The 144,179-nt window shown below is 41.1% G+C and overlaps 3 protein-coding genes and 1 non-coding gene across 14 annotated transcripts in view; 1 reads left to right on the top strand and 3 right to left on the bottom strand.

Moving 5' to 3' along the window:
- The window catches only part of AICDA (activation induced cytidine deaminase), a 10,974-nt gene extending 543 nt beyond the window's left edge, over positions 1-10,431 (bottom strand). Inside the window, exons 1-5 of the mRNA XM_070790186.1 lie at positions 10,308-10,431; positions 4,862-5,009; positions 1,925-2,198; positions 1,542-1,657; positions 1-739 (exon numbers count right to left, since the gene is read on the bottom strand). The exon at positions 1-739 is cut by the window's left edge and continues 543 nt beyond it. Of these exons, the coding sequence (XP_070646287.1) occupies positions 686-739; positions 1,542-1,657; positions 1,925-2,198; positions 4,862-5,009; positions 10,308-10,315 (600 nt within the window). The 5' untranslated portion in view covers positions 10,316-10,431 and the 3' untranslated portion in view covers positions 1-685. The remainder of the gene's footprint in view (positions 740-1,541; positions 1,658-1,924; positions 2,199-4,861; positions 5,010-10,307) is intronic.
- Positions 10,432-16,851: 6,420 nt separating this feature from the next.
- On the bottom strand, positions 16,852-16,924 carry TRNAE-UUC (transfer RNA glutamic acid (anticodon UUC)). Its single transcript has one exon. It is a non-coding gene; the product is annotated as a tRNA-Glu (tRNA).
- A 14,210-nt stretch (positions 16,925-31,134) lies between these two features.
- Positions 31,135-42,969, bottom strand: MFAP5 (microfibril associated protein 5). Of its 3 annotated transcripts, XM_019961613.2 has the most exons (10): positions 42,836-42,964; positions 42,311-42,370; positions 40,749-40,784; positions 37,786-37,830; positions 37,269-37,301; positions 36,834-36,869; positions 35,251-35,280; positions 34,265-34,352; positions 33,252-33,325; positions 31,135-31,571 (listed from the first exon to the last, which is right to left on the bottom strand). In XM_019961613.2, exons 2-10 carry the CDS (start codon positions 42,366-42,368, stop codon positions 31,459-31,461), a joined length of 513 nt encoding a protein of 170 aa, XP_019817172.1. In that variant the 5' UTR covers positions 42,369-42,370; positions 42,836-42,964; the 3' UTR covers positions 31,135-31,458. The 3 variants fall into 3 exon arrangements, with proteins under 3 accessions (XP_019817172.1, XP_019817173.1, XP_019817174.1); XM_019961614.2 differs by lacking the exon at positions 36,834-36,869 and having other exon boundaries at positions 42,836-42,969; XM_019961615.2 differs by lacking the exons at positions 36,834-36,869; positions 37,269-37,301 and having other exon boundaries at positions 42,836-42,969.
- A 28,236-nt stretch (positions 42,970-71,205) lies between these two features.
- Positions 71,206-117,493, top strand: RIMKLB (ribosomal modification protein rimK like family member B). 9 transcript variants are annotated; one of them, XM_070790185.1, is made up of 9 exons: positions 71,458-71,660; positions 86,986-87,216; positions 99,525-99,755; positions 102,498-102,584; positions 103,792-103,995; positions 107,583-112,136; positions 114,338-114,415; positions 114,861-115,020; positions 117,336-117,493. In XM_070790185.1, exons 2-6 carry the CDS (start codon positions 87,042-87,044, stop codon positions 108,044-108,046), a joined length of 1,161 nt encoding a protein of 386 aa, XP_070646286.1. In that variant the 5' UTR covers positions 71,458-71,660; positions 86,986-87,041; the 3' UTR covers positions 108,047-112,136; positions 114,338-114,415; positions 114,861-115,020; positions 117,336-117,493. The 9 variants fall into 9 exon arrangements, with proteins under 9 accessions (XP_070646282.1, XP_070646283.1, XP_070646281.1 ...); XM_070790180.1 differs by adding an exon at positions 71,334-71,360 and having other exon boundaries at positions 71,578-71,660; positions 107,583-115,020; XM_070790184.1 differs by having other exon boundaries at positions 107,583-111,404; positions 111,924-115,020.
- Positions 117,494-144,179: the final 26,686 nt, after the last annotated feature.

The raw sequence follows: 144,179 nt of genomic DNA, 5'->3' as shown, positions 1-144,179 counted from the left end.
CTTGTAGCATGTCTTTTCCACAGCCCTCAAATTCATTTTAAGCTCCTTTATTATACAGCATCCTAACGGTGATCATGCATATTCCGTGCCAAGAAAAAATTAGTATGTACAAACATTAAAATCAGGCTTCAGACAATTAAACACAGAACACATGCTTGGATATTAATGCTTTGAATAGACAGCTTGGGGTTGCAGTCACCCAGGTTCTCTCATTAGGTTCTGTGGATCACAGGGTGGCAAGTTTGTTCACTTGAAAGTGAACCCCAAAGGAAAAGAGTAGAAAAATCTATCGTTAATACCGTTAGAAAACGCAGAACAAGAATCAAATAATTAAAAATACTGGTCATAAAACCTCTGATCCTCTCACCATGCTCCTCAGCATTAACCTCTTGCTTTCTCTGCTTAAAAGTCAAGAGTACTGACACAGGGGTTCCCAGGCCCTGCAGTTCTGCCATTTCCCAGTAGGGGGCGACGTTACATTGAAAAACTGAACCAGTGTTTTGGCATTAACCCTGGTGGGTCTGTGTTCCTTCTCTTTTCAAGACAGTTTTTTAAAAAAAGTCCTCTATGAATACTTTTTTTCTAAACTCAAAGTGAGAGTTGAAGAACAGCAGAATTCTTCAAAGATAGTTCTTTTACACCACTATAGATACTTCTTTGTATGTGACATTCTTGAAGGTTGGTATCAAAGTCCCAAAGTACGAAATGCATCCCGCAAGTCATCAACCTCGTAGAGTGGCTGTGGAGAAAGACAGTGGGTGACTTTGTAATTTTTGTGTTAATTTTTTCTTTTTAAAATTTATATCTTTTGGTTGCACCACATCTGGGATCTTAGCTCCCCGACCAGGGGTCGAATCCATGTCCCCTGCCCCAGAAGCTCAGAGTCTTAACCACTGGACCACCAGGGACGTTCTCATTAATATTTTTTAAGAAAAGAAGGGGAGAGGGAGAGGAAAGAGAAAGAGAGGAAGAAATTTTCCTAGGAGTAAAATGGATTCTGAGGAGAGTCTAAGTTAAAGATGTGAGTGAGGAAAAGAGAGGGGAGGGGATTAGGGTGGGGAAGAGGGGAAGGGAAAGGAATCTTACTGGAAGGCTGGTGCTTGGGCTAAGTCGTGTCTGACTCTTTGCGACCCTATGGACTGTAGCCCACCAGGCTCCTCTGTCCGTGGGATTTCCCAGCAAGAATACTGGAGTGGGTTGCCATGCCCTCCTCCAGGGGATCTTCCCAACCCAGGGAACGAACCTGAATCTTTTTTGTCTTCTGGATTGGCTGGCGTGTTCTTTACCACTAGCGCCACTTGGGAAACCCCAGAGGGCTAGTAGAGGGCTTTGAATTGTGAAACAACATTAGAGCAAACTCAGTTGTAGGAGAAATGACAACAAAAACAGAGAAGAGAAAGTTTTCATCAGGAAAAATAAGGGGAGAATGATAAACACACACAAACACACACGCGGAAATGTAGGAAATATAAGTAGTGCCAGGGATAGATAACTTTGGAGAGAGAAAGAAAATGAGAAGCAAAGAAAGCCCCCTCACTTACCAAAAGGATGCGTCGAAGCTGTCTAGACAGACGAACCGAATTTTCATGCAGTCCCTCCCAGGCTTTGAAAGTTCTTTCATGATTTTCCACAAAAGTATTCCAGCAATAAAAATAATCTATTTGAAAATTTAAAAAGGAGAGGGGAGGGGATGGGTCAGAGCTCAAATCATGAGGAAAGAAAGAAAACCCTGCCACCCCCTCCCCCAAAGTCTTGGGTCCACCGATTCTTTTCCTCCAATTCTCCTTGACAGCTTTCAGCCCCAAAGGCGAGTTAGGACTTTGGGGGCGAGTTAGAATTCTGCCCGCTCTCTCTCACCCTGGCTTTTCCCAATCTGAATGGCCAGTCCTGCTCTGGAGAGCGGGGCCGAAAGTTCCCCGCGCACCTTTGAACGTCATGATGGCGATCTGGACTCCAGCGCGGTGCAGCCGCCGCAGCCCCTCTGGCTCGGCCTTGCGCTCCTTGTCGCAGAAGTAGAGGCGCGCCGTGAAGATCCGCAGGCTCAGGTTGGGGTACCCCCGCAGGAAGTCGGCCACGTGCCGCGCACAGTCGTAGCAGGGGCTCCAAGACGTGAACCAGGTGACGCGGTAGCACCGCCCAGGGTCCAGATCCCAGTCAGAGATGTAGCGGAGGAAGAGCAACTCCACGTGGCATCCGGCCTGGGGAGAGAGCAGAGACTCGGGATGGTGACCGACCTTGACTGTCCTGCTGGTAGCTTCATCGTCATTAATTCGTGTCCCTCCCAGCGGTCAGCCTTTTTGGCGTGTCTGTCTTTGGTTTTGTCCGAGGTTACAGAAAGGCTAAGCAGCTGCCCGAAAGGACATAATGATGAGTGGTGATCCTAAACTCTTTGCACTTTTGGCTTTGGGAAGGGAAAAGGGTGCAGATTTTCTGTGGAACAGTGGGAGGATGGAATGAGTTGAGTGGGTCAAGTAGCATCACACCATCTCAGATTTAATTTTGTTTGTGAAGTTGCTTTTCCTTCCTTGGAGAGGAAGAAACGGCTTGGAAGTGCTGTTGATGTAACCGTTGTGAAAATACACTGGACTCCACTACACCAAGTGGAGAATAAAAAGTTAGGGTTAGGAGAGTCTGAGACTGACAAGTGGGTGTTGTAAAAGAGGTAGTAGGCACCGGTTGTGGTTTAAGAACAATTAAACACAGGGGTCCCTTGTTTTATTGTGCTTGGCTATATTGGACTTTGCAGATACTTTGTGTTCTGAAGGTTTGCGGCAACCCTGGTGTCATTTTTTCCAGCAGCATCCACTCACTTTGTGTCTCTGTGTCGCAGTTCGTGATTCTTGCAAATTTCAAACTTTTCATTATTATGGTTATCTGTGGTCAGTGATCTTTGTTACTAGTATGACTCATTGAAGGCTTAGATGATAGCAATTTTTAGCATTAAGCTTTAAAATTAAGATATACACTTTTTGTTTTAGATATAATTGTATTGCATACTTAAAAGAACTGTAGTATAGTGTAAACATATAACTTTTGTATGTACTAGGGCTTCCTTGGTGGCTCACATGGTAAAGAATCTGCCTGCAATGGGGGAGATCCAGGTTTGATCCCTGGATCGGGAAGATCCCCTGGAGAAGGCATGGTAACCCACTCCAGTATTCTTGCCTGGAGAATTCTATGGACTAGAGGAGCCTGGCAGGCTATAGTCCATGGGGTCACAAAGGGTCAGACAGGATTGAAAAACTAGCACTTTCAGGAAACCCCCAAATTTGACTCACTTTATTGCAATATTCTCTATTGCAATATGCTTTATTGCCATGTTCTGGAATCAAATTTACAAAATCTCCGAGGTGTGCCTGTAATGAGTTTGCTCTTTGTATGACCCCCATGATTGTAATAGTAATCACCATAGTGAGATATAGCAAGTCCACTTCATAGTGCAGAGAAGTCATTGCTCCCAGAATCCGAAGACCTAAGTTCCATAAGTCACCCAACTCTTTGATCTTCTGATTCCTCATAAGTTAAATGGAGTTTTGTTGTGAAGACTCAGGGAGAGAGAAGGAAAGGAACACAAAAGCTTTCTATGTTTAGAATGTGTCTTATCACCAAATAGGGAAAAGATTAGAAGCTAAAACAATTGCAGTGGGACAATGAACACAACACAAATAGAGGCCAAGAAAAGTGAGATACGTCAGTGTCATTCTGCCCAGGGATTCTTCCCTGCGTTTCCACCAAGACCACATGTCAACTGCATGTTATGTAAACTCTTCTGGATTTTGGTGATGAAGTCTCTTGAAAATGTAATTCTCCCATCTTCTAGGTTGTTTTTTTTTTTAATGCTAGATGTGTTATTGCTCAGTTGGTGAAGAATCTGCCTGGAATGTAGGAGACCTGAGTTCAATCCCTGGGTTGGGAAGATTCCCTGGAAAAGGAAATGGCAAGTATTCTTGCCCACTCCAGTATTCTTGCCTGGAGAATCCTATGGACAGAGGAGCCTGGCAGGCTACAGTCCATGGGGTCCCAAGAGTTGGAGACAACTGAGCGACTAAACCACCACTGCTGCCATATTATTGAGAAGCAGTTTTTATTATTTATCTATTCATGGCCTCTCGTTGCAGAACATGAGCTCTTGGGTGCGAGGGTTCAGTAGTTGCAGCATGAAAGCTCAGTAGTTGTGGCACGTGGGCTTAGCTGCTCCAGGGCATGTGAAATCTTCCTGCACCAGGGATCCAACCTGTGTCCCCTGCACTGGCAGGCAGACTCTTCTCCACTGTGCCCCAGGGAAATTCTGATCTTCTAGTTTTAATTCATGGCTTCCCTGAATTTTCTGAGGGTCACTATGATGAATGTACTTGCTGGCTTATGATCTAGGTGAGCAGGAAGGAATAGAAATCATTTGAAAGATAAAACTGAGTCATTAATTTTTCCTAATTCTTCTTCCTTCATTATTTAAAATTCCAAAGCCACAATTTGTTTTTCCACGTTTACAGTTCAGCTTGAATGAGCTGATAAGATTCCCCCAAATAAAAAATCTCTTTCTTTTGGTTTCTTCCTTAATCTGAAAAGCAATTTGGATGCTGGGGAAAGGAGAGGAAGGTTTGGGGCAGTGATTCTTAGCACTGAAACAAAGTGTGGCCTTGATGTGCCCAGCAGGATTCGGGAGGATGTTAAATGACCGCCTTTGGAACCTGTCTATTGTGGGTGCAGAGACATATAAAAGAGAAAAGATATCTCAGAAATCTAATGGAGACAAATGAACCAGGCTGAGTAGCATCATCAGCAGGTGGCTATAAAAGTGCCCTCAGTGTAGCTGCTTGGGAAGCAGGCATTAATTAATTAATAGCAAGATATTAATTGATACCTTGTTTCGAAGGTGCCCGAAGTCCAGTGAGAAGGAGGTGGGACTGTCCCGCCGCTTCACCACGTAGCACAAGTAGGTCTCATGGCGGCCCTTAGCCCAGCGCACGTTTTTGAACTGGTAAAGAAACTGTCTCTGCTTCATCAAGAGGCTGTGGGTGAGAGAGGAGGGAGGAGATGCAGCCTTCTTGGCTTTCCATCAGCTTTTAAAGAAAAATCTGTAATACTTGGGCCAAACCAGAGGAGACGCTCTTGCTTCCTTATGCTGGATGCCTAAGAGTTAGTGCACTTCAGATCCACTACAAACCCCTTTTCATGCTTGTACTTAAGACCAGTTGAGACAGCAAGAACCCCAAAGCGATCCACGCTCACAGGACAGGCTCCTCCCATGGCTGCCTTCTAGATGTTGATAACTTGGAATTACAGACGTCTTTCCCAGTTTCATCTTTTCAGGTTTTCACTCCATTATTAGTCATGTCTGACTCTTTGCTACCCCACGGACTATAGCCCGCCAGGCTTCTCTGTCTATGTCAAGAATACTGGAGTGGATTGCCATTCCCTTCTCCATGGAATCTTCCTGACCCAGGGATCGAACTTCTGTTATCTCCTGCATTGGCAGGTGGATTCTTCACCACTGAGCCACCAGGGAGGCCCCAACCTCTACCTAAATGTCCAACATAGATCTCAGAGTCTAAGTGGTCAAAACAATATTCCCAAATTGCCCTGTCCTGACCTCCCTCTCCTATCCTACCAACTTGCCATCCCAAGTATGCAGTCTAAAAGCTTGGAATCATTTTTGATTCTCCTTCACTCATATTTAATTAATTAATCATCTAAATTTATTGAGTCAAACTTTCCAGTATTTCTGGGAGTGTCCCTGCTCTGTTCTCTCGGTTCTGTGCTTCAATCCAATCCCTAATCTTTCTTTTTATCACATTGTCCTGATCTCTTAACTGATCTCTCTGCCTGTAGTCCCTTCAAAATAAGTTTCCATGAGGTGCCCTAGAGATCTCAGAAAATCTAGAATAAACTCCAAACTCGTTAATTGTGGTAAAGCTTTTACAATTGGACACATCTACATTTCTAGCCTTGTTTCCTAGTATTTCTTTTTTCTCCCATCATTTCACCCCCTTCCTTACCCCTGTAGCAGGCCCCCTGGCACTAGTCTTTAGTTTTCTTTCCAGCCGTCTTGCTGGAATACATCTCCTGACTGAATCCTTACTTGCCTTTTTTACCCCCACTGTGCAAAAACCTACCCCCCTTTCAAAGCCTAACATCAATTTCAGCTCTTCTAGGAAGACCTCTCTCAACTGCCACTATCCCCTCTTTCTAGGCAAAATTGAACATTAACAGCAACAAAAAAAACCCTCCTGAAGTTTCCTGCTGTTCTCCACTCATCCCTATCAAAGAATTCAACTTTTGTTATCAATTGATTGCTACATCTGTCCCCCTCAGATGTAGAATGTGGATTAGAATTTCTGTGCTTTGAGTCAGGAAGTGACACTTTTTGAGTCATATGTTAAAAGTGTGAAAGGTATTTGACCATTCTCAACTTGAACATTACAAAAAAAGTCGAAAGTGAAAAATTTTTTAATGTTAAAGAATTAAAGTTTAAAATACCAATTATCTAGTGATAATTAGACATGGGGCTTCTCTGGTGGCTCAGACGGTAAAGAACCTGCCTGCACCGTGGGACACCCTGGTTCGATCCCTGGGTTGGGAAGATCCTCTGGAGAAGGAAATGGCAACCCCCTCCAGTATTCTTGCCTGGAAAATCCCATGGACAGAGGAGCCTGGTGGGCTACAGTCCATAGGATCACAAAGAGCTGGTCACATGACTGAGTGACTAATACTATTTTTTACTAATTAGACATACTATCTAATGATAATTATTACTGTTAATATACTTATGTTTTTCCTTCTAGTCTTTTTATGCATATGTATTTACAAGATTTGAGTTAGGCTGATCTCATGTATAAATTCACAATATAATCTAAATATTTTGCCATGTTCTTCCCACACCGGGGATGGGGGTCAGGGACAGATTGCTTTTTGTTTTTCGGCACAGTGTCTTGCATGTTATAAGCACTAAATTTTAGAGTTGAATTTGTAGAAATAACTCTCTGCCAACACAAGTTCCTTTGTAGTGTGAACATAGCACAAGCTATACAGTGTGTGTGTGTGTGTTAGTCCCTTAGCTGTGTCTGACACTTTGTGACCCCATGAACTGTAGCCCAATGTGGTTGATAACCAAAGCATCAGTAGTGAGTGTCCCTGGTTTTTGTCCTTTGTGTTTTTCAGCAAATTTATCTACCAGTAGAGATAACGCTGCCACCTAGTGGCATTGAGCAGAAGTGCAGACAACTTGTCAAAGTCATGATCTAGGCAGTAATTTGAATACGGTTTGCTTGCAAGAGAATTGAAACTTATTTCAATTTTTTTTTTTTTTACATTGAGGTTTCCAGGTGGTACCATATAGAATCTCCCTGCCAATGCAGGAGGATCGGGTTTGATCCCTGGGTTGGGAAGGTCCCCTGGAGAAGGAAATGGCAACCCACTCCAGTATTCTTGCCTGGGAAATCCCATGGACAAAGGAGCCTGATGGGCTCCATAGCATTGCAAAGAGTCAGGCATGACTGAGCGACTGAGCACACACACACATAATTTACATACTTCACCCATTTAAAATTCACAATTCTGTGAATATTGTCAGATGTAAACACCTAAAGCTGCTGCAACTATCCGTGTACAGAACATTTTTAGGGTACCCCTCCCCCCAAGTTTTCTCATCCATCTCTTCAGTAGGTTCTTTTTCTCCCTCCCAGGCAACCACTAATCTGTAACTATAATTATGGTTTATTTTCTAGAATTTTATTTTAAGTATACATTATCACCTCATTTGTGTCTGACTTCTTTTATTAAGTATATTATGACTTTGACATTCATCCATGGTGTTGCATGTATCAGTAGAGTTTGTTCTTTTGTCCTGCAAAGCAATATTCCATTGCTTCCATACTGCACATTTCGTATATTCACTCACCTGTTGATGGACATTTGGATTGTTTCCATTTGAGGGTTGTGAATAAAGCTTCTACACCCACTTTTGTATGGACATGTTGGTTATTGATACTTTGATAGTGAAATACATGAGATAGACCCAGAAGTCAACTTCCCAAGTATCACCCTTAGTAAATCAGTAAGCAAGGACCAGAGATTTTTAAAGGTGTTGTAATTTGAATGTTTTTCTCACACACATGAAGTTTATTGGAAATCTTTTGGCGGGGGGAGTGTGGGGAGGTGGGGTGCTGTGCCACATGACATGTGAGATCTTAATTCCCCAACCAGGGATCAAACCCATGCCTCCTACAATGGAAGCATGGTGTCTTAACCACTGGATTACCAGGGAAGTCCCTGGAATCCACTTTAAATCCTGAGGCAGAGAATTAGATGTATCACCAGTGTATACATTACATATACGAAACAATATACAAATTAGTCAATCAAATTTTTATAATTAAAAATTCACATTTAACAGGAATCCAAAATGAATGTTAACAAAGATCTAATAATCACTGGCTTTATTCTAAAGTGGTAATAATTTACTATGGTAAAACCACCACAGCACTACCTCTGTTACTATTACTATTGTTAATTAATTAACATAACCACCCTCAGCATACTACATAAACCGAATACATAGTAGATGCATAATAAGTACTGGAGAGGAAGAAAAAAAAATTCTGTCCTTTGGGCCCAGTTTTAAATAGATTAGGCATCATCTCTTACCAATAAATTCCTTTTGCATTTAACCTGTCCTCCTGGGCTGTGTGGATGAGAAGTGGGGGAGGGGTACAATATCATGCATTGCAGGTGGTATTGGCAGGGGGTTCCCGTAGGAGGAAAAAGTGTCCTGGGAGTATAAGGAAGGATAGGACACAGATTAAGGAATTCAAATGGCCTTCTACCCCCACATGAAAATACAATTTCCATCAGAAGTTACCAGTCACAGTGAATTGAATTGCATGCCTGTGACCTTGTTAAATATCTTTAATTATAGCTGGGGGCCTAGTTCCAGCACCCTATTCTCTGGTTTCTCTCTCTCTCTTTTAAGAAATATTTATTTATTTGGCTGCACCTGGTCTTATTTGTGGGATCTAGTTCCCCCACCAGGGACTGAGCACAGGCCCCCTGCATTGGGAGTGTGGTGTCTTAGCCACTGACACACCAGGGAAGTCTTCTTTGGTGTCTCTTAAGGATGCAGAGGACTCAGTAGAGACTGTCTGTAAGGCCCACAGGTTGACAGCTGTGCCAGACAGCTGTGTGCCCTGAAGCGGAACGCTGGCTGCATCCCCAGCAATGCAAACCAGAGACAGATGGGTTAAAAGTAATCGTGACCGAGTCATCCTTTCCTGCTGCGTGCCATCAGTACTGTGCTCTGCAGATAGTATTTTCCTTAATGAAAATCACAGTATTTCCCTTTTTCTCCTGTTGAATTTCATCCTCTCTCCTTCTTTGACTTTCTCTGAATTTCAACTCTGATTTTACTGTTGCTTTGCATTTCATTATTTACAAGTATCTCCATTGAGCCTTTTTCCTCTCATACCACAGATTAGTTTTCACTGTAAACTGAGCTGACGTGTGATATTTTGCCCTCAGTTTTCTGAAGGACATTTAATCCACCATTAAGATTCTACATTGAGATTGAAGTATATGGATTAGGTGTAAATTTGCATACATTTGCAATAGAAATAGATTAAGTTCTATGGTAATAACAATTGTCATAAACTTCATGTGAAGACATCATCAAAGTTTTAGAGTATGCATTAAAGAAGTAAGTTAAGTCATGTCTGAAGAAATGGAAAGACTAGGTAAAGAGTAAAAATGCCATTAACTGCCTCTTTGGCCTATAATATTAAAGAAGTTTTTTCAGTTGAATTCATCTCCTTGTCACAGACATAGTGACTGACCTTCAAGCAAATACTTTTGAATATTGGCATTTAGAAAATAATTTCTCGACTATGTAATTATTCAATAAAGTCTCCATAGTCAAGTTTTTCTTCAAGAGGTTCTACAGTTGAATGTTTACAGAATTATTACCATTACCACTACTGTTTTTAGTACAGTATTGCCATGACCTTTTCATGATTTGAGTCTCTTTGCCTGATTAATATTACTACCATAAACTATCCTAACTGCAAGGACCAGTCAATGCATGGTGCATAAAAGTAGTTTCGAGTATGGAAAGAAAAAAAGAGAGAGAGATAATTGGGCGGAAAGCACGTAAGATCTGAACAGAAGATGAGACAGATCCAGAAAAATAACTGTGCATCTTGACCAGGCAGATCCTGTGAGTCAGTGTTAGGGGAGAAAGGGAAAGTTTGCACATCTTATTACTCAGATTTGCTCTGAGAGGAAAGCCAGAGCAACTACCCACAAGCAGACTGCTTTACCTGTCCATGGTGGAATCCAGTTTGTCTTTCTTGGCTCCCTGAAGATCTTAGGAAGAAAAGCTTGCCTCCAGCACTTCTGCTGCACTGGCTGACAAGGCACCGGTCTCACACATTCAAATTTGAACTCAGCCCTTTAGGCTCCTCCCCCCAGCAGCATCACCACCAACAGGTAACCCATACCCCAGCAGGCTTCCTCCTGTTTGGGTCCACTGGAGGTGGGTGGGGTTTTCATAGGCAAAAAATCACAGAGAGAAAATGACTGCGGGCCACTCTGCCTAATGTATAGGTTCCTTTAGTTCTGCTTCTTTAAAAATGCAGTCTACCCTCCACAGGTAGTAAAGATCAGGAGACAGGAGGAGTAGACAGTTTGTATATTGTAATCCTGGTAAAAAAAAAAAGATATCTTTATTCATTTATTTATTTCTTGGCTGTGCCTCAAGGCTTGTGGGAATCTTAGTTTTCTGACCAGGGATTGAATTGAGGCCATAGCAGTGAAAGCACCAAGTCCTAACCACTGGATTGCCAGGAAACTCCTTAAAATGGTATCTTTAATTTTTAAAACATAATAATAACAATAAACTTAAAAGCATCATGTGTTCGATTAGCCAAAAGCATCTATTTCTCATTTAATTACACAATAGCTCTGAGTCTCAATGAAGACTGACACTAACTGTTCCTGCTTGGTTGCTGGCCAAGTACACTCAGGACTTAGGACAGAGGTTTTTGCCTCCCAAACCACTGAATTTTTTTTTTTCCTTTGATTGCTTTACAAGAGTTGCTAAAAGACTAGATGATTACACCAAAGGATAGTTTTTTTTTTTTTTTTTTTATCTTATATATTGACCTTCCCCCACTACCTCTTTGGAGCAGTCCTTCAGCTATCGGGGAGAAGGCAATGGCAACCCACTCCTGTGTTCTTGCCTGGAGAATCCCAGGGACCGGGGAGCCTGGTGGGCTGCCCTCTATGGGGTCGCAGAGTCGGACACGACTGAAGCGACTTAGCAGCAGCAGTAGCAGCTCAGCTGAGCTGCCGCCTCCTGGGCACCTCATCTTGCCCCAAATAAATATGCAACTCTCAACTTGTACATCTTTAGAGGACAAATGTATTTTTTGTGTGCCTATTCGAAAAATTTAAATTACGTATGTGGCTTACAGTGGGCAGCACTGAGTTGAAGGATAACCAAAGGAAAACAGCCATGCATGTAAATCCTGCAAGTTCTTTAGTAACAGCTTTCTCTCTCTTAACGGTTCCTCCCAAGAATCATCTGAGATAAAAGTCACGTCTCCCCGCTAGAGGAGTAAGACCTCGGTAGCACACTAGGTTCTCTGCACCTCTCGGCTTGCGCGGGAGCGGCGGGGCGGCGGGGGCAGCGGCACCCAAGAGCCTCTCGTAAAGGATAATTTTTGCATACGCTCATCTTTTCCACAGAAGCCATATATTAATTTGAAGTCAGAAGCAGCAGCATCTCAAACAACAAAAAGATTTATTTCATCACACAGAATCAGCCTCTAAGTGACTGCACTGAACTTAGAAAACAGGTTGGGCTTTTCAAATAAGATGCTTTAAGTTCCCTCCTTCATACAAGCTGGTCTAATATTTTTACTTCTCCCTCCTGCGTTCATATGCATTCTATCTGTTCATTCAGTAGACATTCAATACCCACTAGGTGACAGAAGCTGCCAGGTGCCGGTGTTGCAATAGTGAGCCAAGCGGCCAGGGTTCTTGCTCTCTTTCTGCTTCAAGGCTTTAAAAAATCGTCTACATCTTAATAATCCTCCCCCTGCCCCAGTCTGTAGTTCTAGCCTGGAACTCTCCCTTGAACTCGAGGCAAGTATGCCCATCTTCCACCTCAGCATCTCCCTCTGGATGTCTGGGCATTTCAAACATGGCTAAAACCAAGCACCTGTTGTCTCTCCCAACGTATAATCCGGTCCTCTTACCTCTTTGTCTCAGTGGCACTCAGAGCCATCCTGGCCATCTTCTTGGTTGCTCTCTTTCTTTTAAATCTTGTGCCCGAATCCTGTTAACTCTCCTTTCAGAATAAATCCAGACCCTGACCACTTGTCACCACCTCCAGATCTAAGCATCCTGAAAAATTATATTCAGCCGCTCAACTGGCCTTCCTGCCACCACCTTTCTTCAGTTACAGTCTATTCTTACAGCAATCAGAGTAATTCTTGGGGCGGGGGGGGGGGGGAATATATATATATATTTATTTATTAAGATTTATTTTCCTTTTTGGCTGCATGGCATGCAGGATCTTAACTCCCTTACCAAGAACTGAGCCCATGCCCCCTGCATTGGAAGTGTGGAGTCTTAACCACGGGGCCACCTGAGAAGTCCTATTTTTGAAATATTTTCGATCATGTCACTCTGCTGTCAACTCTCCCTGACCCCTCTTTTTCTCAGTAAGAAGTCAACATCTTTACAAATGGCTCCCCAGACCCTCTGCCCGGCCCTCTGCCCCTGCCTTACCGCTCTCCTTGCTCTGCACGAGGAACACACAGGCGTCAGCCTCTGCATTTGCTTGTCCCTCTGTCTGGAATAAGCTTCCTCTTACTATCATTACTGCTTGGTCCTTTGTCTTTACTCAGATACTCCTTGTATCGAGTTGAGACTTTTTCTCGTCTCATATCTAAAATGTCCACTATATCCCATCACCCTGACCTTTCTCTTTCCACTTCCTTAACATATATTTTTATTTAGCACTTATAACTTCAAATACGAAATTGTCTATGTTCACTGAGTCTTAGGTCCGTGAGAGGTTGGTTCCTCTGCAGGGATTCTGCTGGTGGTGGTCTAGTGGTTAGCAGGCTTCCCAGGTAGCACTAGTGATAAAGAACCCTCCTGCTAATGCTGGAGATATCCCCGAGTGGGGAAGATCCCCTGGAGAAGGGCATGGCAACCCACTCCAGTATTCTTGTCTGGAGAATCCCATGGACAGAGGTGCCTGGCGGGCCACAGTCCATAGGGTCGCAAAGAGTTGGACACGACTGAGAGACTTATCACGCATGCACACCAGTGATTACCACTCCATGCTTTCACTGCCAAGCTCGCTGGTTCAATTCTTGGTTTAGTTTCCTCTAATTGAACGAATTAAGATCCCACAGGCAGTGTGTCATGACCCCCCAAAATAGAAAAAAAAAAATTCCTCTGCAGAGGCCAAGGTGGGATCATCCAAGGGCGTGTAAAATCTGATCCTCTTGTTTCCTCAGATATGAGTAGTATCTTTACTATATTATCAACTGATTGTCTAGAGAGTGACATGCACACACATCCTTCCAAAATAAGTTTAAATATTAATTCTCAGAGATGGTAACATGACAAAATCTGAAAATTAGAAAAAAATTTCCCAACTTACCCCAGTGGGAAGCTCAGTTCCTGATACTGATGGTGGGAACTTGACGTGATCTGACAATGCTGATGAGCTCCTTTTGTATATTCTCTCTCTTCAAATTATGCCCTTTTGTTCCAGGCAGAAATAGGAAAACAGACTGGCTGCTGATGCACCTGCTTTGTTTCTGTTTAGTTTTGGATTGGTTTCTGGGATTCTAACTTTTTCCCCCCTTTGGCTGCACTGCAGATCATGTGAGATCTTAGTTCCCTGACCAGGGATCAAACCTGTACCTTCTGCAGTGGAAACACAGAGTCTTAATCACTGGACCCCAGGGAAGTCCCTCTAACTATTTTAAAAGGCACAATTCAGTGGTATTAACTACATTCACAATGTGCAGCCATCAAAAACCTTTTTCATGACCCCCCAAAAAAACCCCATAATCATTAAACAGTAACTCACCATTCCCCCTGGCCGTCTCTGGTAATCTTATATGGATATGATGATTGTAAACACTCGTAAGTGGAAACATACAATCTTTGTCCTTTTGTGTCTGCCTTATTTCACTTTTCATAATGTTTTCAAGATTGATCCATGTTAGAGCATGCATCAGAATTTCATTCCTTTTTATGATCTGCCTTACTTCAAAGCTCATGCAATGCTATCTTGCTGGTAAAATCAACCTTGCAGATCTTAGTCAGATTGACCATATCCGTTTAGAAATCTTCATCAGAGCTGCAGAGAAGAGTCTTCCCCCCGATATTGACTGTGTCATTAGAATTGGGTTTGGCTGTGTATGTCAGACAGACTCAATAAATTGCTTGTGCAAGATATGATTTCTTTTGCACATAAAAATGTAGACAGTTGGTCTAGCAAGTAATTAAATCTAAATCTAACTGAAGCGTGGATTTTGGAGCTCTTTGTTTTGTTGAAAGAGTCTCTGGTGGCCATTTTTCGCCAGAATGTTTCCCCACCTCTCAGTTCAATAATGGGACATGAGTCTCAGCCAAGCAGCAAAGAGAAATAAAACACTGTGTTTTGGGAAGCATATAAGACCAGGCATCGTGGGGAAGAACAGAGAAAGATGGCGATCATGGTGGCCTTTCACTGCCATGGACCGTTCCACTCCTGGTCAGGGAACTAAGATCCCACAAGCCACCAGTTGTGGCAAAAAAATAAACACAAAATTTTAAAATTTGGGAATTCCCCGGTGGTCCAGTGCTTAAGACTCCATACTCCCAATTCAGGGGGCATAGGTCGATCCCTGGTCAGGGAACTAGGCATGCCTCACAGCTTGGCCAAAATAAGAAAGAAAAAAAGGTGGCAGTCAAGTCCATTCCTCCAGAAGCAGAATTATCCTTTCAGTTCAGTTCATTTGCTCAGTCATGTCCGGCTGTTTGCGACCCCATGAACTGCAGCATGCCAGGCCTCCCTGTCCATCACCAACTCCCAGAGTTTACTCAAACCCATGTCCATTGAGTCTGTGATGCCATCCAACCATCTTATCCTCTGTCGTCCCCTTCTCCTTCCTCCTTCAATCATTCCCAGCATCAGGGTCCTTTCCAGTGAGTCAGTTCTTCCCATCAGGTGGCCAAAGTATTGGAGTTTCAGCTTCAACATCAGTCGGTTCCTCTGCCTTTTCTAAAACCAGCTTGAACATCTGGAAGTTCACGGTTAACATACTGTTGATGCCTGGCCTGGAGAATTTTGAGCATTACTTTACTAGCCTGTGAGATGAGTGCAATTGTGTGGTAGTTTGAACATTCTTTGACATTGTGTTTCTTTCGGATTGGAATGAAAACTGACCTTTTCCAGTCCCGTGGCCACTGCTGAGTTTTCCAAATTTGCTGGCATATGGAGTGCAGCACTTTCACAGCATCATCTTTTAGGATTTGAAATAGAGCAACTGGAATTCCATCACCTCCACTAGAATTATCTGTGGATATTTATTTAATTCTATTTCATAAATTAGATTTGATAGGGTTGATGACTGAGCAACTGAACAACAAAAACATCAAAGCATTGGTAGAATCTAATAATGTACAATTCAATGTACATTTTTATATACTGTCTCTTGTTTTGAAAATCTTACTTTTCAGTGTAGAGATTGCATAAAGAAGATTCTCTCCAACATACACAAATTCAGTACTTGAAAATGAAGGTTGTGGGGGAGGAAAAAAATCTATTGTGTTTGTTTTAATGTTTTACCCCTTTGGAGATAATTCAAAAAGTGCTTTTATAAGTAATTTATAAACAGCATCTTTGAAAACTGAAATTCATTCATTTAATACTTATTGAAGGATTATTATGAGAAAGCATAAGGCTGAGCTTTGAAGGGGAACAATGATGCATATTATAGTTCAAGAAACTTATCTTTCAAGCTTTAAAATAGGTGATCTTAAATGACAATATAAAAGAATTAAGTGTCAATAAAAGACTTGAAATAAAAATGAGAGAATCATTGCATCTCAAAATTGAAGGGACGACTGCCTTGTGCTTCTAAAAACTGGATACGCATATCTTCATTGGATACGCATATCTTCATGCCTAAATGTGAGTACATGGCAATATAGGGCTTCCCTGGTGACTCAGTGGTAAAGAATCTACCTGCCAGTGCAGGAGACACAGATTTGATCCCTGGGTCAGAAAGATCCCCTGGAGGAGGGCACGGCAACCCACTCCGGGATTCTTGCCTGGAGAATCCTCATGGAAAGAGGAGCCTGGCGGGCTACAGTCCTTGGGATCACAAAGAGTCAGACACGACTGAATCAACTTACCATGCACTCATGGAGGGTAAGTCAACATCTGGCAGGCCCACAAGTAAATAGAGCATCGTGTTAACATTAGAGAAAAAACAGATTCCAAAGACATTTCAGCCCAACATGTGGCTGGTTTAAGATGCTCAGCATTCCTTATTTTACTTCTCTTTTATAGGAAAGTTTAATGGGAAAACACTTTGAGGAACAATGGAAAAACACATTGAGGAACAATGATTCCATGATTCTCTGTAGAAAATTCTTGGTAAAGCGTCCCATACAGTGGTCTCTTCACCTCTTATTTAATCCTAGTAACAGGATACCACTGCCCACTTAGTATGATGAAGTCAGAGGAAGAAAAGAATTCACAATCTATTGCTTCACAATAGACTGATTTCCTTTTTTTTTTTTTTTTCCTTTTTTGGCCAAGTGATTTGGCTTGTGGGATCTTAGTTCCTTGAACAGGGATTGAACCTGGGACCTTGGCAGTGAAAGTGCCAAGTCCTAACCATTGGACTGCCAGGGAATTCCCTAGATTGAGTTCTCAATTAAGATTCTGATGAATGGATAGAATTTTAATAGCGTACAGAGCAGATGGACTTCCCTGATGGCCCAGTGGTTCTACCCTTCCAATGCAGAGAGCATGGGCTCAATCCCTGGTTGGGGAACTAGGATCTCACATGCCTTGTGGCCAAAAAAAGGGGGAAAAAAACGTACAGAGCAGAGAATTTCTGGAGGATAGTCTGAAATCTTGGGTCCTGGGTCTGTACCTTTCACTTATGAAGCACATGACATTGGGAAAGAATTCTTCACAAAGTCATTCCAAGGATCTGCTTAGCTTTACTGTGTGTGAAAGCTTAGTATCTGGAATACATGAATATGTTTGATAAAATTTCTCATCCTCTCTCCAAGTTGGCAGAAACAACATGAGCAAACACAGAGCTTTGACATGTGCTTCATATGTTTTAGCCACGATGATAGCTTATTCTGGTATGAGTGATGACTTGTAAGAAAACAATGATGACAGATAAAAATGAAATGTCAAATTCAAGAGGAGACAGCAGCATTGATTTCAAAGAGATATTTTTATATGTGGAGGTGGAAATATGTGAGGGTGTTTCAGTATAATGCCCCTGTTATCAAAATGTTTCTTAATTTGTGTGCCACATTAAACAGCAGTATCTCTCAAAGTTTGTCAACTGGAGGAAAAAAAATGTTCAAATCTATTTTTCTTAAGTAAATTTGGTGATATAATTATCTATGGTTGGTAAAAGGTTTTTTGTTTGTTGAGGATTTGAGCTCAGTTAAAGAGTTAATTTTATTTTAAAGGAACATAGACTTTGAATAACAATTTTCTGGGCATGTTTAACTAACCTAATTGAGAAAACCATGGTGCTGTTTAATTGTAAATAAAGTGATGTAAGATTGGACCAATACTTGATGTGTACAAGTTTAGTATGTAGGGTTTTTGTGCTTTTAAAAAACAAGTTCAGTTTTTCTCTTTTAAAAAAATGAGATGTCATTCATATTCATATAAGCTTCTTAAGAAATGCTTTCTAACAAATGGAGAGTTAAATAGCTTGCATAATGGCTGTAAGAATTATTTTAGAAGCCTGACTCATCCAGCATTAGAAAATAACCTTATTTCTCAGAAAGTTATAGTACCTGCTTACCTTTCTTCTATTAAAGGAGAAAAAAAAGTACATCTCTTATCATGACAGTAGCATTTTTCATTCCTGGAGATTTGGAGTTAGTGAGATTAACAAAAAATGGGGTTTCCTTCAGGTATTTTTAAAAGTTATTTTCCTTACTAACTACCCTCTTCCCTCACCAACTTCTCTTAAAAAGTCGGAAACCACAGGACTACCTGGCTAGGTTATTTTTAACGGAAACAACATGACTTGGAAATTGTGCCTCTAGTGGCTGAGTTGTCCTGGACATCTGGGCTTCACCACCAACTGGACTTTCATGAGAAACACAAGCTGGGGTTTCGTTATGGCCAGAAGTCCCCCTGGTAGTTCTCCAGGGCACGCATTCCTGTGTCTGAGAGATGAGATGCTCAGACAATGACTCCCTAGACCACTATTTTTGGACACCAGGTAGATTGTTCAATATGATACTTTGTTGTTTTTGAAAAGAGCCCAAAAAGGTTTCCGCGTGGGTTAAAGTGTGGTCTTGGAGTGCTTCAACTTCTGCATTTCCCAATTTTTGTTTTTCTCACTTTACTGCCAGCCATATTACTGAATTTCTCTGGGGTATGAAAAAGTTGAGGGACATATACAGGAATTACTCACTCAGTCTCTGCTGTGCAGCTGCCCAGAACTTACTGAGGTTGAAAGAACACAGAAGCATTCATCAAAAGCCTGGGGCTGGCCAAAGGTCTAAAAAAAGTTATTTTTGATAGGAACATTAACTAAAGCTTCATTGATCACGCATATACAAGAAAGAGTGAAAAGTTAGGTTTTTGTAATCAAAGACAGGAAGACTTAAGTTCTGTCTCCATCATTTCTTAGTGAACTGTCTTTGTGGGTTGCCTGCTGCCATATGTTATACTTGCCCCATGTATAAAATGTGAATAAATAATAATAACTAACAATTTTTGTGCACTTTATGATAGGCTCTGTGTAAGCAAGTTGCACATATTATCTCATTTAAGTCGAAGAGGTAGAAACTATTATCCCAATTTTCAGATGTGAACATTGAGGGCCAAAGAGTTGAAATGCTTATCTTAAGACTGTGGAAAGTAATTTTTAAGAATAAGTTATTTACTGTTGACTGTATTGGGTCTTTGTTGCTGCAGTCTTTCTCTAGTTGCGGCAAGCAGGGGCTGCTCTCTGGTTGTGGCAAGCAGGGGCTGCTCTCTGGTTGCGGTGAGAGGGCTTCTTGTTGCAGTGGCTTCTCTTGTTGTGGAGCACGGAGCACCAGCTATAGGTGTGTGGGCTCAGTAGTTGTGGCTCCTGGACTGTAGAGCGTGGGCTCAATACTTGTGGCCCATGGGCTTAGTTACTTTGCAGCATGCGGGATCTTTCCGGACCAGGGATCAACCCGTGTCTCCTGCACTGGCAGGTGGATTCTTTACCACTGAGCCACCAGGAAAGCCCTCGTTAAAAGTAATTTAAATAAGAGGTTCTGCATGTGGTCTAGTGCATGGAAGGTATTCTATAAACAACAACTGTTTTGATAAAATAGTATCTTATAGAAGCTGAAAGTATTAAGAAGATCAGATACCTTAAAAACATAAATTATGATCATCAAAGTAATCTGCTCCCATGGTTCAAAGTTTTCTGATAATAATAAAATGTGAGTAATAAAATACTTTTTTTAAGTAATAAAATGTGAGTAATTTTGAGGTTCTCATACTCTGAGGAAGTGTATAAAATTGCATATTCCAGTGTTTAATTCCTACAGATTTTGGAGTCATTCTGGAGTACAGCCCAGTACTCTGCTTTTTTGACAAATTCCCATTAATTCCAAGCAGGTGGTTAGTTTTCATTGCCTAGAGGACCTTCAAGGTCTTCCCCAGCTCTAAAATTCTATGATTGTGTGACTTTATGTACTTCTGAAACATTTGTGTGTATCTGTGTGTGTGTTTGCTTGCTTGCTTAATAGACAATTGAAATGCCAGGGGAAATGAGAAGTGCTTCAAATAACGTACAGGTCTTTCTTTCTGTTTGTGGGCATTTGGAAAACCAAATTCCATATTATTTGTATGCTCAGTGATGCAGTATAAAGGATGATGTGATTTCATTGACTGGTAGAGATAATTTTGATTAAAAATAGCTCTAAAATGAATAAGGGATAGGTCCTGAAGCAAGGATAGCAAATAAAATGTTACTTGTAGAATCACTATTCTCTACTCTTTCTGACTACTCACCAACAGTCATTGGTATCAGATCATCCTCTCTTTAGGAAGTCCTGGCATCATATTGGCACATTCTTTCTCCTCAGTTCTCACCTTTTTTGAGGGTCTGTAGTGATCATTGCCTTATAATAGTCATTCCATCACTACTAATTAGATCACACTGCTTCTTGATTTAACTAATTTCAGGATCTTAGAAAGTTGAGAAGCATTTATTTGACATCAACAGCCTCAGATTCCTTAGTGTGTGAACCAGGTTTCCTCCTCCTTCAAGATCCCCTTGTTTTTCCTCTCCCCCAACCCATCCTCACGTGGACTAAATATACCATCAGGAGGTCTTCACTTTGTTACAGAAGGCAGGAATTGTCAACTTGGCATAGTTAGAAAGTCATTCAGTGCACTCAGCACTTTGCTGACATTGAACATGGTTCTGCTACTCAAATGTCCTGGTTACTGATTGCTTTATTTCATTATTTCATTATTTTTAATTTTTATTTTTTGGTTGTGCCAAATGGCATGTGAGATCTTAGTTCCCAGACCAGGGATTGAACCCACATCCCCTGCATTGCCAAGTGGATTCTTAACCACTGGATCACCAGGGAAGTCCCTGTCCTGGTTACTTTAGACCTCCATTCACAGGTTCCTTACAGGAGGTACTGCTACAGCATAAAAAGAAGTAGAAGTTGCTTCTATTAGTCATTTATGTCCCATACGATCACCTTAAAACCTGATGATGGCAGACACAAAAGACCACAGAGTGTATGATTCCATTCTGGATATTATATGAAATATCCAGAATAGATAAATCCAGGGAAGCAGTAAACAGATTGGTGGTTACTCAGGTGCTTGAGGCAGCGGGGAATAGTCATGAATGCTTAATGGTTTAGGATTTTCTTTTTGGGGTGATAAAAACTTTTTGGAAGTAGATAGAGGTGGTAGTTGAACAACAATATATGCACTAAATGTCACTGAATTGTATATTTTTAAATTAATAACTTATGGCTGTGCTGGGTCTTCATTGCTGCTCTCGGGCTTTCCTAACTAGGGAGAACGGAGGATACTACTCTCTGTTTGTGATGTGTGGGCTTCTCACTGCAGTGGCGTTTCTTGTTGTGGAGCACAGGCTCTAGAGTGCGGATTCAGTAGTTGTAGGGAAGGGCTTAGTGGCATATGGAATCTTCCTAGACCAGGGATTGAACTCATGTTATCCTGCTTTGGCAGACAGATTCTTACCCACTGGACCACCAGGGAAGTCTGAATTGTATACTTTATTTTTATTTATGTGAATTAACCTCATGCGAAGATTTGACTCATTGGAAAAGACTCTGATGCTGGGAGGGATTGGGGGCAGGAGGAAAAGGGGATGACAGAGGGTGAGATGGCTGGATGGCATCACCGACTCGATGGATGTGAGTTTGAGTGCTTAATGGTTTAGGATTTTCTTTTTGGGGTGATAAAAACTTTTTGGAAGTAGGTAGAGGTGTAGTTGAGCAACAATATATGCACGTCCACCAACTCCGGGAGATGGTGATGGACAGGGAGGCCTGGCATGCTTCGATTCATGGGGTCGCAAAGAGTCGGACACGACTGAGCAACTGAACTGAACTGAACACCTAAACAACAAATTTTAAAATCCTGATTAATTCGGAGAAACTTCAAGGATCTGAAGAGCTGGAGAAAACATGGGAGTGATGGGTATCTCTCAGCTGTCAGTATGTGTAAACAGAGGAGAAAGCCCATAACTTTCAAAGGTGATACATTCCCTGGATCAGAGGAGAGTAAAGAACAGGAGTGGGAAATTCAGGTGCACAGAATGGGTACTTACAGGGAACTGAAGGCTGTGAGCCAGGCTGTACAAAAGTATGCATCTCTCTGCCCTGAACAAGAGAAAACAGTCGGTGGTATAAATGAAAGCTCTGCTTTATCTTTGATCAAAAATCAAACCTGGAAAGAGAACAAGAAAACACGCGCTATGGCAGGAGGTGAAAGTAGAAACAAGTTGAGTAACCCACATGACTCATCTGCTTGGTGAAGTCAGGATTGGCAGCCATGAGGGCAAGCTGCAGAGTTTGTGCTCAGAATCACTTTCTCTATTGCCCAAAGAAACCATGATTAAAACTGTTGACTAATCAGCCAACAAACTGGTACTCCATCCTTCTGATAAGAGGAAAAGTATGGCCATCTTGGGCTTTTCTCACTTTCTTCCTTCTAACCAGGCTCATGGTTCACAACCCCTGGCTGTCCCCACAGAATTCCAGAGTGGCGCAGTTCCTGGGTGGTTCATGTGGTGTGTGACACCAAGGGCTGTCTAGATTCGCTCACAAACCTTCAGCAACCAAGGAAATTACTTGTAATTTCTAAACAAGATGTTTCTGAGTTTTCCTTTTGCAACTGAGTGAACATTAATATTAACCTAAGGTTTAGAACTTAGTTCAGGCATGGTTCTGCCATACTTTATCCAGTAAGTAGATGGGTCCCTTCACTTTTATAAACCTTGTTCCCTATCTGAAAAAGAAGAATGATCCCTCTGCTGTCCATCTCAAAGGGTAACGCTCAAAATGAAACAATGTTTGTTCAGACAAACAAACACACCCACCCCTAGCCAAGCAGTAGGCTCCATCAGTAAGTGGACTTCTTCCCAAAAGTTCAGCACAGGGAGCCCAGGGCCAGGACATCTCCCAAGGGTGTTGGTCAAGCTGTACAAATTTTTGGCCAGGGAACCAACTCCATCTTCAGCCAAGTTGTGCTGAAGAGTCTGTTCATGACTTGCCCCAGGCAGCCGAAGCTTTCCCTTTCTTTTGTGGATGGTCGGGAAGATAAAACTTCCTGGCTGAAAAGACAAGACAGCTGTGGTTACGGGGGTTATGCTGCATGATGCACATGTCCAGGAACAACCCCCAAACTGCACACCTGCCCACACTGCAGGTGTGCACTGCATGGGCACAATCACGGCAAGGGCTGCATTCCCAAGGCCAGAGGTGAGATCATTATTTTTGCCCATTTGGCTCTGGACTCCCTCAGGGGCTGTGGCCCTGTCCTGCCCTCTGGTGCTTGGAAGGGTTGCAAGGTGTCTAGTTGTCCAGTGCTTGGGAATGTCACACAGCCCTGCCCATCCTACCTGCACTCCAATCCTGCAAGTTTGAGCATCAGAGGCTGACCCGCCAGCTGCTACTGCAAAAAGACCCTGCTCTGCCCAAAAGATTTTGGATGCTGAAAAAATCAAATTTAAGTTAGGAAGGTCAAACTGTAGAGAAACTAGCATTGGTGGCATTGTACACCCTTGGCAAGTTTCCATACCTCTCCAGGCAAAGCCTACTCCATCAGGGTCATTTCACTTTGGCCTTCCCTGGTGGCTGAGATAGTAAAGAATCCACCTGCCATGCAGGAGATCCGGGTTTGGTCATTGGGTCAGGAAGATCTCCTAGAGGAGGGCAAGGCAACCCACTCCAGTATTCTTGCCTGGAGAATCCCATGGACAGAGGGGCCTGGTGAGCTACAGTCCATGTCGTCACAGAGTCAAACACAACTGAGCCACTAACACACCCGTATACACACACACACCTCAGTTTGTCACAAGGGAAAGAAGAAAGTCAACCTATTCAACGAGAGTTAGGGAGAAGCCAAATGGCTTAACTAGGAAAAAAGTCCCTTACTTTTATTAAATACACTATAGTCTTACAGGGGAAAAACCTTTGAATACATGACCTTGTTAATCCTCAGAAACACTCCTAAGGCAGATGTATTGTGACCAATTTACAGTTATAACTGGTGATTACCTTAGGATCACACAAGGTGAGTGTGACATCAGGACTTGCCCAGAAACAAGTATCAATTCTTCTATGCCATTCAAACAAATAGGATGATACAAATACACATTTTATTATACCTAGAACCACACTGATTTAGATTTTAGATGCTCTGTGTTTGGATGGTATAGTTTTTTAGTTTGTTACATGGCGAGAGGGAAATTATAATTTTTTGTGTGTGATTTTATTTATTTGCCTGTTTTTTGGCTCCGCTGGGTCTTCGTTACTGCTTGGGCGTTTCTCTAGTGAGGCCAGTAGGGTCTTCTCTCCAGTTGCATTTGTGGGGTCCTAGGGCATGCGGGCTTCAGTAGTTGCAGCAAGTGGGCCCGTAGTTGCGGCTCGTGGGCTCTGGAGCACAGGCTCAGTAGTTGTAGGGCACTGCTTAGTTCCTCTGAGGCATGTGGGATCTTCCTGTGTCAGGGAACCCACGTCTCCTACATTGGCAGGTGATTCTTTACTACTGAGCCATCAGGGAAGCACAGAAATTATTCTTGTCTGTTCATTAGAACAAGATTCCTATGAACTGTAAATTACAGTTTTATAGGAATCACAGTATGTGATTTAATTATGAGTTATTGTACTTACAATTAATCAATTTATTGCACAAAGACTGGTCTTTTGATCTCAGGTAGCTAATGGCACAGAAAAGAGCATAGTTGTTTAACTCTATCAGATTTTAGCTCACCTTCCAATAAATAATAGGTTTCTCTCAATAACCATTTAAGGAGCTGCCATACATATATATATATTTTTTTTGCCATACATATTTAATATGAGCATTTTTGAAGTAATTTTTGTTTTTAGCACTTTGGTTTTAGTGTTCATATTACACATTTTCATAGGCTTATTTGTATGTAGATTATTTTATTTTCCTTTCCCCCTCTGAATTTAACCCATTTTCAAGAATGGTGTTTCTGTACAGTTCTCACTACCCTTCATTGTAGCTCTTGTGTTTCATCTTTTGGGAAAGGACAAAATATTGGGAAAACATACAATGACAGGCTTGATACCTCAATGCCCACCAATCCCATTTTCCTTTAAAATATTTACCTGTACCTGCTCAAAGCCTATCACTATTTTTTTTTTAATTCAAGAAAATTTCTTTTTTGGATGGATTGGGTCTCCGTTGCTGTGCACGGGCTGTCCCTCGTTGCAGCGAGTGGGGTCTACTCTCTAGTCATGCTCAGGCTTCTCATTGTGGTGGCTTCTCCCGTTGAAGAGCGTGAGTTTTAGGTGCACCGACTCAGTGGATGCAGCGCACGGGCTTAGATACTCCACGGCATGTGGGATTTTTCCTGATCAGGGATCGAACCTGTGTCCTCTACATTGGCAGGCGGATTCTCAGCCACTCAATCACCAGGGAAGTCCTCTATTACTTTTTATAACAGTTAGGGGAGGAGGTGAATCTCACGCACATTTATGAGATCATCCCGAGTTCAGCCCTTACGGATCGGTACAGAACTATGGTAATGTACTCCCAAAAAGCTCCACAGTATAGATTTATGGCTGGGTAAACACACAGCAGAAAGGAAAAGAGTGAATGAGAAGAAAGCCGGAGACAGAGAAACGAGCTTAGAACCTGTGGGTTAAGAAAAAGCTAGAATCTTACTGAAAGTGATTGGACAAATTGAAAGAGAAAAAAAAAACCCCGTTATCAGTTATTTTTAAAACCATTGAAGGTTTGAGGTGAAGCGAAGCTCATTTTGTCAACAGGAAGCTATGGTACAGGCTCTACGTTTCTATTTATATAAACAACATTTGCTTTTCCATCTTAGGTTCTGCCCAGAAGTTATCGTCTGACCGCCACTTCTGGCTTTGGTTGACTGGTTTTTAGAAAAAAAAACAAACTGTGACCACCTGTTTCTCTCTCTACCACAGAGAAAGTCAAGTCACTTTCGCTAGTGCTTGGTTAGTGAAAAGTGCTAAGACACACAAGGATTTCAATTTTTATTAGAATGTTGTATTTTTTAATTAATTAATTTATTTTTGGCTCTTCTGGGTCTTTGTTGCTGCACGGGCTTTTCTCTGGTTGCAGTGAATGGAAGCGACTCTCTCGTTGCAGTGCATGGGCTTCTCATTTTGGTGGCTTCTCGTTGCAGAGTAAGTGCTCAAGAGTACAGTCTGAAGAGTACAGTCTGAGTAGCTGTGGTACACAGGCTTAGTGACCTCGTGGCATGTGGGATCTTCCCAGATCAGAGATTGAACTCATATCTCCTACACTGGCAGGCGGATTCTTTACCACTGAGCCACTAGGGAATCCCTGGAGTGTTGTGTTTTTAACCAAATCTTTGTCTGCCAGAGTTTGCCTCCCCAGTGTTCACTCTACCCTGTAAGGTTCCAGATGGGTTGGTATGGAACTCAGATCCTCCACCACAGTTCTCCCAGACAGATTTGTGAATTTCCACCTTCTAGCCTCTGGGTTCCCCTTCTCTGGTGTCAATCTCTTGACACTCTGCCATCCCCTACTCCCCCTTCTCTGGTACTCTTCCAACTTCTCTTTCTATTCAGCTGTGTTCCAACTCTTTTCAGTGTGTTCCAGCTGCTTCTGTACAGAAGGAAGCAAAGTTGCTTGCACCTTCTGATCAGGTGTAAACATCAACTTTCGCCACGAGCGCCAGGCATTGTGGAGGGGGAGGAGTTTGTGGCTGGTAACACATACTGCTTGGGGACATCAAAAGAAAGGTCCAGAAGTGGGGAGACAGCTTTTTGCACCATGAGTCAAATGAATACTCAGAGAAAGTGTGCAAGGAGCTCTTTTTAGCGAGTAGAGTGCACATTTAAATCTCCAGAACTTCTTCATTCAAAGAAGAAAGAGAATTTATTTCAGTCACATGCATGAAATGATGGGGGAAAGTTAGGTTCAGAACAATTTTGGAAAAGAAGACAAGAAGAAAACATGTTGTTTTTTTTTTTTTTTTAGATGAGGTGTACAGGCAGCTGAGTCTGTCTGTTCAAGGTGCCAGGAAGAGATAATCATCACTGCCTAATGATACTTTTGCAGGCATGCTCAGTCATTTCCAACTCTTTGCAACACCATGGACTGTAGCCTGCCATGCTCCTCTTGTCGATGGAATTTTTCAGGCAAGAATATTGGAGTGGGTTGCCATTTGCTTCTCCAGGGGATCTTTCCTACCCAGGGATTGAACCCCTCTCTCCTGCATTGGCAGGCAGATTTTTTGCCACTGAACCACCTGGGAAGCCCAATGTTACTTTTACCAAATCTTTTATTTCCAACACTAAATATTCACTGTTTCAGTTCAAAAATTTTTTTCTTTTTGGCCATGCAGCAAGGCTTGCAGGATCTTAGTTGTCCACCAGGGATTGAACCCCGGCCCTTGGCAGTGGAAGTGGACCCCCAAGAATTCCCTCAAATAACTTTTTTTCATCAGAATAGAAGTTCCTTGCTTAAGAAGGTTGTCATTTGTGTTCACCTTGAAAAGAATAATATTAATACCATTAAGAGTAAAATGTTTTCAAATCTTTTTCTGGGGTGGACCAAGGAGGAAAACTAGAATACCAGGGACCTGAAATGGGCTGAGAGTAAACAGCAACAAAAAGGAAGTGAATGAAATTTTAAACTTTTTATTGTGTTTTGGAGTATAGCCAATTAACAATGTTGTGATAGTTTTAGGTGTTTAGCAAAGGGACTCAACCGTACATATACTGCTAAGTCACTTCAGTCGTGTCCGACTCTGTGTGATCCCACAGATGGCAGCCACCAGGCTCCCCCATCCCTGGGGTTCTCCAGGCAAGAACAGTGGAGTGGGTTGCCATCTCCCTCTCCAATGCATGAAAGTGAAAAGTGAAAGGGAAGTCACTCAGTCGTGTCCAACTCTTAGTGACCCCATGGACTACAGCCTACTAGGCTCCTCCGCCCATGGGATTTTCCAGGCAAAAGTACTGGAGTGGGGTGCCATTGCCTTCTCCGTACATATACATGTATCCATTCTCTCCTAAACTCCTCTCCCATCCAGGTGGCCAAATAACATTGAGCAGAGTTCCCTGTGCTGTAGAGTAGGTCCTTGTTGGTGATCCATTTTAAATATAGCAGTATATGTCCACCTATATGTATGATGTACATGTCCATCCCAAACTCCCTAACTATTTCTTTCCCCAATCCTTGCCCCTGGCAAGCACAGGTTTGTTCTCTGAGTCTGTTTCCATTTTGTAAGTTCATTTGTACCATTTCTTTTTGGATTCCACATATAAGGGATGTCATACCATATTGCTCCTCTCTCTGACTTACTTCACTTAGCATGGCCATCTCTAGGTCCATCCGTATCGCTGCAAATGGCACCATCCTTTTTAATGGCCCAGTGATATTCCATTGTATATATGCACCACATCTTTGTCCATTCCTCTGTTGGATGGGCATTTAGGGCCTTCCATATCCTGGCTATTTTAAATAGTGCTGAAATGAACATTAGGATGCATATATCTTTTTGAATTATGGTTTTCCCTGGATTATGCCCAGTAGTACGATGGCTGGATCATATGGTAGTTCTATTTTTAGTTTTTTAAGGAACCTCCACACTGTCCTGGCTGTACCAAAAAGGTGGATGGAATTTTGTAAATGGGGAAGAGAGGACAGAGGGAAAGAAAACTGGAACCAAAACTAACCTCCCGAAACTGCCCTGGGACTGTTCTTAGAGCAAAGTTATGAGAGAAAACAAGCCTTTGTAAGGGGGAGGAAAGCGAGGATGAAAAGTGAGTTAGAAGCGTTGCTTTCCACTTGGAGAAGAAGACAAAAGCAGAGAACATCAGAATAGCGAGAAACGGCAAAGCACAGGAATTTGATGCAAAAGAAAAGGAAGGGTGAAACATGAAACTGCATCCCGTAAGACCAAAGGGGACAGAAAAGAAAGAACCTTCTGGAGAAGAGAGGAGTGGGCCACATCTGGGGGAGAGTAAACAAGTTTGTAATGTTGGGGAACCAGTGGTCAAGGAAGGAGGCAAAGATGGAGAAGAGCAGAACAAAGATATGTGAGCGATGCTGCTACTCAGCTTTCAAAGGGAGATAAAAGCCCAAGTTCAGGTCTTCTTTCTAAACATAGAAAAGAAAAATAGACCAAAGGAGATCACTGTCCTCTGAGAAGGAAGTTGGAAAAAGTTGTATTTTGAATGTCTAATTTGCAATATATACAATAATGGGATTGGGGTGCTTTCTGGTGGGAATGCCCCCTCTCAGTCAATGTGCAGTAAGGGTCAGTTTCATGAAGAGGCTCTTAAATGGTTCTCAGAAACGCGGTGCCTTCTGAAACCTCTCTCCTTTGGCTACAATATCCATGGACTCTGTCTGTATACAAGTACATCTGCTTTGAGGGACTGAGGCAAGGATTCCATGCTTCAAGGGTTTTTTCCTAGTATTTCTCTTTAATCAGTTATGCGAATCCTATTAAACTAAGCTGCTTCTTAACAGACTTTCCTAGTGACTCAGACTTCCCCTGGTGGCTCAGATGGTAAAGTGTCTTGCATCTTGCTTACAATGCGGGAGACCTGGGTTTGATCCCTGGGTCGGGAAGATACTCTGGAGAAGGAAATGCTTCTTGACAGCAAGAATCTAGTCCTCATATTGGTAGTTTTTCTGCAAAATGGAAGGAATCCAACCCTTACCAAGTGGACTTCTGCCACAAAGAACTGTCTCAAAGTCCCCTCATTTCTGTTTGAATTCCACTGGCTTTTTGGAAAGGTTCTGCGTTATCTCGATGAAAGCATCCATGATGTTTAATGTGTCACTCATAACATGGTTTTGTTCTATGACGTTGTGGACTGTTGTCCTAATATAGAGTATTTCTCTTCTTTTAAAGCAGACATGATAGTTGTGAATTAGACTGCATTTAGGCTTCAAGCAATATGAACAATGCATTTAAATCTCATCGTTGAATGAAAAGAAACCTCTGAATAAACATAAATTTCTTCCATATTAAAGATGGGGCAATTAAACCAGGGCTTAATATTGAGGGAAACTGACTGATCTGAGTTTACCTGGTTCCTGCCAGAGCCAGGATAAGAATTCAGGTTGTCTGAATATTGTGTTTCTTTTACTCTTCTCTGTAAACCATAGAGTATACTTTGTACTTGCCTATTAAAATTCAGGTCTGAATTCCCTTCTTTGGCCCCTAATCAGATTATTCCTGAATCCATCTGCATGATAATCTCTAGATTATGGTGATGAGGATAAAAGAAGTAGCAACAGCTCCAGGAACTTCAGAGCAATGATCTGATTTCAAGTTAAGCTGTCTGATTAACTTGTGGAGGTGGAGGTAGAGGTGGAGGTGCGCTAACCCCATTACCACTGCAAAGAATAACTACACAAGACTTTCTAGCTCTGCTTGGTGATTGAATAACTGACCGCATGAAAAACTGGATACCTTTATACCTGGTGTACTCCTCTCTCTAGCCTCAGCTTCTGAGCTTAGCAGAAGACAACACTTTGGGTCTTTATAGTAGGACTGAATAACTCTTGTTTCTGGAGTACTTTCTAGAACTACAAAATTACCATAATCCTTCTCATAAAGAGAGCATATGAAGAAGGCTGAGCCCCAAAGAATTGATGCTTTCTAACTGTGGTGCTGGAGAAGACTGAGAGTCCCCTGGACTGCAAGGAGATCAAACCAGTCAATCCTAAAGGAAATCAACCCTGAATATTCAATTGGAAGGACTGATGCTGAAGCTGAAGCTCCAACACTTTGGCCACCTGATGCAAAGAGTCGACTCATTGGAAAAAAACCCTGTTGCAGGAGGAGAAGGGGACAACAGAGGATGAGATGGTTGGATGGCATCACTGACTTGATGGACATGAGTTTGAACAAACTCTAGGAGATAGTGAAGGACAGGGAAGCATGGTGTGCTGCAGTCCATGGGTGTAACTGAGTGACTGAACAACAGAGGACATACCAGGCAAAAGTTAGGACAGTCCAGCAAAATAGTAGGAATAAAGAGGACCACGTAAGTGAATGGGGAGTTAATCTAGGAAATGCTTGAATGTAAAATATTGACGTTCTGTAGTCAATTGAGATTGATAGTGATAGCATCTTCCCCCCTAAGATCTATCTCAAACAGATTCAGTAGTTAATATTTTTAATAATTTTATTCAAGTTTATTTTCTCTTGACATTGTACATAGAATGTTTCTATCTAAGCGACACGTTAATCATTTATCTACCGGGTCTATGATATGGAGAAGCAGCAAAACCATGCAATACTACAAAAACTATATGTTATGTACTGAAAAATGACAAAGTGGGTAAAAAAAAAAACTGAAGAAGTAGGGGCAAAAGCTAGACATTGCAAAGGGATTGATTTAAGAACTACTCATGTCTATGGGTTAGCTGACAATGGTTGGACAAGGAGTTCCCTCCCACCCACACATTCTTTGCTTCCTCTTCCTTGTTGATCACAGACCACTGGGTCCCTGCAAATTCACATTATCACAGGGAGGAAGGCGGAAGTAGTTGGAGCGTCGGAGTCGCCTTGGGGGCAGACCAGCCTTCTGACGGCAGAGTTCATCTAGAAGAGAAGCAGAGCATGTTGAGATGAGAATGTAGGAAGGTGGCCAGGGCTCCAAGAAAAGAGAAGAAGAAAGAGGAGACTGCAGGGTGGTGCAGTGAAAGGGTTGAAGAGAAATAGATCAGGGTTAGAACCTAGGATCTGTAACTTAATGGTTATTTACTCCCTACCAGAAAGAGTCTTTTCTGAACCTCACCATCCTTTTCTGCAAAACAAGCATTGAAATACCTGCTTCAAGAATGTAGTTGAAAATGAAAGACTGGATGCAAAAGAACTGAGCACAGGTGGTCAGTTCTTATTCACACCTTGCTTCCAATTCTTCTAATTGTGGACTTATTAAACAGCAGGGAAAAAAAAATTAGGTCCAGTCATTCAAAAGTGTTTACTGTGTGCAAATGGCTAACTTTAGCAAGTCCCCCGAGACACTTGAAAGTGCCTCGAGTCCCAGATACTCATCCTCAGTGTCAAGGTGCTTCCCTTGCAGGTGGCTTGCAGAGCCAATGAAGGCAAGGGGTAAGTTTCCTTCTGCGAAGTTAAGTACAGCTCTTACTCAGAGGGGGTTGGTGCAAGGCCGGCAGCTGAGTCAGAGTGGCTTTTGCATGTGGTGACTTTGACGACGGCAGCCATCATCTGGGGCTGGGCCAGGGGAAGGTGAGAAATAGTGTTTTCACACCATACATAGTGTCTAACCACACATCTGGACTCTTGTAATTTTTTTTTTTTTAATAAAATCTTTCTACTTTGCTCTACCTCTAAAATTTCACAATAAGCAAGGGAAATTATTCTTGGAATTGGTAGACTACTGTAAAGGTAGCTGGTGTTCAGCCAATGTCTAAGTGACTTTTTATGTATCCAAATGTTATAGTCTCTAAATTAGTGGCTTTTTCCCCACCTGGGCTTATGAACATGGCTGCAGGACTAGTAGAGATTGTTTGTTTTTTTTTTTGAGATTGTTATTTGTAATAGTGGACTTGGCTTTTTATCTCTGGTGAATGATCTTCAAAGTAGCAGAGCATCCGAATGCACTATCTATACATAAGAGAAGTTAGGGGTTGCTGTCTAGTTGGAAAGGGATTTAGCGGTGCTTTCTTAAGGGTTATCAATTTTTTAATGTTAATAATGGAAGATAATTGCTTTATGATGCTGTGTTTCTGCTGTATGACAAAGTGAATCAGCTATGTGTTGTTTACTTGCTCAGTCATGTCTAACTGAGTAGCCTGCCAGGCTACTCTGTCAATGGGATTTCCCAAGCGAGAATACTGGAGTGGGTTACCATTTCCTTCTCCTGGGGATCTTCCCAACCTAGGGATCAAACCCGAATCCTCTGCATTGGCAGATGGGTTCTTCATGGCTGAGCCACCAGGGAAGCCCTATATGCATTCATATATCCCCTCCCTCTTCAGCCTCCCTCCCTCCTCCTCTCATTCTACCCATCTAGGTCATTACAGAACACAGAGCTGAACTTCCTGTGCTGTACAGCAGCTTTGAGGGTTATGAATATACCAAACATGGTGCTTTCTTTATATTGTTTATTGGGGTAACTAGGTGGAGCAGGAACTGATGGAAGTCGGAGAGCAGCCTAAAGCTCCTCCTCCACAGCCACATCTTGGATCTGTTAGCACCTTGCCCCAGTTATCAGTTGCTCTCATTATTGTTCCTCCCCATCAAAGCTAGTCTTACCTTTCATAGCTTCGTGTTCTTTACAGACAAGACGGGAGCAGATCTCATTGTTGATGACGTACATACGCCGTGAACTGCCATAGATCCAATGTCATGGTGCAAGAAGGATATGGAAAAAGCATTGAGAGGGAGAACTAGCCTCTGCCTGAGATGCCTCTTTCAACTCCTGGAAATACTTGGATTTCCTTAAGTATTTCAGACTTCCCACTCCCACCCCTTCAAGTAGTGTAGAAGATAGAATGGTATCGATCACGCTTGTTAGTTACAACTTTGCACATTCCACCTAGACTCAAGCTCTAATACTTCCCACACTACTCCCTACTATTTTCTACCTTCACACTTGCATCTTCAGCTCCAGCTTATTTCTTGGATGTGATGAATTTGATAAACCAGTGTTTCCCTCATGACCATCCTTCCTCTAGTACTCACCGTCCTTGCCTTCAGCATCTACATTTGTTAGTTAAGCTGTTCCGTGTGCCTCAATCCAGACTCAAGGTTCTTTTTTCCTTCTATCATAATACACTTCCCATTACTTATTTCTCAGGTCTTAAGTCTATTTGCTTTTTTTTTAAATATTTTTATTTTTTAAAAAGCTTTTTATTTTGTCTTGGGGTAGAGCTGATTAATAATTTTGTGATAGTTTCAGGTGAACAGCAAGGAGACTCAACCATAATATACCCGTATCCATTCTCCTCCACGACACTGAGCAGAGTTCCCTGTGCTATACCTTAGGTCCTTGTTGGTTCTCCATTTTAAATACAGCAGTGTGTACATGTCCATTCAAAACTCCCTAACTATTCCTCACTTGCGTCCTTCCTCAGCAACCGTAAGTTCATTCTTTAAGTCCGTGCAGACTCTAGGTTCTAATTGGCACCTTCGGAATAGCTTAAAGGGTGATGCTTAAAACTTCTGCCCCCTTAGAGGCTGAAATTCCAGAGCGGGTGCTCATTAAATGGTTACTGACATGAAAGCGCTATCATGGGTGGCTCTCTGGGTGATATGGGACCCTTTACCTGGTGAAGCATATCTGATGGAGGCATTGCTTGATTGGCCGATGCACGGAGTAGAGTCTTGTGCAGGCAAATTTCTCATCCCGGCACTCTGAATATACCCACCATAAAAAACACATGGTTAGAGGAATGGAGGAGGAGATAGAGAGCTGGGAAAACCTACAGAGTAGTCTCTACAGAGGATCACTGTAAGCTGGGGTATGTTCTTCCTGTAACCAATACAAAGCAATAATGTCCATCTCTTTGTGACCCCATGGACTGTAGCCCTCTAGGCTCCTCTGTCCATGGGATTCTCCAGGCAAGAATACTGGAGTGGGTTGCCATGCCCTCCTCCAGGGGATCTTCACGACGTTGAACCCAGGTCTTCCGCATTGCAGGCTGATTCTTGACCAGCTGAGCCACCAGGGAAGTCCACAAAGCAATAATAGATGTTGGCTAAACAATGAAATTTAGGTGCTTCCCTACCTGAAAGGAAAGAGAATAAAATAGTCCCTGTGGGTTCTTCTAGGAAAAAGTCCTTCTAGGGTTAGACAGGTGGCAACATGAAAGATGAAATGCTAACAGTCATATTCTGAAGAATTTGAATTCTAAAGTGGGTCACTATTTCTCTGTTGGTGGTTTTTAACCCTAGCTGCACATCAGAATTACCAGTATGTTAGAGAAAGCATGACATCTACAGTAATGCTGAATCCTTGAGGTCACTTCCTGACCCACTAACAAACAGATGATGTTCAAAGTTAGTTATGGAGAGGACTGTTCTGGGACCATGCAGTAGTGATCCCATCTTTTCCCCATGACCTTTAGAATAGGAACTCATAGACACTGAGGTAGGGTGGGAGGGATATGAAGACTACAAATATTCTTTGAAAAAGAATTGGAAATAAAACTAGAAGATGTACCAAGTATTCTCCCAAGAACAAGGAGATTAGGCATCTTCAGAAAGGAAAAAAAAAAAGCTTAAGAAAAAGACAGGCAAAAGACAATCATACCTGTGGTGGTATTTTTGTCGTTGAGTGAGGCTGAAAGGAGGAAATTTTATTCAGTTATTACTGGTTCTAGAAGTCACTGCCCTGTAACTGTCATGCCTTACTTGAGACCCACGTGTGTGCTCAGTCATGTCCGACTCTTTGTAACCCTGTGGACTGTAGCCCACCAAGCTCTCTGTCCATGGGATTTTCCGGGAAAGAATACTGGAGTGGGTTGCCATTTCCTTCTCCAGAGGATCTTCCCGACTCAGCGATCGAACCGGCATTTCCTGCATTGAAGGTGGTTTCTTTACCCCTGAGCCACCAGGGAAGCCCCAGTCCTAACCTAGGGGCAAGTTAAATACTGGCTGAGTTTGTAGAATGGAGAGTAAGTCAAGGAGTAAGATGCATCTTGAAGAAATGGACTAACCACGGGAGTTAGCTGTAAAATGTTATCGGAAGGATTGCTAATAGGATACTATAGGAAGAATGTTAGCTGGGTGATCTCATCTATCCCCGATTTCTTTGTTTCCACTGCACTGGTTCGTAACTGCAGCATGCAGGATCTTCACTGGGGTATGCGGACTCTTAGCTGTGGCATATGGGATCTACTTCCCCTACCAGGGATCGAACCCAGGCTCCCATGGTTTCAATCACAGGTTTATATGCTGAGAATTCTCAAACTTCTATGTCTAGCTCAGAACTTTCTTCTAATAAGCTCCAGGTCTACAAATTCAACTGCCATTTTCTGGAAGAGCTCATGGATTTTTTTTTTTTTTTTAAAGATCCTTGCATGTCTCAAACTGCCTTCTTTCCCTTCACCAATTCAAAATGTTCAGTGAATGGTGCTACCATCCACCCAATAGCTACCATCTATCTAATAGAAAACTGGACTTCCTCTCAACAGTCTCTGCTCCCTGACAGCTCATTTCTCTCCCATACCTCTAACAAAATAATTCAGGATATCATATTTTATTGGGACTAGGCAGCAGTGTTCTTGCTGGCTTTCCAATTCAATAATCTGCTTAGAACTTTCCTTTGCATGAACTGTTCTCTGGCTGGTTTTCATTTCCATCCTAAGCCTTTGCCCATATTGTTTTCTTTACCTGAAAGCTCTTCGCCTTTCCATTCACTTAATTCACTTCTATTTGTTTTCCAGGAATCAACCTAGTCAATGTGCCCTTCAGAAAAGCCTTTAACTCTCAACACTGAATATAATCAAGGACTCTGAGATCTCACAGCTTCTTTTGCTTGATTATATATGTTTGGTGAAACTGAATAAAATTATCCATTCCTTTGTCTTATCTCATCTGTTAGACAAAAGATGTTTAGAAGAAAATCAGTTTTGTTCACCTTTACCTTTACCCATTCAATCTTGGAAACTTGGAGAGAAAAATCAAACCTTGGCAGTTTATGTATCAAACCACAGTTCTTGCTTGTTAGGGGCTCAAACATGTCATTAATTTAAATTAAACTGTTGGACAAATGCTCTGCATAACATGTAGTCTTATTTAGGGTTCTTCACCAGCTGTACTGTCTTCCATCATGGGTATTGCGGGAAGCCCAGAACAGCCCCCGTGGCCCTGAGGTCCCAGATCTGAACTCACCCAGGTCATCGGTGGAAGGCTGGATATCAGCCAGAACTGAAAAGGCACAAAACAGTGATGTGAGAAGGGCTCCGGTTTGACAAAGGGGAAGGCAGAGTGCAGGAGGGAGAATGTGGGTAACAGGAAAAAGCTGAGGCAATGGCTGGGTTTTTTATATTGTGTCCAGGGGAAGAGAGTTCATTGAAGATAATTTTTTTGAGCATTATTTGGCCTGTTGACATTGGAAGTCTTTATGTATGTTTTTTAAAGCTATGAATCCACTTTTTTTTTTTTTTATGAATCCACTTTGCTTCCTCTTTTTTAGGGGGCCAGGAGCATCTTTTCTTTCATCCCCTTCCCAGTGATAAAAATTATAAGATTAATTCAAGAGCTAGAATAAATACTGTGACTATTAACATGAAACGTGCCATTTTTAAGAGCTGGAGTGAAACCTACCTGTTTCATCTGTAGCAGGATCATTCACCAGATCTGTAAAAATACGATAGATGCAGGGAATGGAAAAATGCAAGCAGGAAAAACAGCAAAGGGAAAAACAGGGTGAGGCATGATGATCTAAAAGGAGGCAAGATTGAAGCGAAAGAATGCGGACTCTTGGGGAGAAATATAAGGGACTATCACAGAAGGAAAAGGAAGTGGCAAAAAGATTGGGCATGTTTATAGCCTTGGTGGCATCTAACATAGACAACAGGGCTCTGAATCTGTCTCTCTCTCTTTTTAAATATATTTATTTATTTGGCTGTGCCAGGTCTTAGTTGCATGCAGCATGAGGGATCTAGTTCTCTGAGCAGGGACAGAACTTGGGCACCCTGCATTGGGAGCGTAGAGTCTTAGCTACTGGACTACCAGGGACGTCCCTGAAACTCTTTAATAGTCTTCCTCTTACTTTATACAGACATCATCCTGAATCCTTCTAGCCACAGTGTGAGAGCAAGGAAATAAAAGAATATCTTACTAGGATCTTCTGTGAATGTTTCTGAAGTCACTGTGGTCACATCATCTGCATAAAAACAATCAGAAAACACTTTCTGAGCATTCTCTTCCCCTCATCCCCCACCCCTGCACTCCCAAGAAGTGAAATTGTCAAGCACAGAAGCCATCATGTAGTAAGATCCTAAAAGGATTTTTCTTTGTTTCCCAACCAAAGTCCTTTCCCCTGTAACCCAAACAAATGTCACACTTTTCCTACTCCCATGAATATACTCATACAATCCTAACCCTAGACTGTCCCTTTCCCATTGTTCTTATTTAGAGGAATGAATGAACTACGTGGCCATCAGATAGTCTACTGATTAAACTTTGGTTCAGCATTGGACTGCAAGAATGACTTCATCCTAACAGATAATAACTGATACAGCTAGTTAGGGATTACTATGGGCTTGCTTTACAGATGGCAAAACTGAGCATCAGCAGAATAAATAACTCATCCAAGGTCATAGAGCTTGTTGATGGGCTGATGACCTCTTTGTGATACTTATTTAAATGAAAATTGTCTTTCTCAAAAAGACTGTGATTTTTTAAAAAAATCTTTTGACTGTGCTACTGGGCATGTGGGATCTTAGTTCCCCGACTAGGGATTGAACTGGCACCCCCTGAAACGGAAGTGCAGGATCTTAACCACTGGATCACCAGGGAAATCCCCAGACTGTGATTTTTGACATTCGTGATTTTGATATTTTTGGATATCTGATGATACTCTCTACACAGAGTTCACAAGAGGTTACATTGGTCGTTTTCTGATGCTCACAGTGACAAGTGAGGTAGAAAGAGAGGAGAGGAGGGGAGATGCTTTGCTCTTGACCCTTGGAAAGTAAAGACAAAAGAAGTGAAAAATGGTCCAGGTCTTAAGATGGAAGATATTTGGATAAATTAAGAAAACTTCATCTGAAACTGTACATAACAGCAACTCCTGAAACAAATAGTCTCTGTTTTAATAAGCAACACAAAAAAGCAGTGTGAAGAACTAGACGTTTAACAAACCTCCCATCTGTAATGAACCTTCACTGTAAAAGGCTTATAGTCATTATCGGTTTTACCCACTAGAGGTCAGCAAATCCGCATAATACTTTGCCTTGAGGTCTGCATGCAAGTGTCAGATTTACAATCTGGTGAGAATAGCATTTTTATAAAGCATATCAGAGTTACTGATCCTTGTACTAGAAGCAAAACACAAAACATTGTAAAGGAATTTCCCCTGCTTATTCCTCACTCATCTTTTAGAAAAAAATTCCAGATAGAAAGGCATCAGATGGGACAGGAACCTTTTTAACATCTTTTTTAACACTTTTTAACATAAGCTTTCTTCTTTCCGAGCAGATTTTGATAAAAAGGAATTCAAGTTTGCTCCAGTCCCACAGGATAAATGAAAAACCACTGACCCGATTCATTCCAGAGGCTGTAAGAAGGGAGTGGATTTTCTCCGGGGTGTAGCCAATTCCTGTCCTGTTTCCATTTCTCTCCAGCTACATTCCAGTCCAACCACTCACAGAAATAGAGGAAGCAGTGGGTGAACAAAGGGTTTGAGAATATCCTAGCTGTGTTTTTAGAATTTCAGGCACAGTACTAGTTTTCTGTATATCCCTCAGTTTACCCACCTTTTCCATGAGCTACCTCCATAAAAGCTTTATTAAGGACTTATGAAGGTTTTCTGAGAAGGAATCTTATGGAGACATTTTCATCAGCTCTTACAATATTTCTGCTCAACAAGCATCACAAAGTCATAAAATAGGACTGGACCTTAACCAGCCCAAAGAAAGGAATTTGGATTTGTAGTTGTGCTAGTGCTGGGACTTCCCAGGTGGCTCTAGTGACAGAGAATCTGCCTGAAATGCAGGAAACATGGGTTCGATCCCTGGGTTGGGAAGATCCCTTGGAAGAGGGAATGGATGCCCACTCCAGTATTCTTGCGTGGGAAATCCAATGGACAGAGGAGCCTGGCGGGCTACAGTCCATAGGGTCACACAGAGTCAGGCACGACTGAGCATCTGAGCACAGCACAGCACAGGGCTGAAATAAAATCTGGGTTCAAAAATGTAAGGATTCAGACCAGAAAAGAGCAAAGGGTTTTCTGTATTTTTATTTTTTCTACCAAGATGCACAGTAAGAAATTATATTGTGAGCCAGTATACACATATAAAACTGAAAGAAGAGTAAAAATAATACTTCTGTCATCTACTTGCAGTGTACTCTATCTTCTAAGAAATATTTATTTAGGCTGTGCAAGGTCTTAGTTGAGGCTCTTAGGATCTTAGTTGTGGCATGGGGGTTTTGGTTCCCTGACCAGGGATCAAACCTGGGCCCCCCTGCATTGGAACCATGGAGTCTTAGCCAGTGGACCACCAGGAAGTCCCCAGGGTACTTTGTTTTTATTTTAGTCTATCTTAACTCATTAAAAGCACCAGTTGTGACCTACTCATTAGATCTTTCGACTCATTAAAGGGTTATATACTGTAGAGCTCTCAAGGGTTGGGAAAAGCAAGAGAAATTATAATTATGTTGATGCCAAGAGGCAACTGCAGATATTGAATCGAGCTGAAGGAAGCGGACCTTTGGAAGCCAAAACTTATGGATTCTGTCTCATTGAGCCACAATTTCTCTGTAGGACTGGGAAGACTTCTTTTTCTGTCTGCATTTTAGTTTTTCCACTCTTACATAGATAGGAAAATCCTGTTAGGAGTAGCAGGCGTTATCCGAGGGTGTGGAAATGAGAAGGACATAGAGATTTGAGTGAAGTTATTTCAGTAGTGAATGAGAAAGTTTTATGAATGGGATGACAGGATTGTTGAATTCAATTCTATTATTTTACACACCTGGGCACTTCATCTCTGTATGGTATGACAAATTCTTGGAACTCTGACCATTTGGTTCCATTGTCCTGATAAGAACCCCAACAGAGCCCAGATCCATGGGATCACTTACCTCCTCGCTGTCCGCTGACCCCTAGGGGTGTCCGGCCTGCACAAAGGAAGGAGAAGTATGTGAATGCGTCCAGCTCTATACCTCATAAAGCTTTTCTGAGACGAACCAGAAAATGATGGGAAAATTGCTGTACTTTATCTTGCCATGTTTTATTCTGTTACAGCTCCATATAGAAAGAGGCAGACTGTTAGTATTACACACAGACCTGGAAGCACTCAAAGACAGGAGACTGCTGAGCACAAAGGGGAGCCCTGACTCAGGAGGCCTCTTGTTCTCAGTCTGTCCAGAAGGGGTGGGGTCCTGTCCACCCTCAAGGCAGCAGCCCTTCCTGATGGCCTGTCCTTCCGTCCCCACAGCCAGCCCCTCCAGCTACACTACTGAAAAAGACCCCAAATGATTATCTCACAGTCTGTGTTGGGCAGAATAAGAAAGAAAAAAAGAAAAAAGAGTAAGATTTTTTTTTTTTTTTTTTTCTGGAAAGTCCAAGGTTCACAGAGTGGCCAGTCGTCTAGTTCAATTCTGTACAATCTATGAAGATCATTTTCCTTTTGCCTATAGAGGCGGCAACATTTTCTGTATGCGCGTGAATCTGCTTGTGTGAGTCTGGTGCTTGTGTTTGTTAGGTTAATATATCCCCACTGTTTTCCTTCACAGTTTTAAGATGTGGTGTGTGCTCAGTCACTCAGTCTGACTCTTTGTGACCCTATGGACTGTAGCCCGTAAGGCTCCTCTGTCCATGGGATTCTCCAGGCAAGAATACTGGAGTGGATTGCCATGCCCTCCTCCAGGGGATCTTCCAGACCCAGGGATTGAACTTTTATCTCCTATGGCTCCTGCATTTCAGGGCAGGCAGATTCTTTACCACTGAGCCACCAGGGAAACCCCTTCTTCATGGTTTAAACTTGAGTTTCTTGTGAGGAAGTCCTTATGTCTGTGTACACAATTGTATACATCAGCTTCTCCTTTTGCTTTCTTTTTTCGGTGGCGGGGGCGGGGGCGCAGGGAGTTGCTGGGATCTTAGTTTCCTGACCAGGGCTTGAACCTGGGCCATGGCAGTGAAAGCACTGTGTCCCAACCACTGGGCCACCATGGAATTTCCTCCTTTGGTATTTGTTTCCCTGTTTGTACATTTATGAGAGTGGCCCTCTTGGTTAATATGCATTTGTGTGTATCTTAGTTTTGCTTTAATTTCATAACTCTCAGGCTGCCTGCCTTCCCCCAGATCTGAGGTCATCTCCAATCACATCCCTCTAATCGCAAAGTCTTTTCTTTTCTCTCTCTCATTTTTTGGTCATGCTGCAAGGCTTACAAAACCTTAGTTCCCCAGCCAGGAATTGAACCTAGGCCCTTGGCAATGAGAGTGCAGAGTCCTAACCAGGGGACTGCCAAGGAACTCCCCGTGTTCTTTTACTTCTCTTTAATGGGAAATTCTAGAATTAAATAGCAAGCATCTCTCCTCCCATTCCCCTTCAGCCTCCTTCCATCCTCCCTCTAACATACACCTCCACCCACCTAGAGGAGCTGACATTTTAGGGAGAAAAGAAAAAAAGGTAGGGACTCACCAGAGGACATGATGAGGGCGGTGAGAAGCAGGAGCACTTTGGGTCCAAAGAACGTCATGTCTGACAGGTGAGTGGGGAGAGTGGAGACTGTGATCAGCACTTCCGCTCCAGGCAAGCATATCTATAGGATGCCTTGCTTTCCAAGGTCTTTCCTGGTCCCCCATAAGTCTCAGACCCTTCCTCTCTTTTCTTCCAACACTTCTTCAAACTCTCTTCTGTGATCATTTGCCATTATTCTCACCCCTTCTTTCCCAGCAATTCAGGAAATTTTATACTGATGGAATCCCCATCCACCCCATGGCCTCTTTAAACCCTAGTATCTAAACTTTTGTTTTTATATCTGTTACTTTTTTGAAAAAAAATAATATCTGCTCATCTAAGTTTCTCCTCATTTGAATTCCATGGATAATTGGGATGTCTAAATCAGTGACATTCTCCATTGCCTGCTTCCAGCCCTTTAACACACACACACACACCCCCCCTCCCTCTGTCTATTTAGGGTTTTAGACAATCCAAGCCACTCACTGTTGATGGTTCTCTGCTCTTTCCACCGAGCCCTTTGGTTGTTGAATGTGTCTCTCTCCTTCTCTGTTCCACTTTGGCTGGGGTGTAAGATGAACAGGGCCACTCCCTGGAAAGGACTTCGAATTTGGCCTACTCTGAAACAATGAGATGAGGGAGAGCAAGGAAGAGAGAGAGAGAGAGGGAGGGAGGGAGGGCGGGAGGGGGAAAGCCAGGCTAGAGGAGTCTGATTCAGTGCTACTATGATGCGGGGAGGATAAGGGCGATGGGGCTTTGCAATCACTCACACCCTCGTTCCAAAGGTTATGATCACACTGATGAGAGATGGTGCTGCTGCCTTGACGGGTTGGCTCAAGCTCATATATGCCTTTCTTCCATGAACCACCATCTGGCCCCAGTCTCACTTTGTCCTTGGGTTACTTTTTACCTAAAGAGAAAGAAAAAAAACAAACCCGCTGAATCCGTTTCTGTGTCTCTGGCTGTCTTCCATATTTGAATCATTCTTCCAACCCCCTTTCTCACTTTTGTCTTCTTAGAATTCTACTCCCCCAAATGTCTTTGTTTCTTTGTGTCTCTCTTTTTTCTTTTCCTCTTCTTGACCCACACATTTAGCCTCCCCCCGCCCACCCCCATAATCTCATTTATTGCCACATCCAAGCAAACAGACACCACACGAGTTTTGTCCAGGAGAAGGGCTGGCTGTCTTAGGGTTAGGGAAAGTTAAGGAATATAGGACCCTCATCCTTTTGTAATGTGGAGGAGCTTCATGAGAGAAGACGCCAGCCTTAGGCTGTCTTTTGGTTTTGTTTAAGCTTATGTTAAAAATCTTGGTTTCTTGCCTTTGAGGACAAAAATGCCATCAGAAGGCCAATGAAAATTGGGAGCCAAGTTCATTCTGCTTGCTTTGTTTCCCATCATATCACATAATATGTATATAACACTTTCTCTGATCCAGGAGCTATAAAAACTTTGTCTTTGCTCTTATTCCTAGAAACTCTCATGCTTAGACCATTACAACATCTCCACTTCAGCAAGAATAAACTTGAATGACAGAAATGCAAATCTGAAAATCTGACCTCAGGTGCACTAGCAGGGTGTCAAATTCAAGTTATCTGTTAGCCTCCTTACTCTATATTCCGTTCCCTAAACAGCTAAATTAGAGAAGCATCCAGGTAGACCCAGGTGGCTCAGTGGTAAAGAGTCTGCCTGCCAATGTAAGAGGCTCAGGTTTGATCCCTGGGTTGGGAAGATCCCCTGGAGAAGGAAATGACAACCCACTCCAGTATTCTTGCCTGGAGAATCCCATGGACATAAGATCCTGGTGGGCATCCATGGGGTCAACGAAGAGTCGGACATGACTGAGCAACTGAGCACCAGCACCAGCACAGGTAGACAGAGCAGATAATACTAATGTGTTACGGACCAGAAGAAAGAAGAAAATTAATGATGTAAGGGAAGAAGGGAGGAAGGAAGGAAGGGAGCGGTCCTGAGGATGGAAGAGCTATGGACATAGAAAGAAGCAAATAGCACCTGTGGTTTCTCTTTGGAAGCTGTACCTGCTCCATCTCTGAACTACACGGGTTCTGGTTAGTTCCCAGAACAAATCTGTGGGCCAAACCCAAGTCTTCCTCACCAGCCTGGTCCAAAACTTGATCTTTTTCCATCTGTTCCATAACGAGAGTGCAGAGGCTGCAAAACAGATGTCTGGGGAGAGCCAGAGCAAGGAAAGGCAGGGTGGTGGGTGTGGGGAAGGAACGAAAGCAGACGCAGAGCAGAACTCAGGCAGGACGCACAATAGAGGGCCTAGACACACTCATGTTTTCCGTGAAGCACAGACAGATGGAGGAACTGAACTCCGGCCAGTCGTTTGGCAGGGCCGGCAATGACCTCAACTTGCTGGCCCAGCCAGAGACTGTAAGACTGTATCTCCGGAAAACCTCCCCAGGCAGTAGGAGGGGGCGCTCTCCTGGGGTCCCAGGGGGCGGGGAGTCTGAAGTTAGAGCTGAGAAAACAGGGACAGAATGTTCAGAGCAAGCAGAGGGAGAAGGCAGGCAGCGAGTGGGACCTCAGAAGGAAGGGAGGGGGGAAGCTGGAAACAAGGCGGGAACTAGTGAAAGCAGAAACCACCCTGTATTCTTGCTGATCCTTCAAGGATGTCATTTATTTGCAAGTACTTGGGTTGATTTCTTATTCATGACCTTAGAGAGCTTCAGATTTACTTTTCTCTGGTGGTTATCATTATAATTACATCAAGTCAAAGTCAGCACCCGTGGCCCAGGAATGAGCAACGGCCACCCAGAGACGTGAGCTGAGACTCTACCCAGGGGAGACCTCCCTGAGCTGCAGTCCGTATACTCATCCAATACAAGCTGGAGCTGCTGCAGGTCAAGGACACAGGAAAGGCCTCCAAGGAATTGACTGGAAGGTGCAGAAGTGACTTAAGGCAGGCATTCTCATGTCTGAGAGAGCCAGGAAAATACTAGTTTTTCAAAAGGGGTCTCCAACTGGTAGACAATGGGTAAAATGCGAAGACCGAGAAGGGAGGCAGAGATGCAAGACCGTGTGCTGGTTTATTCATCTGTTTACTGGCCTGTGAAGAATACACCCATTAGCTGAAGGCCTCTGGGCAAATGTACAGAAACGTTATTACTGCGGTATGATCCAACTAAATTAAATCCAGGGCCTAAACACACACAGATCCCATAAAAGGGAGGAGAGGAAAGGAGGAGGGTTATATGAGGTGGGGATGAGGGGTGGGGGAGTGCTCTGTGTAGCAGAATGAAGCAATAAAGCGGTAATGGCCAAACTAAGAGATGGACTCCTCGGAGGCCTTCAGAGCCAACAAACGTATGTCCTCTGAGACCTTGGGCTAGGGAGAGCCTCCCTCGTCTCAGTAACCATGCATCTCTCCAATACTCTGCTCTTTACACCTCCATGCCTTGCACTTTCCGTTCCTTCCTTTCTAAAATATCCTTTTCCCAACTCCAGTAAAGGCCTGTGAAAGTGTTAGTGTTAGTCACTTAGCTGTGTCCTACTCTTTGCAACCCCGTGGACTGTAGCCTGCCAGGCACCTCTGTCCATGGAATTCTCCAGACAAGAATACTGGAGTGGATTGCCATTTCCTTTTCCAGGGGACCTTCCCGACCTAGAGATCAACCCTGGGTCTCCTGCATTGCAAGCAGATTCTTTACTATCTGAGCCACCAGGGAAACACAAAAATAAATGCTTATACGCACATCAAAACCCAGCCCCAAGGCTTGTCTTCCCAGAAATCTCTTCCTGGTCCCCTCTGCTTCTGAAGAGTTAACCAGGGACTTCCCTGGCAGTTCAGTGGTTAAGACTTAACCTTCCAATGCAGGGGGTGCGGTTCAATCCCTGGTCTGAGAGCTAAGATCTCATGTCTTGAGGCCAAAAAACCAAAACATAAACCAGAAGCAATGTTGTACCAGATTCAATAAAGACTTTTAAAAATGGCCCACATAAAAGACAATTGTTTAAAAAGGTCAATTATTCCCTCTACTGAGCTACCTCTGCATTTTATTTTGATCGTTGTGGCATCGGCTTTATTACATTCTTTTATGTGTCTGTCTTCTTGATTACACTGAGAGGTCCTTACTCCGCTCTGGCTGACATAATGATTAGCACAGAGCAACTCAAAATTTGTTCATCTGAGTTGAGATGAAGACTTGGAAATATTTTGAGATATAAACATTCAAAAACTGAGTTAAATGCAAAAAAAAAAGTCGAGGGGAAAGTTCTAGAAAAGAAAGTAGTTTGAGAGGATACAGGAGTTCAGCCAGTAAAATAATTAACCAATGTTTTGATCCAAAGGGAGGGGACTAGAGCTAGAGGAAACAGGTACAGAAATCAGGTAACAGTTATTCTAGAAATAAAGGGATTTTGGCAGAAGGGCTGTGAAATCAGTGCATGTGAAACATATGTAACTTTTATCAACAGTGACTTCTGAGTGCTTATGTCTCATCATTTTCAGAAGGTGTGGGGGCCTTGCACTGCTCCTCTCGACCAATCGTGCAAACATAAAATACTTGATTCAGGTTCAGAACTCTTGTCAGGTTTCCTGAAATGGAACTCACAACAAATAAATTTGAATAACTGATAAAATTGGCTGTAGACACACAAAATAAGACAAATACCTTGTTCACTGAGAGGAAATCTCTATCTTCTCATTCTACTCATCAGGAAAGAAATGAAAACAAAGTCTGGAATTCAAAAATATGAAAGACATCCAGGAAAGTTCAATGTATAATTTTTTTTAACGCAGTGTTCTTATTTAATTTTTTCATCTTTGTTGCTGCACACAGGCTTTCTCTAGTTGCAGCGAGCTGGGCTACTCTCTAATTGTGGTGTGAGGGCTTCTCATTTCGGTGGCTTCTTTTGTTGCAGAGTATGGGCTCTAAGCGAGGGCTCGTTACTTGCGGAGCAGCTGCCTAGTCACCCTGTGGCACTGTAGAACCTTCCCGGTACAAGGAATCAAACCTGTGTGCCCTACATTGGCAGGCGGATTCTTTTTCTTATTGGAGGCTAATTGGTTTACAATATGACAAGCGGATTCTTACTTACTGGACCACCAAGGAACTCTCGTGTATATAATTATTCTCAAATAGCAACAGCTAGTAAAATCAGTGGACACAGCACATTTATATGTTTGCATTTTAATAGACGGTATGAGCCAGGACACCTACAGGATGGCCCTTGGTGATCCCCACGTTCTGTTCTTCACCCCTACGTATACTACTAGCCAATAAGATAACAGCAGAGGCAATGGACTATATCTTCCCAGAAGAGATTACAGAGACTTCAGCTTTTAGGGCTGGTGCTCTCTCCATCTCTTGCTTGTTTTCCCTGAGCAAAGCCGGCTGCTGCTGTGAGTCACTCTTTAGAGAAGGTCATGGCCAAGAGTTGTGTGAATGAACTTGGAAATGGATTTTCTCTCAGTTGGCCTGGAAGACTGCAGCCCCAGCCAACACCTTGACTATAGCCTAGTGAGCTGCCCTCAGCCAGAGGTACGCAATAAAGCTGTGCTTGGCTTCCTCACCAACAGAAACTTTGGGAAAAATAAATGTTTTAAACTGCTAAGTAGATAAGAATGCATCATAAAACTATTGCATTCCAACTAAATAGTATGTAATAAAATCACATTAATACAATTATACTATTATGAAATACTGCTGCTGCTGCTAAGTCGCTTCAGTCGTGTCCGACTCTGTGCGACCCCATAGACAGCAGCCCACCAGGCTCCCCCATCCCCGGGATTCTCCAGGCAAGAACACTGGAGTGGGTTGCCATTTCCTTCTCCAATGCATGAAAGTGAAAAGTGAAAATGAAGTCTCTCAGTTGTGTCCGACCCTCAGCGACCCCATGGACTGCAGCCTACCAGGCTCCTCCGTCCATAGGATTTTCCAGGCAAGAGTACTGGAGTGGGGTGCCATTGCCTTCTCCAATGAAATACTAAATTAGCTAGTATAATACATACGTTCAGTTGCTCAGTTGAGTCTGACTCTTTGCGATCTCCTGGACTGTAGCCCACCAGGCTCCTCTGTCTATGGAATTTTCCAGGCAAGAATACCAGAGTGTGTTGCCATGTCCCTCTCCAGTGGATCTTCCCAAACCAGGGATTGAACCTGCATCTCCTGCGTTAGCAGGCAGATTCTTTACCACTGTGCCACCTGGGAAGTCTTAGCTAGTATAATATGTTGGCTATTAATATACACTAGTTTAATACACTAGGGTTAATATATACTAATGTTCATGGAGCACTTACCATATGCTAGGCACTGTGTTAAAAAGTGTGATTGGGCTACATAAATTAAATACATCCTTTTGAAATTAGTACATTCATAGGAAAGCATACAGAAAAGGAAGGAGAGATGAAAAAGAAGAAGAGATAAGGGAGAAAAGAAAAAGAGGGTGGGAGAAAGAAAGAAATCACACAGAAACCATAGAATCACCTTTAACATTCACTTTGTATCTAGATTTGCTAGGGACTTCTGGTGGTCCTTCCTTCTGGAGAAGAAAATGGCAACCCACTCCAGTACTCTTGCCTCGCGTATCCATGGATGGAGGAGCCTGGTAGGCTATAGTTCACGGGGTTGCAAAGAGTCGGACACGACTGAGCGACTTCACTTTCACTTCTGGTGGTCCAGTGGTTAGGACTGTGCTTCCAAAGCAGGGGATGCAGGTTTGACCCCTAGTCAGGGAACTAAGGTCCCACAATCCTTGTGGCCAATAAAATAAAGTTAAAATTAAAAAATTAAAGAAGACTTTCTATAATTTAGTACTATAACTTACTTGAAATGTAGAAAATCTTATGAGCTTCCATAGAAAAGAATTAGACAACTAAAACATCCAGTTTGTAGTAAAGAACCAAAGGAATTTGTTACTCTGCCTGGAGCAGAAAGCCGGAGAGAGGAATTTAGTAGTTTTTTAATGTATACTATTTTGAAGATTTTGGTAGCTTCATATTTATCACTTCCACAAAAATTAGGGCAGAATAAAAATGAATTTCTTTTGGAGGTTAGTTTAAATGATATCTTGGAGAGATTTCCTGAATATAAGGCCATGAATAATTAAAATCCATTTAATCAGTCAACAGACTTCCTATACTCCAGCCATTCTGTTAATATGCAGTTGGAATAGAACAGAAATAAAACAGATATTGTTTTGCTTTTATATTACTCACAACATTTTCTAAGGAAAGTTCTAGAAATGCTTTCCTTGGAGATAGTAGAGTGATTTGATGTATTTCTAGAAACAGAAAGATGGATTGAATGATTAGTAAAAGTTAGATCTGAATCTCATGACAGGAAAATTGGAATTTGCTTGTTTTGGGTTTTTTTATTATTAACATAAAAATAAATTTTATTTATTCATGGCTGTGCTGAGTCTCCTTTGCTGCACGGGCTTTCTCTAGTTCTGGTGAGCGGAGGCTGCTCTCTAGTTGCAGTCTGCAGGTTTGTCATTGCTGTGGCTTCTCTTGTGGAGCACAGTCTCTAGGCATAAGGACTTCAACAGTTGCAGCTCCTGTGCTCTTAGATTACAGACTCAATAGTTGTGGAGCATGGGCTTAGAGGCATATGGGATCCTCCCAGTTCAGGGATCAAACCCACGTCTCCTGCATTGGTAGGCAGATTCTTTACCACTGAGCCATCAGGGAAGTCCTGGAATTTGCTTGTTATTGGGTTCACCTGCACCCCTTGCATATTCTGGTATAAGTGAAGGAGGCCTTCAGAGCTGTCCTGAGATGGACTTCTGGGTTGGGCAGAAGTACAAGGCTATCTTCCTTATCTTAAAACTTGAAAATCTTTCCACTTGAAGATCCTTCTCCCTAGTTCCCATAAGAGTGATCTTTAACAAACCACACTGAAACTTAGGATTTTGAAAGAAAAACAGCTTATTATTTTCCATGATTTTGTACGTTGATCAGGCAGTAAGTCTGCTTGACATGGTGTTGGCTAAAAAATCCCAAATGGTCTCACTCATGGCTCTCTGGTGCTGGCTGCCCACGGAAACGAGCCTCTGATGGGGCTGCTGGCAAAAGCCTCAGTTATCATCTATGTTGTATTTACAGCTGACTCACTTGAGCTTCCGACAGCATGGCCCTGGTGGAGAGAAGAAACATCCCAAGAGGCAAAGGAAGAAGGTGCAGATCTCTTAGGATCTCCTTCACTTTGTTTTCAGTTTTTTTATTTTTTGGCTATGCTGCTGGGCATGAGAGGGCTTCCCTTGTAGCTCAGTTGGTAAAGAATCTGCCTGTAATGCAGGAGTGAAGTGAAGTCGTTCAGTCGTGTCCGACGCTTTGCGACCCCACGGACTGTAGCCCATCAGACTCCTCCATCCATGCGATTCTCCAGGCAAGAGTACTGGATTAGGTTGCCATTTCCTTCTCCAGGGGATCGTTCTTACTCAGGGATTGAACCTGGGTCTCCCACCTTGTAGGCGGACGCTTTACCATCTGAGCCACCAGGGAAGTCCGTAATGCAGGAGACCCAGGTTCAATTCTTGGGTTGGGAAGATCCCCTGGAGAAGGAAATGACAACCCACTCCAGTGAGAATCCCATGGACAGAGGAGCCTGGCAGGCTACAGTCCATGGGGTCGCAAGATTCGGATACAACTTAGGGACTAAACCACCACCTGGGCATGAGGGATCTTAGTTTCCTGACAAGGAATCAAACCCATGCCCCCTGCAGTAGAAGCATGGATTCTTAACCACTGGGCCACCAGGGGAATCCCAGGTCTCAGCCTCACAAGTTCCCCAGCATCACTCCCACTATATTCTGTCAGGTAAAGGAAGTCTTCAGGGTCTCAATTCCAAATTAAGGGAAGGAGAAATAGACTTCGATCCTTGATGAGAGGAGTGGCCAAAAAAAAAAAAAGTGTCACAGGACTTCCCTGGTGGCTCAGACGGTAAAGAATCCATCTGCAATGAGAGAGACCTGGGTTCGATACCTGGGTAGGGAAAGTCCCCTGGAGGAGGACATGGCAATCCACTCCAGCATTCTTGCCTATTGAATCCTCATGGACAGAGGAGCCTGGCGAGCTACAGTCCACGGGGTTGCAAAGAGTTGGACAAAACTGAGGGGGCTAAGCACAGCAGAGCACACATGTGTCACAAGGATAAATGGAATCTTTAACAGATTAGCTAAGAGCCAAAGAACATTTGTGTTTTGTCCTTTCCCTGAAGACTAATTCCCTCTCATCACAATTCTAAAGACCTCTTGTATGCTCAATAAGATAGAAAAAGTTCAGTCTTTGGTTTCTGCGGCATCCGACGCTGTTCTGCTGCTTACACTTCATTGCTGGAAGTGTTCAAGTTTCTTCCGCAGACACCTGTCTCTTGACTGTACCCCACTCCTGTGTCTCTATTTACCATCTTTTGCTTCTGCTCCCAGATCTATACCTCAGTCTCTTCTACACCTGAAAGTAAAATAGGCATCTCTAGTTGGATGTTTCATTGGCACCTTGAGTCCGTCAGGCTTTGTCTTAGAGAGAGCAGGATCATTTAAGCAGAAAAGGGTGGGTGGGGGCGGCAGAGGTGGGGAAGCTAAAGAACAGACTCCTAGCAGTAACCTCCAAGAGACCAGTACCCATCTTCTGGAGGCCACCTTGCATGCTGAGATGTCACCACTCAGTCTACAGAAGCACACAGGCTCTGCTAGAATCCACACTAGCAAAATGCATCTTCCCTCCTTGCCTCTCTCTTCACTTATGTGGCTTTCAATTCAAGTCTTCTCGGTTGCTGGAACGTAAACCACATTTAAACTCTAGCTATAAGAGAGTCTAGGGTATGTAGTTTTTAGTTTTCCACCCTCTATAATACGGGACGGTGCCCAAGAAAGACATGTGAATAAATGTAAAGTAAATTGCCTTATTTTTGCATATGGAAAATTGAGTCATTCTCTGCATTGGTTGGTGCCCCTCTCATTCTAGAAATCTGCCACCATCACCCAGATGAAGCATGTGAGTCATCCCTGAATTTGTCCCTACCCTGAATCCCAACACACGCACACACACACTCACACACATACACATACATCCGTTTTCTCTCTTATTTCCATCACCACCCCAGTTCAGTCCAAGTCATTACTCTAACAGTCTCAACTCATCTCCCAATTTCCTCACCTTAATTGGTAATACAGAGCACTATGAGTAATTTTTATAGCATTACTCAACTTAGGTCATCCTGACTTAAAAATCTTAGAGGCGTATCATTATCCTTAGGACACAGATAGAACCTCTTAGTTCCATCTCTCACCACCAGTGCTCCAATCCAACCACCCCAACCCATTTTGCATATTGCTTTCCGACCACACTGACTGACTTAACAGTTAATGCAAAAGCTCCAAGTTCTCTTGTTGCTTCTAAGCCGCTGTACATACTCCGTTCCATTTGTACCACCTCCACCAAAATCCTTAATATACCAATTTAACATAACCCTTATGTTCATCTGGCTAATTTCTACTCATCCTTTTCAGCTCAGCTTTAAATTGTTTTCCTGAGTGTCTCCACCACAATGTGGGCTTATTGTGGGCAGATGTTTTGCTCACTGTTGCATGCCCAAAACCAAGCCAGGGACTCCTATTTGTGCCTCAGAATACGGATGCTTAGTGGAGAAGGAAATGGCAACCCACTCCAGCGTTCTTGCCTGGAGAATCCCAGGGATGGGGGAGCCTGGTGGGCTGCCGTCTGTGGGGTCGCACAGAGTCGGACACGACTGAAACGGCTTAGCAGCAACAGCAGCAGTGTAGGGGAGAAACTGTATTTCCTAAGACTGAACACAAGAGGGCGACAAATCACTTCTCTGGACCTGCTCTGACGTTTGGCTGAATTTTCCTTCACCTCATGTACTATTCCAACTGACATAGTTCATGTAGCACAACTCTTGGGCTGTGCCCGACAGGATGAAAGATTCCTAATGACTCAGAACTGTACTTCATTTATATTCTGGCTGCCTTCTCAGTGCCAGGCACTTCACTACCTACTGGTAATTAACGATGAATCAGTCCCAAGTCCTCCATTCAAATAATCTAGTGGGAAAGAGAAGCGAACTTAACTTTATTCCCAGACATAGGAAGACACAATACATTTTTTTTTTCCAGTATCACTGGCTTCTTAAAATGGCAGAAAGGTTAACTATGGGGTGTAAATAAGACTGAAACTTAGGGGCTTCCCTAGTGGCTTCAGTGGTAAAAAATCTGCCTGCCAACACAGGAGACACAAGTTCGATTCCTGATCTGGGAAGATCCCACCTGCTGCAAAGTCACTAAGCCCTTGCACCACAACTACTGAGCCTGTGCATTATAAGAGAAGCCGTTGCAATAAGAAGTCCAGACACTGCAACTAGAGAAAGCCTGCGTCAGCAACAAGGACCCAGCACAGTAAAAAATAAAAAACAAAAATAACCAAACTAAAATTATTTAAAGACAGAAACTTAGACTTTCCTAAGTGACATGTTTGAAAAGCATAATCACCACCAATCCAGCTAATTCTACCCCAGGTAATTCTAGGATAGTTGGAGAATTATGCCTCATCCTAAGCCCATTATTCCCCCTCCCCATTTTGAATAGACTTTTTTTGTGTCCAGAGCAGTTTTTATGTTCAGAGCAAAACTGAGTGGAAAGTACAGAGAATTTCCATATACTCCTTGCCCTACATACTCACATCCTTCCCCACTGTCAGACCAGGGAAGTCCACTGTTACAAGAGTAAATTAGGGTTCACTCTAATTTGGAATGCTGTCCATTATGTGGGTTTTGACAAATGTGTACTGACATGCATCCACCATTATAGTATCATACAGAGTAGTTTTACTGCCTTCAAAGTACTCTCTGCTCTGCCTTTTCATGACCCCCTCTCCTCTGAGCCCCGACAACAACTGATCTTTCTGCTGCCTGTTAGGTTTTTTTTTTTCTTTTTCCAGAATACAGATAGTTGGAATCATATGGTATGTGTTTTTTCTTTTCAGATTGCCTCTCTTACTTGATCATAATGCATTTAAGTTCAGTCCATGCCTTTTCATGCTTGGTAATTTATTTCTTTTTAGTGTGGAATAACAGTTAAACTGTGCATTCACCTACTTGATTGTTTCTGTTTGGGCATTATGAAGCTGCAATAAGCATACATGTGCAATTTTTTGCATACGTTTTTCCTTTGGATAAATACCAAGGAGCTTGAGACTAGATCATATGGTAAGGGTATATTTAGTTTTATAAGAAACTAATCTGTCTTCCAAATTAGTGGTACCATTTTGGATCCTCAGCAGTGAATGGGAGTTCCTGTTGCTCGACATCCTTGCCCTTGTTTCACGTTATCAGTATTTTGGATCCAGCCATTCTAATAGGCATGGAGTGATACCCGATTGTTTTTTAATTCTCATTTCTCTAATGACATAGGATATGGAGCGTTTCTTTCATTTGCTTAGTTGGCATCTTATATTTTTATTGGTGAGGTACGTGTTTCAGGTCTTTTGCCCATTTTAAAATCAGTTGTTTTCTTTTAATATTTACGTATTTATTTGGCTGCATCGGGTCTTAGTTGTGGCAGGTGGGCTCTCGAGGACTTGGGCTCAGTAGTTGGACCTCTCCGGCTGAGTTGCTCCATGGCAGGTGGGATCTTAGTTCCCCAACCAGGGACCGAATCTGAACCCTGGACTGAACCCAAATCCCTGCTTTGGAAAGTGGATTCTTAACCACTGGACCACTAGAGAGGTCCCTGTTTATTTTTCTTATTGTTGATTTTTAAGAGTTATTTGTATCTTTTGGATAACTATTCTTTATCTGGTATGTATTTTGCACATATTTTCTGCCAGTCTGTGGCTTGTCTTCTCATACTCTTGAGACCATGTTTTGCTGAGCAGAAATTTGGAATTTTAATGATGTTTCAGCTTATTAATGACAGTGACTTTGTATCTAAAAAAGTCACCACCATACCCAAGGTCATTTATCTATGTTATCTTCCAGAAATTTTATAGCTTTTCATTTTATATTAGATCTATGACACATTTTGAGCTAAATTTTTTAGAGAAGAGCATAAGGTCTGTGTCTAGATTCTTTTTGTGGGGTGAGGGGAGGGCATGTGGATGTCCAGTTGTTCCAGTACCATTTAAAAAATTTTTTATTCTTTTATTTATTTTTGGTTGTGCTGGGTCTTTGCTTTTCGAGGGCTTTTTCTCCAGTTGTGGCGAGTGGGGGCTTCTGTCTATTTGTGGTACAAGGGCTTCTCGTTGTGGTGGCTTCTCTTGTTGCAGAGCACAGGCTTTTGAGCTTGCAGGCTTCAGTAGCGCTTCTGCTCAGTAGTTGTGGCACACGGGCTTAGTTGCCCTGCAGCATGTGGAATCTTCCCAGACCAGGGATTGAACCCGTGTTCCCTGCATTGGCAGGCAGATTCTAAACCACTGAATCTAAACCACTGATTCTAAACCACCCGAGGAAGTCACAGGACCATTTCTTAAAAAGACTGTCTTTGCTCCATTGTGTTGCCTTTTATCCTTTGTTCTAGATCACCTGATTGTTATTTATGTGGGCCTATTTCTAGACTCTATGATGTATCTTTGATCTTTTGTTGCCAATACCACACTGCCTTAATTACTGTAGCTTTATACTGTTTGATGCACAGAAAGACAAATGCTGAGACACAGAGGTGTGCAGCAGAGAAAGGGTATATTCATGAGGCAGCCAAGCAAGGAGCACCAAGCTCAAATCCACCTCCCCAAAGGTGAAGAGCTTGGGATGTTTATGAGACAAAGAAGCAAGGTGGCCTGAAGTGGGGCTTCCTAAGGGGAAAGAGACGGGAGGCAAGGTAAAGATGAAGTAATCAGTGTTCTGTGCAGGTGTATCTGATTTTCGTGCTTCTCATGGGATGCTTGTTCAGAAAACGGCAGCAGCAGCATGATCCCAGGGTGGGAGTTTTGACCCCCTGATGTCAAAGGTTATCAGGGCCAGTGGTTGGTTTGACCTGGACAAGACTAGCTCCCTGTTTCTGAAAAACAATTTAAGCAATTGTAGTGTAGCATGCATACATCAGAGGTGTAATTTATAAGGGCTGTTAAAGAAGTCTTGTGATGTTTCATCTAAGCTACGTGAAGTTTTGAGCATATGCAATCTGCAAGAACAATTAAAGCAAGCTTGGTCAATGAAGGCAGGTTACGGGTTATCATTTATTAAGCAAGTTATAGTTCAAAGGATCTCAATAGTAAATCGTGAGGTCAGTTAGTTTCAGTCCTCCATTTTGTTGTCTGTTCTTGGTCTGGGTCAATCTGTGGACATTCAGAAAATAACTTGCTGGAATTTTGATTGGGATCATATTGAGTCTATAGATCAACTGGAAAGAACTAACATCCTGACAATATTGAAGTCTTCCTATCCATGAACATGAGATAGCGACTCATTTAGTTTTTCTTTGATCTCTTTTTTCAGAGTTTATGGTTTCCTTTGATCATTTTTGTATTTAGGTTTATACCTGTGTGTTCAGTCACTCTGTCGTGTCTGACTGTTTATGACCCCATGGACTGTAGCCCACCAGGCTCCTCTGTCCATGGGAATTTTCCAGGCAAGAATACTGGAGTGGTTGCCACTTCTTCCTCCGGGGGATCCTCCCCACCCAAGGATGGAACCCTCTTCTCTTGCATCTCCAAAGTAGTTTATTTTATTGGGTCTCTGCTGCCCTCGTCTCCCTCCCTCCTAGTACACAGCACATAAAACCCTGGGAATATCAGAAGTTACTTGTCTATTCTAAGCTAATGAGATGACTGGTGCTGGGGACTCTAGGATCATCATGGGATGAATGTTCATTGCTGGGGTAATTACCCATGTGATGAGAAGGTTGGAATTTTCAGCCATCTCCCCATCTCCAAAGAGGCGTGAATTATTGTTGATGGACTATGATTTAATCCTCCCCCATGTAAGGGAGCTCCATAAAAATTACCTGATGGAAGGGGTTTGGAGAGTGTATTTTGTGGGGAATACATCCCAGTGCTGACACGGTACAGTGCCCAAGGATGGCACAAGAGCTCTGCATATTCCTCCCTTATACCTTGCCCAACACGCCCCGTCCCTTTGGCTGCTCCTGTTTCTAGCCTTTACAATGAATGGGTAATACTGAAAAAGTAAAATACTTTCTTGAGTTCCGTGAGTCATTTAACAAAATTATTGAACTTGAGGAAAAGATTGTGAGAACACTGATTTATAGCCCGGTGTTCAGAAGTACAGGAGGCAAGACTTGTAACTGGCAGCAGAAATGGAAGCAGTCTTGTGGCACTAAGCCCCAGACTTGAGAGATCCAACGCTAACTCCGGTTACGTAATTTTACAGTCTAACTGAATTGTAGGATACCCAGCTAGTGTTTGGAAATTGGGAAGTGTCAGAGAGCCAGACCCACACATTTGGTATGTAGGAAAAAAAAAAAAAAAGTTTCTTGGAGTGAGACTTTTGTAGAAAAAAGGCAGAAGCAAAGCAAGAGAATTATTGCTTGGCTATAACTTAAGGCCTATATGGCTGTTTGTGGTTGGCTTACTCCTTGGAAGAAAAGCTATGACAAACCTACACAGTGTATTAAAAAGCAGAGATGTCACTTTGCCAACAAAGGTCTGTATAGTCAAAGCTATGGTTTTTCTATAGTCCTGTACAGACGTGAGAGTTTGACCATAAAGAAGGCTGAGTGCTGAAGAACTGATGTCCTTGGTCAGCAAGGAGATCAAATCCTAAAGAAAGTCAACCTTGAATATTGATGCTGAAGCTGAAGTTCCAAAACTTTGGCCACCTGATGGGTAGACCTGACTCATTGGAACAGACCTTGATGCTGGGAAAGATTGAAGGCAGGAGGAGAAGGGGCAACAGAGGAGGATAAGATGGTTGGATGGCATCAATGACTCAATAGACGTAAGTCTGAACAAATTCCGGGAGATGGTGAAGGACGGGGAAGCCTGGTGTGCTGCAGCAGTCCATGGGGTTGCAAAGAGTCTGACACAACTTAGCCATTGAACAGCAACTACGCTTAGGTTTCAGTTTCATAACCTTGAGGCATTTACAGGCTTAGATTTTGGTTTGCTTATATACAGCCACCTTGGAATTAGAGCCTCCAGAGTCTAATGGCTCCCTGCTTAATTAATTAATGATTTCTCCCTTCTGACCATCCTCTTGTACATGGGAGATTCACCAAAAATTTGGTATTAGCAGAACTTCTCAGTCACCATCAGAATTAAGTTGCTTTTGTCTCATTGTGATACTGATTAAGATGTCAGGTTCACAGAAGAATTTGTTTGGGGGGAGTTCCCTGGCACTCCAGTGATTAGGACTCTGTGCTCTCACTGCCAAAGACTGGGGTTCAATCCCTGGTTGGGGGAACTACTAGCTGCATGGCCCGGCCAAAAAGGAAAAAAAATTTTTTTTTTTGGTTATTTATCTTGTTTCTGTTATGCAAGCACAATGAGACCATTTGACATGCAGCTGATGGCTATGAATGTGCATTTAAGACCTGTGAGAGAACACAGTGCACCAAGGAACCAATCATGGTTATTATTCAATTCAGTTCAGTCGCTCAGTCGTGTCTTTCTGACTCAACCCCACTGACTGCAGCACGCCAGGTCTCCCTGTCCATCACCAACTCCCAGAGTTGACTCAAACTCATGTCCATTGAGTCGGTGATGCCATTCAACCATCTCATCCTTTGTCGTCCCCTTCTCCTCCTGCCTTCAATCTTTCCCAGGATTAGGGTCTTTTCAAATGAGTCAGTTTTTCACAGACTGTAAGGAGGATAATACCAAGAGTGAGAGGTATATTCCTAATCAGAACTTCCTATGAACCAAACCAGTTGTTATCAAATAAATCAGGGAATGTACCTGAAGGGTCATCAACCCACCAAAGGCAAGTGGCTTATTCATTAATCTTGTGTATTTAGCACAATACCAGAGTGTAGTGGTGTTGATCCAACTGTGACAGGAGGCATTCTGCCGTGGCACAGTTTCCTCCTTGTTAAGCTGACAAGTAACGTCAAGCAATTCTATTATCCGAGACCATCCTAGCAAGAAAGCGTCAGGACTTTTGTTGTGCAACTATGACCTGAGTTATAGATTTAGGGATAATTGCCAGATTTGAGGGCCTGGCAGGAAGTGACCTTCCTTTACCTGCAAAGGCTGCCAAGAATCCTGTAAACAGGTTAGCAGGCCTGTTTTTCCCAAGGGGCTTGACTGACTCCACAGAGTGGAGTGAGTCTTTACTCTGGGCTTTGAATTCCTTCCAGAGGCGAATTTCTGTTCTTACAAGGACTTACTTAGAAGGGCAAGTATGGTTGTTTTTAATCCTCAAAGAATAGGGCTGAATGAAATCAAGAGGCTGATCCACCCACCCAAATACATGAATTAAGATGGAAATCTAGATTCCTGTGTTCTAGATTTAGAGCTGTGGGTCTCTGGAATGTTTTCGTAAATGCTTCCACAATGACCTCAGCATGTTTTTCTTTCCCTTTGGGTACATAGTTTCATTTTAGCTTAGGAGAAAATGCCTTTAAAAAAAAAAAAAAGGACTTTTAAAGCTACTTCCAATTAGGCCAACTTTTGACCACAGGCCTACTTTAAAAAAAATGTAGATCTTCTCCTCCCCCCCTTCAAATATTTTGTCAGGTTTCAGCTGGGACAAACAGTAAATTTTCCTGGTAGTTTGGAACAATCCCAGGGATCCAAGAGGTGTTTCCAAAGAGGATGCTAAAGATAATACCTTCCCAGATCTGGAGCCACTTCGAAAAATAACCCAAAGACATCCAGCAACAGTAAGTAGGACCCTAGCCACAAACAGCCCATGTTTCTGTCCAGCTATATTTTGGGGCTGAAATGCCTGCATATGTCCCTAAGAACCGAAAACCTGAGTGCCCCAGGCAGGCAGAGAAACTTGTTGTTTAGTTGCTAAGTCGTGCCTGATTCTTTTGCAACACCAAGGACTGTAGCCCACCAGGCTCTTCTGTCCATGGGATTATTCAGGTAAGAATACTGGATTGGGTTGCCATTTCCTCCTCCAGGGGATCTTCCCTGCCCAGGGACTGATCCTGCATCTCCTGCATTTCCTGCATTGGCAGGCGAACTCTTTACCACTGAGCCACCTGGGAAGCAGAGAAACTGTAGAGGAGGATAAATAATTTTCCTTCTACTCTTGAGAGAGGCTGGGAGTCCTCGTTGTCTAGGGTATCTCTTGACTGGATCTAAAAGTTAAAAGATCCCCCACTCTGGCCACTGCAATTCAAGATTATCTTTGGTGAGATTAATATACTTGTTCAGTCTTAAAATTTATTCACCTGCAGGCTCACACTGGACCCAGTTGAGTTTAGGTCAGATCCAATCCCATCCCCAATCCAGTCTGGTTTTAAGTTGGACCCAGTTTGACTTTGGCTGGTTTCTGGACCCAATCTGGAAAGATGAAATGCTCAGATAAAGTCTGACAGCTCATAAGCAAGGATCCAAGAGGGTTTCAGCTACATCCTCCAAAGAAGCTGTGCCTTAAAGGGGCTAAGTGAGTACTTCTACATGGTTTCTCATTTCTCTAGGAGGCCACTCAGGAGCTCCTTCTGTTCCCTCAGCTGACAACAGAAAGCTAAGAGACCAACTGAGGCATATTAAGAGTATGTGAAAATGTTAGTTGCTCAGTTGTGTACAACTCTTTGAGACCCCATGGACTGTAGCCCTCCAGGCTCCTCTGTCCATGGAATTTTCCAGGCAACAGTAATGGAGAGGGTTATCATTCCCTTCTCCAGGGGATCTTCCCAATCCAAGGATCAGACCTCCGTCTCCTGCATTATAAGTGGAGTCTTTACTGTCTGAGCCACCAGGGAAGCCTAAAAACAAAGACACCAAGGCAAGCTACAGTCATGTGCCATGACTCAGATTTTTTAAATCTGAGTATTTTACGAGTATACATGAACAAAAATCAATTCTAATTGAGCAGCTTCAATGGGAGTTGGGGAGATTTTTATAGGGGAAAGGGAGAAGCAAGAAAATTATTGGTGGGATGTATTATGTTGGTCAAAATGTAAGACCTTACTTATATTCTACTTGGTGGCCTTTCATCCTAATGGCCCCCTAATTTAATTAACACATGCAGATTTAGGGAGGGCTCCATGAAAGAATTGTGAGGAAGAGTGGTTGTCAAGCCTTAGTACATCAAAATAATCCAATGTACATCACAATGAAAACTCTTGAGTTTCAGTTTGGTGTGACTGGCGTGACTGGCGTGGGGATTACAAACTGCAAATGGGGTAAGAACACCTCCAGGTGGAGGTGTTCCTAAAAGCGAGGACTTCAGACTTCTTCATACCAGTATTTCTTAAACCTGAGAGCCTGAGTCAGAATCCTCTGAAAGTGTGACTGCCAGAAAAAAATGCACGATGGTTAAATAAATTTGACCTGCACTAATAATTTTAGTATATCTCAAAAACTGCACTATTTGGGATAGATCATCTGTTAGTTTAACTGAAATTCAAATGTACTTTCTTTCCAAGCATCTTTCAAATGAGTAGTTTGTGTTCCTGTCGTGACTGTTGTCTGTTTCGTCTTTTTCAGAAATTGCAAACGATACAATCTCATCAGGAGATTGTTTTATCTCTGATTCACCTACTGAATCTTCTGACCTCCTTCTAGAATCACCTCAGTTACTCAGTGGGTAACAAAAATTTCAATAAACCTTTATACTTCTTTTTTCTTAGTTTCTCCGTTTATTTTCACACTTCAGTTTGGTCTCTCCTCTGCTGTCCCCTCCTAACTCTTGTTTCTCTGCTTTTGTTCAAGTTGTCTTCATGGAAATGCCTCCCGCGGCTTTCTCTCCTTCCTTCCCTTCTGTTTCCTTTCTCCTTTTTCCTTCTCTCCAAGCCTCCCACGGCAAAATTAAACTGTGCAAACAAGTTAGTACACTAGGGACCAGGCCACAGTATTGTGTTCCAGAAGTTTCTGTTCTGACAGTCCTTTTGCAAGAGCAAGTTCCCAGTCTGGGGAAAAGAGAGCGTCAAGAAACAATCGCTTCGCCCGAGGATCTGCTGGGGGAGTGATGGATGGTACCGCAGTTACTAAACTGCCGGAAAAGGAGGGGAGTCACTGCCAGGCAGCGGGAGGGGCGGAGGTGGCTGGGAGAAAGAGCCAGTCAGGAAGAGCCATGAAAGGGGGCGGGGAATGCGCTCCCTGTGTATGCTGCCTGCAAGACCTTTCTGCAGATACTGTGTCTTTGTGAGCTGACTGCGGAGGCCATGTGCATGCAGAATGCATGTGAATGTATGCGTTGCTTATTTCAGATCGCGGGTCTATGTGAACTGCTGACTGCAAGAAACAGGAATGTACCGTTGAAAGAATTTTGCAGTCAGAGTGCTTGTTTGTGGTTGTGTGGTATGTGTGACTGACTTTTTGCCAAATGCGCTGTTTCAGATTCCAGCTCTGAGTGGAGTGGAAGTCTGGCTGACTAAGCCAAGGTGCAACAAAGTCAGAAGGAAATATGGGGGCAACTTGAGGTGGAAATAGAGAAGCTTGTTGCAACAAGAGAAAGAAAAAAAAATTGGAGAAAGGAGAAATGAATGAGAAACAGAATATAAGCACGAAAAATTCCTTACTTGGAAGAAATTTGTAAGGAAGCGAGAAAGAAAAGCAACATTCTTCCCGATGTAGGAACTATATATATATATACTATATATATCTTTAGTTCCTCTGGTACCTTGATGAGATTATTTCCTAGTTTTTCCTCCCTTATTTCTTTCTAGACACAATTCATCTTGGCAGGTACATTACACATATACTTTGGTTACACCAGGGGATAGTTTAAAACTTAACAGTTATCCAGAAACGAACATTATCAGTTCTTACATGAGAGATAGGGGCTTTTTTTTTTTTTTTGGTGCTGTTGTTAGATCAGAGAGCTATTGGCTGTAATGGAAAGATGTCCAGTTTGGGGGTTTTTTTGGGGGGAGGGGCATCCCTGGATAGGCTCAAACCAAGGACATTCAGTTTTGATCAGGAATTTGTTTCATTTTAATTCTTTATAATTGTTTAGTGATTGAAATAGTTCATGAAGTCCATGATATTTCAAAAACAGGGGTGTTGAAATACAGTCTCTGCATTCCAGAAGTAGTTATTGTTATTACTATGATTATTAACAATTTGACAGGGACTACCTACACCTGGAGTGAGAACTTCTAGATCTCCGTGGATAAATAGCATAACTTTGAACTTGGAGGTGGGCTGGGGAGGGAAGTCTTAATTGGGACCCTATTTGTTTTGCTTTGTTGCAAAAACACTACATATTTTGGATGGCTTCAAATTGCAGTCATTACGATGTCTTCCTCAGCTCTTTGCTTGCTTCATTTTTAAAACATTAGAGATTATTATAACTGTATTTCCGGTACTACTTGTCCTCCATTCATTAATATGTCTTTTATTTTATTCAGCCATCTTCTCCCTTTCTTTTCATCTGCCTTGCTCCTTCTTGTTTCTCATCATGTTTCCCTGGATTTGATTAAAATTCTCTTCACTTCTCTCCTCACCACTCTCTCCTTTATGGAAATTATTCCTTTTCAGGCTTGTCTTTTCCCTCATTCCCTTCTCTGGTGTCTTTGTCTCCAGCAGAGGGGGTCTGATGTTGATCCGAGGTAGGGAATAAGGCCTGGGAGAAAGCAGCCTGGGGGAAAAGGAGGAGGAAGCAGAGATTCAGCTGTTTCTGCCATTATCTGGTGAAAGGCAGGCTTTAAGCCAGCCTCTGTAAATTCCTCCCCTCCCGCCCCCACAGTTCCCCACCTCAAAGGGTCTCTCCACTTCTCCACCTTAAATTCCATTCCCCACCCCCAACCCTCCCCACCCCCTGCCATTTCTCGGGTGACATTACTCTCTACCAGCTCTGACTGCCAGGGACACTGACCTACTTTCTGCCCTCTCTGTCAGGCATGAACCCTGATTTGTCTAGTAAATCCTGAGTTTCTGCTAAATCCTTTTTTGCCCCAACCTATTAATGGGTCCCTTTTGAACCTCAAAGCATTTCACAATTTCCCACAAAATAGTAGTTTTTCTGTTCAGCAACTGAAGTTTGAGAAGCTTAATGATAAAAAATCTGTGACTTTAGCAAATCCATCTATGACAAATGAATTGGTACTTTGTTGATCACAGTAGAACCTATACATATTCAGACAGTAACAGTAATAGTTTTTTGGTTGAATCTTTATATGTTTGATTGATGGATTCCTAGATTCTTTGTGACAAATTCTAATACACACACACACCGTTATTTATCAATTGTATGTTATGTTAGAGACATGTCAAAATATCAGGCATTGCTATCCTAATACTACTTTACATACTAAGTAGTAGGAGGAAACTGCTGACGAAATCAACTGTGCAGTCATTGAGGGTTTATAAGAAGTTGGTTCAGAGTATGTACTTTGATGCTTGAATTCAAATCATGGCTTTGCCACTTGCTAGCTAGTAATAGCTGTGTGAGTTTGAACAAGTTATTCAAACTCTCTGTTCCTCAGATGGTTCAGTGGTTAAGAATCCGCCACCAATGCAGGAGACACAGTTTTGATCCCTGGGTCCGGAAGATTTCCTAGAAAAGGAAATGGCAACCCACTCCAGTATTCTTGCTTGGGAAACCCCATGGACAGAGGAGCCTGGAGGGCTACAGTCCATGGGGTCGTAAAGAGTTGGACATGACTGACCAATTAAACAACAACAATAATCTTGGCCTAGCTTGTCTGTCCTAATTGTCCAGAAAACTTTTGGAAAACTAGCAGGAAGGTTTGGAACTTTTATATTAGAGATTTGCCTAGTAATTGCACTGTCACTCGACATAAAATTTCTTTTTCCTTTTTTCTTTCTTTCTTTTCAGTGTTTCCTCATGCTGCCAGGATGAATCCCAAACTGAGTTTGGGCGAGTCAGGTAGAGTTTTCTATTTAACCTAAGAGAAAAGTAAGGAAGATTAAATAAATCTAGCTTAATGATCACTACAGGTTTGAAACCCAAGAGAGCAAGAATGATTTAAAAACAAAATGAAGAAATAGATATTGTTCTGTTTCTTTGCATAGAAGATAATTACATGAACTCAGACTAATGAATGGAGCTCCCCAGTCCAACTTTTTATAATTTTATTTATTTATTTACTTAGTGGGTGTACTAGGTCTTCGTTGCTGCTCAGGCTTTTCTCTGATTGCAGAGAGTGGGTGCTACTCTCCAGTTGCAGTGCATTGGCTTCTCATTTTGGTGGCTTCTTTTGTTGCTGAGTGCTCTAGGGCTTCAGCCGTTGTGGCTCCCAGCTCTAGAGCACAGGCTTAGTAGTTGTGGTACACATGCTTAGTTGCCCCATGCTACGTGGGATCTTCTAAGATAGGGATCGAACCCGCATCTCCTGCATTGGCAGGCAGATTCTTTACCACTGAGCCACCAGGGAAGCCCTAGTCTAATTTTTTAAATGTGAAAAATGCAGCAACAGGACCAGAGCAATCAAGATGGTGCCAGGTCATTAGAATGATCCCAGAACTCATTCATTCTTTCATCCATTCAATCTGTAAATATTTGTTAATCATTCAAGGTGCTACTGGTGACATTCATGGCAGATCCAACAGCTCATGTGTGGTTAGATATCATTTCTATGGTTGAAATGTCACCAAATTCAATCAGATGACTCTCTGCCCTGAGTGGAGGGTTCTCCCCTATTTCTTTTTCCCCCTATTATTTCTTTAAAGAGAACATGCTGTTACCTTTCCACATTTGCTTAGTCCATTCTCTCTTCTTCCATTCTTCCTAGACTGAGATACTACTAATAAAAGTTTACTTTTATTATTTATTACTGGGTCTTTATTGCTGTTTGGGCTTTTCTCTAGTTGCAAAGAGCGGGGACTACTCTCCAGTTGCAGTATGTGGGCTTCTCATGGCGGTGGCTTCTCTTGTTGTAGAGCATGGGTTCTAGGGTGCACGGGCTTCAGTAGTTCTGGTTCCTGGGCTCTAAAGCATGGGCTCAATAGTTGTGGCTCAGGGGCTTAGTTGCTCTGTGGCATGTGGGATCTTCCCTGCCCAGGAATCGAACCCATGTCTCGTGCATTGGCAGGCAGACTGTTTACACACTGAGCCACCAGGGAAGCCTAGATTGAGATACTTTTAATAAACTCCAGTGGATAGAGAATCCGGAGACTGGGAAATTGGCACCAATGATGTTACCTCATTGCCTCAATTTTTTCTTCTGTTAGAAGAGACTAACAATATTTACTCAACATTACAAGGTTGCTTGGGGCTTCCACTGAGTTTATAAATGCCGAGTGCTTTAAATTAAGAATATTTTACAGATGGCTTGTTTCTTTAAGACACTATTCTCAAACTTTCCTGTGTCTAAGAATTACGTGGTAAGCTTGCAGGCTATTGGCTGATTCTATAAGCTTTGTGTTTGGCGCCCCCACCCCCCCAAAAAAAATGCAGATCCTCTGGCAAATTCAGAAAGTCAAAGGTGAAGGCTAAGGAATCTGCATTAAACATTCTGTGTACTCTTGTGTAGTATAGTAAAAGAGACAGTGGGCAGATACAACTAAAGGAAGGGGACAAAAAAAACCTATATCGTGCTCTTTCTAAGTCTTTTTCCTTTACACTTTTTCCTTCTGTGATTCAGCCAATGTACCGTCTTTCCTGGCTCTTCCCACCCCATCCTCCTTTGTGTTGGCATTGCATTTTCTTAGCATAGTTAGAGGCGCTCAGCTTACTGTGCAGAAATGGAGTGGAGGGAAAGGAGGAGGGACGTGGGTGGAGAAAGGCTAGATCAGGGTTTAACTGTGAAGACTGTTGTTGCCAGGCTGGTTCTAGCCGGCTGACTCTGGGAGAGGAAGCCTGAGGAAAGCTAGACTGACTGCAGCTGCTGCTACTGTTCCTTATTTGCTTGTGTCCATTCTGATAGAAGACTCACTACCTTTTCTCCACCCACAAAAATCACATTAGATATCCTACTGGTGGACACTATTTTAGGTACTGATAACAATCCTAGATTCCTTCCTGTTTTCTCTTTACTACTTTGGGCCTTTCATTTTGATCAAATCCCAGCTGGTTTCTTTGTCTTTAACCCCAGGAGGTAAAGACATGCACCAGATGGTGGCTATGGGGTACTTAAAGATTTTTGCTTGACCTGCAGTCTCCGTGGTAGATGAGTTATGCTTTTCTGACTGATGTAACTATACACTAGGGCAACTCGAGTGGAATCAGAGAGAACCTGGGCAACTTGGTTGGGAGATTTTGTTTCATCAGTTTTATGTGCCTCCCCCATTACTGTTTTCACATTGTCCACCAAGAGCATTTTAATAAAGTCATACAGATAATTCCAGCATCTCTGTTGTCTAAACCTTGGTCTTTAGAATTCCCAGAAGTGTGTTAGCAAATACTGGTGTCTGGACCCCAACCCCAGATATTCTGATGTAAGCTCCCCAGTGGTTCTATTATGTCTAAGAACAAAAATCTGGAAATGTTTTGCTTTATGAAAAGGATGTACTTTAACTTTGTCTCACATATTATTCAGGGTAGAGTTGGTCTCACAATCAAAGGGACATCAGTAAATATGTATCTTTGTACTATCACCACATGTCTGAACATTGTATAACTTCTCTTTGGTATTTGACTATTTTGGTATCAGCCATGTATAATAATAGCTAATGTGCAGTTTCTATATAGTGCATTATATTTATGTTACCTCATGAATCCTTGAGTTTCCCTGGTGGCTCAACTGGTAAAGAATCCACCTGCAATGCAGGAGATTTGGGTTCAATCCCTGAACTGGGAAGATCTCCTGGAAAAGGGAATAGCTACCCACTCCAGTATCCTGGCCTGGAGAATTCCATGGACTGTATAGTCCATGGGGTTGCAAAGAATCCGACACGACTGAGCCACTTTCACTTTCATGAGTCCTTAAAGTTCAATGAAATAATCTTCATTTTGTTGACAAGAAAACTGAGGTGACGATCCCATGACACCAGTAAATAAAGCTAGGATTTCAAATCAGATAAATCAGATTTATCTGACTCCAGAGATGTGAGGTTACTAATAATATGGCTTCTCAAGGGAGTCAACTGACCCTCTTCTGAAGAATATTAATTTATGGGTTAAAAACGAATGGTGCATGATTAAATCAAGATAAACTACATTGTTCCTGAAGAGATGAGTCCTTACCTGTCCAGACATAACTACCATCAACCTATGAAACCTATAACTACTTCGAACTTATGATTGAACCTAAGAAACTGAACCTTGCTTTCCCACTATGGAAATGCTAAAAATACAGTGTCATGCCACTAGCTTTGTGCTTTCTTTTTTTAAAGTTATGGATTTAATTTGGCTGCACCAGGTCTTAGGCCTGTGGGATCTAGTTCCCCGAACAGGAAAGGAAGGCAGAGTCTTAGCCACTGGACCACCAGGTAAGTCTCTCACTGGTTTTGTTTTTTAAAAATATACTCCCAGGTTTGTTTTTTTGTTTCCCTGACTAGGTTACGTGAAAGCAAAGTTGCTGTGTTTTCTGAATTTCTTAGGATGTGTCTGGCACATAGTGATAGTGTATTGAATGATTGATAGCATTTTTTAAAAAGATAAGCAGCTAGTTAGTTACTAGTCTAATACTCCCTATCCACACTTTCACCTATACAACCTGGTTTTCCTGGATGTTCATGGCACTGTGAATTGGGATCCTCTGTTGGGCATGTCTGCAACCTTTTCTCTGTGCCAGTTTCCCTGGGTTTCTTGGGCTCATTGTGGTCATATCTCTGTGATCAAGCTTTGATTGCAAAATAATTCTCTTTCCTCTTCAGACTGAAGAGAAGTACTTTATGTTCCAGGAGATAGTATCACAGTGGACTATATAGTAACATTTTAGTTCTGTAGACCTTTCCCCCTTTCTCTTGAAGGTAGTAGATCATATGTATTTCCCTGTTGGCTCAGTGGTAAAGAATCCACCTGCTAATGCAGGAGATGTGGGTTTGATCCCTGAGTCAGGAAGATACCCTGGAGAAGGAAATGGCAACCCACTCCAGTATTTCTGCCTGGGAAAGCCCATGGACAGAAGAGCCTGGTGGGCTACAGTCCATGGGGTCGCAAAAGACTGTCATACAATTTAGCAGCTAGACAACAACAGGTCATATAGCACTTTTGCCCCTCTACGTGTATCTTTGATGAAAATTTGTTCACTATCCTAGGTTACACTCAGTGTCATAACATATAGTAACAGCAGTACAACACCCTAAATCATGCTACATTTCTCAGTCAGGGGACTCTGTGGTAAATAAATAAAAAAGCAGACTGTAAAGATTGGGGAAGGAATGCTGAAAAGAATTTGTTGGCTGAGGGGACTGAGAAGCTATTGTGATCTGCAAGAAGGCTGACTTGTCAGGACACAACTGTAGCACAGCTGGCGATATCTGGGGGTAAGAAATAAGTAAGGTTATTTGGAAATGACTATTTTCCATATAACTGTGGTTTATCACAGGATATTGAATATAGTTCCTTGTGCTGTATGGTATGGTAGGACCTTGTGTATCCATTCACTATAACAGTTAGTAACTGCTAATCCCAAACTTCCAAGCCATCTCTCCCCCAATTCCACTCTCTGAAGCCTGTTCTCAGTCTGTGTTTCTCTTTTGTAGATAAGTTACTTCATTTGTATAATATTTTAGACTCTGCATATAAGGGATATCATATGGTATTGGTCTTTGGTTTGACCTCTAGGGTCATCCACCTTTCTACAAAGGGCACTCTTTCATTCTTTTTTATGGCTGAATAGTATTCTGTCCTATCTATACACATCTTCCTTCCCCACTCACATTTGGGTTGTTTTCAACAGATTCATATTCTTACGCTCCTTTGCAGAGGAGTTTTTGGACCTTCCTCACCAGCGTGAAATTACCAGCACCATCTTTTAAAAAATCTGTCCCTTCTCAGCCATACTGTGAAGAAACATACTGAAGTGAACATTCCTTTTTACGCAAAGCTTGAGAATTTACAAAATGCTTTCAAGTGTATTATCACATTTCATTCTCACAGCAACCTTGGAACATACGCTGTTCAGAACAAAGCCTCAGAGAAAGTTAGGTCACTTCATTTGCCCAAGGTTTACACTGGTTTCTAAGTGGTAGAGCTGGCTGTGCCACGCGGCCCCGCCTGCATCTTAAAACCTGCCAAAAGCCCTGAGAACATAGGATATAGTTAAAAATTGGCCTCACACTATACAGAGGCATTGTCCTTACTCTGAACACGGAGAAGGACCTCAGAGGTATTTACGATCTTTGTCCCCAGATCTTTGCCTCCTGCCTCCGGAGTGGAGACCACCGTTTGAAGGGACTCGCGGGGACCGGGGTCCGCAGGGGAGCGCGGGCGGTGGGCGGGGCCGGGCGGGAGGCGCCGAGGGGTGGACACGCACACCGCCTACCGCGTCCGGGGACTCGGGGGGCTCGCGTCAGGGGTGGGCTAAGTGGGGCCCGAGGAGGGGCTGTGAGGGAGGGGAGGGTATGTACAACGGAAGGGATTCACCACGCGGTTTCGGGTTGGGAACAGACCTCGCCCCTCCACCGGTTTCCCTTTCTCAGTGAGGACGGTTTGGGGGCGGGTGGGGAAGGCGCGTCCTCGAAGCGCTCTCGAGCTCCCATAGCCCTCCGGGTGCGCGCGCCCACCGCCTCGCCTCGACCCCAGAGGCCGCAAGGGCTGCGAATGGGGACGGGGCGCCTGAGGGGCGGGTCCCGACGCAGGTGTCAGATCCGCTCGGTCGGGTTCGACTGGCTGGCTAGCTGGCTCAGCCCCTCGCTCGCCGGCCACCGCCCCCCGGCCCGCGGCCGCGCCGCAGCAGCGTCTGGAGGGCGGGGCCGGGTGTGCGCGCGGGTCCTCGGCACGCGGGCGGGCGGGCGGTGCGCGGCGCTTGGGTCTCAGGGAGCGCGGGGCGGCCCCCGCCGGCGTCGCGCGCGCTGTGTGAGAGCGGGGTCGCGCGCGCAACCGCGCGCACGCCAGGCAAGTGAGGGAGTGTGAAGGGAGTGTGAGGGAGAGAGGAGCGGCCGGGGGTGAGTGTGCGTGTGTGGGGTTGAGTGTTTGCCGGGGTGGGGGTGAGGGAGAGCCGCACCAACCGCGCGGCTGTGAGCAAGGGGGCGGGGGGTGAGTGGGCGAGGGCGTCGGGCCTGGCTGCTGGAGCCGCGGCGGCGGCGGCGGCGGCAGCGGAGAAAGGAGGCGGCTCCCGGCATCCCGACCCCCCTTCCCCTGCCCTCCTTCTCGGACTTCCAGCCCGCCCGGCCGCCCGCGCTGCCCTCAGAGGCCGCCAGCCCGGCGCCGCCGTCCAAGAGCGAGGGAGGAGCCGCCCGAGCCAGGTGAGATGGACCCTCGCGTCCCTCCCAGGGGGTCGTGGCGAGAGGTGGAGGCCCTCCCGCCCTTCGCCTCAACCCCCGCCCACCGCGGCCGAGTTGGGGCGGAACTTGCTCCGGAGGAGCGGGCCGGAGCCCGGGAGCCGCCGGGGACGGAGTCTTGTGGAGGCCGGTGGTCTCCTCAGAGCCGGGGGCGGCGGGCGTGAGGCGGACCCCGGGCGGGGAGTGCGCGCCGAGAGGGGTTGAGGATGCCGGTGCGGCAAGCTGGAGGGAGGGAGGCGGCGGCGGCTTCGGGCGCGGAGCAGTGCGGTCCCCTCGTCGAGGGGGTGTGGTGAACCGGGAAGGCGCGGCCGAGCCGCACACGCGTGGCGCTAACCTGTCCCCGGGAGCCGGGTAATCGCTGCCTCGCCTGGTGCCATCAGACGGATTCCTGTGGTGTGAGACCGAGGCGGGCGGGGGTGGTGATAGTCCTGCAGTTAATTCTGTTCTGATTTCACGTTTTCCTCCTCACGTTTTAGAAAAAGTGACAGCTATTCCCCCTTTTCCTTTTGACAGTCCTCTGAATAAGAATGGGGTGACATTTAATAATTGGATGTCCTGGTTTTTTTTTTAAAGGCATTTGACCATGATGCAAATCTTTTAACCCCCTCCCCCCATAAATACAAAATAGTTAAGAGGATAATAACTTCAGATTTGCCTTACTAATTTGTCCTCATCTCTGGTAGCAGATTTGTTTTATCCCCCGTATGTGTGTGAATAGAGATGAGGCGTTGATTCTCTTCTGGGAGTGGGATTTTTGTACTAACCGTGCTCCATGTAACCTCCTTGTAAATTCTTTCATTGTGCTGTTTTCCCATTAATTACCAGACTTGTTCCCACATCTTTGTGGAGTTGGGTTAGATTTGAAATCTGTATGGAAGCTGGGCCGCCTAATATGGAAGATTTTCTTTTTGTGGGCTTGATAGGTTGATTATGTTTCTGGAAGACTTAACTTTTAACTAACCATTAAAATGTAAATATTATTTATTTTAAACCTCACTTTGATAACATCGCATAGTTTCAAGGTCGTTGAAAAATCAGTTGATTGTCCACACACTTTAAAATATTCATTTGGATTAAAAACAGCCTCTGAAATTTCAGTCATGGAGAGTCACCATTCATTTTCTAACTTTCGGAATGAAAGGCTCTCATATAGTTGTAAGGTAGTTATAGTTTAAATTTCTTTTATATTGTTTGGTTGGTGTGTCAAAGGGAGGAGGCCTATTCTGTTTTGACGTGATCTTTTGTTTATTCCATTCTGTCTTGGTTAGCTATTAGTTTCCTTCTTTCGTGTCATGGATTTAGTTGTTAGTTTGGCAACATGGCTGATGTTTTTCTTGCTCTGTCTGCCTTGTTTTCTCTCACCTTCTCTTATCCTTACCCCCCGATGCTGGAGTCTCCTTGTTGGGGAGGTGGGCAGTGTGTGATTCTGAGAACCAAGAAGGGGAACAGCAAATTCAGTCTTCTGTTCAGTAACATTCAGAATCCTCTACTTAGTCAAGAGCCAGTTTTCTCATCCTGCCTTTCTCTCTGCAGGGGGTAAGGAGCTGTTAAAATCAAACTTCAAGACTTGTGGCTACCAGCTAAAATTCCACTGATCTTGGTTTCTGGTTATGATATCCATGCGTGCTGTGCTGTGTTCAGCTCTTTGCTGCGACCTCATGGACTGCAGCCCGCCAGACCCCTCTGTCCGTGGGATTCTCCAGTCAAGAATACTGGAGTAGGTTGCCATTTTCCACTCCATGGGATCTTTCTGACCCAGGGATCGAACCTGGGAAGCCCAATTCCTGGTTGGATAAGTTAATCATTTCTCCTGTTTCAGGGATGGAGGGGAGAGTAACAACAAGAAATTGTCCTTTTTTTTTTCCCTTTTTCCTTCTCATTCTGTCCGCTTTTGCTCACCAGAGGGAAATTACCAGCAGTATGTTATAAACATTCTAACACTTCTTAGCCATATTGTAAAGAAAATTCTAAAGTGAAGGTTCATTTTTTCCTCTGAACATCAACCAAGCTTAGTGCATTACTTTCTTGGGACACAAGATGAAACATACCTTTCAAATTATCTCCCAATTCTTACTTTCCCCTATTTGTAGTTACCTGGAATTTGCTACTGGTTAAGTCACTAGAGTGATCTCAAGTCCTCTCTCCTCCCTCTGAGCTGAAGGACTGAACACTGGGCCAGGTCAGAGGAATGGAACAGAGCAGAATTAATTGTTCCACACTTTGGGACATAACACTTTCCTCTGGGAGGCAGACAGAAAGCTAAATATAGAAAATGGGTGGAGAAAGAACTTCTGTACCCATGAACAACCCACGAAGAGAGAGAAAATTGAGTTTTATTGTATGTTGTTTGCTGATAGCTGTTTTCTTGGTGGGGGAGTACATAAGTGATGTAGATTTGTAGAGACTTTATGTAGAGACTTTATGTAGATTTGTAGAGACTTCAAAAACTGGTTAGTTTTTGAAGAGTGCTCTCTGAAAGTGGGATTATCATAAGCATTTGAGAAAAGAACTTTTAGAAGTGTTATTTAATTGAGGGTGTAGATTATGATAAGGACAGTGAAAAAAGTAGTACTATTCAATGTTAGCTGTACTGGCATGTGCAGTTGTTTCAAGAGAGGTTGAATAGGGGAGATTAGGCGCAGAGGTTGGGTAAATTGTCTTTCAGTACTTGGGAATTTTCCTGCTTGTGATATTTTTAGGGTCATTAAGAAATAATACCTTCAAAAATATCTGTATATTATATACTTTAGATTTATGTGCCGTACATATCTGTGTAAATGTTCAGCTTGCAGACAAGGACTGATTTTCTGGCTTCATCGTAACTGATGCCATGGTGTTAGTTTCAGTGTTTTCTTTTCCAGTGTTTTTTCCCTTTCAAAATTGGCTTGGAGGACAAAAGCCACAGAGCTAGCCAGCTCTACTCCCTTAGAGTCTGGTCTGCATGGAACCCTGCTTATATCTTTTTTCCTCTCCTTTCTGACCCTAACCCTAGCCCCTACTTTAATTGTTAACAAAAGTAATTATTTCAATATCAGTTGTATAACAAGAATGGGAAGTAGCAGTAGGTTTGGGTTGTTTGTTTCTTATGAGAAACTGAAAACTTAAATTTCTAAGTTACATTTAGATATTATATGGCCGTTTACTTGGTATTGGTATTTAATATTGAAAATAGCTATGTTTTTTTCATCTCCAGTTATACTTCAGTAAAACAAACTTCTTTAAAGTAACTCCCTCTTAACCCTGTCCTTTCTGAGGTTTTGTGCTTCCCACTGGGGATATTAGTTGAGAATAAAATAGATGGGGATTCTGTCCTCATAAAGTGTATAGTTTAATTTCATTGTTCTCTGTCCTTTGCCCTGTCAGTCACTTCTCTCTTCAATGTCTTGAGGAGTCTACTCTATCTGTGAATTGATGAGTTAGCAGAACAAATTTGTGTGAATATTGTTATGCCAGGTTTTTTTTTTTTTTTACTACTTTTCTTTCAAAAGTGACAGCGCACCACAAAATGTGATAGAAACAAACAAACAAAAACTGCCCCTTAAATGTTTTTTTCCCATCATCTTCTTAACAGTCCTCCTTTCTTTCTGTCTTTCTCTCTTAACCACTTCTAATACTAGCTCTTACCTTCATGTTATTAGAAATACAAAGATAGAGCATGGATTGGCTGTATAAGATCAGACCTGTTCTGTCTTACTGCTCTGCTGTCCCGTATTTGGCATTATTTCAGTCTTTTGATACTTTATCAGAAAACTGCATCTTGAAAATACATGTGAGTTTGCCCAATTATAGCAGCATTGGAATTCTTCCCTGATGTTTTGGAGTTCTCAGTTGTTAGCTTATTCCTTTGACATGTGATGTAATTAACCATATCCATAAAGTCTTCTTGAATATAATAACAGTTTCCTAATTGTTTTTTTCAGCATAGTGTCCAGAAAGAAACTTTGGAAAGAAGGCCCAACATTTAACATGTTAAATGTGATGAACTTTGAACTGTTCTGTGCATTGCATCTCAGGAAACTTTTGAAATTTTGTGCCACGTCCAGAGATACTCTGATGTAACATTTCTCTGTTAAGTGAAATCATTAGAAATGTTATTTGGATTCCAGAGAAAACATAGGTTTTCTTTATACCACAAAGTATTCTAGGAATTTTAGTAACTAACCTACAGATTATTTAAAGGTAGCATTTCAGGCCCTTTAGTTGGGAATGTGTGAGCATTTGCATGTTACTTTGTCCATGACAATTTTTTCTTTTTCCAGTTTTCTTTTTACGGTATAGTATACACCTAAATTTGACCATCTTAACAGTTTAGTGGTATTCAGTATACACATATTTTGCAACCACCACCATGGCCATCTCCAGAATTCTTTTCTTTGTCCTGCATTATTGACAACCTGTACCCATAAAACATTTAACTCCCCAATCTCTCAGTGCCCCAGCCATTAACAACCATCATTATGCTTTCTGTCTCTGTGAGTTTGAGTACTCTAGTACTGGAGCATAAGATTCATTCATGTTAAGCATGTAACAGAATCTGATGTCTTTCAAAGGCATTGTGTGTATACTGCATTTTTATTTATTCATCTGGCATAAAGGTGGCTTGCATCCACCTTTGAGCTCTTATGAATAATGCTGCATGTGTGTACAAATACCTCTTTAAGACTCAGCTTTCAGTTCTTTTGGGTATATACCTAAAAGTGGAATTCCTGGATTGTGTTTTGATTCTATTTTTAATTTTTTGAGGAACTGCCATACTGTTTTCCATAGCAGCTGTACTGTTTAACATTCCCACCAACAGTTTGCAAGGCTTCCAGTTTCTCCACATCCTCCCCAATACTTGTTATTTTCTGTTGTTATTATTCTTTTTTTCTTTTTGATAGTAACCATCCTGTGTGGGAGGTAGTTTCATGTTTTTGTTTGCATTTTCCTAGTGCTTAGTCATACTGAACACTTTTTCTTATTCATGACATTTTAACATCAGGTCATTTTTAGTTCTCTGAGGGCTCAGACTTCATTTCTTACCATGATTTTTAGTGTCTTCAGATAAAGTGCATAGTAGACACTCATTAATTAAATGTATTATGCAATTGAATGTTTACTTTTGTATATTTAGTAGTTTATCTTTTTTGACTATAAAGGAATCCCCAGATATCTTTGACATAAGTTAAACTTATTTCTTCCTCATGAAAAAGAGATAGTAAACAGCTTAAGGCTATGGCACTGGGCAGTCAAGGTCTTCTAACATGTAGCTGTGCTTTTTAGAGTTGACTTACTCCAAATGGATGTTAGAGATACATAACAACCATGGAGCAAGGATCAAGGAAGAGTACATCCCTTTAGTATGCTTCCTGGAAGTTGGAGTGCAATACTTTGACTCAGTGCTTTGATCATATTAAGTTGTTGAGAAAACCTAGGGAATACAAATAAAGGTTCTTAGTCCTATGGCACTTTGCTCAGCTAAATATCAGATACATTATTGCTGAGGAGTAAGTAGATAGTGGATATTGGGAAGCAAGTGGCAGTCTCTGCTATTGAGTATGTAGAATTTGAAGTGACTCTGGGCTCTTCCTCTTTCTAATTTAGACAAGTGACCTCTCTGCTAGTTTAGCTTCACCTGCCAAATGATGATAATAATGTGTCATGAGGATGGTTGTGAGGATTAAATGAGAAGATACAAATAAACTGTCTTAGCATTGTATTTGGTACGTGTAATCACTCAAAAGTGAATTTATTTTCTTTATTTAAATTCCCTTCGATATCTTTAAGTATCAAAATAGTTCAGAGAAATTAAAAAACTTGAATCCCGATCTTGGATCTGCTATTGTGATATCTTGGGCAGGTCGTTCCTTTAAGATGGGATATGTTATGTCTGTGTTTCTCACGTAATTATGTACGGACTAAATGACATTCACATAATTGTGTGCAGATTAAATAACAAAATATAGGGACTTCCCTGGCAGTCCAGTGGTCAAGACTTACCCTTCCAGTGTAGGGGTGTATGTTTGATACCTGGTGGAGAAGTTAAGCTCCCACATGTCTTTCCACCGAAAGACCAAAACATAAAACAGAAGCAATATTGTAGCAAATTTTCAATAAAGACTAAAAATAGTCCACAACAACAACAAAAATCTTTAAAAAAAAAAAAAAAAAGGCAAAGTGGGAAATGTTTTGTGAACTATAAATGGAGAATGTTTTTAACCCCACTTGTATGCATTGTTTTGCTTTTGTCTTGCATATGTATAAAAAGGGGAATTTATAGATGCTTGTTTATATATTTCAAAGTGTTCCCTTTCTTTATTACCTTCATTGTTTTCTGTTTCTGTGTAGACAGTGTTTTACTGTTTTTCTTATGTCTTTTGATGGAGGGTCCCTATTGAGTCTGTACAGAAAAATGGCTGTCCTCTCAATTTTTCACCCCCCAAATCATGTATATACTTTTTTTAAAAAGGGGTATTACAGATTAAAGAGCTATATGGAGAGAGTATGAATGAATGAGTCATATAAAATTTGGAAAATTAGCTATTTGCTCTGTTTTTGAGGTATACGCTTTGAAGAATAATGAGGGGACTGTCATACTTTATATCACTGTAATCTTTGATTAATACCTAACCTCCTGCTCCTGCTTTCAAAGCATTTCAGTCTACCTTCAAGTTAATGTGCTAATGAAAACGGTGTCCAAACAGTGATACTATTGTTAAAGTGGGATCTTAACTAAAGGATGAGATTGTAGAGGAAGTATCTCTACAAGTTTCAAAGGGACAGTCGTTTTGTGGGTAATGGGGTAACAGGCGTATTTCAGAAAACTATATTTATTCATTGATTTGGCTGCCCTGGGTCTTAGTTGCGAAAGATGGCATCTTTAGTTGTGGCATGTGGGATTTAGTTCCTTGACCAGAGATTGAATCTGCGCCCCCTGCGTGGAGAGCACAGAGTCTTAGCCATTGGACCACCAGGGAAGCCCCCAACACTACTAACTGATTGTTTGAGACTCTTCTGAGATTTTCATTTTATCATTCATTTTCTTTTGTGGTTGTTGTTCAGTCTCTTGAGTCGTGTCTGACTCTTTCAGACCCCCTGGACTGCAGCACCAGGCTTCGCTATCCTGGAGTTAGCTTAAATTCATGTCTGTTGAGTTGGTGATGCAGTCTGACCATGTCATCTCCTACCGCCCTCTTCTCCTTTTGCCTTCAATCCTTCCCATCATCAGGGTCTTTTCCAATGAGTTGGCTCTTTGCATCAGGGTAATAAAGCATTGGAGATTCAGCATTAGCATCAGTCCTTCCAATGAATATTCAGGTTGATTTTCTTTAGGATGGACTGGTTTGATCTCCTTGCTGTCCAAGGAACTCTCAAGAGTCTTCTCCAGCACCACAGTTTGAGAGCATCATTTCTTTGGTGCTCAACCTTCTTTATGCTCCAACTTTCACATCCATACACGAATATTGAAAAGACCACAGTTTTGACTATTCAGACCTTTGTCAGCAAAGTGATGTCTCCGCTTTTTAATATGCCATCTAGGTTAGTTATAGCTTTTCTTCAAAGAAGCAAGCATCTTTTAACTTCATGGCTGCAGTCACCATCAGTTCAGTTCAGTCACTCAGTCTTGTCTGACTCTTTGTGACCCCATGGACTGCAGCATGCCAGGCCTTCCTGTACATCACCAACTCCTGGAGTTTTTTCAAACTCATGTCCATTGAGTCGGTGATGCTGTCCAACCATCTCATCCTCTGTCCTCCCTTTCACCTCACTCCTTCAATCTTTCCCAGCATCGGGGTCTTTTCAAATGAGTCAGTTCTTACCATCAGGTGGCCAAAGTATTGGAGTTTCAGCTTCAGCATCAGTCCTTCCAGTGAATATTCAGGACTGATTTCCTTTAGGATGGACTGGTTGGATCTCCTTGAAGTCCAAGGGACTCTCAAGAGTCTTCTCCAACACCACAGTTCAGAAGCATAAAGTCTTCAGTGCTCAGCTTTCTTTATAGTCCAAGTCTCACATTCATACATGACTATTGGAAAAACCATAGCTTTGGCTAGACAGACCTTTGTTGGCAAAGTAATGTCTCTGCTTTTTAATATGCTGTCTAGGTTGGTCATAACTTTTCTTCCAGGGAGCAAGTGTCTTTTAATTTCATGGCTGCAATCACCATCTGTAGTGATTTTGGAGCCCAGAAAAATAAAGTCGGTCACTGTTTCCATTGTTTCCCCATCTATTTGCCATGAAGTGATGGGACCAGATGCCATGATCTTGGTTTTCTGCATGTTGAATTTTCAGCCACCTTTTTCACTCTCTTTGACTTTCATCAAGAGGCTCTTTAGTTCTTCTTCGCTTTCTGCCATAAGGGTGGTGTCATCTGCATATCTGAGGTTATTGATATTTCTCCCAGCAATCTTGATTCCAGCTTGTGCTTCCTTCAACCCAGCGTTGTTCCATGTCCAGTTCTAACTGTTGCTTCCTGACCTGCATGCAGATTTCTCAAGATGCAGGTCAGGTGGTCTGGTATTCCCATCTCTTTGCGAATTTTCCACAGTTTATTGTGATCCGCACAGTCAAAGGCTTTGGCATAGTCAATAAAGCAGAAATAGATGTTTTTCTGGAACTCTCTTGCTTTTTCGATGATCCAGTGGATGTTGGCAATTTGATCTCTGGTTCCTCTGCCTTTTCTGAAACCAGCTTGAACATCTGGAAGTTCACAGTTCACGTATTGCTGAAGCCTGGCTTGGAGAATTTTGAGCATTACTTTACTAGTGTGTGAGATGAGTGCAATTGTGTGGTAGTTTGAGTATTCTTTGGCATTGCCTTTCTTTGGGATTGGAATGAAAACTGACCTTTTCCAGTTCCGTGGCCACTGCTGAGTTTTCCAAATTTGTTGGCATATTGAGTGCAGCACTTGCACAGCATCATCTTTTAGGATTTGAAATAGCTCAACTGGAATTCCATCACCTGCACTAGCTTTGTTCATAGTGATGCTTCCTAAGGCCCACTTGACTTCACATTCCAGGATGTCTGGCTCTAGGTGAATGATCATACCTTTGTGATTATCTGGATCGTGAAGATCTTTTTTGTATAGTTCTTCTGTGTATCCACCTCTTCTTAATATCTTCTTCTTTTAGGCCCATACTATTTCTGTCCTTTATTGTACCAATCTATGCATGAAATGTTTCCTTGGTATCTCTGATTTTCTTGAAGAGATCTCTAGTCTTTCACATTCTATTGTTTTCGTCTATTTCTTTGCACTGATCACTGAAGAAGGCTATCTTATCTCTCCTTGCTATTCTTTGGAACTCTGCATTCACATGGGTATAGCTTTCCTTTTCTCCTTTGCTTTTTGCTTCTCTTCTTTTCACAGCTATTTGTAAGGCCTCCTCAGACAGCTATTTTGCTTTTTTGCATTTCTTTTTCTTGGGAGCGGTCTTGATCACTGCGTCCTGTACAATGTCACAAACCTCCGTCCATAGTTCTTTAGTCACTCTGTCTTTCAGATCTAATCCTTTGAATCTATTCCTCACTTCCACTGTATAATCATAAGGGATTTGATTTAGGTCATACCTGAATGGTCAAGTGGTTTTCTCTACTTTCTTCAATTTAAGTCTGCAGTCACCATACACAGTGATTTTGGAACCCAAGAAAAGAAAGTCTGTCACTTTTTCCATTTTACACCCATCTGTTTGCCATGAAATGATGGGACTGGATGCCATGATCTTAGTTTTATGAATGTTGTGTTTTAAGCCAGATTTTTCACTCTCCACTTTTACTGTCATCCAGGGGCTCTTTAGTTCTTTATTTTCTGTATCTTTAATAAATCGCACACTCCACCACCACATATACATACTAAAGCGTTTCTTCCTTTCTCTCATCCTTCTTAATGCTTTTGTCCCTCTGCCTCTTATTCCCACTCTTATTTTTAACAGTAATACAGTCCCACCTCTTATAGAGACCTTTGGATAAGACAAGGAAAGGGAAAAGGATAAATTTCATATATATTCCAAATTGTGTTTTGTTGGGCTTGGAGGGGAGGAGGGAAGCATTAGAATTTATTGAGAGAAAAGCATTGATAATCAGATCATTGGTTAAAAACCTTAAGCATAAGAAAGTAGGTGTTAAAAGTTTTAATTGAAGTCAATATAGGTAGGTAGTATGATTTGGGTAGTATGATAGGTGGGTAGTATGATTTAGTAGGTTGTTGGGACTGAAAGAACATCTTTGGATATTCAGGCTATGCTGTTTAGTATCACTTAATAAAAAAAAAATAGGTGCATTTCTTAATTGTATTAATGTACGTTTCTTAATCTGTAAATGGTTACTGTAATCAGTTCAGTTTAGTTGCTCAGTTGTGTCTGATTCTTTGGGATCCCATGGCCTGCAGCACGCCAGGCTTCCGTGTCCATCACCAACTCCCAACTCCCGGAGCTTGCTCAAACTCAAGTCCATCGAATCGGTGATGCCATCCAACTATCTCATCCTCACTTGTCCCCTTCTCCTCCCACATTCAGTCTTTCCCAGCATCAGGGTCTTTTCAAATGAGTCAGTTCTTCCCATTAGGTGGGCAAAGTATTGGAGTTTCAGCTTCAGCATCAGTCCTTCCAGTGAATATTCAGGACTGATTTCATTTCGGATGGACTGGTTGGATCTCCTTGCAGTCCAAGGGACTCTCAAGAGTCATCTCCAACACCACAGTTCAATAGCATCAATTCCTTGGCTCTCAGCTTGCTTTATAGTCCAACTCTCATATCATACATGACTACTGGAAAAACCATAGCTTTGACTAGTAATACCCAAGGTTTAATTTGAAGGTAGTGTTCATTTCAGAGAAGGCAATGGCACCCCACTCCAGTACTCTTGCCTGGAAAATCCCATGGATGGAGGAGCCCGGTGGGCTGCAGTCCATGGGGTCTCGAAGAGTCAGACAGGACTGATCGACTTCACTTTCACTTTTCACTTTCATGCATTGGAGAAGGAAATGGCAACCCAATCCAGTGTTCTTGCCTGGAGAATCCCAGGAATGGGGGAGCCTGGTGCGCTCCCGTCTGTGGGGTCACACAGAGTCGGACAGGACTGAATTGACTTAGCAGCAGCAGCAGTGTTCATTTAACTTTCAGTTTTAAAATAATTCATTATTCAATTTGGAGTTTGATAAGGCATGCCATTCAACATCTTTAAACATTGTGATTCTATTAGATCATCTGTTTATAATATATATCATCACACACACACACAGTTAACTCTTAAACAGCATGGCTTGGAACTGTGCAAATCCAGTGATTCAATAAATATGTACTATAGTTCTTTGCTTGCTTAACTGAGGCAGTAGTGGGAGCACTGAGTTAGGGATGCCCATTAGGCACATTAAAAGATGATCTGAAATTCAGTTCAACTCCTGGTTGGAAAAATATATTTAGTAGGTCAATGATAGTAGTTGAAACTGGGCTGAGAATGACTTTTCTAGAGAAGGGAAAGAAAGATTTAAGAATGAAGCCCTGGGGATTATGTACAGGAGGAGAGCTGACAGGAGAAAAGAGTTAGAGAAGATAATAGGCAAAGACTGACTGTTCACACATTTGTTATTTGTGTGTATAAACCGGATCCAGCTCCTGTATTTCACATCCAGGACAGAATGATGTCATTGAAAGCACATCTGTAGTAATTGCCAAATGGAGTAAATCCTAGTTTTTATGTAAGTGTATATATGTTTTTTCCAACATTTTTTCCTTTTCTGTCTTTTTAGTCTGAGTTCATTTGATGTATCTTATCTGGAATAAAGAATTTTTCTAGTAGTAAAAAATGTCCTTAATATAATCAGATGGTAGACTGTGATTTTGCTTTTTCCTTAGCAGAATAATTACCATTGGGAAGAGGCCTCTCAAGAAAAATGAATGAAGAAGCATCTTAGGATTCTCATTTAATTAGCCTTGCCTGGACTATTGGAAGATAGCAGATAAAGATAAATTTGTGTGTTTATCCATAATTTTCACAGGAAAACTCTCTAATTTAAAATTTATAATAATATTATAATTTTATAATATAAAATTTTATAAATTTCTTCTATTTCAAAAACACTATTTTAGCATTCACTTAGGATCTGATATTTATATATCATTTTCCTTGGTACTTTTAGATGAAGAGGATGAGAGTTAGATCTGATTTTACATTCTAAGAGGAAAAATAAGCTCCTATGTGTATGTGGGCATTTGCAAATGCTGTGTTTATCTTACACTTTTGGAGAATAAACTCTTCTCATACAGATATGTTATTGGGCAGCCGGACTTACTCAGTTAAATGTCAGGGGAAAAGGGGGAAACCATTTTATTTTACAAGGGACCCTTTCTTGTCATTGATTGATTGATTGATTGCTATGTGACACAGCTTGCAAGTTCTTAGTTACCCAACAAGGGATTCACTCCGTGCCCCCTGCAGTGGAAGCAGAGTCTTAACCACTGGACCGCCAGGGAATTCCCTCCTGTCTTTTAAAATAGTGAATATGATTTGAACTTCAAGGTAGTCCTTCTATTGCCATATTTTGGGCTCCTAGACTATGTAGATTTACGGTTATACTTTTGACTTTTTATCGTTTTCCTTCATGTTAAGAGGTTGGGAAAAAGGAAAAGTAGATGTTTTAAAATAATAGGGAAGGAGACACCAATCTATTGGTCTCTGGCCCGTAGGAATGTGTTGGTGGCCTCTCAGGCCAGGAGGGGCCATATGGGTGGGGACAGTTGGGGACACAGAGCCTGTGCCTTTGTGGTTGGCGTCTCACCTGCCTGTTTCCTGGGTTACACTGTCACATGGTTAGATGTAGACTCCAATGGAACAGCCTGAAAAAGACCAACAGCCACTGTAGCAGCATCCCTGAGCACCAAGCCACTTACCTTCCTATGAAAACCGGAGTGGACCATTGGGCAAAGAAGAGGTTGTACCCTTTGACTCCCTGGCAATAAGTGGTCTCTGAAGATGACTAATATTGTAGTAGGTAAAAATCTAGACAGGTGTCATTTGAAGATACCAACACCAATGGAACAGTAAGCTAAGGATGGTTAAGCACACTTTGCCTTTTATAACCTGGTGATGCCATTTACTTGGTGTACAGGAAGACTGAGTTGGAACACAGTGTTACCACATACCTTTGCAAAACTTTACAAAAAAACCAGGGCATAACATAATATTCTGAAGATTTTTAAGTATTCTGCATGAAGATACATCAGTGCAGCACAGGCTGATAACCCCCATGTTGTCTGCCACTTAGGTGGGCTTTGAGGATCCATAGCCATTGACATCATCAATGTAGTCTCTACCTTCTTCTGCAGGGTAATAGCATTCTTCCAGTTCTACATTAGGGGGTTCAAGCACCCCTTCTTGAAAAGCTGGGGTCCAGTTTTGGCAATCTTTACTTCACCTCACCCTGACAGAGAGGGAACATCGTTTTCTTTCTTAGAACCCTGGGTGCAAGAGGATTTAGAGCCTCTTCATTAAAAAGAAAATGAAAAGAGATAGGGAGCCTAATCTGAGCATGTAGTTAGTTGTTGGTTGTGTACCAGCATAGAAACACCCAAACTTTACTACGTGAGGCTGTCAGAGCTGTGGCCATGAGGCCAGACAAAAGGTAGGCTCACAAGCACCATCTCTTAGGAGTCTGCAGACTGTATGAGACAGCAGTCTTGGGATGCCTTTTATTGTGTGATTATAGAATCATTGGAAGCATCGTGTATTACTCTTGTGGCGTGGGCATTTTCCTGAGAGCTGATTTTACCATAACTGCTTCCCACTTACCAGTGGCTACCACAGCCCCATCCTGATTTCTACTGGGGCCACAACTGAACTAGTAATGCAGGGCAGTTTCATGCAGTGAAATCAATCATAAAAACAGACAGTGGTCTAGACTTCAGCATGAGTCGAGGCACAGAGATATTGAGTATTGGAAGTCAATGAGTGGGTGTTTCAAATGTTACCATTGTAAACACTTTAAGGGCATTTTTATATTAATAGTTTCCCTCTCATTGGAAACTGGGCATCTCTCTGGTGTGACTTGTGGAGCTTTTTCTTCTAAGTGAGACCTTTTCCAGTGGTCTGGAAGCCCACATTCCACATTCCTAGTGTGTAAATTGAGCTCTAAACCTCTTTCTTGTGCTTATTTACTGGTATCCAGTGATTGATGCCTTTGAGACGGTGGGTCCTGGGGCAGGTGGGTCAAGGTCTTGACAGAGTGGGTGGTGTGAGTGTTTTTTGTGTGTAAGCATATGGTAGTGCCTCTGTCCCTTGATGTTCTGCTCTTACTGTGTGCATCTGTGGAGCAGGCCCTTCTGGTTTAGACTGGCAAAAGCACACGAATGGTACCAGTTGTAGCTGCTATGAAGCAATCTATGTGTAGGGCCATTGCTTCCCCTTGTTCTTTCCTTTTGCGTTAGTTTTGCCATGTCATGTGGAATAATACTAGAAATCTTTTATTTGTTAAAATCACCTATTAATGCTTGTTAGTAAAACTTGTAACTTTTTGCTACTTTTCATGAAAATGATTTCTAATTCTCTTACTCATGATATAAACTCTTGAGAAGTAGCACTCTCTTTTTTGGTGGCATTCTAGTAAACAAGCTATGTTTGTTTAATAAAAATTCTATTTAAAGATAGAATAAAAACATTGAGTAAGAGCATGCTGTCTCTTGACTGAAAAATACATTTTACTGAAGAGCTTTGGCATTTATTTTGGTTATTTAAAAATTTTCCGCCACATTCATTCTCAAATTTTAATTTTGATTAAATGGTGATTGACATCAGTAGTGATGCTCATCTAGTAATATAGGTACTACCTTCTCATTTTTAAACATACCTATAAAGATGTTTATAATAAATTATACACGTGCTGTGTGTGCTTAGTCGTGTCCAACTCTGCAACCCTGTGGACTGTAGCCCACCAAGCTCCTCTGTCCATGGGATTCTCCAGGCAAGAATACTGGAGTGGCTGCCATGTCCTCTTCAAGGGTACCATCCCGACCCAGGGCGTAGAATCTGAGTCTCTTGTGTCTCCTGCATTGGCAGCCAGGTTCTTTACTACTAGCACTTCCTGGGAAGCCCAGCAAATTATACATACATGTATGGAATAAGGAAAGCAATTGAACAGTAACTGCACAAATGTACATTATTTCTTTGAGTTTGTAGTGATGGAAAAGATACAGGGATATAGTTTTTCCTATTTTTTTTTATGGTTAGTATATAATTGTAGTGTTTATTTGTGTGTGTGAGAGGAAAAAAAAAATAAGATTTCTTGATTTACTTTGTATGTGTATTATTCTTTTCCATCTAGGAGGAGTCTATATTTAGGACGAAGTAATCCCAGGAAAGGAAGAACAGCAGATCAAGATGTGTAGCTCTGTGGCTGCCAAGTTGTGGTTCTTGACAGATCGTCGAATCAGGGAAGATTATCCCCAAAAAGAGATCTTACGAGCGTTAAAGGCCAAATGTTGTGAGGAGGAACTGGACTTTAGGGCTGTGGTGATGGATGAGTTGGTGCTAACAGTTGAACAAGGAAACCTGGGTAAGTCTATAGTTAAGTAACAGTTTGGATTTTTACCTAGAATTTGGTGATTCTTTTTGTTTTAGGAATAATTAGGTCAAAGGATCTGATAATAGGCTTTATCATTACTGAGTATCATCTAGTCTAAAAATCTAGTATATCTTACAGAAGAAATGAAAACAGCAGTATTTATTAAATCCCTCATTATATTATTTATTAAATAGTTGTGAGGGAAGTTAAAGATAACCTACTACTTTTTCCCCATTATTATTGTCCTCTAGTTTTTTAAAAGCCTTGTTTTTAAGATGCCTCTAAAGGAATCTGTACTCCAGTCAGTGGTCTGTCTAGTAAATTAATCAAAATCCATGTGCGATTCTTCTTTTCTTTTTTCTTTAGCAAATACTTTATATGTATAGTGTAAAATATTAATAGTATTTTTAGTGAATAAAAGTGTCTTAACTGATGAGTTTTTAAAAAAATATTTCTAATAGTTCATATTGTTTTCGGATTACAAGGGGAGGATATTTTGGAAATGTGTTGGAAATTCTTTGGGACTATCTTTCAGGACATCTTTCCTTTGGAAAAGTTAGGATTTGTTACAGCTAAATTGGTCACCTCTGTTAGGGAAAGGTGGTTACTGGTGGTGCTAGTGGTGAAGAATCTACTTGCCAATGCAGGAGATGCAGGAGAAGTGGTTTCAGTCCCTGGGTTGGGAATATCCCCTGAAGGAGGAAATGGCACCCAAGTCCAGTATTCTTGCCTGGCGAGTTACAGTCCATGGGGCCACAAAGAGTCCAGTTTGACTGAGCAACTGAGCTCGCACAATAGTAAAGCAAAGTACAGGTCTGCTATTGTAGGGTAGTTTCATTCATGAGCTAGTTAATAATAGATCCAGAATCTTGCCTGATTTATACCATGGTCTCTTGGGTTTAAATAAGTAGAATCTTTTAGCAATCACTGTCTCTTTATCTAAGTCCTCTTAACATTTTTTATTGCATTCTCATTATCTTTCGGCAGTTATTGTTTCTGTACAAATAACTGCATTAGAAATATTTCTAAATTATTTCACTTGAATTAATAAGTAGTTACTACCTTTATAAGAAAAATGCATACCATGTTATTTTCAGTCCAGTTTTTTTTTTTTTTTAAATACATGTGCCCAGTTCCAGCACCTTACACAGATTCAGAAAAATCTGGGGTAGAGCGTGTGTTATTCGTTCATTAAATATTGAGTACCCACTTTGTGCTAGTTAATTGGTATGGCATGTAAAATTAGACATTAACATTCATCAGTTGATCACACAAATAAATGTAAAATTATTATGAAAGGAATTGGATGTCACTGCACCCTCCTGTACCTATAACAGATAGATTTCTCTTGAAATCTTTTATCTAGTATCTGTTACATGCTTTTACAACTTTATAATTGTAAGGCCCATACAACTGTTGTTGAAAATAAAAACTCAAGATACTTTATGTTAGAAGCATGTTCTTGAAGTCTGAGTGAGAAGAGATCTCAAGGACAGTGTGGTATTTAGCTCACTAAACACAACTTCCACAGGGTTCTGGTGTATGTTTCTGTGTTTTAAAGGTTGAAATACTAAAGGCTGCATTTCCAAGAGTCCCCTGTGTTCCTCATGTGACCTAGCTTCTGTCAGATAGGCACATTACAGAAAGATTTGGGAGGTTAGAAGATCACTATTTTTCAGAAGTTTCATAGGTTGAAAACCATTGTGCTTGGTTTTTTCTTAGGTGCCTAATGGACGTTTTTACTTTGTTCTCAACTGTTTCCATGCCAGTCTGTCAAAACCGAATCCATGTTTTCCCCCTAAAACAGTCTTCTTATTTCAGTTTTTCTGTCTCTCTAACATTGCCTTTTGGCCTTTTAATCCATTCTTAAGAGCCATTTATACCACAAAATATTGTTGCTTTTTCCTTCTAAGCCACAACTATTCTAACTTCAACTTTTCACTGTCCTGGATCAGGGTCTTAGGGCCCAACATTTTCATGACACAACAGCCCCATATCTCTTTTTCACAGTCTTTCCTCTCCAGCCCTCTGTCATTCACAAATACTACCTTTATCATCTTAACATGATAAAATCTTGAGAAACTCTTGTTTCCTTATAACATTGAATCTAATTTTATATTAAAGACTTCATTGATGTACATCATATGAATCCAGGAATTCCTAGTTGGTTTTTTTTTTTTTTTTTCACATTTTGAATATTTTTTAATTATTTAAATATCGTACCATCTTATAAGGAAGGTAATAGTATCATTTTATAGATGAGGAAACAGATGAGGAATTAAGTGGAGAAATAATAACTTAAAAAAAGAAATAATAATAAACACTATTTATATACCTTTATTGAGAGATTTATTTTTGCATACTACTTTGAGTTAACTGACACATGTCCTGTCTTTTCACTTTGCAGCTCATAAACTCATTCAATGTTTGCTTTTCTGTGAATGCGTCTTTTTTGAATTAGAATTTTGCTGGGAGTCTTAGTTGGCAGTTTTTTCTTTTAGCAGTTGGAAGATACAAACTTCCTATCTTCTGGCCTCCAAAGTTTCTGATGAGAAATCTGCCAGTGATTTTATTGAGGATCCATAGAATGTGGTGATTTGCTTCTCTCTCGCTTTTTTCAAAATTTTCTTTGTCTTTTGAAAGATTGATTATAGTGCATTTCACCATGTGTCTGTCAAAAGGTGGAGATTGTTGAGCTTCTTGAATGTTTATATTCATGTCTTTCATCCAATTTGAGAAGTTTTCAGCCGCTATTTTTTCAAATATGATCCTCCCCACAGTCTTCCTGGGAGTCCAACAATGCATAAGTTTACTGATTGTTCTGTCTGCTCAAATCCACTTTGAATTCCTTTATGTCAATTTCATTTCTGTTATTGTTCTTTTCAGCTCCAGAATTACTTATTGGTTTCTTTTTATGTGTTCTGTCTGCTGATATTAACATTTTGTTCACACATTGTTTCCTTGCCTTTTTTCATTCTTTGAGTATCTTTAAGTAGTTTCCCCCCTTAAAAAATTTTTTTTATTAGGTATGCTGCTGCTGCTAAGTTGCTTCAGTCGTGTCTGAGTCCATAGACGGCAGCCCACCAGGCTCCGCCGTCCCTGGGGTTCTCCAGGCAAGAACAGTGCCATTTCCTTCTCTAGTGCATGAAAGTGAAAAGTGAAAGTAAAGTCGCTCAGTTGTGTCCGACTCTTAGCAACCCCATGGACTGCAGCCTACCAGGCTCCTCCGTCCATGGGATTTTCATAGTTGATTTATAATGTTGTGTTAGTTTCAGGTATACAGCAAAGTGAATCAGTTATATTATATATAAATATATCTGCTCCAAATTTATCTCCACCGCCCCCCATAGTTTCTTTTAATGTCATTGTCATGCTCAGTTACTCAGTCATGTCCAACTCTTTGCAACCCCATGGGCGGTAGCCTGCCTGACTCCTCTGTCCATGGGATTCTCCAGGCAAGAATACTGGAGTGAGTTGCCATGCCCTCCTCTAGGGAATCTTCTTGACCCAGAGATCAAACCCAAGTCTTTTATGTCTCCTGCATTGACAGGTGAGTTCTTTACCACTAGCACTACCTGGGAAGCCCAGTGGAGGGAATGGTATAACAAAAAGTACTATGGCCTCTTTGTCTGCACCTCTATGATCAGAAGCTGCATCCAGCCATCAGAGCAGAGATCCCAGATATTTTGAGGGCAGGTCATTGTACCCACCCTGACTCCTGCAGGGTGTATCAGCTGCTCCAGAACCAAGTGCACAGTATGGCTAGAGAATGGGGGATGAGTAGTTGCTGCTGTTCTGAAATTGATCAAAATTTAACTGCGTTTATGATCCCAGTCTTTTTCTGAAAGTTGTGGTCCTTCAGCAAATTGACGAGGGGTTGTCTAGATGACGAGACAGAGTCCTGATGCTTCCTCCTCCTTTATCTTCCCAGAATCCTCTCTATACTTATTTTTGATTGAGGTGTATCTTCTTGTTTTGTTGTTTTATATTTTGGGAACAAGTATCTTATAGGATTATGTGTACCATGAATATCTTTTATCTGTGGCTTGCTTTTTTCACTCTGTTAATGACGTCTTCTGGTCAGTAAAAGTTTCGAATTAAGTACAGTTTATATTTTTCCTTTTTTGATTAGTGCCTTTTGTGTTGCAGTTAAGAAAATTGTGGGTGCCCAAGCGTCTTTATTTTATAATACATGCTGAAAATCTATTTGATAAAACACAGTATTATTAGGTGAAATTATTGTTAAGAAAAGGGCATTATATATAGTGTGGTACCATTTTCTAAGGATATATGAGTGTTAACTTTTGCTGGTCTAAGAAATAATTAATAAAAGGATAAACTGTAATTTTCTAAGTATGGGCTTCTAAGGTGGCTCAGTGGTAAAAAATCCGCCTGCCAATGCAGGATATGCGGATTTGATCCCTGGGTCAGGAAGATCCCCTGGAGAAGGAAATGGCAACCTACCCCAGTACTCTTGCCTGGAAAATCCCATGAAGAGAGGAGTCTGGTGGACTGTAGTTCATAGAATCACAAAGAGTTGGATGTGACTTAGAGATTAAACAACAAGAACAACGATGATTACCTTTAGGGAAAGGAAAAGGATCAAGAGGACAGGGATGAGCAAGACTACTCTGACAAGTTTGGGCATGTATTGATAATTGTTGAAACCAGGTGATAGTACATTGGATTTATTATATTTTTATTTTCTATTTAGAATTTTCCTTAATAAAAAGTTGAAATGTTGGACCTGATGAAAGTTTGTTTGACTCAAGGATAGAAGGAGTAATTTTGGAATTTAGTTATTTTTGGTGTGGCACCTTGTTGAGTTTATAGGTTGTTCTTGCTTCCTGGATTCCCAGAATGGCCCTGGTGTTTTTTTTTACCCTGGTTTTTACATCATTTTTTTTTTTTTTTCAATTCTGTGCATGATCCTATATACATCCATTATTATTTTTCCTGCTCAAGTTAAGTAGAGATATTTTAATTGCTTACAAATCAAATAAACTTCCCCAATACAAAAATTAATTCCAGAGAGCATGTTGCCAACAATAGACCTTCAGAGACTTGGTTACTTGGCATAGATAGGGCAGAAATCAATTAAGACTACCTTTCCAGAAAGGGATTCTAATAACCCAAGGCACACAGTGATGAAACTGGAGATTAAGTAATTACTTTTATTCACTTGGAACCATGGCCTCTTGATAAAAGGAGAGTGAAAAAGTTGGCTTAAAACATGCAGAAAACCAAGATCTTGGCATCTGGTCCCGTCACTTCATGGCAAATAGATGGGGAAGCAATGGAATCAGTGACAGACTTTATCTTTTTTGGGCTCCAAAATCACTGCAGATGGTGACTCTAGCCATGAAATTTAAAAACGCCTGCTCCTTGGAAGAAACGTTACGACCAACCTAGACAGCATATTAAAAAGCAGAGACATTACTTGGCCATCAAAGGTCCGTCTAGTCAAAGCTGTGGTTTTTCCAGTAGTCCTGTATGGATGTGAGAGTTGGACTATAAGGAAAGCTGAGCGCCAAAGAATTTATGCTATTGAACTGTGGTGTTGGAGAAGACTCTTGAAAGTCCCTTGGACTGCAAGGAGAACAAACCAGTCAATCCTAAGGAAATCAGTCCTGAACATTCACTGGAAGGACTGATGCTGAAGCTCAAATTCCAATACTTTGGCCACCTGATGGGAAGAACTGACTCATTTGAAAAGACCCTGATGCTGGGAAAGATTGAAGGCAGAAGGAGAAGGGGACGACAGAGGATGAGATGGTTAGATGGCATCACTTACTCAATGGACATGAGTTTGAGTCAACTCCGGGAGTTGGTGATGGACAGGGAAGCCTGGTGTGCTGCAGTCCATGGGGTCACAAAGAGTCGGACACGACTGAATGACTGAACGAAACTGATTCAAGTGTCTGTTGAAGATAAACCTTTGCAGTCTGTTAGATACTGCTGCAGAAAACTTTCAGTTTAAAAATTATATTTCTTTTTACAAACACGTTAGTTTTCTAGGAACCTACTTTTATCTTGGCCATTCTTTTCTTTAGATTTTTAGTTATTGTTAGTTACTCAGTCGTGTCCGACTCTCTGCAACCCCATGAACTGTAGCCCAACAGGCTCCTCCGTCCCTCGAATTCTCCAGGCAGGAGTTGGAGTGGGTAGCCATTTCCTTCAGGGGATCCTCCCAACCCCAGGGATCAAACCCAGGACTTCTGCATCGCAGGCAGATTATTTACTGTCTGAGCCGCCAGAGAAGCCCCCCAAAAAAGCCTGTTTCTGCCTGGCTTCAAATTGAGGACCTTTTAGGTGTGAGGTGAATGTGATAACCACTCCATTATGGAAGCACAGTTATTTTGCTGAACCTCGCCACATGCGGGACCTTAGCTCCCTGACCAGGGAATTTGCTTTTAGTTCATTAATTTCTGTTCTTCCTTTTTCTTAGATGTTAATGATTTGATTTACCTCTGGTGTTTTAGTTATTTACATCTTGTTTTAGGCAGAATGTCTTCAGACATTACGTAAAACACATGCTCTGTGTCTTAAAAAATGGTGAGAGGAATTTCCCTGGTGGTTCGGTGGTTAAAACTCCAGTGCATGGGGCAAAAGTTTGATCCTTGTTTGGAGAACTGAGTAAGATTCCACATGCTGAGTTGTGTGTCCCGCCCCTTCCATGGTGAGACAAGTTCAAATTTCAATATAATAATAATGAGTATCTACTATATTCCAGATAGTGCTGGGGGATATAGCTTTGAACAAGGTAGTATTTCTTACTCTAATGGAAATTTCTTGTTATTTTGACTCTCAGTCTCCTTTGTGCAAAAGAGGAAGATGGATAGCAGAGATGATTAAAAATTATTAAGTCCTTATTATTTGCCGGGCACTTCCAAACTAATGTTAACAAAGTTAATTCTCATCACAACTTTATAAAGGAATTACTTCTACTATTCTTATTTTAAAGAACCTGTGGCACAGAGAGGTTCAGTAACTAGCCTGGGGTTACACAGTGGAGAAATAGTAGAGCTTGGATTTGAATCAGATATGGGGTCGTTGTTGCAATAGGTCTGTTCACTTTCTGTGTTTGCCTTTGCTGTCCTTTCATTATCTACCTTTGATAATGAATGAAGAACCTTAATTTACTTACCCTGTTGGTTTCTTCAGAGTTTTCTGTATTCGGTGAGTTTAACACTGTTTCCTTCTTTGTAATTTATTATTCTATAGCTTTAAATTTTATTTAAGGTTATATAAATATATATTTATATTTTGAATTTTACATAAAAAAGTTCTAGATACCATGTAGTTATGTCACCTGCTCTACTTTGCCAAAGTAGATTGGAACAGACTTATATAGTTGACTTTAACCTGGAGCTGTTAAAAAGTTTACTCTTTTTCAAAGTAGAAAGTGAGACTTGACATTTAAAGGACACCACAAAGATACCTTGCTTCCCCTCTCGCCTTGTCATTACTAGTCTGTTGCTGGAAAACTGCAGTAAATTTTTATGACTGGCTTCATTAATAATGACTAAAATGATACACTTCCCCACTTTTCTTTTCTCTCCATATATATCTTTAACTATTTCAGAGTAGATTGCTATCTTATGGGGGGAAGAAAATGTATAGAGATAGTATTTCATACTTGGATAATAGTAAGGGAAAAAATTTCATAAAACTTTTCATGCTAAATGAGAAAAATATATTTATATCTTTTTGCTTCCAATACTGAGGCCTTATGCATCAAGTATTAAGTAAACCAAGTTTGCTTGGGAGCTGAATACAAAAGGGGATAATCAAGTTCCCAAGATATATTACTAGTAACAATTAACACATGTGCCATCAGGCTACCTCATCCTACCACTGTAAACTATAGAAAAGGTAAAGAGAATGTACTCCTAACATGCTGAGCTCAAATACCAGCATTTATAAAATGTAAGGAGTTTAATTAGAAGTATTTAGTGGCATCACATTTTTCGGTGTTTGTTATATCTTACCTCCTTTTGGGGATAGAGTTGGTTATCTTCACTCCAGATTCTATAGTTTTTAAAGGCACTTAGAGCAGAAGCTAGCCAGTCATTGCCTTCAATAAAAGATGTCTTTAAAATTAACAGTCATAATCTGAATGCTTGTTTGTTTGCTTTCTACTTTCCTCATCTCTTTCTCCTTTTCTCTCTCTCCCTCTCCCTTTTTTTCAGACACATGACTGTCAGCAGTGCTCAGTGATAATGAGGCACATGTTAAAGTAGTCCCCTTTTGTTTCTTTCTGGACCACTGATGAGGGACCTGGGAAAGAAATGTTACTGGTTCCTAGTCATTCTCCAAAGAGGACATCTTTGGAGAAAATTTGTTTTTGCTATCTGGGATTAAAAGTGAGACAAGTCTTAGAAACAAATTTGAGGGGGAAAAGGATTGCTGAGGATATTAAAGAGGGATGGTTTGATAGGAAACATAAAATTTATTTTGATGGGAAGCAGGTGAGCAGATAGGAAACACATATATATTCTCAAAAGAATGGATTCTTACATTATGCCTGGTTTTTTGATACTTGATAATTTCTAGATGTGTGAGTTATAACCCAGCCTTAATAAAGACTTTTTAAGTATTTTGTATAATTCTTGAGAATTGTTTGACCCTTGGTACTACAGATTTTCATTACTAATCGCCCTATTCTCAAAATTTGGGCAATTATTTCTTTCTACATTTTTGGGACCTGTGGGACAAATAAGCCAGTGATTTTTTATTTTTTATTTTTTTCCTTTAAGTTTAAGAAGACCTTTCTGATGTGGAGATAGACCTACATTTATGATGGGCAGCAGTCCAATGTGACCAAAGCCCTCTTGCTGCAGTCTTTTTTTTTTAATGTCCTATTTAAAATATTGAAAAATAGATTTACAATGAGTTGAGTATTTTAAAGCATTTAGAATTATGTGGTCTTTTTTTTTTTTAAGATTCTACATGTGGTGAATTTAATAGCTTTGTCAGTTAAGTAATGGATTAGTATTCTAGGTTACTGACCTAAACAACTGAATGTGAATTTAGCAGGGTGTAGGGAGTGCTCAGAAGTTATGACTCTGTTATCCTGCCTACTTGCTATTTCCAGGTAGAACTCACAGCCTGAAAAAGAATATGTTAGATTTCTGGTCCAAAATTTGTTTTCGACTACCCCTTCCATTCATGGAAGCCCTTTCAGGCTGTCTAGTGTTGTCATAATTCATCTGTCTTAAATCTTTGAGTGCTTCCTTGATTTTTGGCACAGAGATTATGTGGCTTTTAAATCATGTACAAATAGCACCTTCACTTCCAGTTAAAATACTTAGTTATGTCAGCTTTAAAAGATTCCTGAAATCCTGATGAATACTCTTGAACTCTAAAGGATGGAAGAAAAAGAAATGCCAGTCAGCAGGGAGCCTATCAGTTGTCTGTTTCTTATTCCCTGAGGATAAAAACACTTAATACTTGATCATGTAGCCAAACTAGACTCAAAAAGCACAGGTGTAGTGAGATTTCCCACTTAATTACTGGCAAGGAGATTAATATCCCAAAGGAATCTTTCTACTAGGAGAATAATTATCCCTTAGCACCTTCTCACTTTGCTGCGACAAAGCAGCAGCCTTTTAATACATAATATACTTTATACAAAAAATACAGGAACAGAAATTTTTCCCAGCCCCATTGCTATTCTAAGGTTAACTCATTACTGACTTTTGATGTTTAATCATACACTTAATCCAAAACTTACATCTAAAATATTTATATTGAAATCTCTATTGCAGTACAAAGCAAAGTTATATGAATAGCATCATAAGTTACCATTTAAGATGATAAGCAAAAAAGAAGTGGAATTGAAAGCAGAACTGAGTGGTGGCACATTCATTTGGAATGAATAGCTGTGGCCATAATAAGTAGAGTGCAATTGTACCTGTGTATCATGAATAACAGAGATCTAAGGAAAAGAGTCGTTTGCCCTGTATTTCAGTTTCGTAAGCTCTACATCAAAGATAAGTTGTATTTACTAAAAATACCCAAGAGATCAGTAGTACTTTGCCTTTTTTGGGGATTCACATTCATCTGTACCTGCCCCTGTGTTTCTGGGTAGCCTCAGATCACCTTCTGCTTGCCTGGAGTAATAAAGTGTTTTTGTCACAGGAGGCACTGAATTTCTTTCCATCCTCAGTAATAGCCATTATAGTGTACTATGCAGATCTGACTGCTTTGGGTAAAGTACTCCCGTATTCCCAGTTTTTTTTGGCAGCAGACTTAGAGTGAAATACTTCCATTACCTTTAATCCCGTCTTAAAAGTAGCAAAAACTCCAGTTTAGGGAAATGAGAAGATGAATTTTCTCTTGACAATTAAAGTATCTTTTTTCTGCTCACTCTTCTTTTTACCTTTCATGTAACAAATTTGATTATTTTCTTCTGGTAACACCGACTTTTCTTATTTTTCATAATAATACTTAAGACTAGATTTTTTGAGTTTTTTGACTGATTTTTCTTCAGATTTTTGCTTCCTTCTTGTTGCTGAGATTCATCAGGTCTTGGTCCTAGGAATTTCCATTTTTTCTTTTTCGTTTTTCAGCCTATATGTCCCTATTTCTTAAGTCTTCGGCTGATTCCTGTAGGTGCACATTCAACCCCACCTACCAGGTATGAATTCTGTATACATATGTGTATAGTTCCTATCCATACTTCAACTATTACAGAATAGTTCTACTTTGATGTCTTTATGTTATCACCAAGATCATATCTATGATCCAGAGTCAGCATCTTCTGCCCTAAACCAAATTCCCTTTTCACCTTTTTTCCATTCATTTGGTCACTAGGCTTTTTTCTGATTTCAAGGAAAATGCTGTTTAGATCTTGCCTGTTGAGGCAAGTCAGCACAAAAGCCAAAGAAATGAGAAAATGCAGGATTGCAGAAATCTGCTGCTGCTAATCTCTAGCAGCATGATTATGAGGAGAACGCCTGGAGCCATTGGCCAAAAACCTCACATCTGCTGATGACCACAGCGCTACCCATAGCTGCCCCCAGAGAATAATGACTTCTACTTTGACCTTTAAAATTGTGTGTAATTATCTTTCACTGGTGAATTTTCCAAATTGGAATCCTGCTGGTAAGGGGGTCTGGGAAGTGTGTCTAGCCACTGCCATACAGGAAAGGATTAAAAGATAGGGATGTATCAACAGGCAATATCAAGCTCAGTTCCCTTATCAGAACAGATATAGTCTCTTTGACTCAGAATTGTGGATCCCGCAGTTTCACTTCTGAATATTACTTAAAGGAAACAAAATCACTATCTTGAAGATTTATCTGTTACCCCCTTGCTCATAGCAGCATTATTCATAATAGTTAGACATAGAAACAAACTTAATGTCCGTTGACAAATCAGATGAGTGTATAAAGAAAATATGTTGTACACACACACTCTCCCTATAAAAGTCTTGGGTATGTAATATGTAGCATGGTGATTCCTGGTAGCTGATATACCTTATTTACCAATCTTCCCAACTTCTAGAAGAACCTGACACATAGTAATTAATATTTATTGAATGGATATCCATGAGTAAGGGGTTGATTATATGGTGTATCTTAAAGTATAATTCCACTGAGCCCAATAAAGCTATATTTACATTGGCTTAGATGTCTGGTATAATTTTACATGATGAAAGAAAGTGCCACAAAATGATACAAACAAAATATTTGTCAAAATTACCTACATATTTTTCTTTACTTAGTTAACATTAGGGGAAATACTAATAATAACCTGGGATGTTGGATGGGATAAATGTGTTACATTTTTATATTTTAATGTTTTAATAAGTGTATATATTTTAATGAATATAGGTTTTAGGAAGCAACTCGAGTACCTTGTTCCATTATTTGGGACCTTTTCAAAAATAGAATGGTACTGGATAAAACTGAAGAAACTGCTCTTTTAAATACTAAAAGCATATGTAAACACAAAGTTATTTGCTTTTTGAAAGCAAATCTGGACATGTTTCTGTCTTCATAGAGATAAAAAAGACTGTCATAAATCTCTTCATAGAGTCTTTTTAATGAATACATAATATTTCATTGTATTGGCATATACCAGAATTTATTTACCCAGTACATAAATTCTTCTCATTAATTTCTTTTTCTTACAAAAGAAAATCATTTAGGGAGGAATGTGTCTCTGTCTCAGTAAAATGTTAGCAGAATAGTAGATTTAGTTTTGAGACCTGAACTTTGGTATGTATCTATTTCTCTGTTTTATTGTATATTCTCCTTTGATGGTTTTGGTTTTATCCCTGTGTATTTCAGGTCTGCGTATCAATGGAGAACTAATCACTGCCTACCCGCAGGTGGTGGTAGTGAGAGTACCAACCCCTTGGGTGCAGAGTGACAGTGACATCACTGTTTTGCGCCATCTGGAGAAGATGGGATGCAGGCTGATGAACCGACCTCAAGCCATCCTGAACTGTGTTAATAAGTTCTGGACGTTTCAAGAATTGGCAGGTCATGGTGTTCCTCTGCCAGATACTTTTTCTTATGGTGAGTTTACTAATAAGACTTTATTGCCTCAGTTTTAGAGCACTGATAATATTGAAAGCCCTACTAAACTGATAGGGTTATGTGATACAAGGAAATTTGTGAACATGAAAGAACTTCTTATAGAAATGACTTTAAGTTTTAACAAACTAGGCAGTAGAATTATGAGACTTATCTTTGGTATGGAGAAGGAAATGGCAACCTACTCCAGTACTATTACCTGGAAAATTCCATGGATGGAGGAGCCTGGTAGGGGGTCACAAGGTCGGACACGACTGAGTGACTTCACTTCACTTCACTTCTTTGGTTTAGGTAGAATGGACTTATCAAACTCTTTCTGTAAAGGGTCAAATAGTGAATATATTTGGCTTTCCAGGCCATATGTTCTCTTTTGTGACTCTCAGTAAAGCTGTTGTATTGTGAAAGCTGCTGCTGCTGTTTTTTTGTTTAGTTGCTAAGTCGTGTCTGACTTTTTTGTGACCGTATGGACTATAGCCTGCCAGGCCCCTCCTGTCCATGGGATTTCCCAGGCAAGAATACTAGAGTGGGTTGCCATCTCCTTCTCCAGGGGATCTGTTGACCCAGGGATCGAACCCATATCTCTTACATTGGCAGGTGGGTTCTTTTACCACTGAGCCATCAGGGAACCCTGAAAGCTGCAGTAGACGAAGCTTAAACAGTAAACGTGGCTATTTTGTAGTAAAACTTTATTACAAAAAGGCTATGAGCCAAATCTGTCCTCAGTTTGACAAGCCCTGAGGTAAAAGAATCTGATAATCGCTCTATAGTTTCTGATTATCTTCATTACCATTTTCATGTTAATGCTTCATAAATATTTTCATATTTTGAAAAAAATGAAAGAAAATGACACTAGATACGCTTTAAACCATTGCTTCTGAAGTCGTCTGTGGGAGAGGACCATTTTTATATTTTTTAAAAAATTTACTGTGGTTTTTAATACTATAGTGCTCTAAAACCAATTTACAGTATGCATAAAGTACTGTAAAAATATCAGAACAATGCCAAATTGTTTTCTTGTGTTTACTCTTCTTATATTTTTCTGGACACATATCAGTAGCAAAGAAGTCACAGAGGCAGGGGTTCCTGGACCACACTTGATGAAGTAGCACTGTTATAAACGTTGTTGTGTTAATATATTCCTGACTTTCCAGTTCTTCTAGTTTGGAAAGAATCAGGCTTACTATAAATCACTGTAGTTTTTCATTAAAATGTCCAGCCGAATGCTTGAAAAGTTGGAGAGGCTTTAAAAAGAAATTCCTGTCCTCTTGTTATTTTTAATATTTTAAAGAAGGGAACTCCACCAGTTTGTATGGCATATATAGATACCATTGCTATTTTTAGCAATTGCACAAGAAGAGACAATTGAATAATTCTTTCTTCCTAACAGTTCTTTCTTCTTTTAAAATGTTGCAGCTTACCTCATCAGTCTACAGTACTGATTTTAAGAGAATGGAAAGGAGCAAAGTATATTAACCAAATCTGGCTTAAAATGTGGAGACTGGCTAATCATAATTTCTCTTAAGCTACAAATTTATGATATTGCAGTTGTTTAATGAACTTTTTCTTAGTCTGATTATTCAGTCAGCCATGCTGGTTTTTTGCAACTACAATCCATTTTTGCTCTTTATCATTTGTTTCTGCTGCTGCTGCTGCTAAGTCACTTCAGTTGTGTCTGACTCTGTGCGACCCCATAGACGGCAGCCCACCAGGCTCCCCTGTCCCTGGGATTCTCCAGGCAAGAACACTGGAGTGGGGTGCCATTTCCTTCTCCAATGCATGAAAGTGAAAAGTGAAAGTGAAGTTGTTCAGTCGTTTCCGACCCTCAGCGACCCCATGGACTGCAGCCTTCCAGGCTCCTCCGTCCATGGGATTTTCCAAGCAAGAGTACTGGAGTGGGGTGCCATTGCCTTCTCCGATTATTGGTTTCTAGGAAGTATAAACAGAAAGAACAAGATATAACCTGTGGGTTACCTGAAAAGCTCATGGTAGAATGAACTCTAGTTTATAATAGAGAAAAGAAAAATTAATTTGTGTAGTTGATAAGAGCAAGAGCACACACATGCATGCATGTTAGCATTTTTTCAACTTTGGATGTCTTCCCCACTGACTCACTCTTCTATTTCTTAATCCAAATAGAATGCTGTATACTAAAGTTGATCTTAGGGCTTCTATTACTTGTGTGGTGGAAGAATAAAGGATGAAAATATGAAAAATAGAACTTCCCTGGGGGTACAGTGGATGAGAATCTGCCTACCAATGCAGGGGACAGGTTCAACTCTTGGTCTGGGAAGATTCCACATGCTGCAGAGTAACTAAGCCTGTGTGACAGCTGCTGAAGCCCATGTGCCTAGAGCTTGTGCTCTGCAACAAGAGAGTCCACAACAATAAGAAGTCCTACAATGAAGAGTGCCCCTCACTTGCTACAACTAGAGAAAGCCCACATGCAGCAGTGAAAATGGAGTGCAACCAAAAATAAAAAATTATAAAAAATGTTAATAAAACTAGGAAACTTTGTTTTAACTTCTTTGATTTGGATATTACAGTGTTTATAGTTTAATAGTTTTTATCCACTTAAAAAGTAGTTTTAAACTGATAGTTAACTGAAGACAAAATTGAGCCATTAAGTTCTTACCTTCTACCTTCTTTGTCTTGCTGACTTTAGATAAAATTTATCATAAAACACCTCTGCTGCTATTCTTAAATTTTATTTTTTGCTCAAACCAGGTGGTCATGAAAATTTTGCTAAAATGATTGATGAAGCAGAAGTACTGGAGTTCCCAATGGTAGTGAAGAATACACGTGGTCATAGAGGTGTGTATGAATTGTTGCTATTATACATAATATTGAAACTATTCTTCAGAACTTCTAAAGAATTGTAGGGAAATTGCTAGGTGTGTGGTACCTCAGACTTGTAGAAGGCTTTTGTGAGTTGTTGAGTTCTGCTGGAAGCTATTTCTGTTCATTAAGTGGTTATCTTGGACATTTTAAGATGCATACTTAATTTAGACTGAGTCTCAAGTTAATGATCTATCTTCCTTTTCAACAGTACAAGGATTCTAGATCACTAACACCATCATCCTCATCCCAATTTATGTTGTTTGAAAACAGTATATAAAATATCTTAATAACTTTGGATTAAGTAATGATTTTTTTAAGGGGTAAAATGATTCATAAATCCAAGTACTTCCAAGCTTTAGTGCCTTGACAGATAACTGGATGAGGGTTCAGCTGGGACTTCAATGCACTATTTCTACCTGACTTCTCCAGTCAGCCAAGAAGTCTCAGGCCTCCTACAGTGACTGCTCCAGTGAACAAAGAATCTGTGTGACCTTTTACACCCTAGCCTCAGAAGTCAGATAGAATTCCTTATTCTGTATTCTGTTGGTTGAAGCAGTTACATCCCCTCCTAGATTCAAGCAATGGGACATAGATTCCCCTTCCTCTTAATGAGAAGACTGTCAGAGTATTTATAACTATGTTTTTTTTTTTTTTTAATTTAAATTTATTTATTTTAATTAGAGGCTAATTACTTTACAATATTGTATTGGTTTTGCCATACATCAACATGAATCCGCCACGGGTGTACACGTGTTCCCAATCCTGAACCCCCCTCCCACCTCCCTCCCCATACCATCCCTCTGGGTCATCCTAGTGCACCAGTTTTAAAAACAGACACTTCTCTTGGCACAAAAGTAGTAATGTAGTGCTATCTTACTAAATGCAAATATAGTATCTTAATATTGTATAATATATAAAACATACGTTTTAACTCAGAACAATGTTTTACTGATAAGTGAGGCTAGTATTATTGGCTAACCTGAAGAAATACAATTCACAAGAACCCAGCCTCACAATATATACCGGAATAAATTCTGTTAAGAGATTGGGGAATGCGAGAGTGACCATAGACAACTGATTCTGAGAAAGTAGAATGGGAAACAAGAAGATATAGGTAGCAGATATCAACTGCATATAGTTTGATGACATACTCATTTCTTACTCTCTTTTTTGGTCACAGGCAAAGCGGTTTTCTTGGCTCGAGATAAGCACCATTTGGCTGATCTAAGTCACCTTATTCGCCATGAAGCTCCATACCTGTTCCAGAAGTATGTTAAAGAATCTCATGGAAGGGATGTACGTGTCATTGTCGTGGGAGGCCGTGTGGTTGGCACCATGTTACGCTGTTCTACAGATGGGAGGATGCAAAGCAACTGCTCATTAGGTAAAAAGCAATGCAGGAGTTTTTCTATGATATAAAGTAGTGTTATTTAAGCTTATTCAATGAGTATTTGTATATAACTCAGATCCTTTTACCTAATAAGTTGCTAAATATATCTTTCACATGTAAATATCATTAATAGACTTAACACGAACATAATTTATGTATGTATAAATTTGCTTTCACCCAGACTCAATTAATAAACCAATTCACACACTTATGAAGTGTCTACCAGTTTCCCTCTTTGGTTTTATATTGAATTGGCCAAAAAGTTCTTTTGGGTTTTTCTGTAAGATGTTACAGAACAACTTTTTTGGCCACCCCAGTATTATTTTCTGTATAATTGAGGTTCATTTAAGCTGTGTCCTAACCTATTTAACCTGTTGGTCCAGATAATATTGCTGATTTTCATTTGTTTAAATGTATATTTTCTGAGATCTTTTATTGTTGAAATGCCTCAGAGCATAGTCTGGGTGTTGTCCTCTTCTCTGTTTATTTTACTTTCTTAGTAATCTTACTTAGCTCGTGGCTTTAAATGCCATTTATATGTTACTGTTCTCAAATTTATCTCTCCACTTTAGGCATTCTTCTTGAACTTGGGCACACATATGTCACTGCTTGTCAATAGCGCCATATAGATAACTGTTAGAGATTTTCGTCTCAACATGTCCAAAACTGAATTCCCCATCTAACTACTTCTTCCAGTATGTCCCACACACTGTTTTCTCCTTATTGTTTATTGGCAGCTGTATCTTTCGAGTTTAGACTAAATCCTTGGAGTCGTCCTTGATCCCTTCACTAGTGTAAGACTTCATGTCCAGACTCCTTGAAATCTCTACTCTGAAAATGCACCACCTCTTATTCCCTCTCTCCCCAGTGAGAGGATTAGAACAGTCTTACTTTCCTTCCTGCTCCCCTCCTCTTGATTCATTTATTCACTGAACAAATATTTTTGAGCATCAAGTACTGTTTTAACAGTATTTTGTATATAACATTGTACAAAACAGACAAAAATTTCTGCTTTCCTGGGCTTTATATTCCATTGTTCTGGTGAAACCATTTAATAGTTTTAGTTCAAGTATGGATTAGAATTTCTTTTATTGAGTTATCTCTTCTGTTTCAAGAATCAAGAGCTTACTTTATCCATTCCTAGGCTGTCTTTATCTATGTACGGTTAATTATACCCATATTGGGGCTTCCCCAGTGGCTCTGTGATAAAGAGACACAGGTCGATCCCTGGGTCAGGAAGATCCCCTGGCGGAGGGCATGGCAACCTACTCCAGTGTTCTTGCCTGGAGAATCCCATGGACAGAGGAGCCTGATGGGCTACAGTCCACGGGGTCCCAAAGAGTCAGACGTGACTGAAGCAACTGGACATGCCCACACACATACCCATATTGCAAGAATTATTACTCATCACTCTTTATTCCCCAGCTGCTCCTTCCCATATCTTGAGTTTTTTAGTCATTTGCTGTTAATATCTTTTCTAGATTATTTTCCCTGGATGATGTATGTAAGTGATAGATACCTCAGAGACTGCTTTCTTTTTTAAGAGAGGATGATGTATTGGCTGAGATAGGATCCTGATTGTAAAAGTCTTGCTTCAGTTCTACTGGTTTATAGTTTATGTGTGCATGCTTAATCACGTCTGACTGTTTGTGGACCCATGGACTATAGCTTGCCAGGCTTTTCTGTTCGTGGAATTTTCTAGAGAAGAATACTAGAGTAGGGTGCCATTTCCTACTGTGAGTGATCTTCCCGACCAAGGGATCAAACCTGTGTCTCTTGTGTCTCCTGCATTAACAGGTGGATTCTTTACCACTAGTGGCACCTGAGAAGCCTGCTTTATAGTTCACACTTTTACAACTGAATGTCCAAATCTACTCTGATTGGGCAGCGGGGGTGAAGTGGGGGGGTAGGTAATATATATTCTTTGTAAGTTTTTTGTTTTGTTCTCTTATTTTTGGTTGTTTTACTTGAAAAGCTCAATGTTTTGTCAGGATTTTTTTAGATATGTGTCTCTTCTCAGTCTGTCCAACCTGGATTTTAGTAAGGTGTTTCTATCAGACCTACTCGTTTTAAGCCTCAGGAAAACTCTTCTTTCTTTCTTGGGGAGTTTTTCTGATTCAGTTAGCAAATTTTTTGTTTGTGGCTTCACCTCAGTGTTTTTGTATGTGTTTCAAAATATTTCTTAAGCTAGATTTTCCAAGTTATATGTTATACTCACAAAAGCAACTCTCCTTCATTTCTGCTACGGAAGTTTTTAAGTTGGGTAGTCATTTTTGTTTTAGTCCAGAGAGTTTTTTTGTGCTAAACTTGAACTTAATGCTTTTCTTTTATTCAAATTGTAGGTGGCTTGTTGTTTTTGTTCTTGTTACTCTTCCATCACATCAGAGCTCTGCTCTGGTTATTTGGAGCATTGCAAATGGTTACAGAGCATTAAAGATCCATCAGTACTGTGGATGCCGAGAAGCAGTCTTTAATTCGTTTACTAGTGTGTCCACGAAGCCCTCCTATTTCCTGGGCTTCTCTCCCTTACTCTTCCAGCCTCACTGGTGGTGGTGGTGGTGATAGTGGTGGGCAGGTGGGGAGGGGTACCTGAATCCTACTCATGTGTGCAAAAGACTTTTGGTCTTTTCAGGGTCAGGCAATACTCATATAGTAGTGAGGTCAACTTTCCTTCTGTTGAGCTCTTAAAGCCAAGGTTTTGTCAGAGTTCTTTTGCTTTCTGGTCCTTATCTAAAGCTTCCTGAAGCTGGTCACCAAATTAGAAAATCTAGTTCTCATTTTTTTCTCTCAGATACCAGCAAAGAGTTCCCCTACACTCAGCCAACTGCATTAAGCCCCAGGATCCTTTCAGCTTAGGGATGACACATAGAATAGGGGCAGTTGAGCAAGAGAACCGTGTTCCTAGATTCTGTTCTCTGTTGCTGCTGCTGCTGTGTCGCTTCAGTCGTGTCCGACTCTGTGTGACCTTAGAAACGGCAGCCCACCAGGCTCCCCCATCCCTGGGATCCTCCAGGCAAGAACACTGGATTGGGTTGCCATTTCCTTCTCCAATGCATGAAAGTGAAAAGTGAAAGTGAAGTTACTCATTTGTGTCTGACTCTCAGCGACCCCATGGACCACAGCCTACCAGGCTCCTCCGTCCATGGGATTTTCCAGGCAAGAGTACTGGAGTGGGTTGCCATCGCCTTCTCCGATTCTCTGTTATGCATCTCTATTATTTTTAGAAATCAAAATCTGGAACTGAGAGAAACCAATAACAATATTAGTTTAACTGTATTTTTGCAAAAGTTCCATGTTATTGCAAGTAAGATAGGCTTTAGTCAAAGTTCATTGTCTTCAGAAAATATAACATATTGAAAAAGTACTCCTCATCAATTTGTTAAGAGACTGGCTTGGAAGAGGATTCCCTAATGAAGGAGTTCTAGACTTCAGAGTCCCAGTTTTACATTAGCATAGCACTTTTGTTTTTGCTGTTGATTTAGAAGATTTTGAAGAGATGGTTAACCTTAACGGGGTTACCTTTAAGGTCCGCTTTAGTTTTACTCCAAAAATGTATCACTTCTTTTTTTCTCTTTTGCCAGGTGGTGTCGGGATGATGTGCTCATTGAGTGAACAAGGGAAGCAGCTAGCTATCCAGGTGTCTAATATCCTAGGAATGGATGTGTGTGGCATTGACCTGTTGATGAAAGACGACGGCTCCTTCTGTGTCTGCGAGGCCAATGCAAATGTAGGTTTCATCGCCTTTGATAAGGCTTGTAATCTAGATGTAGCTGGTATCATTGCGGACTATGCCGCCTCCCTTCTGCCCTCTGGCCGGCTCACCCGGCGTATGTCCCTGCTCTCCGTGGTGTCCACGGCCAGTGAGACTAGTGAGCCGGAGCTGGGTCCCCAAGCCAACACTGCTGTCGACAACATGAGCGCAAGTTCCAGCTCTGTTGACAGCGACCCTGAAACCACCGAGCGAGAGCTGCTCACCAAGCTCCCAGGGGGCCTGTTCAACATGAACCAACTGCTAGCCAATGAAATCAAACTCCTGGTGGAGTGATTCCACCGGTAAATAATTAACCAACAAAAACCCTTGTAAAACTTTCTTTTTCTTCTTTCCTTTTTTTCTTTCTTTTTTCTTTTCTTTTTTAAACCAACTTGCAATGCTGTTCATGAAAGATGCTCAGGAAGATGAGAAAATTGAGTAGGAGTAGTTAGGAGGGAAGAAGTGGGAGATAGACATGATCTCTGCTATTTGTTACTTTTATTTACAAATGCTACAGATAGAGAGGCAGAAGAGGTGAGACACAGAAAAATGTCAGGCTCTTGTAGTTACTCTTTTAAGTTACTCAGAAATGTGTAGGCTCTCAGGCCATGAAGATCATAATTTTTTTCATGGTCCCTTTTGTTTTTGTACAGTTGGTACAAATTTCACAGGAGTGTAATTTCATATTGCATTTTAATGGATGAGGTAAACATCCACCTAAATTATAATTTTTTCTTTTTTAAAAATCTGAAAATTCAGCCTATACACTATTAACTAGCAGCTTTATCTTCATATTTACGAAATCCTGAGGGACTCTTTTAGCGACTTTTTTCAACCCTTGATATGGGTGGGAGGGCAACGTGAGTGTGACCCAATAAAAATTTCCTTTAATGACAAAATTGGCATGTTTGCATGATAAAAGGGAAATGAACAGTATTGCAATGTCTGGCACACAAAATAACATTTACTCCATTGTAGATAAAATTGCACTAGTTAAAAATATGTGCATTGACTTGTATTTGTTAGTGTTTTAGCCTTTTTTTGAAAGACATATGCTCTGTTAATGTTGCATTTTTTTTAATACATGCTAGTCTTAACATTCCCTGATCTATGCCTGCATCTTTAACAATGGCCAAAGTGAAGAAAATGCTACCTTTTTTGTTAACAAGACACTGACTTGAAACATGTGCATTTAAGCCTTTTATTTTTTCCTTTTTTCTTTTGGTGGTTGGGCATTTAAAGAATAAGGACAAGGAAAAATATTTTGGGGGGGGGGGCAAATCAAGGGCCTATAAGATCCTGACTATAAAACTGAAGTGATTCCATCATTATTTATTTGCATTTTTCACATTTTAAGAGGGTGTTGTGTGTGTGTGCATGTGTGTGCATGTGCTTGCACACGCATGCATGTTTATGTGTTTGCTTTTTGTTTACACCAACCAATCAAAAAGAATAGATACTAGAAAATGGAGCATGATGGGAAACACAGTTTTTTACTTAAAAAAAAAAAAAACAGTCAAGTTGTTTTCATAACTGTACTCTGCTGGGTAGAGGTACTCACCTGAAGATATGAGGAGAATAGATGCTTTTTAGGCTTTTGTGTATATGTGTGTTGTTTGCTTTTTTTCTTTGATTCTAGACTGTCCAGTGTATGATTTATTCAAGGCTACATGCTTTCCCTCTGCTTCTTGCTGTGCATTTTTTCCTGTTACACATAGATTTTGCGGTGGGGTAGACTGAACATTTTTTGTTTGGGGACTTAGCAGTCTCTTATAGCCCTAGTCTGAAGCCTTCAATATTCTCTTTATATTTCTTTATTTCTGAATTCATAAAAGCCCCCAAACTGCATATAATATGAGCCTTTAAACATGGGAAACTATTCCAACGAATGGTTTGGAAGGTGTGTTAAGAAGTAGAGATGATCCAGAGTTCAACGTAATTTTTTTAAGCAGCAAGTTCCACCTCCCTACAATCCTCTGAAGCTTTTTACCCAAGTCCTTTCTTGCCTCTCCAGTGCTTTTTTTCCTTCAGATGGACCTTAAACATAATTTCTTGGACACTTACTAGAGAGACTTCGAGGCAATAAGATCAGTATTAACCAGTTCTAACAGAGGTTTGATCATGCTTATTGTACAGTTTTTCCCCCATTTAAAAAAAAAAAAGGAATGTAATAAAATTTGTTTTCTTTTCCATAGAATTAAATAATATTAAAATGGAGTGAAAGGTTGATTGTTGACAAATAGAATAGTACCTCTAATCTGTGCAGTGTCTCATTTCACCTTAGTAAAAGATGTATAAGAGGAGTTTCTGGTTTACTTTAGGATATTCTAATCTCATCTAAAAGAATTTGACTTGTACCAGGTTATCGTGGGACATATTGTGGCATATATAAGTACCTCTGGCTCACTTGGTACTTGTTTTACTGAATGACCGTACTTTGAAAGATGCACACTATTTGGGATAGAGAACTGAAAAGGGAGAACATTTAATTAAATCATAATTCATACGTGTATAGAGACCATCTGGTTGCCACATAGATTATGACACATATACTTGGAATAGTTACATATCACATGTATGTAGGTCAGTGAATTTTAAAACACAAGTAGAATACCCTCTCTATTTGATGAAAAACTCAAGGTTTCTGTTGGATGGGATAAGGCACCAGGAAAGATACAGGTTTAGCCTTGTAAAAAATTATCAAATTGACCAACTGCATTAGAAAAAATATCTGAGATTATTTCACTGTTACTTTTGCTCACTGTCCATCTTTTGTGCATTCACACTCTATTAAAACATAGCCTTACCAACCTACTTCTAGATCATACACTCATATGTTAGAATGAGAAGGGCAAGGATGGTCATCTTAGAGTTAAAGAACACAAATGTCCTCTTGAATTCTCTCAAAAAAGTAAAGACTATGAACAAACCATACTGGAAGAACCCAAATAAACCAGCCCAGATATTTAAGTGAAAGTTAAATATATTTTCATATTGTTTAGTAAATTTCTTAAAATCTTTATTGCTATTATGAGAGTTAAAAATGTGTATTAACTAAATATGTATAGTTGTTATCATGCAAAAATCTGAATTATTGTAAAACTATTATATATTGTTAAAATTGTAATTCTGAATTGTATTTAAACATAATTCTTTCTGATATTGCTTTTATGTCACCCATGATGAAAAGCGGACTATATATATATATACACAAACATACAGATATGAACTATTCCATTTAAAAGTTTTCATAGTTATTTTCTTTTGATTGGTCATTTCTGCTGGCTTTAACTCCACTGAACTTTGAAATATTTCTGTATATGCTATCAAATAAGAAAACATCCTGGAATATTTAGGAAAAAAATCCATTGAGAGACTTGTTTTCATCAACCACTTTATCAGACTTTTGAGAAGGTATTGAAGACATTGAAAGAAGTCATTGACTTTCACCATCATCTCTTCTTTTTCTCAAGAAGAAAACAAGGAAAAAGAAATTCTCTTCCTTCAATGAATCCCCAGTTTGGGGTCTGGGGCGCTTAGAGACATTGTGAAATCCAATCTTGTGTTACATTTTTCTCCTGGCTCACTCACTCTTTTTGAGAAGGTTTATGGGCTATATGGCTGGTGAGACACGATCCCCTCCTAAGAAAATGTAGGTGCTCAGACAGGTAACCTCTGCTGCTACTGTTTTTATTTGTTTGTTTGTTTGTTTAATTTCTTTTAAAATTTGTTTTTGTTGTACTAGGATATTTTTTAATGTAATATATTGCAGGATTTATAACGAGGTACTGCTTTCTTTCTTTCTTTCTTTTTTTTTTTTCTTAAAAAACAAAACAAAACAAAATTTCATTTAAGATACATTTAGGCGCCTTTGAAGCTTGGATTTTGGAATGTTTCAGTAGTGGACAGAAATCTGCTGTTGGAATCTCCTAGTCTTCCAGGTTTAATTTGAAATGTTTTTAGTTTTGTTTTGGATTTTTGTGTGATATTTTATTTCCTTTATACCAATTGCCCTTTTGCCATGCTGTTTTGGGGTGGCTGCCTAACTCTAGTGACAGTTCTTTCTACATTAACGAAAATGTGGTGTTTTAAATTCCATAATGTTTTGCATTTTTTAAATTGTTTTTAAAGAAATATTCTAACTGCTTGCACTATTACTGTTCTTTGCCAGCCTTTTCAGGAGCCAAAAAAACAAAAACAAACAAACAAAAAAATACCCAGAGAAAAAACTTTCCTTCTTCCCCCTTCCTGATGATGAGTGAGAAGTATTGAGAACTTTCGGGGTCAGTGCCCTTCTAAACTCCCCTTCCCCCAATAATGCAGCTGTAGAGTGAATGGTAAATGCAGCGGTTTGGATTCAGGCACAACCCCAGCCTGCTGGCAGGTAATTTGATTCTCCTTTTTTTTTCCATCACAAGGCTAACCTTACTTTCTTTTTAAAAGTTCCTTTCTTTATGTACTTTGAAGGCACCCATGGGTTTGTAATTACTTTTGTTTCAAAAAACAATGTGTAAATTCATCTAGCAAATAATTTACTTATAGAAAAACCTTTGGGGGTAAAGTTTGAATTAGTTGGGATGAACTCAGAACTTTGGGGATTTGCTTTAGCCATTTAGATCTTTCCGTTTCTTGCATATACGTCTATGATTATTTCAGAGTGTGACTTTTTTGGCTTTGTTTTTGTTTTGGGTTTGTATGTTTCTTCCATTGTGCTACTCTGGCTTAAGCTTTTTCAGAGGTTGGTGTTCCGAATACACAGTGAGCTCACAGTATAAAGACATCAATTAGGAGTTGACAGGTATGGAAAACTAGAGTTTTGAAAAGGTAAAATTAGGTTCTAGGTTATATATATGGTAAAAACTCACCATAGCCCTCAGTTGACCTTAGTAGTGCTTCTCTTTCTCTGACTTCATTATAAAAGTGAAAGGTAATGAGACCAAGATAATAGAGAGTGTTTATTTCAGGAGCAGCATGATTTCAGAACAAATGATTTTAGTGTTTCTGAAACACTAGTTCTCACAAAGAGGTAGATGTCAGCAGACATCATAAAGTAATAGTTTAAACATTCAAAAAGTTATAGGTTGAATAGATTGGAGGGCACTTCTGAAGCACAAGATCTTGAAGCAATTTATTAATTCCATGAAGTAAAGTTAGTGGCAGAAACAGGAATATAACTTAGCCATTTTAACATCCTTCCTGTTAGTTAATATACTATCCCCTCCTCTGTCTATCCCAGTCCACCTATCCTTTTCCTTCTTTTCCCTGTCCTTCCTGAAGTTTTAGCTCTAATATGAGTTTTGGGAGATAATCCTCTATCTGATAGGTAGGATTTTAGTGGCAGAAGTCAGGACCTTTCCAAACTTCTCTTTGGATGTCCTATCCAAGAAGACTGTTAAGTCTGATAACCCTCCAAGTTAGTGAATAGGGAATCCTGGCTTGTAATGTGGTTTCTACTGCTAAAGGCATATAATAAGTTACTAACTTGTGCTTCAGTTCACTCCTGTGAGGTAGGGATAATCATTCCCGTAGCATCTTAAGATTTAAAATATTTATCTCTTGAACTGAAATTTACTAACCAAGGAATCCCACTGCACTCCTGCAGTAATTTATGATGTATACTAAATAGGCTTGAATGGAAGGACCTTGTTCTGTTGCTGATAAGAATGGCCAGCATTAGAGTGTATGCACTGTGTGATTACTTCGAACGTGGAGGATTTGTGAACCTCCATTCTGCTGCCTTCCCAACTTCCCCCTCCCTGAAGATCACTTACATGTTAAGAATGATTATTTTCAGATTTACCATATTCAAACTATATTAGATGGTCCTTATATAGCGTATATACCTGGCTGCTGTTGTGTGGTTTGGGAACATGAGGGGTGGGGTGAATTGTTGTTGTTTTAGGTTTCAGTCAGACAGCCATCCCTGTGCCCCAGTTCCCAGAAGCACAGCAGGCCTCTAGAAGCATCCGTGGGAACGGCGCAGTCCTGACATCAGCAACTCTCCTGCTCAGGCTCATCCCATATACAGAGGTCAAAGGGTGGGGCTTGAGATGGGGGAAGGAATGAAAAAGCAGAAACAATGTCACTGCAGTGCCACTGTTGACCAGCCTTTCTTTAGTGCTTATGTCAGTGTTTGCTTTATTTTTTTTAAGTTGACCAAAAAAGATTTTACTTCGGGAGTAAAGGTAGTGGGAGGGTGGAACAAAAACATGCCATTTTTACTAGTTCATTATTATCACTAGCTCATTCTTGCATATTGTTCTTCAGTAGCTAATAAAGAATAAATGAAACCTAGACCTCAGTAATAAGGAGAATGCGAATACAAGTGAATCTCAGGATACTAAAAAAGAGAAAAAGCATTTTTGTGGTATTAATTTCCAGTTCTACAACAGTTATTACATTTGTCACTGTGTCTCCCTTTTTTTGCCCTAATTCTTCTATGTATGTTTACAGTATGAGAAAATGTGCCTTTTTTTTTTTTGGTGGTCCTTTTAAAAAGACCTAATGAAATTACTACTCTTTTGCAAAAAAATATACACCCATTGCTTATATGGGCATACAAATGCTACCCTATTTTAAATGTAGGTGGCGTATGTGTTCGTGTTTTAATGTATTCAGAGCCATTGGGCAATAAGCAGTCCAGAACATTGAAAACTCAAGCAGGTAAAGCACCTAACACCCTTAGTTTCTAGAATTACTTTTAAAAACTCCTTTATTGCTGCATCTTCCATGAGTCTTTTGGTAGTCTCTGAACTTAAAATTTGCAGGAGTTGTAGACTACCTAGTCAAAATGTTAAGTTATGCATTTATTATTTGTAGGGACAGGTGAAGAAGAAAAGTTAACAGACAAGAAATGGCTCCTTGAGATGGCAACTGCTGAGTGTCTGAATCTCTCCCCCTCCCCCTCCCCCAGCTCAGCATGAACATTGATCATACCTGTTTTGATTTTCTGTGATTGGGATTTTTGTTGTTTTAACTTCTGGCGGGGAGGTTTCAGGGAAACAGGAAGTTCATGCACATGTGAAAATATGAAATGTTAAACAAAGGAAGCTTTCTCTTTAATGTGACTAGTAAGCGAGAACCTTTTCTATATACTCTTCTGCTGCAGCAGAGAAATAAACTGGTAGGTGGCAGCAGAAGAAAGAATTCTTCAGATTGATGGCTACTGGCAGTCTGCATAGGAGAAGAGAGAGAAGGTGACATACCATGTCCAGCAACAGGGCAGAAATGGAAACAGGACTGCAATTGCTGATCTTGACTCTAAAATGGTAAGTTAATTTCAAGAATGTGTTTTCAGTCTGATACCAGTTTTCCATAAATTACTGTGGTGTGTAACCATGAATGGCTATAAATTTTTGATGTAGAATGAATTTGTCCTAGACTACTATCATTCTTTAAATTAGGGGAGAAAAATAACAATATTTGTAAAATTAGAGATTTCCAGTATATTGATACATGTAAATTTTTTTTATCTCAACTTTATTGAGGTATAAGTGACAGATAAAATTTTAAGAAAGTGTACAACGTGGTAATTTGATACTTATTGTGAAAAGATTTCCCCCATCAAGTTACTAACATATTCCATATGGGATCTTTAATGATGGTAAAAATTTATGCTATCTCATAGTAAATATAACCTCTGATTTTTAGGGGGAGCATTAGGGGGATAACTACAGAAGTTATGTAATTGTCAAGTTTGGGGCCGAAAATGATCTTGCCATCTCTTTCCTTTCTAGTCCCATTTCCTTATCACTGTCTGCCCATCAGTCCCTTCTGCACATCCGCCTTCTCTCTTGCTTATTTGGATCTTCCTTCCCTCTCCTCTTTCTCTGGTTGTGCTTCCATTGGTTTGGTATTTCTCCTACCTCTGTCTCTCCGTGTTTCTCTTTCTCACTCAGTCCCTGTGGATTTTACTTCATCTCCCCTCTGGCCTACCTTTGTTTCTGTTCTGGGAAACAAAACAATCTGCAACAAAGATAGAACATTATATTCTGAATTTCTTTTTCTGACAGATTTCTAGGCTAGTAATGGAAGAAGTAGATAGTTAAGTAGACTGATTGTGTATACTTGGAATAAAGGATTTACAGTAACATGAAGCTGAAGTAACTGATATCATCATTTAAATACATGGTGAATTTTCTGTTTTTTAAAAATGGTATAAAAAGTCACCTATTAAAAATCAATTAATGCTAAACACAGCTTTACATATATTAGAATGGAACATAAGAATACATGGCTTCAGTTAATAAGATTATAGTTTCTAAATTTTTAAAAAGAGTTCTGTCACATTTTGGTTAGTATATGAAGATGTCAGTGCTTTAGAGATGAAAAAAAATCAACACCTTGGATCTTAATCAGAGCCAAAATTTATTGCTTATTGAATAACTTACAGAAAATGTAGTCTGGAGCACTAGAGGAAGAACCTTTTAAGTTTAATTTTGTTTGTTCAGGCATTTTGTTGCAGTAACTTTTTGTGATATTTTTTCTCTTCTTGGTGCTGACTAAAATAAAACACTGTTGTCTATACGATAGGATTGTTAGGGAGTAATATTACTGACACATTTTTTGTGTAACTGTTATTTATAACTTAATATAAAATTCAGTGTCTAAAATTAGGTCGATTTTTGTACGATAGCACATATCTCTCTAAAGTGAAGTCGCTCAGTCGTGTCTGACTCTTCACAATCTCATGGACTGTAGCCTACCAGCCTCCTTTGTCCATGGAATTTTCCAGGCAAGAGTACTGGAGTGTGTTGCCATTCCCTTCTCCAGGGGATCTTCCCGACCTATGGATTGAACCTAGGTCTCCCGAACTGTAGGCAGACCTTATAAGCCACCAGGGAAGCCCATATCTCTATAGTACAGTTTAAATCAGTCATTAGAAAAATATGCTTACTTGATGTCTAACTGAAATAAGTCACAAAACTCCAGGGACAAAAACAAAATTTTGGCTGTGGTATTGGCAACATCTTGAAAAAAATAGATAAAATAATGGACCTATAAGTGAACTGTTGATTGCAGAGAGAAAATTCCAGGAAATAAGAATAGTTTATCCTGAAGAAGAGTCAAGTAAATTTGAGAAGTAAGAATGATATACCTTAGACCTTTCGTCAGTTGAGATCACCAAGGTAAAATGTGGTGGTTACAAAAAGATATGGTTATGGTTTTTGGCAGCAGTCTAGACAATTTACTTGGAGAAGGCGATGGCACCCCACTCCAGTACTCGTGTCTGGAAAATCTCATGGATGGAGGAGCCTGGTAGGCTGCAGTCCATGGGGTGGCTAAGAGTCGGACACGATTAAGTGACTTCACTTTTCACTTTCATGCATTGGAGAAGGAAATTGCAACCCACTCCAATGTTCTTGTCTGGAGCATCCCAGGGACGGGGGAGCCTGGTGGGCTGCCATCTATGGGGTCTCACAGAGTCGGACACGACTGAAAGTGACTTAGCAGCAGACAATTTACTATTTTTTATTGTTACATTAGCTACTCTGTGTATCTTCTTTTTCTTTTTTCTCATCCTATTTATAGATACTATTTAAATCTGTGGTTTGAGTGAGCTGTATGTGTTTTTGCCCTCTAGGTTCTTTTGGTCTCACAGAATGGATGAAGATTGATCTTGACTGGATACTTTTTCAAATGGAGGATAGAAGTAACACAAAACAAGGCAACAGTAGCTCTCCAGTGTTTAGTTCAATGTGCTTTATTTCTAAAATAAAAACACCAGAACTGGGAATGAAACAGCATGGGGTGTAATTCATTCTTCTGTCAGTTATCCCTGCCCACTGCATTTTGTGTGAATTCACTTGAGTCCGTATTTCTAGGTTTGTTCCACATGGGTCATTCCTTGTTTCTCTTCTTCACTTTTTGCAAGCTGAAACTCCTTGGTTCTTGACAGACTGGTCTCTGTATAATATATTCTGATATGATTATTACTTTTGGCAGAAAGACAGACACTAAAATATGTATTATGTGGAATTTCTCCTACCCCTTTCATCTCAGTATATCTGTCCATGCTGAATAATTGTTGCCATGTTTTTGTCTCTGAAGAAGTGCAGCCTTTTTCCTATTATTCTGACAAGGCTCTGGCACACACCTGTCATAGCACTGCTCACTACGTTTTAATCTTGTGACTGGAGACCATGTCTGACCTAGTTTATTTAAACTGTAGGGGATCTGATAACATACATGTATACACAGAGGCAGCTATCATACTTTTGGTAAAGAATGGCCTTTGTATTTGATACAAATTCTGATTTCATTACTTACTGTTTACATGGCCTTTGATAAGTTACCTGCAAGCCATAAAGGAGTGTTTATAAGAAAAATGGAAATAATTGTACTTGCTTTACTAGATTAATGTCTAAGTAGTAGCTAAACTATAATACATGTATAATTCTTAGCATATAGTTGAGTATTTAATAAATACTGTCCTTGAATTCTGTAAATTTTGGTTATTGAAATCTTATTCAAGACCTGCTGAATCTGAATTTTTCTTGATTTCCTTTCAGTTTTATTATTTAAGCTCCTTGCACATGATCTTTTGGTTGGATCACTATGTGTGTGCATATGTGTGTGTGTGAGAGATTTCTCAATACAGACAGGATTATTCCGTATTTCCACATTTCATTGGCTAAGGAATTTCATATTAAAAAACAACAACAACAACTTTTATCTTGGGACTTCCCTGGTGATCCAGTGGATAAGACTCCCAGTGCAGGGAACCTGGGTTTGATCCCTGGTCAGGAAACGTAAGATCCCACATGCCAAGACTAGGCCCAAGTGCCATAATTACCGAGCCTGCATACTGCAATGAAGACCCATTGCAGCTCAGATAAATTAAAACACAAAACCCTTTTATCTCCCCCCCCCATTAGCTCATAACAAAAATATTCTTTTCTTTGGATTTGCCTGGTCATCCAGTGGCTAAGACTCTGCACCCCCAAAACAGGGGGCCTAGGTTCCATCCCTGGTCAGAGAACTAGATCCTACATGCTACAAGTAAGAGTTTGCATGCCACAACTAAAACAAAGCCTACATGCTGCAGCTGGGACCTGGCACAGCCAAAAAAAAATTTTTTTTAATGTTTTTGTTACATGCAACCAAAGAATTCTACTAATGATACAGGGAAGGAGACTGAAGGAAGAAAAACCTTGATAGATTTTTCTTAGGGTAACCAATTGAAAAGAATTTGAGCATAAATTCAACCTTGCTAGAAGAGCTAGTATTTTCAGGGGGGAATATGTATACTAATGGTAAAAAATGAAGCACAAGCTGGAATCAAGATTGCCGGGAAAGAGATCAGTAACTTCAGATATACAGATGACACCACCCTTATGGCAGAAAGCAAAAAACTAAAGACCCTCTTGAGGAAAGTGGAAGAGGAGAGTGAAAAAATTGGCTTAAAAGTCAACGTTCGGAAACCTAGGATCATGGCATCTGGTCCCATCACTTCATGGCAAATAGATGGGGAAACAGTGGCAGACTTTAATTTTTGGGGCTCCAAAATCACTGCAGATGGTGACTCTAGCCATGAAATTAAAAGACACTCCTTGGAAGAAAAGCTATAACCAACCTAGACAGCATATTCAAAAGCAGAGACATTACTTTGCCAACAAAAGTCCATCTGGTCAAGGCTATGGGTTTTCCAGTGGTCATGTATGGTTGTGAGAGTTGGACTATAAAGAAAGCTGAGCACCAAAGAATTGATGCTTTTGAACTGTGGCATTGGAGAAGACTCTTGAGAGTCCCTTGGACTGCAAGGAGATCCAACCAGTCCATCCTAAAGGAAATCAGTCCTGAATATTCACTGGAAGGACTGATGCTGAAGCTGAAACTCCAATACTTTGGCCACCTGATGCGAAGAGCAGACTCATTTGAAAAGACCCTGATGCTGGGAAAGACTGAAGGCGGGAGGAGAAGGGGACGACAGAGGATGAGATGGCTGGATGGCATCACTGACTCAGTGGACATGAGTTTAGGTGGACTCCGGGAGTTGGTGATGGACAGGGAGGCCTCGAGCGCTGCAGTCCATGGGGTCACAAAGAGTCAGACATGACTGAGTGAGTGAACCCTGGAAAACTATAGCTGGAGCTTTCCATGGTTATGTTCAAAGAGAATCCCACAGTTTGATCATGTGATTTATTATCAAAGGATGGGGGGAAAACATGAGTTTTAAAAAGTAATGGCTCAAGTCCACAAGCCTGACAGATTATTGGATTGGCCTGAGTGACACTAGATCTGATGGAGGATCACTGGCCCATAATAGGAATGTGGTAGGATTAAAGAATTGCCAGATCTAGTTAATAACCAGGGGCTAAGGTGCCAGTTGGAGAAGGCAATGGCACCCCACTCCAGTAGTCTTGCCTGGAAAATCCCATGGATGGAGGAGCCTGGTAGGCTGCAGTCCGTGGGGTTGCTAGGAGTTGGACACGACTGAGCGACTTCACTTTCACTTTTTAAAAAAAATATTCTGAAATTTATTGTAAATATAGTGCTTTTATTATGCTCACAATACTAGTATTGATATTTTTTTTTAAATTTTATTATTATTTTTTTACTTTACAATATTGTATTGGTTTTGCCATACATCAACATGCATCTGCCACGGGTGTACACATGTTCCCCATCCTGAACCCCCCTCCCACCTCCCTCCCCATACCGTCCCTCTGGGTCATCCAGTGCACTAGCCCCAAGCGTCCTGTATCCTGTATAGAACCTGGACTGGCGATGCCATTCTCCCAAATCATCTCCCCACCCCCACCCCCGCCCCCCCCCACCACCACAGAGTCCCGCTTTCACTTTTCACTTTCCTGCATTGGAGAAGGAAATGGCAACCCACTCCAGTGTTCTTGTCTGGAGCATCCCAGGGACGGGGGAGCCTGGTGGGCTGCCGTCTCTGGGGTCGCACAGAGTCAGACACGACTGAAGCGACTTAGCAGCAGCAGCAGCAAGATGGTAATAGGGATAGTGAAGTCATTTGTACCAGTTCAATAAAATCAACTTGAGTATTTAAGCACACACGGAATATTTGCAACATCCATATTTGCGTAATTAGGGTATTTTATACTAAAAGCAGAAAAAACAAAGTTGCCAGTTAAATATTTCCAAAACAATTTTTATTATCTCTTTCTTTAAGTATGTACTCCCATCTACTGGAAAACCCATTTGAGTGAAAACATACGCCAACATTAGTCAGAAACTATATATATTTGCTAGCACAAGTAATAAGCTTTTTATAAATTCAATTTATATGTAAACAGATGGATTAGCATAATTCCAGACCGCTTTTTGTAAGTCATCTCTGCCAAAGAGCCTGAAATATACTGGGGCTGGTTTTCGCTGGCCAGTCCTGACTTAGGATAACACAAATACATTATACCTAGAGTAGATTTATACAGATTTCTAAGTTCAAGGAACTTGCAATGAAGTGAAGTAAGACCAGTCAAGCCTATTGTCCAATAGTCTCTATAACCCTAGCCTAATCATTTGACAAATACTATCAAAGTCAAGTTAAAACTGAGTCTAATGTTTAGCTTTGCCACATGCTAATTCTGTGATTGTGGAGAATTTATCTTTGCACCAATTTTTCCATCTGCGAAAATGATCAGTGACAAGTTTTTCTTAGATTGTAAAGTAAGCCTAATAGCATTTGGAACTAAATACTAAATGGCTCAGCTAGAATTTCTCCCTTTTTCCCTGAACTATAAGTGATAATCTCTGTCTTCCACTATCCCAAAATTCAGCTGGAAGATGGAAAGAAGAAAAGACATTGTGAACAATTAAATTTGCATAATATCAATGATAGAAATGGGAGAAAATATTTGCAACCCTATATCTGGTAACGGAGAAGGCTATGGCACCCCACTCCAGTACTCTTGCCTGGAAAGTCCCATGGATGGAGGAGCCTGGTAGGCTGCAATCCGTGGGGTCGATCAGAGTCGGACACAACTGAGCAACTTCACTTTCACTTTTCACTTTCATGCAATGGAGAAGGAAAAGCAACCCACTCCAGTGTTCTTGCCTGTAGAATCCCAAGGACAGGGGAGCCTGGTGGGCTGCCATTTCTAGGGTCGCACAGAGTTGGACACGACTGAAGTGACTTAGCAGCAGCAGCAACAATACATAATAGAATGAGTTTTCCACAAGAATAAAAGGGAAAGGGGGTGGTTTTCCTCTCTAAAAAGAGCCAATGAATGGAATGAAAATGGAGAATAGTAATATAGAGATTATTTTCTTGTTTTACTGGAGATACAATATTTGAAAGGTTAAGACAGATTTAGAAGATTTAAGTGATCTTCCAATGGATACACAGTAGCAAAGCCTAAGTATTTAAAAAGTACCCTTAGTCACTGTTCTCATAGTGGGAATTTGAAGCATTTTGGTTTATTTTATGAAGATCTAGTAAATGGAAATGAATTGGAATAGCTCTGGATACTCAGAGAAGAAAGATATTTCTTCCTTTAAGCCCCCAAGATTCCCATCCTCTGGTATGTGTGTATGTATTAGTCGCTCAGTCTTGTCCGACTATTTGTGACCCAATGGACTGTAGCCCACCAGCCTCCTCTGTCCATGGAATTTTCCAGGGAAGAATACTGGAGTGGGTTACCATTCCCTTCTCCAGAGGATCTTCCCAACCCAGGGATCAAACCTGGGTCTCCTGCATTGCAGGCAGCTTCTTTACCGTCTGAGTGAGGGAAGCAAGCTCTTATTTCTCTTTCGTTTTTATAAACTTTTATTAGTTATTAATTTGGCTGTACCAGGTCTTCGTTGTGGCATTTGAACCCTTGAGTTGCGGCATGCAGGATCTAATTCCCTGATCGGGAATCAAAGTCGGACCCCCTGCATTGGGAGCACAGAGTCAGCCCCTGGACCATAAGGGAAGTCCCTATCTTTTTCTTAACATGTATTTATTCATTCATTTATTTTTGGCTGAGTCTTAGTTGCAGCATGCAGAATCTTGTTGTTGTGTGAGTGCTTAGTGGTTGTGGTGTGCAGGCCTAGCAGTTGTGGTGCGCAGGCTTAGTTGCCCTGTGGCAAGTGGGATCTTAGTTCCTGGAGCCAGGATCAAACTCATGTCCTGTGCATTGGCGGGCAGATTTTTAACCACCGGGCCACCAATGAAGTCTATATTTCCCTTTCTTTAAATGGGACCTGTGTATATGGTGACATAGCACTGTGTGATTAGGTTATGTTGTATGACAAAGGTCCGGGGACTTTGTAACTATAAGACCTTCAATCAGTTGGCTTTAAATTAATCAAATGGCAACCTAGATATCCATCAGCAGATGAATGGATAAGAAAGCTGTGGTACATATATACAATGGAATATTGTATTAAAAAGAATACATTTGAATCAGCTCTAATGAGGTGGATGAAACTGGAGCCTATTATACAGAGTGAAGTAAGCCAGAAAGAAAAACACCAATACAGTATGCTGCTGCTGCTGCTAAGTTGCTTCAGTCGTGTCCGACTCTGTGCGACCCCATAGGCGGCAGCCCACCAGGCTCCCCGGTCCCTGGGATTCTCCAGGCAAGAACACTGGAGTGGGTTGCCATTTCCTTCTCCAATGCGTGAAGGTGAAGTCGCTCAGTCGTGTCCCACTCTTGGCAACCCCACGGACTGCAGCCTACCAGGCTCCTCCATCTGTGGGATTCTCCAGGCAAGAGTACTGGAGTGGGGTGCCATTGCCTTCTCCGCCAATACAGTATACTAACGCATATATATGGAATTTAGAAAGATGGTGATGATAACCCTGTATGCAAGACAGCAAAAGAGACACAGGTGTATAAAACAGTCTTTTGGACTCTGTGGGAGAGGGCGAAGGTGGGATGGTTTGGGAGAATGGCATTGAAACATGTATATTATCATATGTGAAATGGATTGCCAGTCAAGGTTCGATACATGAGACAGGGTGCTCGGGGCTGGTACACTGGGATGACCCAGAGGGATGGGATGGGGAGGGAGGTGGGAACGGGGTTCAGGATGGGGAACACATGTACACCCGTGGCAGATTCATGTCAATGTATGACAAAACCAATACAATATTGTATAGTAATTAGCCTCCAAAACAATAAAGTAAAAGAGAAAAAGGAGTTCACTAAATTATAAAATAATAATTCAGAAGTGAAAAAATTAAAAAAAAAAATCAAATGGGATGAGATGGCAGTCTGCTGACACCCTGAGCCCACTTGTGCCCAGACTCCCTACCCATTAACTGTGAGATAATAAATGTGTGTTGTTTTAAATACCTAAACTTATGATAGTGAGTTATGTAGCAGAAGAAACCTAATAAGGACTTCCCTGGTTGTCCAGTGGTTAAGACTCCAAGCTTCCACTGCAGGGGGCATGGGTTTGACCTCTACACAGGGAAATTCTGAATACCTTGTGGTGTGGCCAGAAAGGAAAGATAAAATCTACTGTATGTATACGAAGACTAGGTCTGAAGAGAAGCAGTAGAGACAAATTTATAAGACAGACTGAGGCATGAGGACAAGATGATGCAGTGGTGGGGAGATGGGAAAGAGAGAACTTAGAGAGGTCAAGTCTGGAAATCAAGGGAGAAGTGAGCTTCTCCATGCAGCTGGGATGTGTTTTAAGAAATCGAACTTGCCAATTTGGGGCCACTCAAAGGACGACAGGCAAAAAATGTTCTGTGCCTTTTATAACTCTGGCCTAAATGGGAACACCAAGGTAATTACTACCCTGAAAAGCGGAAATCATGTTTTAGAGCTTCTATGGGTACCGCATGCTCCTCTGTCTCCAGCAGAGACCTCAGCCCACACAGACAGCTGCTGGCTTCACATGAGGTGGCCCTCCGTGTAGAGCTCCACCTTTGTCTAGGCCAGGAGAACTGGTATTGGCAGCTATCACAGAATAAAAGAATGGAGGACCTGCCAAGCAGCCTTCCTAGTAAGGTATATTTGAAAGAAAAATGAGATCTGGCGTTACGAAAGGAGGTTGAGTCTAGCACACGTTTTTCTACTTAAACAGAGCTGTGAGTTTTTCTACTTCAAAGACAGAACACATGGAATTAGATGGGCCTCTGGGCTTCATTTACACTTTCTCCTGGTTTTACTTATATAACTAATCCCTTCAGGATACGGAAGGAAGAAGTTTCTTTTTAAGCCAACAATTGTATATGTAGATAAATACTTTTAGAAAAAAATTATTGTTGCACTTTTTTTTTTCCTTTTAAGAATGGTGGTATTGGGAATTCCCTGGCGGTCCAGTGGTTAAGACTCCAAGCTTCCACTGCAGGGGTCACAGGTTGAATCCCTGGTCAGGGAACTAAGATCTCACATGCCTCAGTGGTGTGGCCAATAAATAAATGAAAAAACTGATCAAAAAAAAACAAAGAAGGGTGGTATTGAAACCGTCTGGAGATGGATAGTGGTGATGGTTGCATAGCAATGTAAATGTACTTACTGCCACTGAACTGGACACTTTAAAGAGGCTAAAAAGGTAAATTTTACACTTCCTTTAATTTAGCACGTTTTTTTAAATTGAAAAGTTTACAGTTCTACCGTTAGTTTCTAAGGCCCCTTTTCACATCTTCAGTGGCATTAAAAATCTTGACGAATTCAGTTTTTAAAGGAGCCTGATGGTATTATATAGCAAGTCTTCAAATATTTCTAGTAGGAATAGTATTTTCCAAGTACACATCTGAGCTTCTCCTAAAGTTCTATTAGACATATTTACCCTTTGAAGTTATGTTTTTGAGGCATTTCAGGCTGAGCTTAATATCAGATCCTGCTTCCCACAGTTTGCGTCACTTAGCCCAATCTCTAGGTTAAACTCTGATCTCTAGTAAAAGCACATTAAATAACTCTGGTCCAACAATAACACTTGGCCTCTAAGAATCTTTTTTACTGGCAAGACTCTGATACTGTACTCTGTTTTCGATAACCAGATCTCTGTTTTGTCTCTTGTGGCTGAGTGTCTGTTCTGTAACCTTACTAATACCCTGAATGCTCTATGATTAGGTTTAGAGTCTCATTCCACAAATATTTACGGGATCTACTAGGTGCCACACACTATTTTAGATGTTTGGGTAAAAATCAGCAAAAAAAATGAAAGAAATCCTCATCATCATTTGCTTTTTTTTTTTTTTTCCCCATCATTTGCTTTATATTACAGTAGGGGAAACAGATAGTAAATGGTAAATGTTATTAAGCTGGAAGTGAGCCTGGAATGTTTGAGGAACAGCAATGAGGCCAGTATGGACGGAACACAGAGAGCAATGGTAGAAGAAAGGTAATTAAGGGCTAGATTAACAGGCCTTAAGAAAACTGTAGAGACATTGTTTTATGTTGTAAGAAATTGAGAAGCATTGAACAATTTTGAGCAGAGAAGTAATATGGTCTAACATACTTATAGGTTTTTTTTTTTTTTGCTGTGTGGCATGTGGGATCTTAGTTCCCTGACCGGGAATCAAACCCAGCCCCTTGCATTGGAAATGCTAAGTCTTAACCACTGGATGGCCAGAGAAGCCCCTACAAGGGCAACAAAGAAGCACCTAAAATTATTAGTAGGAACAGTCCCCCAGGTTCACAGAAGGACTTGAACAGTTTGTATTCCCACCAGCCAGAATGGAAAACTCAAATATATCATGGGACCAAAAGTAGGGAACTCGGAAGTGTATTGCGTCAGCAGTGGGAAAAAATTGTCATAGTTTAAAAGCCATTCGACCACACTTAACAAAGCTCACCAATAAGCCTTACCAAGAAAGACCTACGTATAGCACAGGGAACTCTACTCAGTATTCTGTGATAACCTATATGAGAAAAGGATCTTTAAAACATGAATATGTGTATATATATAACTGAATGACTTTGCTGTACCCCTGAAACTAATACAACATTGAAAATCAACTGTACTCCAGTCAAATGAAAATATATTTTAAAAAAAGCAGGTTTTTTCCTCTTGTTCCGGTGGCTAAGACTCCATGCTCCCAATGCAGGGGATCCAAGTTTGATCCCTGGTCAAGGAGCTAGATTCCACATGCTGCAGCTAAGACCTGCCTGCTATGTAAAATAAATAATGTTTTTAAAAAACCAAACTTTGATCACAGCTGGGGTAAACAATAGAGTAACCAAAAAGCTTAAAAGGGAAAAGCTGAAGAATGAATTAGCCGTAGGGGCTTTGAAAGCTTCAATATATCCTGGAATCTAGGAGGCCATATTCATGAGTCAGGCTGTACATGTGTTCAAGAAAGACATGAAGAAGAAAAAAAGACGAGAAAAAGGGACCGCCCTGGTGGTCCTGTAGTTAGGACTGGGCGCTTTCACTGCTGTGGTCGTGGGTTCAACTGCCGGTCAGGGAACCAACAACAGTGAACTGGGAAGAGGGAGAATCTGATTGCCAAAGTTGCTACATTATATTGTTTGATAAACCCAGTTTCCAAAAAAATATTCAGTTCAGTCACTCAGTTATGTCCTACTCTTTGTGACCCCATGAATTGCGATTCACCAGGCCTCCCTGTTCACCACCAACTCCCAGAGTTCACTCAAACTCACGTCCATCGAGTCAGTGATGCCATCCAGCCATCTCATCCTCTGTTGTCTCCTTTTCCTCCTGTCCCCAATCCCTCCCAGCATCAGTCTTTTCCAATGAGTCAACTCTTCGCATGAGGTGGCCAAAGTACTGCAGTTTCAGCTTTAGCATCATTCCTTCCAAAGAACACCCAGGACTGATCTTTAGGATGGACTGGTTGGATCTCCTTGCAGTCCAAGGGACTCTCAAGAGTCTTCTCCAACACCACAGTTCAAAGGAGTCAATTCTTCAGCACTCAGCTTTCTTTATAGTCCAACTCTCATATCCATACATGACTACTGGAAAAACCATAGCTTTAACTAGACGGACCTTTGTTGGCAAAGTAATGTCTCTGCTTTTTAATATGCTGTCTAGGTTGGTCATAACGTTTCTTCCAAGGAGCAAGTGTCTTTTAATTTCATGGCTGCAGTCACCATCTGCAGTGATTTTGGAGCCCAGAAAAATAGTCTGTCAGTTTCCATTGTTTCCCCATCTATTTGCCATGAAGTGATGGGACTGGATGCCATGATCTTAGTTTTCTGAATGTTGAGTTTTAAGCCAACTTTTTCAACCTCCTCTTTCACTTTCATCAAGAGGCTCTTTAGTTCTTCTTCACTTTCTGCCATAAGGATGATGTCATCTGCATATCTGAAGTTACTGATATTTCTCCCAGAAATCTTGATTCCAACTTGTGTTTCGTCCAGCCCGGCATTTTGCATGATGTACTCTGCATAGAAGTTAAATAAGCAGGGTGACAATATGCAGGATAAAGATAGGAGGGAGTGGAGCTATGTAAGAGTAAAGTTTCTGTAAACTATTGAAATGGAATTTGTATTAATCCAAGACAGATTGCAACCAATTAAGATGTTAATAATAATTCGCAGAGCAACCACTAAACACACAATTTAAAAATTTGTAGGGAATTCCCTGGTGGTCCAGCAGTTAGGAATCTCAGCTTTCACTGCCAACGGCCTGGGTTCCATCCCTGGTTGGGGAGGTAAGATCCTGTGGCCAAAAAAATAAAAGTACATAGTAAAGAAACAAGAACATTTAAGTGACCCACTAGAAAGCTATAACAAAAAAGAATGCAGTAATGGAGGAACTGAGGAACAAAAAGACATAGTAAACAAACGGCAAACTGGCAGACAGAAATTCTAACTGTTCCTTTAATACATTCAATGAAAGTAGATGAAATTATCAAAAAGCTGAAATTGGCATACGGATATATAAAAGGAAACACGTGATCCAATTATATGTTGTCATGTTTGATTCAAAGGTGCAAGTAGATTAGAGGTAAAGGAACAGAATAGGCTATGCTGTGAAACAGTAACCAAAAGAGAGCTAGAGTAACTATACCAATATCAGACAATGCAGTCTTGAAGACAAAAATCGTTACTAGAGAACAAAAAAAGATGTAATGAGAAAAGGTCAATCTATGAAGAAGAAGTAACAATTATAAACCTATGTACCTAAAACAGGTCTGAAAAATAAAAATGGACAAAATTGAAGGAAGAAATAGACAATTCAACAATAATGACTGTAGAATTTAATACCCCACTTTCAATAATGGTTAGAAGAAGTGCAAGGAGAATCAACAGGGAAATAGACTTGACCAACTTTACATCTAACAGACATCCATGGACTACTTCAACACCCAACAGTAGCAAAACGCATTTTCTCTACTGCACATAAGGGCTCTCCAGGTGGCACTAGTGGTAAAGAACCCTCCTGCCAATGCAGGAGATATGAGAGATGCTGGTTTGATCCCTGGGTCAGGAAGACCCACCTTAAGGAAGGCATGGCAACCCACTCCAGTATTCTTGCCTGGAGAATCCCATGGACAGAGGAGCCTGGTGGGCTACAGTGCATAGTGTTGAAAAGAGTTGGACATGACTGAAGCAATTTAGCAAAAACAAAAAAAGTGGGCATGTAAAACATTTCCCAGGATAGAATACATGTTTTTCAACATCAAAATCTCTATCTAGATCCTTTAAAATTTTTTTCTCTCTCTTCTCTATTTTTTTGTTGTGGCTGCAACCCTGCACCATATGGGATCTTAGTTCCCCAACCAGGTGATCAAACCTGTGCTCCCTGCATCAGAATCCACAGAGTCTTAACTACTGGACAGTCAAAGAAGTTCCCCAAACTTTCTCTTTATTGATATTCTCTATTTGATGAGACATCATTCCCATACTTTAGTTAGTTCTTTAGATGTGATTTGATCACATTTAAAATAATTGGGGGTGTGGGAGCGAGGCTCCAGTGGGAGGGGACACACTATACTTACAGCTGATTTACAGTGTTGTACAGTATAAAGCAACACAACATTGTAAAGCAATTATTCTCCAATTAAAAACAAAAATAACTAACACAAAGTTTTTACCTAGTAAGTACAACATCTGGACTTCCTCAATGACTATTTCTATTGATTTTTTCCTCCTGTGTATAAATGATACTTACTTATTTCTCATAAATGTTTTACTGAAAACTAAATGTCTCAAGGAGAAGGCAATGGCACCCCACTCCAGTACTCCTGCCTGGAAAATCCCATGGATGGAGGAGCCTGGTAGGCTGCAGTCCATGGGATCGCTAAGAGTCGGACACGACTGAGCGACTTCACTTTCACTTTTTCACTTTCATGCATTGGAGAAGGAAATGGCAACCCACTCCAGTGTTCTTGCCTGGAGAATCCCAGGGGCAGGAGAGCCTGGTGGGCTGACGTCTATGGGGTCACACAGAGTCGGACACGACTCAAGTGACTTAGCAGCAGCAGCAGCAAACGTCTCAAATAATAATACGGGGCAGCTCTGCGAAGTAGATTCTGCTGCCTCCTTGAGGTTTATCATTTTGGTGCTTCTTAAACTTGTTATTTGTTTGTTCTGTGGTTTTTAAAAATAATTCCAAATAAATTTTCAATGTCAGGCTTTTTCAAAGCCCCTATGGATACCTCATTCCTCAGCTTTTCTTTTTAAGCTTTGTGGTTAGTCTATTATGTGTATCAACATTTCAGGCAGCTGTGATGTTGAAACATTCAGCAAATGCTCTTCCCTCGGTCCCCAAGGTGGTTAGCTCTGGGCAAGTTTGTGTGAAGTTAAAGAGCCTTGCCAGTGGTCTTCCAGGGAACCCCTAGCAAATAGATCAAATAATGACGTTTCTTTGGGAATAAGATCTCTTCTGCTCCCCCACCCCCAGATGGCGCTAGTGGTAAAGAACCCTCCTGCCAAGGCAGGAGACTTAAGAGACACCATCCATCCCTGGGTGAGGAAGATACTCTGGAGGAGGACATGGCAACCCATGCCAGTATTCTTGCCTGGAGAATCCCACGGTCAGAGGAGCCTGGCGGGCTAAGGTCCATAGGGTCGCAAAGAATCCGACACGACTGCGACTTAGGACGCAGTCACGCACGGTATTAGAAACGCAGGCTTTATTTTTAAGGCTGCCACAGAACTGGGGAGTGGGGAGTGGGATTAAGATAAGTTAAAATGCTGCAAAGTTCATTGCTGTTACCAGGTTTGGCTCTTTTTCTTTACTAAATGTTCCTTGGATACATCGTTACCATTTGTGCCAGGCTTTTTTGGTCGCTTTTATGCAAGGACAAATTTTTGGAGGGTCTTACTGTATGATTTTTGCTGAAATTACCTTAATTTGCTCTCATTTTTTTTTCACTCTTTCATATTTATTAAATACCTCCCACAGCAAGACACTGTTTTAAGTGGCCTGAGCTTACAGCCTGTTCTTCCTTGGGGCTCACATATTATTAATACATAACCACAGTAATAAAATAGTGGTGGCTGGTGTAGAGTGTCCAGTATCTTTCTGTGAAGTGTATAGGTGCTATTGGTTCACTTCAGCAGTCAACAATAACATATTGAATGCTTCCTATGTGCCCAGCATTGCTGACTTTCTAGGAAAACTTTTGTTCTACTCTCATATCAATCTCTTATAGTGTGCGCCTCCAGAAGGAAGGTTATGCTTTACTGGAAGCACTTACATCTGTTTTACTCCTCCTTTCTCTCCTTCCCCCTCTCCCAAATCACGTTGAAGAAGAGTACCTTAATATAGATAAATCAGTGCCTCATAGACAAAATAATATGGTTATGACTGAAGAGGAAGTTCCTGTCTTTCAAAATGGAAGATGTTCTTTCTTTTTGGTTTAGTAAAGGATTTAAAGTTAAAAAGTAAGAGTGATAGGGCTTCTCCGGTGGCTCAGTGGCTAAGAATCCACCTGCCAGTCTTCCCTGATCCAGGAAGACCCTTCATCACACAGAGCATCCAGGCCTATGCTCCACACAAAAGAAGCCACCGCAGTGAGAAGCCCACTAGAGAGAAGCAACTGGAGAAAAGCCCGAGCAGCAATGAAGAGCCAGCATAGCAAACAATAAATAAATAAATAAAATTACATATAAAAAAAATTAAAGGCCATGAAAGTCCAATGAGAACCTGTATGAAAGAGGTTCCCTGAAACTTTTCAGTCACACGCTATATTCCTTTGACCTTTTCCTTTCAACTCTAACCCAGCCCACAGATTTGTCCTCTAAACAAGTATTATCAGTTGCATGTTTTAGATATTAAATCATTCCAGGGATGGAGAGAGAGCCCCCTGCAGTGGAAGCGCAGATTCTTAACCACTGGACCACCAGGGAAGCCCCACAAGGCATTTCTTTAGTACTTTTTTCATTCATTATTCAACTTTTCATGTGTACGTTATGTTATGAAATATTTTCTTCGAAGTCAAAGAAAAGGTCTTTGAATACTTTCCCTATTATGTTTAACATGCTGAAGATGTCTTTTATATATAAATCAAATTCACATACACACACACAAACACGATTTACAATTGGCTTATATGATTGTGGAGACATGTCCAAAATCTTTAGGTTCAGCTGGCAGACTGGACCCCATCTCCAAAAACAGTCACACTCTGAGGTATTGACTGGGGATAGGGCTTCAGCATACAAATTTAAAGGGAGCGCAATTCATCCTATAACAGTGACCAATAGATATTTATTGGAAAAAAATCCTTCTCCTATGTATAATCTGAGCATGTGATGTCTCTGTTTCTCCTTTGCCTCTTGTAATAGGCACGATCAGTTTTTTTTTTCATGTCTTACTTCAGGAAACTAAATGTTAGTTCAGGTACTGTCGAAGCTTGGGTGGGGTTGCATGGGAACCACATTTGCCCTGATGCATTCATATCTGAACTTTGACACGTTACATCCTTTGCTGGAATGGATTTGGAAAAGAAAAGAGGTGACCTTATAATTAATCGAGCAGGGTGGAGGAGACACAGAAGCAAGCAAGGAGTGGCCCAGCCCCGGGCGGTTCCTCCCTGGTTTTTCCCCCAAAGCAGGACTTAATTTAGTTAGTCCCTGCTCTCCAGAGGTAGTCTCAGCTCAGCAGACTGCGAGTGGGACAGAAACACACCCCTGTCTTCATTCTTCTTCTCAAATGAGGACAGCAGAAACCTAGCTTGCTGAGAATACCATAGTACCAACATGTATCCTAGGAGACTAGCAAGCAAAGAAAGCTGGTCACATTTGGACAACGAAATTTTCAAAGAATATGTTAGCAGATGGAAGATCAAAGAATATATGTGAAAAAGTGGAAATAACCTGAAAATGAGAAAGGAACATTCTGGAGCAGAAGGGTGTGGGATAAAATATATAGAAAAGGATTGGGAATGCTGGGAGAACATAAATTTAAAAAATTCCCTACACACCAGAACAAATTTTTTCCTTAGCTGTACTGAGTACTTGTCATTTAGTCACTAAGTTGTGTCCAACTCTTTGTGACCCCATGGACTGCAGCATGCCAGGCTTCCCTGTCCTTCACTATCTCCCAGAATTTGCTCAAACTCCTGTCCATTGAGTCGGTGATGCCATCCAACCATTCATCCTTTGTCGTCCCTTTCTCTTCCTGCCCTCAATCTTTCCCAGCATCAGGGTCTTTACCAGTGAGTTGGCTCTTCGCATCAGGTGGCCAAAGTGTTGGAGCTTCAGCTTCAGCATCAGTCCTTCCAATGAATATTCAGGATTGACTTCCTTTAGGATTGACTGATTCGACCTCCTTGCTGTCCAAGAGACTCTCAAGAGTCTTCTCCAGTACCACAGTTTAAAGCATCAGTTCTTCAGCGATCAGCCTTCTTTATGGTCCACCTCTCACATCTGTACATGACTAATGGAAAAACCATGGCTTTGACTATAAGGACCTTTGTCAGCAAAGTCATGTCTCTGCTTTTGAATACGCTGTCTAGATTTGTCATAGCTTTTCTTCCCAGGAGCAAATGTCTTTTGATTTTGTGGCTGCAGTCACTGTCTGCAGTGATTTTGGAGCCCAGGAAAATGCAATCTGTCACTGTATCCAGGTTCAATACATGTAATGTAGGGACTTCTCTGGCAGTCCAGTGGTTAAAACTTTGCCTCCCAATGCAGGGGTTGCAGGTTTGATTGGGAGACTAAGATGCCACATGCTGCATGGCCAAAAACAAGCAAACAAAAAATACTTGTTGTGTAGATCAGCACCCCTCCCTAGCCTAGGCATTACTATGTTTTCATTGCACAGTCAATATTTTACTGGATATGCAGCTAAATCATTCTTACTTCTTACCCACCTCCATTCTCATTTTTCTTTTAGATCCACAGGATTAGAAGATGTTCAACAAAATCCCACAGGTAATGAATTTTATCTACTAAAATCAAAGGGCCAGAGTAAAAGATCGTTGGCTGAAGAGAATGAAGGTGTATTTCTGGGATTTTAGAAAAGGAGAGAGAAGTAGACGGGGATAGTGGTGGGCTCTGACATCTTACAAAGGGAAGAAGTGGAGAAAAATTTAGAATCAGAAAATTCAAAGTAGGAGGAAAGAAGGAAGAGATACATACCAGAGGGCTTATGATAAGCAGACTCTACAAAGTTTCTTTCTTCATTATTTATTTCTTCATTTTCGGCTGTGCTGGGTCTTTGTTGCTAGGCAAGGCTTTCTCTAGTTTTGGGGAGGGCAGGCTCCTCTCTGTTGTGGTGCAAAGGCTTCTTATTGTGGCTTCTCTTGTTGTGGGGTACAGGCCCTAGGCACGCAGGCTTCAGTAGTTGTCACACAGGCTTAGTTGCTCTGAGGCATGTGGGATCTTCCTGGACAGAGGACTGAACCCGTGTCCCCTGCATTGGCAGGCAGTTTCTCATCCACTGTGTCACCAGGGAAGTCCTCTTCATTTATTCATTTTCAGTCCCTTTGTTTTGACATGTTATAAAGTACCTTACTCCTACATTACAGCTCAGAATGAATTATTTTTTGCTTTTGGCAGTCATTTGTCTTTTAGAGTGATTTAAATTGATCTATATGCCTTTTATATTTTGATACCATATCCAGAGATCTGCATTTATTTGTGCAGTTTCTGTATGATGTCTTATTCTAGGAGTCAGCACCGTTTTTCTGTAAACGATGAGGTATAAATAATACAGGCTTTGCATGCCACATAGTCTCTTAATAATCCTTCAGATCTACTACAGCACAAAATAGCCACTGATAATGTGTAAGCAAATGAATATTACTGTGTTCCAATAAAACTTTATTTGGAAAACCTGTGAAAGGCTGGATATGAACAGCAGGCCAGTTTGTCAACTCCTGTTTTATTTCTTCTGCCTTAATTAAGAACTCCCTTTAATGTTGTTTGTAGAATGCATCTTCTGGCAATAAATTCTCTCAGCTTTTGTTTGTCTGAAAAAAACCTCTTTTCCCCCTTCCTTATTTAAAGATACATTTGCTGAGTACAGAATCCCCACCCCCTCTCCCTTCTTTTGATGCTTTAAAGATGTCAGTCCATTGTCTTCTGGATAGTTATGTTTTTCAAGAAGAGTTTGCTGTAATTCTGACCTTTGTTTTTTTAATATGCAATACATATATATATTTTTTTTTTTTTTTTTTTCTTTCTCCGCTTTGGCCACCTGCAGGACTCCCTATTTATCTCTGGTTTAGAGAAGTTTGGACATGATGGGTTAGGTGTGTTTTATTTGGCATTTATCTTGCTGTGATTCTTGGATTTAGTATTTGATGCTTTTCATTACTTTTGGAAAACTGATCTGTTATCTCTTCAAACATTTCTTCTGCTTGTTTTTTTCCTCTTCCCCTAGGATTCTAATAACATGTACATTAAACGATTTGATATTGTCCCACAGTGCTTGGATACTCTGTTCAATTTGTTTGTCCTCTTTTTTTTCTTGATGTTTCAGTTTGGGTAATTCCTATTGACTCATTTCAAGAGTAGAAATTGATTTATTATTTCCTCAGCTCTGGCAGGTTTACTAATGAGCCTTTAAGAAGAGTTGCTCATCTCTGATACCATAGTTTTTATTTTCAGTATTTTTATCTTTTATCACTTATGTCTTTCTTTTAGAATCCCCTATCTGTTCATAGATGCTGTCCACCTTTATCATTAGATCTTTTTAAAAATTACTTATTTTTTTGGCTGCACTGGATCTTAGTGTGGCACGTGGGATCCAGTCCCCTGACCAGCGATGGAACCCAGTTCTCTTGTGTTGGGAGCTCAGAGTCCTAGCCACTGGACCACCAGGAAGTCCTTACCATTAGATCTTTTATGAAATTTCTCCTAGCCATTTTAACTTCCCTCTTTGATATTACTAACACACAGATCACCTCTGAACCTGGTTCTGTCAATTGTTTTGTATTTAGAAGGCAAGGGGTTTGTCTTCTTTGTTCTTCTTCTTTTGATAGATTGTATAATTTTTAAAAATATTTATTATTTTTATTTATTTGTTTGACCAGGTCTTAGTTGGCCAGGTCTTAGTTGTGGTATGTGGAATTTAGTTCCCTGAGCAGGGATCGAACCCAGGTCCTGTGCATTAGGAGCACAGAGTATTAACTCCTGGACCATCAAGGAAGTCCAGATCGTATACCTCTTGATTGAATGCCAGACTTCTTGTGTAGAATAGGAGAGATTTAGGTAAATACTCTTTGTGCCTCTTCCCAGGCAGTTTAGCTTGGTGGATGGAACCATCTAGTTAAAAGGTGAGGTGGAATTAGGTTTTGCTATTGCCAAGATTACTTCTAGGGCACCGTAATTTTCAAATTCCTCTTATGGTGTCTTAGGCTTAGGGTGGGGTCTGAAATGATGGAAAGATTTCTCAATGTTTGTTCTCCACCCTCAATTCTCAACATTCTTTATACGCCTTGTAGGCTTATACAGAAGTAGTTTCTCTCCTTGTTCTTGCTCCTCTGCCAGTGGCGGATGCTACTACTCATTACTTGGTGCTTAGATAGCTTTTATATGCCCAGGCCCTGGACAATGAGGTTTCTCAGCATTCCTGCCTACCTCTGCTTTCTGTCTGCGGCAGGTCTTGTGTGGGAAGGATTTTCTTGCCCCTCCTTTGGTTTTAGGAGATCTCTAAAAGCACTGGCAGGACTTCCCTGGTGGTCCAGTGGTTAAGAATCTGCTTGCCAATGCAGGGGCAAACAGCATTCGATCCATGATCTGGAAAGTAACATGCTATGTGCCTCAGAGCAACTGGGCCTGTGTGCCACGACTACTGAAGCCTGGGTGCCCTGGAACATGAGCTCTGCAACGAGAGAAGTCACCACAATGAGCCCTTGCTTGCCACATGCGGCATGCGGCAATGAAGACCCAGTGCAGCCAAAAATGAATAACATACATATATACATACATGCATAATGAATGAAAACACTGGCACAGAACTCTCCACTGAGGACTGTTTCTTTTCCCTCCCCAGGGTAGATTTTTTTTTCCTCTTATTCCTTCTGTTGGCAACAGTGGCTTTTTGCTGTTCCTCCTCAGAGGCTTAAGACTTTTGAGAGAGGAGTAAGGGGAGCTGGCCCTTTCAGGCGGGGATAGATAATGTTGTCCTCTATGCCTATACTACTCAGTGAGCCTTACTTTACTCTGTCATCCTCACTTAGTGTTTCTTGTGAGCACCTGGTCAAAGTCTGGGGAAAGAATCTGTGAGTAATTACAAGTTCCCTTCCTTCTTTGGCACACAGAGAATTTTCTTGGGAGTTACTCAAGCCCACAGTTCAGTTCAGTTCAGTCACTTAGTCGTGTCTGACTCTTTGGGACCCATGGACTGCAGCACGCCAGGCCTCCCTGTCCATCACCAATTCCCAGAGTTTACTCAAACTCATGTCCATTGAATCGGTGATGCCATCCAACCATCTCATCCTCTTTCGTCCCCTTCTCCTCCCCTTTCGTCCCCTTCTCCTCCCCAATTCAGTCTTTCCCGGCATCAGGGTCTTTTCAAATGATCAGTTCTTTGCATCAGGTGGCCAAAGTATGGGAGTTTCAGCTTCAACATCAGTCCTTCCAATGAATATTCAGGACTGATTTCCTTTCTTGTTGGATCTCCTTGCAGTCCAAGGGACTCTCAAGAGTCTTCTCCAACAGCACAGTTCAAAAGCATCAATTCTTCAGTGCTCCGCTTTCTTTATAGTCCAACTCTCACATCTGTACATGACTACTGGAAAAACTATAGCTTTAACTAAACGGACCTTTGTTGGCAAAGTAATGTCTCTGCTTTTCAATATGCTGTCTAGGTTGGCTATAGCTTTTCTTCCAAGAAGCAAGCATCTCTTAACTTCATGGCTGTAGTCACCATCTGCAGTGATTTTGGAGCCCTCCAAAATAAAGTCTGTCACTGTTTCCACTGTTTCTCCATCTATTTGTTGTGAAGTGATGGGACCAGATGCCATGATTTTAGTTTTCTGAATGCTGAATTTTAAGCCAACTTTTTCACTCTCCTCTTTCACTTTCATCAAGAGGCTCTTTAGTTCTTCACTTTTTGCCATAAGGGTGGTGTTATCATCTGCATATCTGAGCTTATTGATATTTTTCCCGGCAATCTTGATTCCAGGTTGTGCTTCTTCCAGCCCAGCGTTTCTCATGATGTACTCTGCATATAAGTTAAATAAGCAAGGTGACAACATACAGCCTTGACGTACTCCTTTTCTTTTTTTTTTTTTTTTGCCATAAGGGTGGTGTCATCTGCATATCTGAGGTTATTGATATTTCTCCTGGCAATCTTGATTCCAGCTTGTGCTTCTTCCAGCCCAGCATTTCTCATGATGTACTCTGCATGTAAGTTAAATAAGCAGGGTGACAATATACAGCCTTGGCATACTCCTTTTCCTATTTGGAACCAGTCTGTTGTTCCATGTCCAGTTCTAACTGCTGCTTCCTGACCTGCATATAGGTTTCTCAAGAGGCAGGTCAGGTGGTCTGGCATTCCCATCTCTTTCAGGATTTTCCACAGTGTATTGTGATCCACACAGTCAAAGGTGTTGGCATAGTGTTTACTAAATGCCGAACACTGTTCTATATGCTTTCATTTATTAATGCATGTAATCCTCACAACAGTACTACAAAGTGTGTATTACTGCTATCCTTATTTCACCGTTAAGGAATCAAAGCAACACAGAAGAGAAGTAAATTGCCAAAGACTACACAGCTGGTAAATGGGATGATTTGAATCAAAGATGGTCTATAGCCCAGGCCTAAGTATATACTTACCATGTATTATAATATAATTAAAATGTAAATAGTGAATTTCTGGAATTTGGAAGGCAAGAATTCCTCTAATTTCATTATTACAAATTGTATTTACTTAATTTTCTTGTAGTATTGTTTTAAATTTCAATTATAATCTTACTTTTTTAGTTTATTTTTACATCCTTTTGATCTATTACTAGATATCACAGATCCTTTTCTGATTTGGAATGAGTCTGTTGTTCCATGTCCAATTCTAACTGTTGCTTCCTGCCCTGCATATAGGTTTCTCAAGAGGCAGGTCAGGTGGTCTGGTATTCCCATCTCTTTCAGCATTTTCCACAGTTTATTATGATCCACACAGTCAAAGGCTTTGGCACAGTCAATAAAGCAGAAGTAGATGTTTTTCTGGAACTCTCTTGATTTTTCGATGATCCAGCGGATGTTGGCAATTTAATCTCTGGTTCCTTTTCTAAATCTGGCTTGAACATCTGGAAGTTCATGATTCATGTACTACTGAAGCCTGGCTTGGAGAATTTTGAGCATTACTTTACTAGCGTGTGAGATGAGTGCAATTGTGCGATAGTTTGAGCATTCTTTGGCATTGCCTTTCTTTGGGATTGGAATGAAAACTGACCTTTCCCAGTCCTGTGGCCACTGCTGAGTTTTCCAAATTTGCTGGCATATTGAGTGCAGGACTTTCACAGCATCATCTTTCAGGATTTGAAATAGCTCAACTGGAATTCCATCACCTCCACTAGCTTTGCTCATAGTGATGCTTTCTAAGGCCCACTTGACTTTGCATTCCAGGATGTCTGGCTCCATGTGAGTGATCACACCATCATGGTTATCTGGGTCATGAAGATTTTTTTTGTGTAGTTCTTGTGTGTATTTTTGCCACATCTTAACATCTTTTGCTTCCGTCAGGTTCATACAATTTTTGTCCTTTATTGTACCCATTTTTGCTTAAAATGCTCCCTTGGTATCTAATTTTCTTGAAGAGATCTCTAGTCTTTCCCATTCTATTGTTTTCCTCTATTTCTTTGCACTGATCACTGAAGAAGGCTTTCTTATCTCTCCTTGCTATTCTTTGGAACTCTGCATTCAAAGGGGTATATCTTTCCTGTTCTCCTTTGCTTTTCACTTCTCTTCTTTTCACAGCTATTTGTAAGACCTCCTCAGACAACCATTTTGCCCTTTTGCATTTCTTTTTCTTGGGGATGGTCTTGATCACTGCCACCTGTACAGTGTCACAAACCTCCATCCACAGTTCTTCAGGCACTCTGTCTATCAGATCTAATCCCTTGAATCTATTCCTCACTTCCACTGTATAATTATAAGGGATTTGATTTAGGTCATACCTGAATGGTCTAGTGGTTTTCCCTACTTTCTTCAATTTAAGTCTGAATTTGGCAATAAGGAGTTCATAGTCTGAGCCACAGTCAGCTCCTGGTCTTGTTTTTGCTGCCTGTATAGAGCTTCTCCATCTTTGGCTGCAAAGAATATAATCAATCTGATTTTAGTTTTGACCATCTGGTGATGTCCATGTGTAGAGTCTTCTCTTGTGTTGTTGAAAGAGGGTGTTTGCTATGACCAGTATGTTCTCTTGGCAAAATTCTATTAGCCTTTGCTCTGCTTCATTCTGTACTCCAAGGCCAAATTTGCCTGTTACTCCAGGTGTTTCTTGACTTCCTACTTTTGCATTCCAGTCCCCTATAAAGAAAAGGACATCTTTTTTGGGTTCTAAAAGGTCTTGTAGGTCTTCATAGAACCGTTCAACTTCAGCTTCTTCAGCGTTACTGGTTGGGGCATAGGCTTGAATCACCGTGATTTTGAATGGTTTGCCTTGGAAATGAACAGAGATCATTCTGTCGTTTTTGAGATTGCATCCATATACTGCATTTCGGACTCTTTTATTTACTATGATGGCTACTCCATTTCTTCTAAGGGATTCTTGCCCACAGTAGTAGATATAATGGTCATCTGAGTTAAATTCACCCATTCTAGTCCATTTTAGTTCTCTGATTCCTAAAATGTCAATGTTCACTCTTGCCATGTTCTGTGATCAGGGAGATGACACTTAAGCCCACATAGGCCTTTAATAGTTACTGTGAGTGAGTGAGTGAGTGAAAAGTCACTCAGTTGTGTCCGACTCTCTGCGACCCCAAGGACTACACAATCCATGGAATTCTCCAGGCCAGAATACTGGAGTAGGTAGCCTTTTCCTTCTCCAGGGGATCTTCCCAACCCAGGAATTGAACCCAGGTCTCCTGCATTGCACACAGATTCTTTACCAGCTGAGCCACAAGGGAAGCCCAAGAATACTGGAGTGAGTAGCCTGTCCCTTCTCCAGCAGATCTTCCTGACCTAGGAATCAAACCAGGGTCTCCTGAATTGCAGAAGGATTCTTTACCAACTGAGCTACCAGGGACAGTTTATTACAAAACTTCAGCTGGTCCAAAATCTGGCTGCCAGTGCAGGGGACATGGGTTCAGTTTCTGGTCCAGGAAGATTCCACATGCTGCAGACATACTAAATCCGGATGCCCAACTACTGAAGCCCTCACGTCTTGGAGTCCATGCTCTCCAGCAAGGGAGGGCAAAGCCATGAGAAGCCAGGCACTGCACCAAAGAATGGCTCCCAATCACTAGAAGTAGACCAGATTACATGCACAGCAATGAAGGCCCAGTGCAGCCAAAAATAAATAAATACATAAAATGAAAATAAAAACGTTTAGCTGTATTATTCTTACTGCTTCTATGATGGCTCCAGTCCTTCCCATGTACTGACACAGATGAAACATCCCATCTTTGCTCTGGAGGAACTGTGCCTCCTTAGGTTTCAGGCTGTTTAGTTGATGTAACTCTGACTCAGCTCTCTGATTCAACTTTTTGGTTCAAGAGAAGCTGTGATCTTGCAGTTTGTCTTGCTTTTCATCACTGGCATTTTTGCAACCATAGAGGAAGTGGAAATTTCTAAAAATTAATTGTCTTGTTATTTCCTCCCCTCACCCCTTCAATTAATATTACAAATGATTCTCTTTGTCACAAAAGCATTATTTTAAATAGCTGAACTGTATTAATTTATATTACTATGGCAATGTTTTCAACCAAACTCATATTATTGGGCATTATAATAGACTTCATATTTTTTCCCCCAGCATCTTTACCCCAACTCTCTTCTTTCTTTAGAGAGTTTCTCCTCTCAAAGTCCATGTGGTTCGATGGGGCTATCAATCACAGTAAGCCATAATGCTGGTCTCAGAATGACCCAAGAACTCCCTATCATGGTATAAGTAAGCAAGTAAGTAAGTTCAGTTGTGTCTGACTCTTTTGCAGCCCCATGGACTGAAGCCCACCAGGCTCCTCTGTCCATGGAATTCTCCAGGCAAGAATACTTGGGTGGGTAGCCATTCCCTTCTCCAGGGGATCTTCCTGACCCAGATACTGAGCCTACGTCTCCTGCATTGCAGCCATATTCTTTACTATTAGTGCCACTTGGGAAGCCCTATCATAGTATCCTGGCTACAATAGTTGGTTCAGAAATGAGTGTGTGAAACTCAAGGAACAAAATCTTTCTTTAGAAATTTATATAACTTAGATGAAAATTTTTGTCCACTAAAATCCTAGAGCTGAAGGAATATGGATTGAGGACATGCAGTTGCCATCTTCCTCATCACTTAAAGGAAATCCTCTGTGTGGCAGGAGATGAGCAAATAAGATGGAAAAATTGGGGGTGGGGGAAATGAATCCTGGCAGCATCAAGGCTCCAATCCCAGGCCATAAAGTTTTCAGAGTTTCTCTGGTTCAGTTCTTTCTTTTATTTGTTTATTTTTCTGGGTCTTAGTTGCTCAGGATCTTTGATCTTTGTTACTGCTTGCAGGTTGGACTATAAAGAAAGTTGAGAGCCGAAGAATTGATGCTTTTGAACTGTGGCATTGGAGAAGACTCTTGAGAGTCCCTTGGACTGCAAGGAGATCCAACAAGTCCATCCTAAAGGAAATCAGTCCTGAATATTCATTGGAAGGACTGATGTTGAAGCTGAAAACTCCCATACTTTGGCCACCTGATGTGAAAAACTGATTTATTTGAAAAGACTCTGATGCTTGGAAAGATTGAAGGCAGGAGGAGAAAGAGACAACAGAGTATGAGATGGTTGGATGGCATCTCCGACTCAGTGGACATGAATTTGAGTAAACTCTGGGAGTTGGTGATGGATAGAGGTCGCACACGACTGAGCAACTTCACTTTCACTTTTCAGTTTCATGCATTGGAGGAGGAAATGGCAACCCACTCCAGTATTCTTGCGTGGAGAATCCCAGGGACAGGGGAGCCTGGTGGGCTGCCGTCTATGGGGTCGCACTGAGTTGGACAAGACTGAAGCGACTTAGCAGCAGGAGCAGCAGCAGAGGCCTGACGTGCTGCAGTCTATGGGGTCACAGAGTTGGACACGACTGAGCGACTAAACTGAACTGAACTGAACTGAACTACTGCTTGCAAGATCTTTAGTTACTGCATCTGGGATCTAGTTCCCTGAGCAGAGATTGAACCTGGCCCTGTGCATTGGGAGCATGGAGTCTTAGCCATTTGACCACAGGGAAGTTCTCATTCTTTCTTTATGTCTGAAAAGTGTAAGTGTGAGTTTCTCAGTCATGTCTAACTCTTGGTGACCCAATGGACCATAGCTTGCCAGGCTACTCTGTCCATGGATTTTTCCAGGCAAGAATACTGGAGTGGGTAGCCATTCCCTTCTCCCAGGAATATTCCCAATCCCAGGATTGAACCTGTGTCCCCCGCATTGCAGGCAGATTTTTTACCATCTGAACCACCAGGAAAACCCTTTTTTTATGTCTTATTCTCCCCAATTATTAAAAACTCTTTTTTGTTTAAGTAGGCTTGATTCAGGTTGGTCACTTGTGTTAGAAAGTATCCTAACTAATTTATACTTTAGGTGGCTTTCAAGTCTTGCCATTGTAAAGAGCACTGGGAAGAAACTCAGTGGATATATTTTCTGCATACGTGCCTGCTCTAGTTTCCCATAAAAATATGTTCCGAGAATAAGTCATTGGGTCAAAGAATATGCAAATCAGTGAGGCTCTTGACCAGTATTGTGAAATTGCTCTCTGAAAGATTGTCCAGTTTATATTTTCTCTATGGTGGATATAGTTTCCTATTTTCATACAGTCATGATAATCATGAATAGTATTAAAAAAAAAATCCACCATTAGGTAAACGCCTACTGCTTTGAATTGATACTGCTCCTGTGTTTCCAAATACGTCTTAATAGAATAATAAGAACAGGAAAAAAAAAAGATCAAATGTGAATGGGAATTTGGAAAGAAATCAGAAGGAAAGGGAAGGACCTCAAATGTGTTCTGAGAGGTTTACCGC

The sequence above is a fragment of the Bos indicus genome, chromosome 5 (assembly GCF_029378745.1).
Source record: "Bos indicus isolate NIAB-ARS_2022 breed Sahiwal x Tharparkar chromosome 5, NIAB-ARS_B.indTharparkar_mat_pri_1.0, whole genome shotgun sequence".
Classification (NCBI taxonomy): Eukaryota; Metazoa; Chordata; class Mammalia; order Artiodactyla; family Bovidae; genus Bos; species Bos indicus.
This window is presented reverse-complemented; position numbering and strand designations above follow the sequence as displayed.

Excerpts from the sequence above, each read along its gene's own strand:
- RIMKLB (XM_070790181.1), top strand. The coding sequence starts at position 87,042 with ATGTGTAGCTCTGTGGCTGCCAAGTTGTGGTTCTTGACAGATCGTCGA. Across the intron at positions 87,217-99,524 it reads AGTTGAACAAGGAAACCTGG|GTCTGCGTATCAATGGAGAA; the intron begins GTAAGTCTATAG and ends TGTGTATTTCAG. Across the intron at positions 103,996-107,582 it reads GCAAAGCAACTGCTCATTAG|GTGGTGTCGGGATGATGTGC; the intron begins GTAAAAAGCAAT and ends CTCTTTTGCCAG.
- MFAP5 (XM_019961613.2), bottom strand. The coding sequence starts at position 42,368 with ATGACGTTCTTTGGACCCAAAGTGCTCCTGCTTCTCACCGCCCTCATC. Across the intron at positions 36,870-37,268 it reads TCCTGCTACAGATGAAACAG|TTCTGGCTGATATCCAGCCT; the intron begins GTAGGTTTCACT and ends GTGCCTTTTCAG. Across the intron at positions 33,326-34,264 it reads CATCAGATATGCTTCACCAG|TTCACGGCGTATGTACGTCA; the intron begins GTAAAGGGTCCC and ends GATCTATGGCAG.